General features: G+C 46.9%; 3 protein-coding genes across 4 annotated transcripts in view; 2 read left to right on the forward strand and 1 right to left on the reverse strand.

Annotated features, from left to right (window-relative positions):
- The first annotated feature begins 26,313 nt into the window (after positions 1-26,313).
- Positions 26,314-98,638, forward strand: FIBCD1 (fibrinogen C domain containing 1). The gene is made up of 7 exons (XM_035113053.2): positions 26,314-26,385; positions 61,328-61,804; positions 70,687-70,846; positions 71,763-71,899; positions 93,892-93,988; positions 97,228-97,407; positions 98,379-98,638. Exons 1-7 carry the CDS (start codon positions 26,314-26,316, stop codon positions 98,636-98,638), a joined length of 1,383 nt encoding a protein of 460 aa, XP_034968944.1.
- Positions 98,639-125,017: 26,379 nt separating this feature from the next.
- On the forward strand, positions 125,018-125,501 carry QRFP (pyroglutamylated RFamide peptide). Its single transcript, XM_035113630.2, has one exon. The coding sequence runs from the start codon at positions 125,076-125,078 to the stop codon at positions 125,499-125,501; it is 426 nt and encodes a 141-aa protein (XP_034969521.2). The 5' UTR covers positions 125,018-125,075.
- Positions 125,502-137,452: 11,951 nt separating this feature from the next.
- ABL1 (ABL proto-oncogene 1, non-receptor tyrosine kinase) overlaps positions 137,453-144,179 on the reverse strand; it is a 117,333-nt gene continuing 110,606 nt past the window's right edge. For both annotated transcript variants that reach the window (XM_060270197.1, XM_035112972.2), the window contains exon 11: positions 137,453-142,552. In XM_060270197.1, the coding sequence (XP_060126180.1) occupies positions 140,895-142,552 (1,658 nt within the window). In that variant the 3' untranslated portion in view covers positions 137,453-140,894. The remainder of the gene's footprint in view (positions 142,553-144,179) is intronic.

The following is a 144,179-nucleotide window of genomic DNA, read 5'->3' on the forward strand; positions in this document are numbered from 1 at the left end:
CAGGCCCAACCTGCCTAGGAGGCAAGGTGAAGCAATTGCCTCAGGTTGACGGGCATGGGACCATTGGGAGGGTCTGCAGATATTGGCCCACAAGGAGTGCACCGCTCGCCACTCACCACCTCCCCCTCCTCCCCTCTTCCTCTTCCTCAACCATCCCACCTTGCCACCGACTGCCCCCCTCTGCCAGCCTCTTCCTCAGCCTCATTTTCCTCTCATTTTCCTCATCATCATTATCAGGGAGGGGTGGAATCAGTGGCAAAGTTGTCGTCAGAGTGTGTGTGGGGGTGTCAACAGCAGGGGGATGTCAGTGTGGGGAGAGGTGGCCCTTTCTATTTTGCCTCAGTGGCAAAACACTCCAGTGTAGCTGAGAGGGGCTTTTGCTCCAAGTGGGGCTAGAAGATTGCAAAACAGTCAAGGCTGTCGCTCATCAGATACCTGCAAAGGTAAGAAGAGGGAGCAATCATGCAGCTGCGGTAATTGGTGACAAGATTACTCCTCCGAAGTGTAATGTTATGCAAAGTGCTTCCAACGCTCTGAAGTGTAATGTCAGTCGGGTATTATTATTTTGTAAATGCCAGGTATTACAGTATTACTCGTTCTGTGTGTGGGTGGTGGGGCTTTCTGGTTCTTTCGTTCCAGGGGCAGGTAACCTATTATTTCAGACCAAGGGCCACATCCCCTTCTGAGCAGCCTTCTGGGGCCCATGTGCTGGCAGTGACTTCAAAGCAATCTATTGCAATCTATTGTACCCTAACAGGCTTGGCCTCTCTGGAATTTGTCACGCACGCACATGCACACACATACACGTGAATTTGTAAATCTATCTGTGCTTGGCTACCCCAGAGCTTAAATACATGGCCTTTCACACACTCTTTCACACAGATGCATTTGGAGAGGATCCCTAACTTGGCCTAGAGACAGAAAGGGAGGGGCAGAAATACAGGGCAATCAGCATCCTGTATTGAATACAGGATGTAGCAGTTTACATTGAAATAAGGGATGATCTTCTTGGGATGCGGGTGGCGCTGTGGATTAAACCACAGAGCCTAGGGCTTGCTGATCACAAGGTTGGTGGTTCGAATCCCCGCAATGGGGTGAGCTCCCATTGCTCGGTCCCAGCTCCTGCCAACCTAACAGTTCGAAAGCACCTCAAAGTGCAAGTAGATAAATAGGTACCACTACAGTGGGAAGGTAAACGGCGTTTCCGTGTGCTGCTCTGGTTTGCCAGAAGCGGCTTTGTCATGCTGGCCACATGACCTGGAAGCTGTACGCCGGCTCCCTTGGCCAATAATGCGAGATGAGCGCCGCAACCCCAGAGTCGGTCACGACTGGACCTAATGGTCAGGGGTCCCTTTACCTTTACCTTTAAGGGATGATCTTGTATTATACAGGACAGGTGGCAACCCTAGCACTGGGGCCAGGGGCAAAAATGGGCAGAACACTGAATACAAATGTTACCTTTGCACATTTGGTTTGTTTTTACACACACTCACCCACCCTTCTCTATCCTCCATCCACTGAGTCAAGCAGCATGATCAGAATTCAAGGACACATTTACAGCCAGGCAATAACACTCAAGGAGGGTGTTATGGAAATTACCGGGGTGGGGGGGGCACATCTTTAAAGTTGTTAAATGTTACAAATATTATGCATAAATGTATCCTTTCGACTGACAGCTCAGGTAAGTTACCTAGCTTTAAAAATAATATAAAATCCACTCCTTTGCCAGTTTCTTCCATTCCAACACTATTTTGCCCTTAAATAAGGACTCCGGGAAGTGCCCAGAGGTGACAATTGCTGAGTTGATTGCTGGCCAAGGAAAGCTTCATCCTATCACCAGACTTGCATAGGGGTCCCGACATGCAAAGGAAGTTCTATTATACTTTGGGTGATGGGACTTCAGAGGTGTTTGCCTATGCTAATCTTATACCTGGGTCTTGCCCCCTGACATGTCTGCTTATGCATAATCTTGAACCAAGGACTTGTCTGGACATGTTTGCCAAGGTTGAACTAGTGTAACCCCTGTCTACCCCTCCCCTTTTGTGACATGTCAGTGATGTAAATATGATGTATCAATGATGCTGTGCGAACTCTTATCCTGGGATGCGGTGGGAAGTTTTAAAAGTCAATGTCGCCCTATACTCTGGGTTCAATTCCTCTTTGAACCTGTTGCGCAATAAACTTTGGTCTACGCTATTTGCTCCGGTTAGTGGCTGGACTCCTTCTTTGTTCCACATGGACATGCCCAACAAGCTACCGTGTTTCTCCTAAAATAAGACACCGTCTTATATTTATTTTTCCTAAAAAAAAAAAAAAAAACACACTATGGCTTATTTTCAGGGGATGTCTCCCCCCCCCTCCTCCTGCTGCGGCATTGCTGCTGCGCCTATCACTATGTCTTATTTTCGGGATATGGCTTATATTCCTTGAATGCTTAAAAATCCTGCTATGGCTTATTTTATGACTACGTCTTAAAATAGGGGAAACGGGTAGGTGGCTGAGCAGCCTCGCACCTGGATTTTTTCCTTAACAGAGGGTGTGGAGCAGGGCTGGTGAGGGGTGTGGCTCATGGAAAAGTGGGCGTGACCTAGAGAGGTTACCAAGGGCCACAAAATAAATGAGATTTGTTTGGTCTGATCCCTTTTTCTCCTCCTGCAAACTCCTTCCATTGGCTTCCCGGGCCTCCAGGGCCTCTATGTTTATGCACCCAGCCCCTCACTTCTGCCATGGGCACCTCTACACCATGAGAACCAGTGTGGTCTAGTGGTTAGAGTGTTGGGCAAGAACCTGGGAGCCTAGGGATGAAATCCCCACTTAGCCATGAAGCCCACTAGGTTGACCTTGGGCCAGCCACTGCCTCTTAGCTTACCCTACCTCACAGGGTTGTTGTGGGGGTTAAACGGGGGGGGGGGAGAACCATGTACAGCATCTTGAGGTCCTTGGAGAAAAAGTGGGATATGAAGTCAGCATAATAATAATAATAATAATAATAATAATAATAATAATAATAATAGGACTTTCTGGTTGAGAGTTAGGGTAGAATTGTTGTTGTTTAGTCATTCAGTTGTGTCCGACTCTTCGTGACCCCATGGACCAGAGCACGCCAGACACTCCTGTCTTGCACTGCCTCCCACAGTTTGGTCAAACTCATGTTCGTAGCTTCGAGAACACTGTCCAACCACCTCCTCCTCTGTCGTCCCCTTCTCCTTGTGCCCTCCTTCTTTCCCAGCATCAGGGTCTTTTCCAGGGAGTCTTCTCTTCTCATGAGGTGGCCAAACTATTGGAGCCTCAGATTCAGGATCTGTCCTTCCAGTGAGCACTCAGGGTTGATTTCTTTCAGAATGGATAGGTTTGATCTTCTTGCAGTCCATGGGACTCTCAAGAGTCTCCTCCCGTACCATAGGGTAGAATAGCCACTATCTATTTGAGAAGAGAGTCACAAGATCCCTGGTTCAAATTTTACCTTCCCCCAATAAAAGAATAGGCAGTATTTCCCCTTGAGCTCCCAACTTACAACATGGAGGGGTAATCATCACATTCATTGACCTACCTTGCAGGGTTGTTGTGAACCTTATCAAAACAATGCCTACAAAGCAACTTATCTATTCATTTATAGAAATATCTATATACCTCTCTGTCTCTCTTTCATACACACAAACACACACACACAGAGAGAGAGAGAGAGGGAAGGAGGGAGGGAGAGAGAGAGGCCTTGGACTTGCAGGGCGGGGGGGGTTTAACCTTCCTCCCCCTCACAGGGGATTTAAACACACACCTCACTTAATGGATGAATGAACTGACGAGTGAACAAACACAGAAGCGTCACAGAGCAGAAACACTAAGACTTGCCCATCCTGCCGCAATAATGACTACAAATCCCAGGAGCCTTTGAGAGCCGTGACAGTCAGACTAGTGCAAAACCGATATGTAGACAAGTTTTTTTGTTTATGAAAAGAAGGTGGAAGTAGCTTTGGAATTCCGCCAAATAAACACTGCAGGTGGATCAAATGCTAAACAACTTGGCGAGATGAGGATGAAGCTGAAGGGCGGGGGGGGGGGGGGAGAGAGAGACTCTTGCCCAAATCAGATTATGCAAACGGCTTGCTTGGAGTAGAGGCAAGTGAAGAGGGAAGGGGGATAGGAACTCTTGAGGGGCGGAATGGCAGGGCCAAAAGGACAAGCGGCAAAATGAAATTAAACAAAAATGAAGTGTTATTATGCTTGGCATGTCAGTTGCTGGGTGGATGGCAGGGGGGGGGAAGGGGGAAAAGCCCTGAGAGCTAAATCTATTAGCTGGCAGAGCAATCTCCCATGGGAAACTCCCAGGGTAAAAATGCTGGTAACCTGAGACACTGAAAGGGAGCCTTGACAAAAAAAAACATTAGTGTGCTGTGCAAAACTGCCCACTGAAATTCTCCCCCACTCCCATTTTTTGGATGGAGGGAAAAAATAGGTGAACGGGGGACACAAACAGTTTCACAGAATTTATCCAGGGAGGAGCACTTTAATTCACATTTAGACGCTGTTCAGCCATGACACTGACTCCCTCGGGACGTTGTGGGCCCTACTTCATTGGAGTTTTTAAAGTAGATGTTGGATGGCCACCTGTTGGGGATTCTTTGGCTGCAATCCCTACATTGTAAGGGGTTGGATAGGTGACCCTTGAGGTCCCTTTCAACTCTACAAGTCTATGGTTCTAATATTCGGATCCCTGGCACTTTGCAGGGAGCCACCCAGAGGAGCCGCTCCATCTCAGGAGGCAGTGGATCAGAGGCTGGAAGGTGTAATGGAGGTGAACGGGGTGGGTGGGTGGGGGTGCTTTGCAGGAGAGGCCTGTTCAGAAGCAGGTAAGGACACTTTAGCCTTTGTGCGACTGAGAAGAAAGGACTGACTGACCAGCTGCTGAAAAGGCCTCATTATCAGGCTATCTAGAAGCTTTGTATAGGGACAATGGGCTCTATTCTTTATTATATATATATATATATATATATATATATATATATATATATATATAATCTTTTTTTTTAGAAAAGGGGGAGAGAATTACAGGGAGAGAGAATAGAAAAGGATAGACTCCCCTGCCTGAAGAACCTAGGACCTTTCGCCTGCTTCTTGCCAGCTACAGTCATTACTAGTGGGCACCCCGTACCCTTCCAAACCTCTGCCCTGGCCATGAAAGTGTGCCATCTATAGTTAATGATAGCAAATAGGTTGCCGTTCCAAGAAGAAAAAGAAATGGGAATGATTTTTTTTTCTTAATGCAACCAACCTCTCATGCTTGTGTATGGCAGAAAGAAAGAAAAAATCAGCCAAAGGTGAAAGAGAAAGGGGGAATAGAAGAGCAAAGATCTGTCTGCCTGCAGGTAGGTTATCCAGAGCTCCAGGTCTTTTTTCTCTCTCTCCCCCCCCCTGTGAATAATTTTTATTTCATTCTATAATGGATATAAAAAGGAGAGGGAACAGATGAAAATTAAAAGATGGAATAGAAAAACCACAAAATTGTAGATGAATGAATCCAGTTGCATGGAGGCAGAAAAATAACAAAAGTCCAAGTAAAGAATATCAGCATTATTCTGATTATCAAGCATAGAGGGTCATCTTGAAAATGATGGCTTCACTATACATGTAACGAAGGAGTGCCAAATCATATAATTAAAAAAAACAAAATGCCTGGAGGTTCTAGTCTTTGTCAAAATCTCAAATGATGCATAATTTTCTCCATTATAACCACATTCCAGAGTGAGTGGTGGGGCTGTTTTCCATTGATTTTCCATTACTATTTGACTTGCCAGTATTGTTTATAAGACTTTCAGGTCCGACCTGAATTCTCCTGGTAGGGGGCTTGAAAATACAGGTGGGTGAGAGGGCCCTTAATGATTAAAAAAAAATATTAGGAGGACTGTGCATACAGCTTGTAAGCTTCAGCCTGTCAGGAGCTTCAAATTATAGAACAGACTTCAAATTATAGAACAGACCTTTGGGAGGGGACAGGGTTGCCTTCCTCTACTCCCCTCTCCCAATCACACACACTGCCTTTCCCCTGTGACTGAGGGGGCCAGGGCTATGCAACGTCACCACGTCCCATGGCATGTTGACGTCACTTGGGCATGCCACGGAGCAGGCTAACATGTCGCCCTCTGGCTTGCACACGTGATGTTAGCATGCCCTGCGGCGTGCGCACACAGCTGACACGGAACTTTGAGGGGGCCCAGCCCCTTCATTGAAAATATGTGGGGAGCCCTGGCTCCCCAACCCCTACTTGCCATGCCTGCTCACAGTTAACCTCCATCTCCAGGGGCCTCCCCCATGACATCACTTGGGCCCTCCCGCATGACAGCACCAGAGATTGTTCCTAGGTCTCAGGTTTGGGCCCTGAAATCATGGGGTCTGGGATGCTGTTGACCTGGCAACCCTACCTGTGGTTGTTGGGGGGGGGAGAAAGCTTGGATCTGGGCAGTTTGGAAGATGCCCTTCTTATAAGGGGATATTGCTTTGAGTAAGGGCAGCCATATGGAAGATTACTGTAAAACAGGGACAGGGTACATCCAACGTGGCCCCCTGGATCTCTCTTTGACACTCTTATTATTCTCCCTAGGCCACCTTCCCAAGTCCTTCACAGTAATCAGCGCTGCTACAGACACAACATAATCCCATACCCTCCAACATTTCTCTGATGAAAATAGGGACGTCCCATTTCATAATGATAATTTTACTATTTATACCCCACACATTTTACTGGGTTGCCCCAGCCACTCCGGGCAGGCTTCCAACATATATAAAAACATAATGAAACATTAAACATTAAAAAAATCCCTTCCCTATACAGGATTGCCTTCAGACAGCTCAGGAGTCGGATAACTCCATACCGTCCAACATTTCTCCAGTGAAAATAGGGACATCCTAAGGAAAACTGGGACATTTCGGGATCAAATCAGAAACTGGGACAGCTTCTTTAAATCTAGGATGTCCCTGGAAAATAGGGACACTTGGACGGTCTGTAATTCTCATCCGGCATTGTAAGGAATTGATCTTTTAATGTGGCAGAACCCACAACTTTGAAACTCCCTGCCTTTTAACATGGGGCAGGTGCCTTCTGAGGAGTCCATGAGCCAATCATTGATGTCTGGAAGTAGAGAGGTCTCATCGGAGATCAAGGAAGGAGATGCAAGTTCTGGGGCCTGCAGCTTCAAATGGGATGGGCCAGGCAGTGGATCTATCTGCTCCTCAGGGCTGTTGTTGTCAGAGGACTCTTCCTCTGACAATTCCTGGTATGGGGACTACCACACATAAGTCCCTGCAGTTATCACCACTATCTGTGAAAACCTTGCAAGAGAGTCCAGTGTTCATCCTCCCTCCTCCCTCCCATGTTTCCTCCATTGCAATTGTTGGCATATGCAGTAAAAGTAATTAGGAGTCCCAATGCAAATTAGATTTGTTTTCTTTCTTTCTTTCTTTTTTAAAAAGCAATGACAACAGCCAATGTCTGTTGCAAGAGATTAATTCCGTGGCTTAATTGAAAGCGCAAGAGCAGAACAGGATGGGGGGGGGGAGGAGGGGAAATGAAATATCCCTGACTGAGTGTGAAGGACCAGCTTCTTCCTAAACTTCATTCATCTTTCTTGATTCCTAAAAGGGTTTCTGCAGCCACAGCTAAGTCAACCAAGACTATATCCCTCAGTTAAAGCAGGTAACCATTTACTGTCAGTGTTGTGTCTGGTGACCACATTGCTTGATTGCTTATTATGCCTACTGTGTTGCTCCTAAGCCTTTTTGTTGAGTGTGTGACATCTGGGCCATAAGCGGTTACAATTAATTGAGCAAATGAAGGTGGAGCAAATGGAAACACTAGGAATCCCCAAACTGGGTATTGAGGGGACAGACAGGAAATACCTACCCCACCCTCCAATGCACACACCTGGGCTTTCTGAACACACCCACACACCCACAGCAGTGGCCAGCCTAGTGGGGAACATAAGATTCTGAGAAAGCCTGGCTACTGTGGCTTCCAGCAATTAGTATTCAGAAGCACTGCTGCCTCCAACTGTGGTGGCAGGGCAAAGCCACCATGGCTAGTAGACACTAATAGCCCTCTCATCCATGATTTTTTCTAATCCTCTTTTAAAGCTATCTAAGTTGGTAGCCGCCACTGCCTCCTGCAGGAGTGAGTTGCATGCAGTTTAACCATCCACTGTAAGCTGTACACTCTTTTATCTGTCCTGAATCTTCCAGCATTCAGCTTCTCGGGATGTCCATGTGTTATGTGGGATGTCCATTAGTGTTATGAGAGAGAGAGAAAAATACTTTCCTCTGTCCGCTTTCTCCATGCCATGCATAATTTTACAAACTTCTATCATGTTGTCGTTTTGCTCGTCTTTTCTCTAAGCTGTCTTTTATTCATCCTGGATCTTGCAACAGGGGATGTCCACAAGTTCTAGTCTCATGAGAGAGGAAGAAAAACTTATCTCTATCTACTCTCTCCATAACATGTAAGACCCTTTCCTAAAATGCCTCTGCATGTTTTTTTAAAAAAGGCCTGAAGTCTCTGTTGCGCAGCACTTGGGGATAGAATAGGGGGGGGGGAACACCCTGCAAATCAACCGGAGAGAAACTGACCTCCTCTAGCCAGTTGCAATAAATAGCACCTTAAACGGATCCACCAGTATTGTTGTGCACACCATATATCACATAAATCAATGAAGCGCCTTCAGTCCTCATAAAGGGAACACTGCCCCACTTCATCACTGAGCTGACGGTACAACAGTTTTCCGGTGTCCTTCTCCAGAACACTTGCACTGTCTCCTTGAATCTTGCCGAGAGGATGCCAAAATTCCTTAAGCAGCTCCGTTCCATTTTGTCTCCCTTATAGGAAGCACCTCTGCAGCAGGTTTATTTTTAAACCCTCCAATCTTTTAGACAAACATTTAGGCAGTTGGTGCAGTACACCAAGGGAACAAAAGATGCAGCCGTCTAATGAGTTAGACCACAGATCCATCTGAGCTCCGTATTGACTACAATGACTGGCCAAGGCTCTCCAGGGTCTTCAGGTGGAGATCTTTTCCAACTCTGCCTGGAGATGCCATTGCATCTGGGATCTTCTGCATGCAAAACAGATCCTCTGCCCCTGAGCTAAGGTCCTTTCCCTCAAAACAAAGTAAGCTTCTAGTCCTCAGTTTTTTTAAATAAAGGGTTGAATGATATAGGGAGCTGGCTTATGTCAAGTTAGACAATTGGTCTATGTTGTTCAGTATTGTCTCCACTGGCTGGCAGTCATTTTCCTGGATTTCAGACAAGGAGTCTCTCCCAACTCTACCTGAAGTTGCTGGGGTTGGGGATCAGACCTGGTGCTCTACCTTTGCCCCCAGATCTAGTAGTAATATAGTTTTAAAGCATAGCTGCCAAGTTTTCCCTTTTCTCGTGAGGAAGCCTATTCAGCATAAGGGAATTTCCCTTAAAAAAAGGGAGAACTTGGCAGCTATGTTTTAAAGGCGTTATTAAAATCTTTCCTAAAGGCCAAATAGGGACAGTATGTTACCAGTGACCAAGGCCCTAACATTTTATCTGCCATAAGAACCTAAGAAGACCTTGGTGGATAAATGACCCATCTAGTCCAGCACCCTGTTCTCACACTGGCCAACCAGATGCCTCTTCTGGAAAACCTACAAGCAGGGCCAGAACACGAGATCATTCTCCTCTTCATGGTTTCCAGAAACTTTTATAAGGAAGCATTTCTCCCTCCAGTTGTGGAGACAGAGCACAGTCACTTGCTCAGTCTTCTTTCAGTGTTTTGTAGCAGTTATAGAGTGTTGGACTAAGAACTGGGAGACCAAGATTCAGATCCTCACTTGGCCGTGAAGCTCAGTGTGTATGACCTTGGGGCCAGTCACTGCCTCTCAGCCTAACCTACCTCACAGGGTTGTTGTGGGGGATTAAATGAGGAGGGGAAGAAGACCCAAGACACCACCTTGAGCAAGACATAAATAAAACAAACAAAGAAATATTTTGATAAACAGAGACACTTGATGTAGGATGGGATCCTGAAGAACAAGACACACCTGGTTTCCCCTAAACTAAAAAGAACCAGTTTTCATTCCTGCAACAGCCCAGCTGCTCCTGCATCCTCCTCTCTTAATTCCTCCAACCTACCCCCCTCTTTCCTGAGGATGAAGGCAGATGCACTTGCAAACAGCTAACACATGCAGATTCCCCCGGCTTCCACCTGGGACTGTTCAAAGCCAATTTTTTTTTGCAGAAACAATGGATTACCCAGCGTTTCAATCAATATTCTTCTCTGGTAGAACGAAAGAGAGAGAAAGAATGAGGGAGTGCTGGAGGGTTGGAGACAAGAAAAAATAACATTTGTGTTTGTGTGTGTGTGCGTGTGATGGGAACCAGGAGGGAGCGAGAGAATAAAGATGTAGGGTTGTTGATCACTGGAAAAAATGGGTTTTGTTTTCCTGTTGTTATAACAGTGATGTGTGTTCTCCCACCAAATTAAGTGTTGGGGGACAGATTCCCCAAGGAACTTGGTGAATTCTGTCCCCTCCATAGGCCCCTCCATTGCCTACAGATGGGTCTCTTGCTTCCCACCTCAAGGAATCCAGCAGAACACCACCCCCACGCCGCTCCACTTGCCATTAATTGGAATTCAACAGAACACACGTAAAACTGGAATGAGCGTGAGAGCAAGAGAGCAAGAGAGAGCCGTATGGCACACAACCCCAGAGCAGTGATAATTGTGTTCTTTTCCTGGGTGTTAACCTTTGCCCCTCTTTTCCCTTTGTGTTCAACCTGAGCACCTCTTTTGGGTGGGCTAATGAAGACTCGAGGATGAGGAAAGGAACCCTTTGAACAACAGGGGGCAGTGAGTACAGGTGTGAGTACAAAAAGGGACCTTTGAGGAGGGTTGATGCATACATCCAGGCCAGTAATGGAACTTATTTTGGCACTGGGTCAACAGGTTAAGAGGCCCAGAAATATCAGGAGGGCGTTCAAATGGAGCAGGACCAACAGGAGGCCTAGGTGGAATTTAGGAATTGGGCGTCATAACACATCATCAGAAGTCCCCAGCAATATGTCCTTGTAATAGTTCAGATCCATGGGCTCTTCAGAAGGATGCGCCTTGTGCTAGGTTTTTGCTCAGGGTCCCATAATATGTAAGAAAAATCTGCTGGATCAGGTCAGGAGGGACTCATCCAGTCCAGCATCCCATCCTCACAGTGGCCAGCCAGATGCCCCAATGGGAAGCCCACAAGCAGGACCTGAGCATGACAGCAACTCTCCCCACTTGTGATTCCCAGAAACTGGTATTTGGTGGTAGACTGCCCCTGGGCATGGAGGTTCTGCTAGATTGGACCAAAAGCTCATTATGGAAAGCACCTTCTATGATGCTAAGTGTGGACACAGCAAAGGAACTGGTGGAGTGGTGGCCACCTGGAACCTCAGGTGGCTTTCCCTTGCCTTAAGTTCCTATCACGATCAATTCAAAGGAGGGAGAAAAAGACCTGCAGAATTCTAACACACAAGCCCAGATGCCGTCTTGATTTTTGATCCCCGGTGATGAAGGGACTGGATCAGTGTTTTTGTTTGGGAGGGCTTTCCCCCTCCCACCCCCATGTTTTCCATTCTCTTCTGCTTCGAATGAAGCTCACGAGGCTGTTTTGCATGCAAGGCTTCTGTCAGCTGCTCTACACTAGGGTCTAAGATCTTAGAAAGAGCTGCCCTTTCATTATTAATATTATTATGATGTCTGATGAGGTGTGTGCGCGCGGTGGCTGTTTGGCGGCTGTAATGGCATGTTTCCAAGAGAAGCGTGTTCCCCAACCCGGGGTGGGGGGGGGGGCGGCACGGATCTCAAAGCAGAAGGTACTGTTGTTTTTTCATCTCTCCTTTCTTCCAGTCTCATATATGCACAGCAGGAAATATTGGGAAGGGCGAGTACATTTGGTTTAGGGCAGATTAATGCCTCTGGGCTGTATCCAGAAAAATATGAACCACTGAAATTAATGAATCTAAGTTAGTCACACCCATTATTTTCAGTGGGCCTACTCTGAGAAGTGCTAGCATAAAATAAATGATTTCCCTCCCACCCAGTACACAGTTAAACTATGGAACTCACTCCTGCAGGAAGCCATGATGGCTTTCAATCTAGGTGGCTTAAAAAAATTAGACAAACTCAAAGAGGGCAAGCCATGCTTGTGGGTTTTCAACATAAGTTATTTGATCTGTTCTGAATCCTCCAACATTCAGCTTAATTGGATGCCCATGAGTTCTAGATTAATGAGAGGAGAATTTTTTTCTCTGCCCACTTACTCCTTGCCATGAATATTTTATAAACTTCTATCATGTCACCTCTTTACCTTTTTTCTAAACAGCCCCAAGTGCTGCAAATGTTCCTCATAGGGGAGTTGCTCCATCCACTTGATCATTTGGTTGGCCCTTCCTGGGCCTTTTCAGACTCTACAATATCCATTTTGAGGTGAGGCAACCAGAACTGTACACAACATCCTAAATGTGGTTGCACCATAGATTTCTCCCCCACCCAAGAGAAATTTTGCATAACGGTTCCCCATTGCCAATTTCTCTGCCAAAAAGATAGAGTGGAGAGTTCTGAGAAGCCCTTTGAGCACAGCTGCTATTTAGAAATCCTTCATTGATGTCACTCATTTAAATTCCTGGTCCCCACATGTTCCCTGGCCAATAGAAACAATGCCACTACTGATTTTATGGATCAATGAGACTATGAGATGTTTAATTTATTGTGTTCCCTTAAAAAAATGAAGATGAAAGTAGGCAAATAACAACAGTTGCTTTCTGCAGGAGCTCTCCAAGGTCCTGATAGAGGCCCTCACCATGCTGTTTGGAACCCTACCTACTTTTGGGTCGCTGTGGCTGGAATGTGAAACGGTATCAACTGAACTTTGTAATTGATGGACATAACTTCATCATTTTCATTAATTTCATAAGGACATAAGATGAGTCCTGAGGGATTGGACCAAAGGCCCATCTAGTCCAGCATCCTTTTCTCACAGTGACCAATCAGATCCCCCAACGCCCAAAAGCAGAACCTGAGCACAAGGGCTCTCTCCCCTCCTGCTGCCTCCAGCTGTGGAGGCAGATAACAGCCATCATGGCTAATAGCCATTGATAGCCCCTTTCCTCCAATCACATCTGACAGCCATCCAAGCTGGTGACCATTGCTGCCTCCTGTGAAGGCAACCCAAAGTGAAATTTGAGAGGCATACAAAGCAAGGCAAGGCACATCAGAGGCACAAAGGTTGTGTCCTCTCACCCTTGTTCTCGAATCTGCAGTGTGGCATATATGTGGAGCGGGTAGCAAGGAATGGATCGTCACAAGCTCAAAGCCTGATGGAACAACCCATTAATTACTCCATTGTGAAATCAACTCCAATTTGCATTAAGTTCAATGCACAACAGTTGATATTTGTTTAGACTTGCTCCCACATGAGGCAGTGACGGCTGGCAATCCAGTCGGCTTTATTATTTATTTATTTATTTATTCATTATATTTGTATACAATCTTTCACCTGAAGAGCTCAGGATGGTTCACAGCATAAAAATTCAAAATATAAACACAAAATATGCAATAAAAACGAGAACAGTAACAATCCTCATTTAAAAGAGGATTAGACCAATTCATGGAGGAGAAGGCTATCAATAGCTATTAGCCCAGATGGACATGCCCCCCCCTTCACAGTCGGAGGCAGCAATGCTTCTGAATACCAGTTAAAGCACCTGCTTGGCCCCTGTGAGAACAAGGTGCTGTGCGAGAAGGGCCATTGGCCTGCAGCAGGCTTTTCTTATGTTCTTATATTTCTTGTATTCTTACACTCACAGACAAACAGCGATCCCCACAAACGGAGTGCTTATTGCACCGAGCTGTTGAGAGGATGGATGCCATCAGGATGTGAAAGAGCATTGCATATGAAAAGCGCTATAGAAATGATTAATAATAATAATAAAAGGCTATTTTCTTTTTGTCTTGGAAGAATAAAATACCAACAAAAGAGAAGAAGCCAAGAAAAGTGTGTGTGTGTGTGTGTGTGTGTGTGTGTGTGTGTGTGTGTGTGTGTGTTTGCAGTGCTCCCAACTTCGAAGAAGTGTGAAAGGCGCATTGCGGGGGAAATAAATGCCAACATTAATCTGGTTACCAAGATGCTCAAGTTAAATCAAATGCCAGCCAATCCCTCCTTATTCCCCACCCTGCCCAAGTTTTCCAAACAAACATTGATGCTGATGCAGACAACATCTTTGCAACCAACCAGTGGACACCTGCCTGTCACTCCAGAATCACTTTGAAACCACCAGCATAAACAAAGACTATGTCTCCTCAGGTGTGTGGGTCAAAGATGGCCCTCTAGCCATCTTGGGTCTCTCCAAGCCCCACCTGGACATGCCAGTGGGGATTAAATCTGGGACCTTCTGCATGCCAATCAAATGTTTTACCACTGAGTTAAGGCCCTTCCTCAATAATTTGTTTAGTTCAAAATATGCTGCTTTGGGACTGATCCTCAGACCTTCTGCATGCCAAGCAGACCACCGAGCCTTCCCTACCTGTCTCCAGTATTGCAAGTTCCCTACTTCATATCCCACCCGTCCCTCCCTGCCACAGCTATGTCAAATGCTTTGAGTTTCACTGTCTGTCTGAATAACCTTTCCATTTGGCTTTAGAGTAATTTTCTTTTGAGAGTTGGGTGGGGGGAGTGGGGAGAAACCTGGCCAGTCTGTCTGGGAGACAAAGGATGAAATAAAGTAAAACAAATAAAAAAGCCCCCCACCCCCAACAGCAGCATTTTTGTGTGTGTTTTAAAGAATATATTAAAAATAAATAAAACCAAGCCAGCAATCTTCCAAGCCTCAGTGCTGAGGTCCCTTGTGAACAATTAAGGAACAGAGAAGCTCTATGAATCCTAGCTAACTCTGAAGATGCAGGGGATCAGGGTGCTATTAGGAGAGTTCTACAGCCGCTTCCAAAAAAACAAAAACCTCAACACAATCCCAGATGTTAATGAACAATTCATTTCTCCGCTGGATGTTCAGAAGAGTGTTTGGGTGACGTCCAGGGTTCATAATGAAGACAGAGCCTCTGCATATTTATTTCTCTGTCGGAGTGTATATTTAGTCTCTGCCAAATGACAGAAATTCTCAAGGTGGTTTACAATCTACAACAAGATAGACAGGAGTCAATATAGAGAGGCGAAGACAGATGCAGGTCCCCACTGCCTCGCCCAGATGTTCCAGCTTCTGCTCCACTTCTAAAACAGGATTGTAGCAGAAGAAATGGTTGCTGTGTAGAGGCTGTATAGTGGTCCTTTGTGGGGCTCCTTCAACCTGTGGAACTGGTACTGTTACAGCTGCCCCATAACACCTGTACTGCATTTGTAAGAAATCAATCTTTATGCATGGTAGCACCATACTGACACCAGACAGGTGCCTTCAATGTTCTTTTTTTTTTTGCCAACAACTAAAAACATTTTTGTTTAGACAAGCCTACCAAGACATGTAGAACACTGATGTATGTTTTAATCTGTGTTTAGTTTATTGCTGATTTTATCTTTCGAATGTTTTATGGGGGTGTTTTCCCCCACTGATAATCTTATTGTTTTATTCTCTTTGTAAACTTCTCTGAGGTTGTTGGGTCCACTCTTATGCCCTGGTTAAGCAATGTATAAATTTAGTGAGATAAATAAATAGTTCCTGCACTGTGCTTGGGCACCATTTGTTCAAAATGCAGCAGCAGCAGCAACAACACCTTTGTGTATGTGTGTCTGTCATATGTTGCCAAAATCTTTCCCTTTCTGCTGGCTGCTGCTTCCTCCAGGGAACCCCAGCAATGAACACACTTATGCAGGAGAGAGAACAACTGTCTGTGTGCTCCCAGCTGACAAATCTCTGCCAAGAGGGAAAGGCAGAGAGAGTATTTTATTAGCTGGGTCCAGGAAGTGTGGACACAATTACTACTGGGATCAGTCTGCTTCCCCCCCCCCCCATTGTTCAATCAGCAGCAGCAAGCGGAGTTACAGAAATCATCCAGGGACTCTGGTTGGGGTATATTCTGCATGACAGCAGCATCTAAAATGTACAACAGACACCTTAGCCAACTGTCTCCAAAGATATCTCTGTTTAAAAAAGGATGGTGGGATCAATCCTGATGGGCATCATTTTAGCACGCTAGGCCCGAAACTCTTTTAAATGCCCACCAGAGAAGAGTAAGGACAATTAAACCCATCTGTACTTGTCAAAAGCGAAACTCCCTTCAAGGAACTTCAAAATTCCACCACCAGGGTAGTAGGGTTGGCATGCTCTCTCTTACATTGTTGGATGTGTAGGGTGCAATCCTGTGCATAAAAGACCCACTGCCTGACATAAGAATAGCCTGCTAGATCAGCCAATGCTTGTCTAATCCAGTATCCTGTTCTCACAGTGGCAACCTGTGGGATCTGAGCACAAGAGCAGCACTCTCCTCCTCTCCTGCAGTTTCCAGAAGCTGGTATTTGGAAGAATTGCTGCCTCCAGCTAGGCAGAGCACAGCCATTGTGGCTACTAGCCACTGACAGCCCTCTCCTCCATGAATTTGTTCAGTCTTCTTTTCAAGCCATCTAGGTTGGCTGAAATCACTGCTTCACGTGGGAGCGAGTTCCATCGTTTATGCACTGTGTGAAGAAGCCCTTTCTGGCTGAAGGGTAGTGGGATGCCGGCATGATAGATATCTCCTCTAATATATTGGTGGGATAGTGCATTGGTGGAGGAGCCTCATCACGAGGAAACATCTAAAACATGGATGGGATGGGGTGACAGCTAAAAAGAGTACACTTACACCAAATCTCATTGTCATGCTTTGCTTTATACCAACCTCAGAACTGGATGTAAGGGGTTTCTTTCCATTGACTTCACAGGTGATGGCAAAATGACTGTAATTGTTGGCAGATGTCCAGCCGTATTTAAGACCTGACTGTATATTTTTTACAGTTGGAGAGTCGCCTTACCCCACATATTGCTATTCAGCCACTTTGATCTGCAGAACTGGCATTTCCCAAGTGCAAAATAGTATTCGTTCAGTGCTTGCAAGGCACCAATATTTTAGTGTGGCACCCTGGAACCCCTTGCCTATTGACAGGTGCCTTCCCTGTATTCTTTTTCAGCTCCTGCTAAAAGCTTTTCTGTTTAGGCTAGCCTACCTAGACAGGTGACCCAGGTGGCGCTGTGGTTAAACCACTGAGCCTAGGGCTTGCTGATCAGAAGGTCGGCGGTTCGAATCCCTGTGAAGGGGTGAGCTTCCGTTGCTTGGTCCCAGCTCCTGCCAACCTAGCAGTTCGAAAGCACGTCAAAGTGCAAGTAGATAAATAGGAACCACTACAGCGGGAAGGTAAACGGCGTTTCCATTGCTGCTCTGGTTTGCCAGAAGCGGCTTAGTCATGCTGGCCACATGACCTGGAAGCTGTACGCCGGCTCCCTCGGCCAATAATGCGAGATGAGCGTGCAACCCCAGAGCCTGTCACGACGGGACTTAATGGTCAGAGGTCCCTTTACCTTTACCTTTACCTAGACAGGTACAGCTCACATACCTTTTAACCTATAATTTTAACTTATCATGCATAATTTTAACTGTTGGTTTTATTCATTTTTCCTGTGTGTGTGTGTGTGTGTGTGTGTGTGTGTGTGGTTGTGTGTGTCCTTGTTTTTACCATTGATTTGTAGTGGCACTTTGCATGTACATTTCATATTCTTTGTGAACCCCTTTGAAGTTTTATTTACAAGGATTTATTTACAAGGATTCATCCCTCCCCAAAGGAAGACTGGCTCCCTCTTTGCTTTCCTTCTGCTGGCAGGCAAATACCTTCCTGTTCAGACCGTCCTTTGGAAACTATGGAGCAGACAATGCTGATCATTGGGCTACGGTCGGGGCAAAGTAGATTTGAATGGCTGGCTCTAAATGTGTTCGCATGTATTTTAATTACTGGTCTTAACTACTCAGCTTTTATTACTTCACATTGCTTCATCATGGCGTTTTTAAATGTTGGAAGCCTACTTGAATCCAAGCTTGGGAAGAAAGGATATGAATGAATGAATGATGATGATGATATCACACACAAATTTCACCTTGAAATTCAAGTTTCAGACTCAAAGTGAAAATTTCACACTCAAATACTAATGGCAAATGTGTTTCAGCCACGTCTGAATCTCAGGTTCCAGCTTGGTCTCAAACCCCATCCTGGAATGGGAAGCCACAATGCTGCCCCAACTCTCTCCATGTTTAGGTGGCACATTTGTTCAACTGCCGTGGGAGCAGAAACCAAGAGTGCTCCCCTTTCTAATTTTTGCTGCTCAATCCTCCCTTTATTGCAGCTTTCATCCTGTCATACCTGCTGATTGTTGACAGAGCAAAAGTAGAAGACCCAAAAAAACAAAACAAAACAAAACAAAATCAATTCCATCAGTTGGCCCTGCTCTCCTCTCTTCCCCCTCCTCCTCTCACCATCACCATCTCCCTCCCCCACTGCTATTGTATTATGGGTTTATGTCAAGGTATGTTAGGTGCTAAATTAAACGTCAACCCAACTGTACGTTCTTGGGCTCCGGCAGGAGAAAATGAGTTGCCGGACTTGGAAAAGATCCAGTGTGCTCGGCTCAGCAGGCTGAATGCGTGACAGGCCCACTGAATCACTCCCCCTGCAGATTTCCAGGGCTGCGTGAAGCCAAGACAAATTTATTTTTAATGGTAAATTTTATTGTCAGAGTTAAGTCGAAACAGCTTCAAGAGAAGCAAGCCCCCCAGCTGTTTTGAAAGACGGTGGGGTGAGGCTCTTGTCAAGGGGCCGGGAGTCTGCCAGGGATGAAATGAGCTGGACCAAACTCCATGGAAGATGGTGACCACCGATACAGCCTGCTCTGAATGTATGAAGAGACCCACCACCTGCAAGACAAGCCTCCCGCCCCACCTTATTTATGCATTTAATCTTATTGTGGATAACAAAAGTGAACTGTGGAAATAAAGCATCACAGTGCTGGAGAGTAGAGGCAGTTCCATTTGGGCGAACAGGGCACTGCTCCTCCCCACCCCCATCTTCAGTCTGCAGTCAGCGAGATCCCACCTGCCCACCCTCTTACTTACAACTGATTGGAGTGTGGCTCTGCCTGTCATTGGCTCTGGCAACACCTGCCGTTGATCTTCCTGCCTTCTGCCCTACCAGAGGAGGCTGGTCCATGAGGGCAAATGGGCCAGTGCCCCACCAACTTCAGTCTCCCTTCAGCCAGCTCCCACCCAACCACCTTTCATATTTACAACTAATCCAGGAGGTTGTGTCAACTCCTTCCTCCTCAGCCTCAGTGTTTCCACTTGTAGAACTCAACAGGGATGAGGACAAAGCCTGCTTTCTCTGTATAACGCATTTCAATATTCTCACAGTCTTCAAGCCAAGATGGATAGTCAGTGGATTTTAAATATCTGTTTGGGTGTATTCTGCATGGAAAAGCATAACACTTCATGTATGCTCAGAGGCCTGACAGCAGCCAAGTTAATGCATGAAAAAGGAACAAAAGTGCATGCAAATGCATATAATAGGAAACAGAATTTACTAAATTGCATTATATTAGGGAAATGTACATATAAGGCCTCGGAGAGGCTCGCATTAAAATGCTGAAGATTTTTTTAAAGAAAAAAAATCCTCAAACTGAAGTGGAAAGTTGGAGAACTGAACTTAAGATTCTCCCCTTAAAACTCTAGATAATGGAGAGGGAGAATTAGATCAGCCAGCTCTCCCTACTTTTGGGGAAGCTGGTTTTTCACACAAGATCTCTTGATAGACTCTAATTGTGCAATGTGAATTTGTCAGCACATGACTGAATCCTACCTGGAAACAGTGGCAGCCTGGAAGCACACTGAGTTGTTTGCCTGCCTTGTGGGTGAGACCCTGACATGTTTTGCAGGGGTTTTGGACCAGAAATGCACAATCATGTGTCCCAGGAGACCATCTTGAGGCATCTACAATAAGGAAGCAATTGAAGAGATTCACAGCAAGCAGTAATGTTGCACAAACTCTTCCTTCCTTCCTTCCTTCCTTCCTTCCTTCCTTCCTTCCTTCCTTCCTTCCTTCCTTCCTTCCTTCCTTCCTTCCTTCTCTCCCTCCCACTCTCCATCTCTTATTGGCTGCCAGCATCTAAAGAAGGAGTAAAAAATGACACGCAGTTGCAACTAACTGTCTAAATCTGCAATGCCGTACAATTAATTAGCGTGGGACGTGCGGAAGGACAGCTTGCAATGATTCTGGGAGCTGGGAGGCCTCTTTTAGCTCTCTTGGAAAAGCCACCCGGATCAGCCAGCTGCGAGGTTAAGTGAGGGGCTAATGAAACCTAGAGGACCTCCTCTCCCTAACTCTGCACAGTTAGACACCCTTCAACGGCTCCGTCTCACTTACAAGCCCTGGTCCTTCCCACTGCTGTGTGTCCGATCTCACCTGTGATTATTATTGTTATCCAGGTCAGAGAACTTTGCCCAAGGCAAAATGTCACAGCAACTTGGACAGTGCAGAATTCGGGGAGGGGGAGGGGAAGGGGAGCGTGTGAGTAGTTATAGAAACCATTCTACTGTTCTGTTATGTGCCACCCTAATCTCCAAATCCCAGGCATTTAACCAGGGTTTGGTTTCCATGGAATGAAGGTCAGTGGGGAGACTGTGGTATGGTCAAACATGCACATATATACAACCTGACCATAAAGTGGAAGGGCTCACAGCATCCACCCCCCCCCCAACAGATCTTGCTTCTCCATTAGTCACAGCTTTGGATCCAGCACAGAGTAAGGTCTCTGTGTCTCCAGCTTCCATCCTGCTTCCAGCTCAGCTCTCACACACCACAGTAGCTCTTGTTCTCCTAGGTGAACCTCCCCCCCCAACCTAGAGGGCACCATCACTTAGCTGTAGCTCTTGCACCTGAGCTCCTTCTTTTGGGATGCTGATGAGGACACTAAGTGGCCACGTGTGTCACAAAGAAACCTGCCTGACTGGTTCAGCAAACTCCTTTGTCAGATTCTAATGTCACTGAGTACAGGACCCCGATAATCAGAAGGTACTCAGGGCATCCTCCAGGCTGCCCCACCTCACAACCTGCAACAGTACAAAGATAATATTTGCACGTGTTTCTACCTTCCACTTTTGCTTCTGGCCCTACCCATCACTGGTATGTGGCCTTTGGGAGCTTGCCAAGAAGGGAATGTGGCCCTCAGGCTAGAAAAGGCCCTGCCTTACACCATCGTGGCCTTCTGGCTGCACACTGTCAGAAACAGGATGCTCATTTAGGCAAATCTTTTCGGGTAGGACCCAATAAGCTGATACCTGTGCCCCTATTTGAAACTTATTGTTTCTGTAGCCGGTGCTCTGGGAGATTCTGGCCCATCCCTCCTGGGTGTGTCTGTCTAGCTATCCAGGCAGGGTGGGGGACCTGGAGCCAGAGAAACTGCCAGGCTGAGCACAGCTAGGCAGGCTGGTAAGTGGTTCCAGATTCAGTGACAGGCGACGTCAAAGCCAGTGACAAGTTGAGCCAACTAATTCTCATTTTGTCCTCCTCCTCCTCCTCCTCCTCCTCCTCCCTGCTGAGTTCTGCAAGCGCCAATGCTAAGACTAAGGAGGAGCCATTTGTTAGGCAGGGCCACCCTCCTGGACTAGTTGTAGGAGGAAGGAAAGTTGTAGCTGGCTGAGGGCAAACTGAGGTTGGTGGGGCAGTGTTCCATCTACCCTCCTGGGCAAAGCTTCCACAGCTCAGCTCAGAGGCAGGCTGCCCAGACATTTTATAGATTGGGGTAAAACAGAAAATGCCACCTGCTGCTGCCTCCTTCTCTGCTCCCCTCCCATTTCTCCCTCTGCAAACACATTGAAGGCAGTGGGAGAATAAAAGGAGGCTGCATAGGGGCAGGCAGCAGCAAGCAGCATGTGCCTTAGAGGCTAGATCTCCACCCGAGGAGACTACTCCATCGTGTCTCATGGTCGGGCCAGCCCTTCTGCCAAGGCTCCTTTATTCAGAGAAGGAGCTTTCTTTTGCTACCTTAGTTTAGTTGGGGGAGTCCTTTGCCAAATACACTTTTTTCTGGAGTTTGCTGAGCTCTGCATGGAGAAAACACGACCACCACCATCCGCCGCCGCCAATCTGCAGCCATCTATACTGTACAGAGTGTCAAATCCTAGCAGAATCAGATTGCTTTTTTCCCCCTTTGGGGGAGGGGTCAGGGAATGCAGGTGGGAAAGAAAACAGGTTCTGGTCAGATGGAGCAGGAAGCTTAACTTGATTGACAGTGCTGAAATCTGCTGCCAATTAAGAAACTCATACCTGCCTGCCAAGGCTGAGATTGGAACGCATTCTTTTATCCTCACCCCATTGCATTAGGAAGAAAAACGAACAAGTGAGCCCGTGAGTAAGTGGTGCAGTAGCCAAAATGTACCTGCCATGAATAGTCAGGACATGCTGCAGCTCTGCAGAAGTACTGCGAAAGCACAAAATGTTGCATTGGCCTCAGAATTCAGCTTCCTGGCTTTTTGAACAAAACCAGCACCAAGTTTCTAGTCCTTGTACCGGTAGGTGCAAGAAATGCAAAGGCAATGCTTAGAGTCATCACAAAAGCAGTTTGAGTGGCTGAGGCAAGTTTTTCTCAGTGGTTGCAGGGTGGTGGTGGAGAGACAATCCTACTCAAATGTAGCAGGAATGGAGAGCCATTGGCCCTCCTGTTGCTGCTGGACTACAATTCCCATCAGCCCCAGCAAGTATGGCCAATGACCAGAGATGACGGGAGTTATCATTCAGCAACATTTGTAAGTCCATAGGTTCTCCACACTAAACGTATTACTTTGTCATTCCCTATGGCCAGCGAAAACATGCTAGATCAGGCTTCGTCAACCTTGGCCCTCCAGATGTTTTGAGACTCCAATTCCCATGATCCCTAGCTAGCAGGACCAGTGGTCAGGGATGATGGGAATTGAAGTCTCAAAACATCTGGAGGGCCGAGGTTGAGGAAGCCTGTGCCATATTATGCAAAATATGGCATGTGTGTTTTTAAAAAAAGATCATGCAAAACAAGAGAAAATAGGCATGTTTGCATGATTTACAGTAGGTATATAGGTTGCAGGATTATATTTATTGTTGTTCTTTTTATACTGAGTTTTTTTTGGGGGATGTATTATTTGAATAAAAAGTGTTATAAAAATATTTTACATGAAGAATACCTTCCTTACTTTAGTATTGCTGGAGGAGACCCTCAGATTAATGGAAGTAGTTCAAGTTGATTAAGTGGCTAATGCAAGTTGATTAAGTGGCAATTTCTTGACATGTTCTGGCAGTTCAGGAATATGCATTTTTCTAATGGAAATCCCACCCAGAAGCTACACACATAAATCTTTCTTTTCGTCTTTCTAGGGCAGCAGTTTTCAAGCTGGTCCTGCAGAAATTTGAGTTTTCCTCAATGAGACAATAATTAATGGCAGAAAATGCCCCTCAGAGAGAGCTTGTCCCTCAACAACTAACCTTTCCACTATTATTATCTTAAATAATTAAAATCTCACCCTATCCTGTGCAATGCGCATGCAGCTCTGCAGTGGTTACAGTAAAATGAAACTCTAGGTCCAGGGGCAGTCTACCAGGTACTGGGGGGGGGGGAACCCCAGGGAAGCTTGTGTTGCCTCCATGCCTTGCTTGCAAACTTCCCAAAACACATCTGATTGGCCACTGTGAAAAACAGTGCCCTGGGCCAAGGTGGATTGAATGAGGCTCTAAGGTTCTTATGGGCCACAACAGGGGTTGCGGAACCTCCATGTGCAGGAGCAATCTACCTCTGAATAGCACTTGTGAGGGGACGTTCATTCATTTCATTTATTGCATTTCTATCCCACCTTTTTCTTCAAGGAGTTCAAGGTGGTGTATGTTGTCTGCCCACCTTCCCTCAGTTAATCCCCACAACAACCCTGTGAGGTAGGTTAGGCTGAGAGCCAGTGCCTGGCCCAAGGTCACACAGTGAGCTTCATGGCCGAGTGGGGAATTTGAACCCTAGTTTCCCAGGTTCCAGCCCAACCTTCTAACTACTGCAGTGGGCAGCCACTCATTTTTAACCTGCCCTACCTTGGAGGGTTGTTGTGAGAATGAAATGGGTGAGTGGGATGAGGAGAACCATAGACACTGAGTTCTTTGAAGGAAGAAAATTAAACAAATTTCTGAAGTGTGTGTGTGTGAGAGAGAGAGAGAGAATACCCAGGCAAGCTTAATTCTTTTTCCTCTCAAATGGCCAATTCACTCACATAATGTAGATTAGTTATAACTTAAATCAGTGGTGCAGTTAGGTAATTTTAGACCCTGGATTTAATGGTCTTCCAGCAGCCTACCCACCCTCTTTAGCTGCTAATGTACATTGTTTCTCAGTGGAACATAGGAATCTGCCTCATACTGTCTGCCCTCTTACCCACCTGGCTCAGAATAGTTTACACTGACTGGCAGCGGCTCCCCAGGGTTACAGAATGCACCCTGCCTGGAGATTCCGTGGAGGGAGGCGTTCTGCCGGCCCACAATTGGCTGTCCAAAGCCTCGTAGCGCAGCGGAGCCGGCATGTGAAACGCTTCACCTTACTGGCTGTTTTATGCCCTCAACCAGCGTGCTATTGAAGCAGCTCCCTCGTGAAGCCTGGCGGTTAGAGGGGCCAGGAAAAATGTAACCGTGCACAGAAGCCAACTCCTAGGGGCCGTGGGGGGGGGGGGCTTCGCCCCGCAATAAAATATTTGAGGCAGCCGGACCCCCCACAAAGTTGATGGACATTCCCATTCAAATAGTGTGTGTTCACTGTATCTTGTGATCGATTATGCAGGGCAGGGCTTACCTGGGCCCCCACAATATTTTATTCAAGTTGGCACCCCCTGTAACCGTGTGGTGTGGTGTGGTGGGACAGGACGGGGGAAAGGTTCCTGCCTACCCAACCCCGCCCTTTTCCCGCGCAGCAGGCGTCGCTTGAGGGCGCCCTGTTCAGGTGCGGAAGGAAGGAAGCTGCGCGTGTGAACGCAGCCCGAAGCCAAGCAGGTTGCAGAGCGGTGGGTAAAGGGGAGAAAAAAAGAGTTGCGACTGAGGAGCGGTTAGAAGATAGGACACGTTTTCATTAACAACTTTCTGGTGTGTACTTGTTTATGTGTGTGTGAACGCCTCCCATCCTGTATGTAAACGAGTGTGTGTATGTTTCCATCTTCTGGGAGTGCTGGTTCCCCTCGGGAGAGAAGGAATAGAGCCTGCTGCGTTATTATCATTAGTAGTATCAACATTACTTTCAGTAGTATTCGTAGTAATAGTAGCATTCGTGATATCGATAGTAATAGTAATAGCAATACTAGTATTTATACTAGTAATAGTAGTATACTAGCACTAAGCTATTCAATACTATACTGCTAGTACCGGCAGTACCGTAGTATCGTAGCTTAACGCGTGGAGGTGCGGGAGGCGATTGCCTCGCTACGCGTCTCCAAGTTCACACGCGCAAGAAACTCCTGACGCGCGCGCGGAGGAACCTAGCGTCTCAGCACCCCCACTCCTCATCCCGCCGTGCTGCTTGCCTCGGCTTTCCCTAAGTGGCAGAAGTGCCGCGAGCTTCGGCCAGACAGCTTCAGTACCCGCTACCACCCCTCAACATACGCGCGCGCGCGCCCCCTGCCCACCATCAGCATTCCCAAGAGGGGAAGTTTTCTTTAGGTGGGTCATCACCATCGCCTCCCCTTCCTTCCTTCCTTCCTTTCCTCCCTCAAGCGGCCCTTCATTACTCCCCCCCCCTCCGCCACGCACGCACATCCTTCCTGCAAAAGTGGGCTTGTTTTGTCTAGCCAAAAAGAGAGAGAAGAGGGGAGTGCCTGAAAACGCAGAGAGAGAGATTCCCCCTCAGTTTCTTGCAGATGCGGCAGGTCCCTCCCCATCCCCGCTCCAAATCTTCCTGAGATCCTGGCAGAGAGGGAGGGAGGGAGGAAGAGCGAGCGCAGGTAAAAGGATCTGCTAAGCTAGAGGAAGGAACCTCAAGACCCCACCAGGAGGCAAAATTGCTCTGTGCGTTTTCCTATCCAGCCCTTTTCTCTTCCCAGCGCTTGGGAAGCAACCCTTTGCCTATCTTCTTCCTGCTTCTCGTTTGGAACTCTTTTTGGTGGGCGGGGTGGGGGTGGGGGTGGGAGAGAGACTCTCTCCATCACACCCCCTTGGGTACCACTTTGGAGCTGCTGCATCGCCGGGGCGACCCTCACTTGCGTTTGTGGGATCTGTGTTTTATCTCCACCAGTCTTTTCATCACCCTATCCAGAAGATGGTCAACGATCGATGGAAAAACGTGGGGGGAGCCTCTCAGCTGGAAGACGGTCCGCAGGAGAAATCCCAGGTAAGCATTTTTAAATTTTTCTTTTAGTGAGGATGGTGGTCTAAGAGAGACAAGGAATAGAAGAACGGGGGTGGGAGAATAAACCCTGAGTGAAGGAGAGAGGAACTGGTATTGTTGGAGAAAGAGAGATGTACAAAAGGAAATCGGAGGGGGGCACAATTGGATGTTTAATTTAAACTTACAATCAAGTGGTTAATATGGAGCTAAATAAGAGGATCTGACCCCTTCCCAACAATACACAGGCTATATTAATATTCCTCTGCACTTGGGGATGCAACCATCTTCATCCAGAGTCACTCTAGATTAAAAGGATGGAGGCTTTGGATCGGACAGGATACAGGATGCACTGCTTTCTCTCTTTTCTTAGAAAACCCCAAAACTTTTTTTATCCTCCTGTTGATGCTCCTCTCCCCTTCCCATGCCCAGTCCTGCAATGTGACTGCAGTATCTTTGCACAAAATTAAAAAGGTGTAGAAGTATTTGGGTACACACAGATGGTACACTTTTGCCCATTCAGCCATGTGAGGTGGTTTACCTCTCAGCTGCCAGTCAACTCACTGGCCGATCTACTAGCTCAGGACCAGCTCTCCATGGGTTTTAGATGGGGAGCCTCTCCCAGCCCTACCTGGAGATGCCAGGGATCAAACCTGGGATCAAACTTGGGACTATCACCAAGCAAGACCCGTTCATTAAAAATACAAATAGGATCCTAGTCTCTGGAATATCCTAGTCTCTGGGATTCAGTATGGACATAAGGGGATGCTTTATACTGAGTCAGATCATTGGTCTATCTAGCTCAGTACTGTCCACACTGACGGGCAGCAGCTCTCCAGGACTTCAGGCAGGGAGTCTTACCCAATTCAACCTGGAGACGCCAGGGATGGAAACTTCTGCATGCAAAGCAGTTGCTTTACCACTGAGCTGTGACCTTTCCCTGAAAAGCAAAGCAAGATGCTAGTCCTCATAATTCTGAATCAAGAGCTGAATTAAATAGAGATATAGGAAGGTGTTTTATACTGAGACAGACCACTGGTCCAGTTAGCTCAGGATCTGCCGCTCTCTAGGGATCTCAGACAGCCCTACCTGAAGATGCTGTGGATTGAACCTGGTACTTCTGCATGCAGAGGAGATGCTGTGCTACTGAGCTACAGCCCTTGCCAGTAACAAAATCACAATAAACTGCCTTATACTGAGTTCATCTGCTGTATTGATGGGCAGCTGCTCCCACAGAGTCTTCCCCCAGCCCTACCTGGAGATGCTGGGGATTGAACCTGAGATCTTTCATCTGCAGAGCAGGTAGTCTACAACTGAGCTAAGCCCCTTCCCCTAAAAGTAAAGATTCTAGTCCTTATAGTTTTAAATACAATTATACAGGAACATAGGTAGCTGTCAGACCATTGGTTCCATCTACCATCAGTACTGTCTACACAGAATGGCAGCAGTTCCCCAGGATTTCAGGGCAGTGGGCATTTCCAGCCATACCTGGAGGTGCTGAGGCTTGAACTTGGAGCCTTCTGCATGCAGAAGGAGGTGTCCTACCACTACACAGCAGCCCATCCCATCAAATGAAATAATGCTCCAGGCCTTAGGCTCCTGATTTAAAGGCTGATTTCAACAGGAACATAGGAAAGTGGTTTCTATTAGGTCAAGCCATTTGGTCCATCAAGCTCAGTGCTGTCTATACTGACCAGTGGCAGGTCTCCAGGGGTTTCAAGCAGGGAGAGTTTCCCAGCCCGTGCCAGGGATTGAGCTGGGACATTTGTTTCCAAGACAGATCTAAAACTGAGCTATGGATGCTCTTTGTGAACAAAGGAAGCTGTCTTGTTCAGAGCCAGACCATTGGTCCATCTAGTTCCAGGATTGTCTACAATTGTCTACTGCGAGATTGGCAGTAGCCCTACAGGGTTTCAGGCGCAAAGGGTGTGTCTCCAACTCCTGCCTGGAGACTGAACCTGGGACCTTCTGCATGCAAGGCAAGATGCTATGGCTCTTCCCCTAAAAATAAAGCAAGATCCTGCATTGCAGGGGGTTGTACTAGATGATCCTCAGGGTCCCTTCCAACTCTACAGTTATAAGATCACAGACCTTGTGGCTCTGAAGAAAAGACTGGTTTTTTTTTTATAAAAAAAGAACTTAGCACAAGTCAGACATGGGTCCATCTAGCCCAAGATTGTCTGCACTGACTGACAGCTGCTCTCCAGAGCTTTCAGGCAGGGAGTCTTTCCCAGCCCCACCTGGAGGTTCCCATGGGGATTGAACCTGGGACCTTCTGCACGCAAACCAGATGTTCTGCTGCTGAGCTCTGGGCTGTCCTCTTCAAACTGTCACCCCCTTCCCTATGCTCCCAGGTTGAGTGGCATCCGGTCATCCACTGCTGCCAGGATAGTTGGGGGGGGGAGGACGCAGGTGCATGGCTAGCAGCAGTCTTTGGAACAGGTGCTCTCTCCGAAACACTATGGAGTTGGGTGGCTGGGAGCCCATCATCCACCCTGGCAACCCTTACCTCTGTGCGAGATTGGCGGGCATGCACAGGTCTCTCGCTGGAGTTTCAGGATGGCAGGCTCTGCATATTCACTCCCAGCTTCACCCTCCTGCACACACACACGCAATCTTCCCCAGGGACCCTCTTGGAACCTGTGTTGCTGGCTGTTGGCAAAATCCTCCTTGAATTATTTAGTTTATTTATTTACAGACAGAATGTCACTCTCTTTCTCTCTGACTCAGAGGCTGAGCCACAAGACAGGCAAATGGATAAACAGGCTGGGGGGAGAGGTGGAATGACACTCCCCACCTTGCATACCCCCAAAGCACCTACAGAAAACTCACATGTTCCCTTATGAGCCCAGAGGCACTCTGGTGTTGCAAGAAATGGTATTGATTGATTGATTGACTGCATTTCCATGTACATGGTTCTCTCCAACTCTTCATTTTAATCCCCACAACAACCCTGTGAGGTATATGTCAAGAATGCTTTGATAGTGTTTCCTGCTTGGCAGGGGGTTGGACTGGATGGCCCTTGTGGTCTCTTCCAACTCTATGATTCTATGGTTAGGCCAGGAGAGTTAGGGAGTGGCTCAGTGTCCTCCAGTGAACTTCATGGTCAGGTGGGGATTAGTCCAGTGCTCTAACCACTATACCACTGGCTCTTGATGATAGTAGGCAGAAGACAGAGAGCCCAAGCTGTAGTCAGAGCCAGAGCCAATTAGAAGTGGAGCCAACTAATTCTGGTTTTGTCTCCCACCCCTTCTACAAGGGGCAACACTGAGACTAAGGAGGAAGAAGCTGACAGCCAGGGGCACCCGCTGGACTGCTTGCGAGTAAGAAGTCAGGCAGGTGGGTTTTGCGGGGGGGGGGGAGGTTGGTGGGGCAGTGCCCTTTTCACCCAAATGGGCAAGCCTCCAGTACTTTCAACACACAACTGGAACAGAACCTCCAGGCTCAGAAGCAGTCTCCTACAACTTTAGATGCCAGAGACAAACCACTAGTGAGAGCTGCTGACTTCAAGTCCAGCTTCTGGGTGTCATGGAGGGATCCGGCTGGCCATAAGAACTTAAGAAATGCCTGATGGATCAGGCCAATGGCCCATCTAGTCTGGCATCCTGTCCTCCCAGTGACTAACCAGATGCTTCAGTAGGAAAACTGCAAGCAGGACCTGAGCAGAAGACCAACTCTCCCCTCCTGCAGTTTCCAGCAACTGCTGTTCAGAAGCGTTACTGCCTTCGACTACATGGGTCCCCTTTGGCCTGCAGGAGCAGCAGGGATCCTTCTAAGGTTCTTACTTATTTTAAACAAGATTTATATTCCACTGTTTTAAATTGATTATTGTTATTAGTATTACACAGCACCCTGGGGTCAATTTGGAGGAAGTGCTGTTTAGGATCGTTAAAGAACAAACACATGCATAGGGAGCGCTGCCTGTGCTGCTGGGAATGTGCATGGAGCATGGCACAATGAAGACTTTTAAGGAGGAGTTTGCAGTAGTAGAAGTAAAAAAGCCTGGAGAAGTGTGCAACAGTAATGTTAAATAATCTATGCTCGGGGTTGGGGAAACTTTTAAAACCCGAGGGCCACATTCATTTCGGGGGGACGACACACACATTCCAGCGACATGTGGGGAGTCAGAGGGGAAAGAAGGACAAGCAATGGATGCAAATGTTACTTTAGACTTGTTTCTGTATTTACATGCACACACCTCTCTCTATCCTCAATGCAGAGCTTTGCCACTGAGATGCAACTCCCTTTTTTGTTCCTGCCAACAACCCTTTGCTGCTGCCTCAGCCTAGTTCTCTCTGAACCTTCCATCCTCCTGTGAGACCGGGGGGGGGGGGGAATACACCACATTTTATGCTACACGTGCTACTCACTGGATGCTAGATCTCTGTGGGACTGTTTTGGGGGATCGGGCTCCTGCCCCCTACCAAAAACAAATGAGACTTAATAAACCACCCTTTCTCATCTAGAATATGTTTCTCTGTCTGTTCTCCCCCAAATCTCTCAAATCAGCAGACCTTGTAACAGCCAAAATTGGATAATTTCTTTGCAAAAGGATTCTCCTTGTACTGCATCCTCCCTGCCAAGGATTTTGATAATATGACTTCCATTCTAATGTTTAGCGGAGGCATCAGATTCACTGTCCTTCCTTATGTGTGCGTGTCCCCCCCCCCCACCAGCAGCCCATCTGCTGATTTCAGTAGAATTTACTTCCAGTTTTAGGGTGCAAAAGACTGCAGCTGTGCAGAGCAGGCCCTACATATAACGTGTGTTGAGAGTGGGGGGAGAGAACTTGTGACTCTCCATGAATTGTTGGACTTCAACTCTCATTGTCCCTGACTATTGGCAGTTGTTGACTGGGGCTGATGGGAGTCCAACATCATCTGGAGGGCTGTGGCCTCTCTTTTCTGGCTTCACACCTCTGTGAGTGCATTCAATAGGTGATCCCTAACTGGTTGGGACCTTTGTGTAGGACAGGGGTCAGCAAACCTTTTCAGCAGGGGGCTGGTCCACTGTCCCTCAGACCTTGTGGGAGGCCGGACTATATTTTTTTGGGGGGGAATATGAACTAATTTCTATGCCCCACAAAAAAACCCAGAGATGCATTTTAAATAAAAGGACACATTCTACTCATGTAAAAAACATGCTGATTCCTGGACCGTCTACGGGCTGGATTTAGAAGGCGATTGGGCCGCATCAGGCCTTAGTTTGGGGACCCCTGGTGTAGGACAGGATGCAGAACCTGTTTGCGGTGTGTGCATGTCAAATTGTAAACAGTAAGGTCTGCTGTTGCAGTTAACATACTAAACTCATGTAGCTTCCAAAATATATACTGGCATATTTGCAGGCTCTCAAGTCTCAAATACCGGTATTACCTTTCCTAAATAACCAACTAATGCTTTAGTTTATTCACTTACCAACTAAAGCTAACTGCCCTGTGTTCTGCCTCCGCTGTCAGAGGCAATCTTCTCCTGAGTATCAGTTGCTGGGAATCACAAGTGGGAAGAGTTGTTGTTGCATTCAGATCCTGCTTGTAGGCTTCTCATAATGGGACTCTTGTCTAGCCACTTAACCCTTCAATACATTATGGTTTGCAATGGGCTTATCTACACATTATCACTACACTTTTATTTTGAGGGAAAAGCAGCCATGTACTCTCCCAAGAAAGATTGGGGGCTTTCTCTCCCTCTCTCCTCCTCCTCCTGCTTCATTTATTACATTTTATCCCACCTTTCCTCCAAGAAGCTCAATTACATACTTCTCCATCTCCCCATGTAATCATCACAACAACCCTGTGAGGAATGTTGGGCTATGAGCAAGTTTCTGGCCAAAGCTCACCCAGTGAGCTTCATGACTGAGTGGTGGATTTGAACCCTGGTCTCCCAAGCCTTTGTCCTGCACTCTAACCATTGCACCACATTGGGTCATTGTTGCCTCCAAAGGTGCTGTTTTCTGGATCAGAGCCCTCCCTGCATGAATACTTTTCCTTTGTATGATGAATAGGCAAAACAAAACAAAACCAGCCATACTATTACTACAATAGAGGTTTTTTTAAAAAATAAAAAAATTAAGGTTTACTCAGAGTAAACCTATTGAAATGAATGGACCTAACTTAATATTTTTCAATTTCAATGGGTCTGTTCTGGGGAAAAAAACTTATCTGAATACATCCCAGAGTGTTTTAACACAAGGCATAGTTTGACCTACTGAGTTTGGCCTAATTTTCAGAGCCAAATGACATGTCACGTTAACTGATATCAATACAAAAGCCATGTTTGTCTTCTGGAATAAAGAGAAATGTGTTTCAGTGTCCCTTGAGACTAGCTCTGAATAAGGTTCTTTCTAGTAGAAAATGGAATGAATGTTCAGGGATGACAACGAGCTTCCTCAGTTGTCTGAATGCACCACGTGATGAAGATGGTTGTCACAGAATCTTAGGCCATTTTGCATTAAAAAGAAAGAAAGAATTAAAAAGCATATTCAAAATTAGTCCTTTAGAGAAACACATTTCTCTAAAAGTGTTTTAAACTTCTCGACTTGGAACTGGCCACATAGAATCACAGACTCACAGAATTGTGGAGTTGAAAGGGACGCATCTAGTCCAACTTGCAATGCAAGAATCACATCTTTTCCTGGGGGGTGGGGGTACCGCTAAGCAGCTTTGTTTGGGGGATCCCAGTCTGGAATTGGGGAAATCAGATAGAAGGTGGGAAGTGTTAATCTTTGCCCATTGCAGCAATTCTCCCCTCCTTCTTACACACCAGAGTTCTAGTCCTGATCAGATCACTACCACCTTCCCTAAAGGTAAAGGTAAAGGGACCCCTGACCATTAGGTCCAGTCGTGACCGACTCTGGGGTTGCGCGCTCATCTCGCATTATTGGCCGAGGGAGCCGGCGTATAGCTTCCAGGTCATGTGGCCAGCATGACAAAGCCGCTTCTGGCAAACCAGAGCAGCACATGGAAACGCTGTTTACCTTCCCGCTGTAGCGGTTCCTATTTATCTACTTGCATTTTGACGTGCTTTCGAACTGCTAGGTTGGCAGGAGCTGGGACCAAGCAACGGGAGCTCACCCCGTCACAGGGATTCGAACCGCTGACCTTCTGATCAGCAAGCCCTAGGCTCAGTGGTTTAACCACAGCGCCACCTGGGTCCTTCCCTAGCTGCTATCTAAAGCATTTCAAAAGCATTTTTAAAAAAATGCTTATTTCTTCCTATATACATTGAAATGTAAGGGTGTCATCACAAAATCCTCATTGAAGAATTTGTAGTGTCTCATCCGAATCCTGGATTCGCATGAAGTTGGGGCAGAAGGCAAAAGAGAAGGCAGGTTTTAAAATGGCAATTTTAAACAACAGCATAGTTTTGAATAAAGCAAGGATGTTGGGACACAGGCAGGATTGGTGAGCAATATGAGCAGGGGGCAGCCCCTAGTATTTTTGTAGCCATCCTTTGACATGCAAATGATGATTTCTTATGTGCTCATTCTTCGGCATGAAAGAAAGAATCATGGAAGTGCTCATTTAAAATTTGCTAAAGTGCTTTAGGTCCACGCAGAGGAAAATTGGGTTGTTGATATCACATGCCAATAGCTCGTCCTGTTCTATAAACATCCCTCCCGTTCAGACTGTTGGAAACGTCTGTAATCCCTTTTCTTTTTCAACACATGCAAAATGAGATGTTTGTACTGAGTTTGATGAGGGTACTTTTGCAAGGCGGGCGTAGAACCTGCCTTTGCCAATGTTTGAAAGTGTCTTTCAGAGCTGACTCAGTTAGTGAATGCCTTGTCAGGAAGACAACCAGGTTCTCTGAGATTTGGTAGCATGAGATCTAATCCTACCAGACCACAATCCCACTTAAAAGTGCTGTGTGGTGTAAAATCCTCCCTAGGAAGGCAACAGATGCGGTGGCTCAGACTAGATTACAGGAAAGAAGTGCCGTGAAGGGGATCAATCCTTGTTATCACAGCAGGAGGTGAAACACAACCTTTTTTTTTAAAGGAAGTTATGAAACTGTGTGTGTGTGTGTGTGTGTGTGTGTGTGTGTGTGTGTGCCAGAAAAGTATCATGCAGCACATTCAGAAGAATGAAGTTGCAAGCCAGGGTTCAACACCAGTTTCTTTCTCAGTGATCTGGTTAAGCCCTGTAATGTTTTGCCTTGGAAGGGCTGCAACAAGACAGTTATTGCTTCATATTGGTAAGGAATGTATGCTATAGATCATGTCAATGCCATGGGCTCAAGGACCACGTGTGCTTATAAGAGTCTGCTGGATCAGGCCTATGGTCCATCTAGTCCAGCTTTCTGCTTCCCATAGCGGCCTTCCAGGAAGGAAGGCATGTGCAACAGGACTCTCCCAGCATGTGTTCCCTAGCATCTGGTATTCAGAGGCGCACAGCTTCAGACAGTGGAGGGAGAACATAGGACGAGTCTTGCTGAATCAGGCCATTGGCTCATCTAGTCCAGCATCCTGTTCTCACAGAAACCAACCATATACCTGTGGGAAACCCACAAGCAGGACCTGAGCACAAGAGTGCTCACCTCCTGTGGTTTCCAGCAACTGGAATTCAGAATCATTACTGCCTTGGAGGCAGAAGATAGCCGTTGTGTCTAGTAGCCTTATCCTCCATGAATTAGCCTTATCCTCCATATATCCTCTTTTAAAGCCATCCAGGTTAGTGGCCATTGCTGCCTCCTGTGGGAGCAAGTTCCATAGTTTTAACTATGTGCTGTGTGAGTAAGTCCTTTGCTTTGTCTGTCCTGAGTCTTCCAGAATTCAGCTTCATTGGATGTCCACGCTGCTTCAGGCCCCAGATGTATGCCCTTAAGTGCATGCCTAAAAGAGCCAGGCAAAATAGCAACCAGCCTTAAGTTCTGAGCACTGTCTTGTCTACCTGAGAACGTGGGCAGTTTTGTTGGGAAGTCAGAAGAGATGGTCAGCCTATAAAAACTGCTTTGTTACAAAGTCACACCACTGGCTAGCTTTGCTAGCTGCTTTGACTGATGTAGATCTCCAGGGATCCCAGTCCCAATTTCTGCCCAATATCCTTTTGTAGTTTGAGATGCCAGGGATTAGATCTGGGACATTCTGCATGCAAAGCATGTGCTCTGCCACTGAGCTGCAGCCTAGCTGCATAATCCTGTTTTATTCAGCATTTAGTTCAGTATTGACTGACTGTGAACAGCTCTCTGGGGGCTCAAGCAAAGGGAGACTTTCCCCTTACTCACCCATTAACTGCAACTCTGGTTTTAAAACTGGAGATTCCAGAGACCAAACCTGGGGACTTTTTATATACAAAGCTTGAATTCTGCAACTGGACTCTGCACTCTTCCTTATGGTTGGATTACTGCAATGTACTCTTGGGAGGGTTAGCCTTGGGGTTGGCCCAGAGGCTTACAGTTGGTGCAGAACATGACACCTAGGTTGCTTGTGAGGGTAAGTTACCACCAGCATATAACACCCTACTTGATTTGCACAGGCTGTCGATCTGCTACCGCGCCAAGTTCAAAGTTTTGGTAATAATCTGTAAGTCCCTGTACAGTTTAGGAGCAGGTTACTTGAGAGACCAGCTTATTCCTTATACACCCAGTAGATCTGTGCATATTGTGGGAAAGTTTCTCTGAGAAGATCTCAGTACCCTGCTCTGACGTTATTCACAGCAGGGCCTTCCGTGTGGCTGCCCCTGTTCTGTGGAACAGCATTCCTCTTTGAGAGACAGAGGTGCCCACCTTCTGCACTATCTGGAAACAACCAGAGATGGGTTTTCCCAGTTGGATAAATGAGTCTTTGCCATGAGTGTCCACTTGTTAGGGTTTCAGTCTTGTTTTAAATGTATTTGCTGTATTTAAAAAAAAACAAAAAACTGTTATGCATAAATTGCCTGGAGATGGTGGTATAGGAAAGTTATTAATACTGTAAATTAATACTGTAATAATAACTACTACAACAGCAACAGCTCATACTTGAAACAGCTAATGGCTATTGCTTTGGGGAGAATGTGCTCGTAGCAGTGATGGTTGGCATCTTTTGGGACTGGCATGGTAGACACTGGTGGAGGAACAGGGGTGCGGGGGCAGCGCACCGCCACCGGCGGCACAATCCCAATGGGGTGCCATCGTGGCTGCCCCCCATGCTGGGCGCCATGCCCCCATAGGCAGTGCGCCATGCCCCAGACACACACCACACCCCCTGGGACGCGTGCCAGTCACGACCCCACCTGCTCTCCGCCCCCACCCCGCCGGAGCTTGAAGCTCCACCACTGATGGTAGATAGCCATGAAGCCAACAATAGGTGGCACCAGAGCCAATGAAAGGTGGAGCAAGGGCCAATGACAAGCAGAGCCAACCAATCCATCGTGGCTCTGACTCTTTAGCTCCACCACTGATGGTAGATAGCCATGAAGCCAACAATAGGTGGCACCAGAGCCAATGAAAGGTGTAGCAAGGGCCAATGACAAGCAGAGCCAACCAATCCATCGTGGCTCTGACTCTTTGGCACTGGTGAGGCGGGAGCCAGGAGGAGCAACAGCAGATGAATCCAGGACTTCTCCCTACCAGGTCATAGGAGGGCAGGAAGCTGTGCGGGGTGGGTGGGGGAGACTGATATTGATTGGGCAGTACCACACTTGCTTTCATGGACCAGCCTCCACTGTTCATGTTAGATTTCCAAAAGAGAAGTAATGGTATATATATTTCGCATGGACGCTCCCACCCCAAAATATATTTTCTCTCTGAAGTTAAGCCCTATTGATTTTTGATGGAGTTAACTTTCAAATAAGCATGCTCAGGAGTCCTTAGGATGTATCAATCAATGGCAATAAAAGTGTTCTAATGATGTGAAAAGTGCCTTCAAATAACCAGGAGGGTCCAGCAATGGTGTGTGTGCATGCGTGAAGTACTGGCTGGGGGAAGAAAGTGTCCGGGCTTCTCCCCTCAATTCCTCCCCCCTGGGACCACCTGTGATTCAGAGAAGCAAGTTCAGTCCTGGTGATCCTCAGATGTTGATCAATTGGGACGGGATTTCAGATTAGTGTATGGAAGACGATAAAGGGACTTGGGAAGACAAATCCAAGAGGATGGGCTGAAAGAGCAAGAGGGTGTTTAGCTTACAGAAAAGAAGATTAAGTGTCCAGGGAGAGATGACAAAAGGATATTCAAATATTTAAGACAACCTTATGGCTAAATCTGTGACAGCTATTAGATTTCTATTCTCTTCTTCATCACAACATAAGAAGAACCTGCTGGATCAGGCCACTGCCCCATCTAGTCCAGCCTCATGTTCTCACTGTGGCCACTTGGATGCTTATGGAAAGCCTGCAAGCTGAGCCTGGGCACAAGAGCCTTCTCCCAGCAACTGGTATTCAGAAGGATTACTGCTTCCTACTGTTCTGGCAGACATTAGCTGTTCTGGTTTGCAGCCTCTCAGTGGTAGAAGTTTTGATGCACATTCAGAAGGTCCCATGTTCAACCCCATGTGTCTCAGGGCAGGGCTGGAAAAGACCCTTGTCTGGGACCCTGGACTACTGCTGATAGTCAGTGTAGAATATGATACTGAGGTAGATGGATGAACGGTCTGTCTCAGATTAAGGCAGCTTTGTGTTGGTTTGGTCTTTGGTTCACAGTTTGAAAAGACTTAAAAGAAAAGAAAGGCGATTCCAGCTAAACATTAGGAAGAACCTTCTGATAGCAGAAGCTGTTTGACAGTGGAACAAACTCCTTTGGAGGAGGTTTTCAAACAGAAGTTGGATGGTAATCTGCCAAGGATTCTTTAGCTGTGAATCATGCATTGCAAGGGGTTGGACTAGATGACCCCCAGGGTCCCTTCCAACTCTACAATTATGTGATTCTATGCTCAAGGAATACTGCTCAGGATTTAGGGCCATGACAAATTTCCGATGTTTGGAGGTTGGGCAGTGGTTGTTATGCAGTGGTGTAAGAAGGAAGCATATTGTACATGCTCAAAGCCATTATCATCTTTTTACATGTCTAGCAGCAAAATGGGACTAAGGAGCTATGCTGGCATTCTGTTGTCCAGAGCCTATGAAAACTGGTGCCAGCTCTCCCCCCCCTGTCTCCCCCCCTGCCATAATTCCCTGCAGCTGCAGGTGAGATAAAAGCATCAGTTATGCAGCTGCCCCGACTCCCTTCTGAGTGTCTCATGGGACAGATTTTGGCTGCTCCTTCCTCTCTCTGCCTCCCTCCAGCTGCATGCATCTTAGAGCTCACCCAGGGAACTTCTGCCACCTGCTGTCTAGCATTTGGGGTGAGGAGGGAGGGCGACTTCAATCTTGCATCTCTTGTGAAAACTTGCTGAGGTTTTCAGCATCCATACAGATTCTGCAACAGTTTGTCCAGAACTTGAATTTCTACCACTCTAGTGCACTGTTTTAAAAAATTGAGTTTTTACGTGGTATACAGGAGTGAACAAAGCAAAACCATTAACAAACAATACTGGTCTGCTGCATAACAATGGAACATGTCAAGAATAGAGGGGGGCATTCTATACAGCACAAAGGCAAATGAAGGTATCTCCACCACTGTACTGAATGAGTCTTTTGGGGTTCCCCCCCCCCGTTCTTTTGAACATCAGGTAAGCGCCCCTGGGACTGGCTCCTTTGAGCTCACTGCCTTTCCATTGTTTAAATGCTGTTTGCACAGAGCTTGGAAATGACTAACATAAAGGGTGAGGCTAGCTAATAATGTCTCTTTTAAGCAGAAAGGACTTTTAATCATGGCCTCTTTTGAACAGTCAGGTCTAAACTAGTGTGCACCCTCCTGAAGTCCTCTCTGTGGCTGAGCAAATGTGGAAATGAAGTGGTTCAAAGGCAAACGTTTACCCATAGTGGCTTAGGGTTGTCACCAGTGATTTGAAAAACATTTGAGCAGTTAGGTGGAGCCAGGATGGGCTTTGACTGGGCAAAAGGCGGAGCTTGGTGAGTTCTTAATGGATCAGGAGGCAGAATGGGGGTAGTTTCTAGCACAACAGTGGCAGAGCCTAGAAACATTTGCTGCACCAGGGATGGAGCCAGGAGCCGTGCCATGAAGTGGAGCCTGTGAGATTTGCTGTGTCATGAGTTGGACCCTGAGAAATGTTGTTATGCCATGCAGTCAAGCCTAGAGGGTTTTGCTTTTTTTACTGACAGGAGATGGAGCCTTGGAGATGTTTCTGCCTCAAGTGGTGGAGACTGGGTTGACTTGGAACCTGATAGCAGGCAAAGCTTGATTGCTCTTCTTAAGTTATATTCTTATGATCCAGGAGGTAGCAGGTGATCATCCTAACTAATAACCATGGATAGCCTTATCCTCTGTGAATTTGTCAAATGTCATTTCAAAGCTATGGTTCACAATCAGCCATCATCCACACATTGTGGTAACAGAGTAAGGGCATAAGGACAACCCTGCTGGATCAGGCCAGTGGCCCATCTAGTCCAGCATCCTGTTCACACAGTGGCCAACCAAATGCCTTAAAGGGAAATTTGCAAGCAGGATCTGAGCACAAGGACACTCTCCCCTCTTGCAGTTTCCAGGAACTGGTGATCAGAAGCATTACTGACTCTTGACCATGGAGGCAAAGCCAAGCCATCATGGTTGGTAGCCATTGACAGATGATGCAGAATAGGTGGATGAAAGGACTTCTTCATGCAGCAGACAGTTGAACAATGGAACCCACTCCTGCAGGAGGCATTGATGGCCACCCACCTAGATGGTTTTGAAAGAGAATTAGACATGGAGGAGAACAAGGCTATCAATGACTACTAGCTACAACAGGGATGGACTTGTATATTTCAAAATTCAGTGGCACCTGTGCAAGGCCAAAATTCAGCGCAGCCCACATTCTACATGTGCACTACATCATAGTTGCGGCGCACCACTTGGCTTGGCTCCCAGTGTGGAGGGACCAGTCATACTGCCCTGAATCTGCCTTTGAGCTACAATGGCTATGCTCTGCCTCCACAGTTGGAGGCAGTTTTGTTTCTGCACATAAAGGAGTTGAGTTGAGGTGGATTTGATGAGAGAGGTAGAGAGGATTTTGAAATAGAGGGTTAGAGAAGCTAGAGAGGTGAGCGGTGGGACAGAATCTATAAGAGTTAAGAAGAGAATTTCAGTCAGGGAGAACAGGGGGAGAACTAAGACTAACGGTTAAGCTTAAAGTAAACACAACTGAGAAACCAATAAGAATTGATATGCTTGTAAGAACTGCACAATAAATAAACTTAATTGTTTTGTTCAAGGTGTCCTTGGGCTTGGGTCCTTCTTCATCGTTTCCCACTGGGGCATCTGGTTGGCCACTGTGAGAACAGGAGACTGGTCTAGATGGGCCACTGGCCTGATCCAGCAGGCTCTTACATTTTTATGTTCTTAATAGCATCTCTTTCCCCTTTGCTGCATCAAAGATGCTTCATTAGAGGGTGATTTGGGTTCAAGGATATGTAGCAAAGAACTTTGGAATCTGATGTCAGACTCCTGTCCTCTTCTAATCACTCAATCCTATTTCCTTGGGGTGGCCTCGAGGGTGGTGCAGGGTCTGAAATGAGCCAAGAATGTCCCAGCCACCACCTCGGTGCTGCTTCCCGGGCAGTTCCACGGATGAGACATGCTCTCTCTCCCCACCGGCCTTCCCGAACAAAAAGCACACGATCATTTGCCCCGAGTGACTGCTTGTTCTGTGCATCTCTGTGCTTTTCCGAGCTTGCAAGGGGCTTGGAGGATGAGATGAGGCGGTTGTATCAACCCCTCATCTGCTTTCCCCTTTGGTAAGACAAGCTCCTTCGTTCTGCCGTGTTCGTTCCCCGGGCCGAGAGAGCGGCTTTATTCTCCCAGCTCCTTTCATTCTCCGAAATGTGATCTGTCAGTCAGAGCATAAAGCTCTGATCCCTACGAGATGGAGATGGAAGAAGGGGGGAATAGGTGAAAAATAACAGCTCTCATTTCACACCAGCTGGGTCTCACCTCACCCAATCTCCCCATGTAACAAGCAGGAGTTCTTAAGCATTCCGCTTTGTAGGCCTGTTAGAGGTGCTTTGCTTTTTCAGAATAGGTTTAACAGGCATTGTGACAGCTGCAACCCCCCCCCAATTCATTTTAATCACCCTTAATTTTGATTCCTTAGTAGCATTTCCTTCCAAGTAATGCTGAGGTTTTGCACACCAAGCTGAAACTCACCTAAGGCATCACCTAGCAGAAACCTACTGGATCAGACCATCTAGTGACCCCATCTAGTCCAGCATCCTTTTCCAACAGTGGCCACCCAGATGCCTCAACAGTAAGCCCACTAGCAGGGCCCGAGCAGAAGAGCACACTTCCCTTCTGCAGCTTCCAGAAACTGGTATTCAGAAGCATTGCTGCCTCTGACCATAGACCAGGCATAGGCAACCTTGGCTCTCCAGATGTTTTGGAACTACAACTCCCATGATCCCTAGTTAACAGGGCCAGTGGTCAGGGATCATGGGAGTTGTAGTTCCAAAACATCTGGAGAGCCAAGGTTGCCTATGCCTGCCATAGACCATAGCCATGTCCAATTCTCTGTTAAAGCCATCCAAGTTGGTGGCCGTCACTGCCTCCTGTTGAAGTGAGTTCCATAGTTTAACTGTGCTGTGTGAAGAAGTCCTTCCTTTTATCTGTCCTCAATCTTCTGACATTCAACTTCATTGGATGTTGATGAGTTCTAGTGTTAAGAAAGTTTTCTCTATCCTCTTTTCCCACACCATGCAAAATTTTACAAACATCTATCATGCTACCTGTTGCTCACATTTTATCTCAACTAAAAACTGCCAAACACTGCAACCTTTCCTCATAGGGGAGTCACTCCTTAATCTTTTGGGTTGCCCTTATCTGAACCTTTTTCAGCTCTGCAGTATCCTTTTTGAGGTGAGGTGACCCAAACCACACATGGTATTGCAAATGTGGTTGTGCCGTAAGATTTTTAGAATAATGATACTGGCCGTTTTATTTTCAATTCAGTTTAAAGGCGAACCAACCCAATTCACATTTTCTGAAACATTATGTGAAGCAAAACATAGCCATCAGTTGAAATTCACACTTCTCTGAATTTTGGAATTTGGTTCTCTAGCCAAGCAATGTGTATATGAGGGCAAAGTATGCATAAATACATATATTGGCAAAAAGAACATTTTAAAAATGTCTTTGCGACGGGGGGGAGATCACTTTGCAAACATGTACCGGTATTTTAGGTAAAACTGTACAGACTTCTGCATTTTTTTTGGGGGGGGGAATCACACTAAAATGCTGATGAATTTACATGAGGACTTCTTTAAAGAATTAAACCCTTCCTTCAAACTGTTATGGAAATGTGGAGAACTGAACTTAAGCTTGGGGAAATGAGAGAGAGAGGGAAACCGGAATGGATGGATAAACCCTTCCCTGCTCCTGATAATACCAAACACAGGTGCTGCATGTGAAGAGCACTGGAAACAAAACAGGGTAACTGTGAGAAACAAGAGTGTTAGTTTGTGGTCAGTAGACATAGAATGCTGAACATTGTCACAGGGGTCTGTGGTGCAGCTTAAGTTGGGATGGGGTTGGTTGGATCTGTGTGAAGAGGGAGGGAGGGAGGCGACTGCAGCTATCCAATAAAAAAACATTAATAAAAATGAACGTATATGGGGAAAGAGTGTGCATAAAGATGGCTGTATTATTTGAGAACAGCAGGCAAACATGCATTGTGTTATGAACATATTGTGCATTGCTCAAAACTGCATTAAAAATGTGTTTATTAGGAGAAATGTGCACTAAAGATTTGCTGACCAGTTTTCATGGGGACTTAAAATTGCAAATTGCTGCGGAAATGTGGAGAATGGAATTTAGGGTTGGAACAGGGGGGAAATTGGGGGGGGGGAGCTGTAATTGACGGATTTGCCTGTCCCTGGCTCCTGATAATGTAAACTCAGGCGCTGCATGCCGACAGCACTGGAGCCAAACTGAAATTGACAGATCCCTTCCTCTCTTATCTACAACACCCTTTTTGAGATATGGGCTGGCTGCAATAATACAAAACATGAAGCCTTGTAGCTATAAGCTTTCCCCCTGCTCTGAAACAGGCTGCAATAACAGAACAGGGTAGAAGAGGCAATGCATACCCTTTTAAAAGAAATTTTGCTGTGGGGCTTCTAATTGATCTGTCTCCAGTAGTCCCTATAGTTCTGCCCCATACATCAGTTGAGGAGAAACCTTTCCTCGGGGCAGCTGAGCTCTTACAAATCCAGAAACTGCAGGGATCTTGGTTAGTGTATTCCAATTGCCAAAACAAAGAAACAAACAAACCCACAGGCAGTTAAATGCATCTGACTTGTTCAATTTCTCGATCATCAAGAGTCTATTTATGAGATGGAGGGCGGCTTTCAAACACCACCAACTTAGTCTTGATGCAATTTATACTTAACTGTTGTTCCTGGCAACTGGTCCCATAATCTCTTAATAAACATCTCAGTCTCACTCGTGTTCCAGAAAGCATCCACCGTGTCATCTGCCTTACGGAAATGTGGACAAACTAAGTGGCTTGATAGCAGGCAGGCTGGGGGGCAACTATGGGGGATGCTGCAATTCTGACATTAGATAAGGACCAGAAGAAGAGCTTGGCTAGTGCATCAAACCAATGGCCCACCGAATCCAGCATCTTTTTCTCATAGTGGTCAGCCAAATTCCTGTGGGAAAACCTCAACTGGGACCAGAGCACAAGAGCCCTCTCACCTCCTGTGGGTTCCAGCAACTGGTATTCAGAAGCTTTATTGCCTCTGACCATGGAAACAGAGCATAGCTACCCTCTATTAATTTGTCTAACCTTCTTATGAAGAACTCTGGGAGCTGTAGTTTGTGAAATACTAATAATACTAATAATTTATTATTTGTACCCCGCCCATCTGGCTGGGTTTCCCCAGCCACTCTGGGCGGCTTCCAACAGAAAAATGAAATTAAAATAATCTATTAAACATTAAAAGCCTCCCTTTTATGCTGAGAATTGCTAGGAGACCCCCCCCCCATTCCCCTCGCAGAGCCAGCTACGTAGCAAGGGAGGGGCGTAGGGGGCGGTCTGCTCCTAGCTCCGGTCTGGTGGCGGCAGCGCACAGGGGCAGCTCCCCCAACCCCTGGCCTGCCCCTGGCCTGCCCCTGGCCTTCTCCACCCGAGCAGGAAGAAGCAGGGCGCATGGTGTGGAGCGATGCCCCGCCCCCAGGGGGTGCCACCCCGGGCAGCCAAGCAGCACAGTTCGCCACTGCGCGGAGGTACAATTCTCAAGATGGCTTAATAGTCAATACCTCTTCCATAGCTCTGTAAGGGGAATAAGGTTCTTATAATTATCAGCACCCTTCACAAACTACAGCTCCCAGGATTTGGGGGTGGGGGGAGCCATGACTGTGGTATCGTAGTGCAAATGTAGCCATAGTCTGCTCAGAGTCATGTCTGCTTATTTCAATGGGTCTACTCTGCCCGCCTTCTTACATACAGCTTGTGGGGGGCAGGCAGTTGCTGCCTGCCAGCTTCCTCCTCCTCAGTTTCATTGTCGCCCTTGTAGAACTCAGCAGCGAGGAAGGTAGGGGCAAAAGTAGAATTAGTTGCCTCTGCCTGTCATTGGCTCTGGCCCCACCAATAACTGGCTCTGGCTCCACCTTCTGTTGTACCCCTTGACTTCTGCCCACAGGCCCAATGAGTGCCAGCCGCCGCCAGTGGTCCTGAATAATGCGACACTCCATCGACATTGCAGCCCTTTAGCTGAGGAATGCAGAAATGCAAGTTTCCGATATAGTATAAAACTTGGCCCCTGCTCCCTTTCCTCATCGGCGAGGGGAGCACGTTCTGGCTCCGTCTGTTGCTTATTTTTTTGCTTATTATGTAACTGCTTAAAGACCCTCTGGAGATGTCAAAGACCTTCAACAAAGGACGAGGAAAAGGCAGGAGGAAAAACCCATCGCTTCTCAAAATAAAAATCCTCTTTGCTTCAGCACAAGAGAGAGGTTTTATTTTATTCTTTTTCGGAAGAGGAAGTTGGGCATAGTTTTGGGCACATTTATATTCATGCAGGTGTCTTGCAAATTGCATGGGTATCGGGTTCTGGGAGATTGCGCATAAAGCTGAAGTTGCGCATAGCCAGAACAACCCAGGAACAACCTCCCCCCCCCCCAGCCATTTCTCCCTTCCTGGAGCTGGCTCACTGAGCAGGCCTTGCCCCCCTGCCCATACAAAGCAGGCAGCTTTTAAGCCTTGCTTACTGTGCTCTGTGAAGGTCTCACATAGGCTCTGGGAGGCTCCCATGAGAACTCATGAATAATAGAATAATAGAGTTGGAAGGGACCCCAAGGGTCTTTGAGAACCTTACATTTGCCCCTATTGAAATTCATTCTGTAAGATTGTACCCAGTTCTTCAATCTGTTAAGGTCATAATGAATCCCAATTCTTTCTTCCGCGACATTGGTAACCCCTCCCAGTTTGGTGTCACCTGCAAATTGGATGAGCATCCCCTCAATTCCTTCATCCAAGTCATTTATAAAGATGTTGAACAACAATGGTTGGAGGACAGAACCCTGGGGCACCCTACTTGTCACTTTCTTCCAGGATAACAAGGAACCATTAATGAGAACTCTTTGGGTTAGATCAGTCAACCAGCTACAAATCCACCTAATGGTTATCTTGTTCAACCCACATTTTACCAGCTTATCCGCAATAATATCATGGGGGGCATTGTCAAAACCCTTACCGAAATCAAGATACACGATGTAAGATCTCATACTGTCCCATGAGACCTCGCTAAAGCCTCCATGAGCCTTTGTGAGATCATTCCAGAACCCAGTAAGCAAGGGAGGGAGAGAAAGTCTCTCCTCCCTTCCAGAGGGGAGGGGCTGCGCACGGGGCCCGCCTCCTGCATCTGGAGGGGGCGTGGTCGGCCCCCTGCACCAGCCCCTCTCCGCCGCCACATCATACCCCTCAGCCGGCCAACAGGGCTCACAGGGGGGCGGAGCCCAGCTCTGTTTAAACGGCTGCTGCGGTGGGAATTTTTTCTCTTTGCTTCCCATCGGATCACCCGCCCGCCCTCCCTTTAGGTCTTGCTTTACTTTGACCTTGCTGTGGACTTCAGTTTGATCGCATTGGTTGCCCAAGGGCCCTGGTAGGAGCTTTTTATCCATTTGGCAAATTGGCACCGGCCTCTTGGTTTTTTCGCCTACCTCATAGCAATTCATCACAACTTTTGGTATTGGCGGTTAGGCATTGGATTATTCAATATGTGATGTATCTGTGTTGTGTGTCGGAGGCCAGGTTGAGGCCATCACCTACCTCCTAGGGGTATCCTGTTAAGGGGATCCGGCGGTCGTGGATCCCGTCCGATGCCCTACTGGGGTTAGGGCCATGGCATGACCCCTGGTGACATCAGGGGAAGCGTCCAGTTGTATTTGCATCAACAAGCTCCTCCCACTGTTCATTAACCTTTAAGTGTCTCACACTTAAAGTGGAGTCACGTGTTGCATTCCCGTCCAATGCCTAAGCCAATACCACTCACATGCTATAACCAATAAAGTTGTGGCCTTTATTTACCCATTAACCTAAAATCACGTGTCCTTGTGTCTTATTTACTCCACATGAGTGGTGGGTCATCAATGCGCAAATGGAAGATTCAAGACAGATAAACGAAAGTACCGGTACTTCCTCATGCAACCCACACTTGAACTATGTAACTCAACCTAAAGAACTTTTAACTGATTTAAGATTTAAAAGGGATATGTACAAAAAATGGGAAAAGGGGGGAATCAGCAGAGAGGAATTCAAACATATAGCCAGCACATGTAGAGACAAAGTCAGAAAAGCTAAAGCACAGAATGAACTCAGGCTTGCTAGAGAGGTTAAAAGCAACAAAAAGGGCTTTTATGGGTATGTCCGTAGCAAAAGGAAGAACAAGGAAACAGTGGGGTCACTTAGAGGAGAAGATGGTGAAATGCAAACAGGGGACAGAGAAAGGGCAGAACTCCTCAATGCCTTCTTTGCTTCAGTCTTCTCCAAAAAAGAAAACAATGCCCAACCTGAAGAATATGGAGCAGATGATTCAGCAGGGGAAACACAGCCCAGAATAAGTAAGGAGATAGTACAAGAATACTTGGCTAGTTTAGATGTATTCAAGTCTCCAGGGCCAGATGAACTACATCCAAGAGTGTTAAAAGAACTGGCAGAGGTGATTTCAGAACCACTGGCAATAATCTTTGAAAATTCCTGGAGAACAGACGAAGTTCCAGCAGACTGGAGGAGGGCAAATGTTGTCCCTATTTTCAAAAAGGGGAAAAGAGAGGACCCAAACAATTACCGCCCAGTCAGCCTGACATCGATACCAGGAAAGATTCGAGAGCAGATCATTAAGCAAACGGTCTGTGAGCACCTAGAAAGAAACGCTGTGATCACTAAAAGTCAGCATGGATTTCTGAAAAATAAGTCATGTCAGACTAATCTGATCTCATTTTTTGACAGAATTACAAGCCTGGTAGATGAAGGGAACACTGTGGATGTAGCCTATCTTGATTTCAGCAAGACCTTTGACAAGGTGCCCCATGATATTATTGTAAAGAAGCTGGTAAAATGTGGGCTAGACAATGCTACCATTCAGTGGATTTGTAACTGGCTGGCTGACCAAACCCAAAGGGTGCTCATCAATGGCTCCTCCTCATCCTGGAGAGTAGTGACTAGTGGGGTGCCACAGGGTTCTGCCTTGGGCCCAGTCTTATTCAACATCCTTATCAATGACTTGGATGATGGGCTTGAGGACATCCTGAGCAAGTTTGCAGATGAATTTTTGCAAATTGGGAGGGGTGGCCCCAGAGGACAGGATCACACTTCAAAATGACCTGAACAGATTAGACAGCTGGGCCAAAGCAAACAAGATGAATTTTAACAAGGGGAAATGTAAAGTACTACAATGGGCAAAAAACACGAAGGACACAAATACAGGATGGGAGACACCTGGCTTGAGAGCAGTACATGTGAAAAGGATCTAGGAGTCTTGGTAGACCACAAACTTGACATGAGTCAACAGTGTGATGCAGCAGCTTAAAAAAGCCAATGCAATTCTGGGCTGCATCAATAGGAGTATAGAATCTAGATCAGGCATCCCCAAACTTCGGCCCTCCAGATGTTTTTGACTACAATTCCCATCATCCCTGACAACTGGTCCTGTTAGCTAGGGATCATGGGAGTTGTAGGCCAAAACATCTGGAGGGCTGCAGTTTGGGGATGCCTGATCTAGATCAAGGGAAGTAATAGTACCACTGTATTCTGCTCTGGTCAGACCTCACCTGGAGTACTGTGTCCAGTTCTGGGCACCACAGTTCAAGGAGGATACTGACAAGCTGGAACATGTCCAGAGGAGGGCAACCAAAATGGTCAAAGGCCTGGAAACGATGCCTTATGAGGAACGGCTTAGGGAGCTGGGTATGTTTAGCCTGGAGAAGAACAGGTTAAGGGGTGATATAATAGCCATGTTCAAATATATAAAAGCTTGTCATATAGAGGAGGGAGAAAGGTTGTTTTCTGCTGCTCCAGAGAAGCGGACACGGAGCAATGGATCCAAACCACATGAAAGAAGATTCCACCTAAACATTAGGAAGAACTTCCTGGCAGTAAGAGCTGTTCAGCAGTGGAATTTGCTACCAAGGAGTGTGGTGGAGTCTCCTTCTTTGGAGGTCTTTAAGCAGAGGCTTGACAGGCATATGTCAAGAATGCTTTGATGGTGTTTCCTGCTTTGCAGGGGGTTGGACTGGATGGCCCTTGTGGTCTCTTCCAATTCTATGATTCTAGGAGGCAGTGATGGCCACCAGCTTGGATAGCTTTAAAACAGGATTGGACAAATTCATAGAAAGGGCTATTGAATGCTACTAGACACGATGGTTATGCTCTCCAATTCCATGGTCAGAGGCAGCAATGCGTCTGCATATCAGTTGCTGGAAACCGCAGGAGGGGAGAGTTGCTCTTGTGCTCAAATCCTGCTTGTTGCTTTCCCACAGACAGCTGGTCAGCCACTGTGAGATCAGGAGGCTGAATTTGACGGGCAATTGGCTTGATTCCTCGGGGCTTTTCTGATGTTCTTATCAGCAATAGTGGGCCCCACCAAGCCCTGAGTTCCTGCTGCTTGCCTAAGGGTGCCATTGCTGAGCCTGTCCAAATCCATTTTGTAACTTTGCTTCCAGTGAAACATGGCCTCAAGCCCACATGGAGTCAAAATTGCCTGGGTTTTTTTGTTTTGTTTTTCATGTTGTTCAGCAGATCTGAATACTATTATTAAAAACCACCCTGCTAAATTGTTTAACTCTCAAGATGCTTCCCTTATTGACTCTTGACATCTTGTGTTTGGAGGCACACAAACCCCCCAAATGACAATGCAGCCTCTCCGTTACTGTTTTAAGACCATCACCAGAGCTGCTGCCTGGTTTCTGCCAGTGATCCCCCTTGGCCAAGTGATTTGCTTCTTTTCAGCTGGACAGATAAAAGACAGTTCTTCATGCAATGCATAGTTACAACTATGGAACTTGCTCCCATAAGAGGCAGTGACGGCCACCAACCTGGATGGCTTTAAAAGCAGACTGGACAAATTCGTGGAGGAGAGGGCTATCAATGGCTACCAGCTACAATGGCCATGTTCTGTCTCCACAACTGGAGGCAGCAATGCTTCTGAACAGATGTGGGCTCTTAGCCACTCCAAGCCAAAGTTGTGGTCTTTCTTGCTAACCTCTAGGTATGCCCTTGCTTCTGAATACACTGCTGGAAACCATGATGCTCCTGTGTTCAGATCCTTCTTGCTGGTTTCCCATTTTTTGGGGGGGAAGATGCTGGACTAGACAGGCCCAGTGGTGGAGCTTCATGCTCCAGCCCTGGGGGGCGGGCAAAGAGCAGCCGGGAGTGGAGAGCAGGCGGGGGCGGGGCTGACACGCGTCCTGGGGCATGGTGCGCCACTCGCAGGGGTGTGGCGCACGTCCTGGGGGCGTGGTGCTCAGCATGGGCGGGGAGGCAGCCACGATGGCACCCCACTGGGATCGCACTGTGCACTCCCCCCCCACTCCTCTTCCCCTGCCAGTGGACGGGCCATTGGCCTGATCCAGCAGGCTCTTCTTAGGTAAAAGCATGGACAGAATGTGTGCCATTTCTGTGGCCCATTCCTAGGAAGAAGGGCCTACATTTCTAGCAGAGAAGGCATGAACTTCAGTACAGTAATGTGACACCCGTCATCTCCCCATGTGCCTAATCCAGATCATTGCTGAAGTTGCCTTAATGCAAATGGCTGCAGGGGTGGAGGACAAAGGGTGCTGGAAGGAAGATGTCACTCCAGACAGAAACTCACGGGAGAGGCAAGGACAAGGCTTGGAGGAGGGGAGGGGAAACTTTGTCAATGCAGCAATTTCTCTGTCTCTTTTTCCACCTCCCAAGAGGAAAGTAGTTGTCTTTTGTCTCTTTGAATATGCAGCTCATTCTCTCCCCCCACACCCCCGCTGTGAGGCCTCAATCCATTCTGACAGCTGCATCTGAGGTCAGGAGAAAATCATAGCCTCCGTGTTGCAGGTATAATGGAAAGCAGGGGGAAAGCCGGCAGGAATGGAGTAAGGAAATGAATGCAACCAAAGGGGGAGAGCAAAGAAAGCCAACGGTTATTGATTGATTTTTATACCACTTTTTCCTCCAATGAGTGCAAAGTGGCGTACATGGTCCCCTTGCTCATTAAATCCCAACAACAATCCTGTGAGGTAGGTTAGGCTGAGAGGCAATGACTTTCCCAAGGTCACCCAGTGAGCTTCATGGCCAAGGGTTTTTTTAACCCTGGTCTCCCAGGTACTAGTCCAAACACTGTTAAGCACTATACCACACTGGTCTCAGTGTATGGCAGGGGGAGCCACTGTTAGGGGTGTGATAAGGCATTGTTTTCTGTTCTGCCTTATTTTCCGGTGCAGGCAGCGCTGTTTCTGTTCTACAGCAGTTCACCCTCTGCCCAGAACTATGTTATTTGTCCCATTGTCCACAGTGGTGAGCTCACATTATCATTGTCATCATCATCATCATCATGAATATCCCACCTTTTCACAGACTGGGACTCAAGGCAGCTTATGCGATTTAAAACAACACAGATAAAATACAAAAAGCTCGAAATGTATAAAAGGTAATTTCTAAAAAGTGCTTACATTCTAGTAGGATTAAAACATTAAAAACAACAACAACCAAATCTAGAAATACAGATAATAGGAACAGCACAGCACTATTAAAAGCACAAAAAATAGTCAGCCCCCAAAATACTTGTTGGAATAAAACAGTCTTCAACTGAGCTGGCAGAAGGGCATAAAGGAGAGAGCCAGTCTAGCTTCTCCAGGGAGGGAGTTCTAAAGCCCGGGGCACCCACCAAGAAGGCCTTATCCTGTGTCCCCACCAAGCCTACCTGTGAGGGTGGCAGGACAGAGAGAAGGCCCTCCCCAAAAGATCCCAGAGCCAGGGCAGATTCAAATGGGTGGACAGAGTCATTCAGAAAGCCTGGACCTAAGCTGCAACTTACGTAACTTATGTAATTAACCATGTAAGGGACACATGTCATTATGCTGTTCCACACTCTCAATATAAAGGAAATGCAATGCACCTGCAGAAAAACATAGTTACACGAGCACGCATTGCTGGGGCTCATCCCTGTGACTGCTCCCACCCTGTTCTGACCCATGACCTATTCTGCCCCCTCCTCCCCCCACCCCCGACTCATCCCTGTGACTCCCCCCACCCTGTCCCGACCCATGACCTATTCTGTTCCCCCCCGCTCATCCACGTGACTCCCCCAACTCTGTCCCAACCTATGACCTATTCTGCCCCCTCCCCCCCACCCCGGGTCCTCCCTGTGATTCCCCCCACTCTGTCCCGACCTATTCTGTCACCTCCTCCCCACCCCCCCAGCTCATCCCTGTGACTGGCCACACCCTGTCCCGACCCATGACCTATCCCACCCCCTCCTCCCGCACCCCCTGGCTCATCCCTGTGATTGGCCCCACTCTGTCCCCCTCGCAAACCCCTGCGGCCTGGCCGGTTCCCCCGCATTGGTGTTGTTTTCTGTTAAAGGCCCATATTCAGTTGGTTGGAATGTTCTGTTCTGATGTCACTGATAGTATGCGGCCAATGGCAGCAGGTGAGGTTATGTTCCTTTGACATCCACTGGAGGGCGCTATGTTTTTTTTGTTGTTGTTGAGAAAATTCCATTTTTACCTGCCACGTGTGGAATCTAAGGTTATGGTGGCACTTGCATATTGGTACTGGACACTGTGTCCAAATTTGAACACAATCGGTCAAGCAGTTTCTGAGAAAAGTGGGAAGTCCCAAAAATGGATATATATATATATATATATATATATATATATATATATATATATATATATATATATATATATATATATGTATATGTGTATGTATATATATATGTATATATATGTATATATATGTATGTATGTATGTATGTATATATATATATGTATATATATATGTATATATATATATATTAAGACTGAAAGTAGCAACAATAGCCAATGGTGAATCCACTGGCTAAATTCTGGTCTGGACACAGGATGAATTAGTGAGCATTGGCAGTTCCTGGACACATTTTTCCCCCATCAGGAATATCTGATACCCCTTACCAGTGGGGTATATGTTGACTATGGTCACATTGATGGCATATATTGAATGCATATTGAAGTTCTGTAGTTTCCTCCGACGAATCTGGGAACTGTAGTTTACCACCTCACAGTTCTACAGTTCCCAGACCCCTTAAACTGCAATTCCAAAGATTCTTTGGGGGAAATCCATGTGCTTTAAATATATGGTGCGGAAGTGACTTACAGCTCCCATCATTCCCGATAGCATGGCAAGGGATGATGGGAATTGTAGTCCAAAACATCTATAGGGCACTATATTGGCTAATCGTTGTATGGGACAGGTTCAGTATATTCGCATAAGACATAATGGTGCCAATAGAAGACCATGATAAGATATGGGTTGTATTCACATAAGTTCTACTCAGAGTTGACCTGTTAAAAAGAATGCCCATTCATTTCAATGGGTCTGTGCTTAGTAGGACTATTGTTGGATCTAACCCTCTATAAACCTCCCTCTCCAAAATCCCTTATATTTGTTTGCCTTTCATTTATATATTACTCATACCTGCTTCTTTCATACTCAGCCCAAAAAACACTCTCTCAGGAGCTTCATATAAGATTAAAAAGTAAAATCAATCAATATCCACTTAAACCAACCTAAGCAGTACAGCTCATGGGTCCCCTTTCTCCTGAGTTTGCCTGATTTGGGGGAGGGTGTTTTGGGTAAGCCCTGAAATAAAGGGAAGGTGTTGCATTTGTGAAACGATTTGTTATGCAGGGAGGGGCGGACAGGTTACGGGCCTCCTGGTTTCTTTGCATTATTGTTCTGCTTTTCATTTTTATAGCAGAAGGAGGTGATTTTGCTAGGGGAAAAAGTTGAAAAGTAAAATGCAGTTAAAAGAAACTGACACCACCTCCCCGGCCATTGCTGTGTGAACAGAAACTGACCTAGCGGCAAGTAAGGAAAGCTCTTCCAAGGACAATCCCTCAGCCATGTTCGACACAGAGAAAGAAAAGTGGATGCCATAGCCCCGGAAAGCCTCAACAGCACTTGGCTAGTCTGCAATGAATGTAAGGGCCGGCCTTGTCATTGTAGTTTGAGGCAGCTGCCTCAGGCAGCAGAGTATGACCTGCTCTGTAACCCTGAGTCACAGGCCACACCCCTCATTGGCCTTCCTTTTCAGTTTGCTAGAGTGTTTTTTGATTGGTTGGAATATGACCTTAAATCAGGGGTCAGCAAACTTTTTCAGCAGGGGGCCGGTCTACTGTCCCTCAGACCTTGTGGGGGGCCAGACTATATTTTGAAAAAAATATGAACGAATTCCTATACCCCACAAATAACCCAGAGATGCATTTCAAATAAAAGGACACATTCTACTCATGTAAAAACACCAAGCAGGCCCCACAAATAACCCAGAGATGCGTTTTAAATAAAAGGACACATTCTACTCATGTAAAAACATGCTGATTCCCGACTGGGCCGCATCTGGCCCCTGGGCCTAAGTTTGGGGACCCCTGCCTTAAACTCTGATAATGCCACGTGGTTGACTGGATGGAGGATGGAGAGGGCTTTGTGAATGTAGAAGCCAGCCTTCTCAGTACAAAGGTAAATTTTACCTTTCTTTCTCTGCCCGCTTTTTCCTCTGGCCCTTCCCACCACTGGCATATGGCCCCTGGAAGGCTGCCCAGGAGCGAATGTGGCCCTCGGGCCTAAAGAGATTCCCCACCTCTTGGGCTGGCTTTTTGGAAGGGTTGGTGATGCAATTGGATTGTATTGCACATGCCCCCCCCCCAAAAAAAGAAGAAAATTACAGCGGATCAGCCCCGAAAAGCATCAGGAGACCATCCCACCACCAAATCACTAGAGCACAACAGTTTGACAAGGCATCATCAGGATTCTCCATAAGAAGCAAGTGAACAAAGGAGTGTGATTTAAGAGGATTGTGCTCATAGAGCACAGCACTGGAGACTTAGGAGGCCTTTGTAATAAGTGGTTGAAAATAAGTGGAAGAAATAGATGCAGCATCTAGCAAAGGCAAAATCAGGACAGGCCCCCAGAGTCCAGCAAGCTTTAGTACACTAGCCTGCTCTGCTAAGCTTCTTTCTGTTTCTCCGGCATCCAAAGTAACCACTGCAAAACTGCACACTGGTGTTCAAGCACCAGCTCATTGCAGATACAAACCTCTGGCCCGGCTCCCTCTGAGGTGCTCAATCTGGGTTATATCATGATCCAGTTCTGCAGATCACAGTGGTCATAAGAACATAAGAATGTAAGAAAGCCTGCTGGATTAGGCCAAAGGGGGCCCATCTGGTCCAGAATCCTGTTCTCCTGCTAGCTGATGCCTGTGGGAAACCTGCAAGCGGGATTTGAGTGCATGAGCCCCCTCTCTCCTGGATTCAGAAGCACTGGCATTCAGAAGCACTGCTGCTTCCAACTGTGGAGGCAGAACACAACCATCGTGGCTAGTAGGCTTTGATACCTCTTTGATAAATCATGGTTAGTAGCCCTTGTGGAATGGGTATATATGGGTTAAGAGAATCTCACAAGTACTGTAAACTGGTACAGTACTTATTGACAGTACTTATTTAACTTATTTATCCATTCTATAAATTTATACATTGCTCGGTTTTTTAAAAACACACAGGCACACACAGACACAGACACACACACAGAGGTTTTCAAAGAGAATAAAACAATAAAATTATTAGTTTTTTAAAAAAAACAGTTAAAAACAACTATTTAAAACATCCCAAGAAAAGAAAACCAGAAATAAACTAAAAACAAATAAAAATATGGACCAGCATTCTACATGTCTGGTTAGGCATGTATAAACAATAACATTTTTAGCAGGCACTAAAAAGAGTACAATGAAGGCACCTGCCTGAAGTCAATAGGCAGGGAGTTCCAAAGTGTAAGTGCTGTCAAATTAATGGTAAAGGTAAAGGGACCCCTGACCATTAGGTCCAGTTGTGGATGACTCTGGAGTTGCAGCGCTCATCTCACTTTTCTGCCCGAGGGAGCTGGCATACAGCTTCCGGGTCATGTGGCCAGCATGACTAAGCCACTTCTGGCGAACCAGAGCAGCGCACGGAAACTCCGTTTACCTTCCCGCCGGAGCGGTACCTATTTATCTACTTGCACTGATTTGCTTTCGAACTGCTAGGTTGGCAGGAGCTGGGACCGAGCAATGGGAGCTCACCCCGTCGCGGGGATTCGAACCGCCAACCTTCTGATCGGCAAGCCCTAGGCTCAGTGGATCAATTTCTTACAAATGCAGAACTGGTATTATGTGGCACCTGTAACAGTGCCAGGTCTACAAGACAAAGCAGTCAAGTGAGCAGATATGGGGTAAGGCGAGATCTCACAGGCAAACACATTGAACTTGGCCTAGTAGCAGATAGGCAACCAGTGCAGATCTCTGAGCACAGGTGTTATATGCTCACACAGCTTCACTCCTGTCAGCAGTCATGCTGCAGCATTCTGCACGAACTGCATCTTCCACAAAAATCTTTGTAGAAACATGATGGACTTGTGAACGAGCATATGTGAAACATCCAATGCTAGTCCTGCTCAGAGTAGACCCACTGAAGTTATCAGAAATAGCTAATTCAGATCCATAAATTTCAGCAGGTCTACTCTTGAGTGGGACTGGCATCAGAAACCACTCTGATCTTTTGGATTATGCGTGAATTTTCACCATGATCTGTCTGTTCATTTGCAGCATAAAAGAAAATGGAAACTTTAGGGGCAGAAGTGCAAAAATGCTCCAGGCAGGCTGGGTTTTTTGGGTGGTGGTGGTGGTGTTATTAGCGACAATACATTACAAGGTCCCAAAGTTCAGAGCTACCCCCCAACCAGCATCCTTTTGCTGCAAACTTTGCAGAATCAACCGCACACCTCAGAGAGCGTGGCTCTGGAAAGGAATTGGTGCCCTGGGCCATTTCCAAATAAGACTCCCTGCTCTAAAAACACTGCCCCTGCCTTCACCTCCCCTCTCTCCTGGTCCCATCTCCTTGCTTTTTTTTATTAACGAAAGGGATTCATGATTCATGCAGCAATGAGATGTTTTCTCACTGCAAACCGCCAGACTCATTAAAGAGTCATGAGGTCCGTCAACCTCTTCAGTAGGCGAAGCGCTGGGGTGACTCCAGAGTCACGGTGGAAGGAATTCCTGACCGGAACCAGGTCTCGCCATTTGGCCCCGCTGGAAGCGGGGACTGCTTATTGTCGCACTAAATAAAAACGAATCCGACCGCAGAAGCGCATCTGTTCCGTGACCCCTCCGTTGTTATTATTTCATAGAGCAGGCACCCAAGCGAGCCACATATCAACTGCGCCCTTCTGTCTAACTAACTGCCTGGTAGAAATATGTCTCTGAGGAGTGAACATTTATCTGCTCACCTTCAGAGAACGACCCCTGCTCTGTTTGATCCGACACAGCCAGGTATCTTAGGATAGGGGAGGTGAATAACAGGAAATAATAATAATAATAATAATAATAATAATAATAATAATAATAATAATAATAATAATATACAGATGCAGCTAACTAAGTTCTCATCAGAGTAGACCTATTGACATTAATGGATTTGCGATAGTCATGCCCATTACTACTCTGAATAGGAGAAACATTGGATACAGCACCACATTTATGCTAAGAATAGCTGATTTGAGTGTGTGTGTGTGTGTGTGTTTTTAAACAACAAAAGAAAACACAAGAGGTGTAGAAATTTATGGAATAAGTATATTAAATAATTAATAACCTTAATTATACTGGAGGAGTGTGGTATAGTGGTTAGAATGTTGGTGTGTGACTGTCAGACCAGGGTTTAAATCAGTTATGAAGCTCATTGGGCGACCTTGGGTCACGGTCCCTATCTCTCAGCCCAACCTACCTCCCACTTCTGTTGTTGTTGTTTAGTCGTTTAGTCGTGTCCGACTCTTCGTGGCCCCATGGACCATAGCACGCCAGGGACTCCTGTCTTCCACTGCCTCCTGCAGTTTGGTCAGACTCATGTTGGTGGCTTCGAGAACACTGTCCAACCATCTCGTCCTCTGTCATCCCCTTCTCCTTGTGCCCTCCATCTTTCCCAACATCAGGGTCTTTTCCAGGGAGTCTTCTCTTCTCATGAGGTGGCCAAAGTATTGGAGCCTCAGCTTCCCACTTGGTTCAAAATATGCTTTCCAATGCAAACTGAGGTGGTCAATCACAACAGCTTACAAACACCAGCCAGAAGGCCCTTGTTTGAAATCTGCTGTTGGCCACAAGCTCTCTAGATGACTCTAGGGTTGCAATGCCACCTGTCCCTAGAAAAGCGTGATCATTCCCTTTTTTTGGGGGGGGGAAAGAAAGGTGTCCCCTGTCCTGTTTGGTCTCCAAGCAGTTTAGACTCCTCCTCCTCAAACTGTGTGGTAGAGGGTTGGTCCAGTGGCAGGAGGAGAGCGAGAGCCCGAGCAAAGAGTTTATGCAGGAAAGGGTGGGTCCATGAGCAGGACAGCCAAGAGGAACATGGGCAGAGGGTGGGATGGAGCTGTGAGGAGGAATTTGAGAGAGTGGGTTGCAGAGAGTGAGGGTGGGGGGGGGGAGTTGCAGTGCACAGGCCTTCTATGGTGGAGTCTCAGGTTTCGTGCTAGCAGGGGTGGTTGTGGGTGGGTTGGAGTGTGGGTTTACAGGGGCCTGGTCCAGTGCAGGTGATAGAGTGCTTTGCAGACAGAGTGGGTGGCGTGGGTCAGAGAGCATGAGAGGGTTTTTGCAAGGCTCTGGTGGAGAGTAGGGGGGGCGGATTGTATTGGATTGCTTTGAAGTCATTTCTGCACCAGGTAAAGTAATTTTTTGTGTCCCCCCATTCCCCCCCCCCGACCTGTCCTTTTGCCCAACCAAAGGTGACAACCCTACTTTAGACAAGCTATTATTTTCCTCCGGCTTCAACACACACACACACACACACACACACACACACACACACACACACACATATTGGCAACTACAGTACGGGGACATATCGGCTGTTACGAAGGTTTATTGAGGCTATATATCTTGAGTACTTTTTGTACCCTTGAAAGGCACTCAGCAAGTGCTTATATTCTTATTTTGAAAGTGCCCTTCAACACGACCCTTGGGCAATGAAATAAGAATTGCTTAAGCAAAGAGGAAACTTTCTGAAATCCCAGTGAGTTGAGCTATCCTGGGGGATATCAGTGTGCTTGGGGGTAGGGGAGCATTGCAGCTAACCGGTGGTGTAGTGGCCAGTTCAGAGGCACAGGGTCCTTTCATGGTAGTCACAGCCACAGCCTCTCACAGATACACCCATTTTAAGATTATACAATAAACTTACATTCGTGCAATAATTCTAATTAAGGATGCACTGCAACACCCAATGCCAATCTTTCTGTGTTGGCTTTCAGCTATACTATTGTCTGTTCACATACATGGTCAAATGATTTGGAATGCTCCAGCATCCTTTTTTGGAGTGACTTAGGTTGTGTACCCCTTCAGCATATATAACAGAACTTGTACCCCATTCTATTGAAACGGAAGCCCCCTGTGCTGCCAGCAGGGGTGTAACTAGCTGCTCAGGCACCCAGGGCGGTGTGCACCCTGCGCCCAGCGGTGGGGTGGGGCGAGCTGGGGCAGGGCAGGGCACGCTGCCCAGAGCCTCCATAGAGTCCGCCCACTGCCTCTCCCTCAGCTGTAGGGCGGCTGAGGGGGAGGCGACAGGCAGACGCAAGCCCCATGCTGCTATTTCAGGCAACGCAGAGCCTGCAGGTGCCCGAGCCACTGTGTCACTCCCAAGAGAGATGTGTGGCTCAGGCCCACTGCAGGACCTAGCCTATGGTACGTGCCACCCCCATGGTGTGCCCCCCTGCCCCCCCCCCCCAGCTACGCCTCTGGCTGTCAGTGTTCCTAAAGGCTTAGCTTTGGAGCAGACACAACAACAAGTCCTTGGTGTCCTTCCAGCGTATCATCTCCAGAGGGACCCTAGGAGAATATCCTCAGTGGCTGCCTCACCTCCTTTCTCTCTGACTGGGCTCCAATCAGAGGAGGCTTTTTCATAGGGGCTAAGGAGCTTTCCTTTCATGCTGATGGGGCAGTTCTAGGATGCTGGAGACAACGGACCCTGTTGGGACCCATCTGCAGAAATAGTAATGGGCCTTTAACCTGCTGTGTCCACAGACTACCACACCTCTGAGGCATACCCTAAATGGGAGGGAGATGAGACTCTGATACTTCACACTGTGAGGGAGGCTCAGATCTCCCAGGGTTTTGCACAGTGGGGTCAGAGTCAGAGGAAGGCAGATCCTCTGGCCGGGGGTGGGGTATTGGCCCCACAGATTCATCTGGTAGCAATGCCTCTGGGGTTGGCCTTGCATCACCTTTTCCTTCAGGTTCACAGTCCTTGCCTCCATCACCTGATGAAGCACCTACACTTGGAATTCCCTGCCAATTGACATTTGGCAGGTGTCTTCACTGTGCCTCCTAAAATCATTTCTGCTTAGGCACAGAGAACATTGACATGTGTTTCAATGTGGTTGTCGGTTTATCATCTTAATTATTTTTCTTAATGCTTTAAACAGTTGTTTCTAACTATTTCAAACTCATTATTTCGTGGTTTTATTCTTTTTTTGTGAACCCATTTGAAATTAAAAAGAACTCTATCAAATGGTATATAAGAACACAAGAAGACCCTGCTGGATCAGGCCAATGGGTCATCTAGCCTAGCATGTTCTTCTCACAGAAGTCAACTTTGGGGGAAGCCCATAAGCAAGTCCTAAGTGCAACAGCAACTCACTGCACTTGTGATTCCCAGCATACTGCCTCCGACAGAGGAGAGATAACATAGCCAACATGAATGGTAACTGTTGATAACCTCCATAAATTTGTCTAGCCTATTTCAAAAGCTATTGAAGTTGGTGGTTGTCACTGCATCTTGTAAATGGATGGTGAGAGAGTGAACAAGATATGAAGGATGAGTAAGAATATTAGAAAGTCTCACTGGGTCAGACCAATGGCCCACCTAGTACAGCAATGGACCACCTAGTACAGTGGCTGACCAGTTGCCCGAATGGGACCTGAGCACGAGCTCTCTCCCCTCCTGTGGTTTCCAGCAACTACCTGTATTATTTGGAAGCATAACTGCTTCCAATCATGGAGGAAGAACATAGTCACAGTGGCTAGTAGCCATATAATTAAAACAAACAAACAGATTGTTGAAAAAATAAATAAAATGAAGAGGAACCCAGTTTCTGGTCCCTGACATGAACTGACTTTCTCTCCCCTCGCTCCCCATCCCTACCCATCTCTTGCCATTGCTACGGTGGCCCACAAAGTGGCCATAACCTTCTCTCTGCTTCTGTTTTCTAGAGAATGAGCTGCGGTTATATCCTCTGCACCGTCCTCCTGTCTGTGGCAGTTCTCCTCGCCGTCACTGTCACTGGCGCCATCCTCTTCATGAACCACTACCACACGCCCGTCACAGAATCCCCACCCATCATCAGCACCAATCCTGATGAAGCCAACGCCTTGGTCACCATTGAGAAAGCTGATGGCTCTCGCGTCAACATATTCATCGACCCCAATTGCCCGGACCAGGGCAATGGTTTCACCCACCTAGAGGGCCTCCAGTCGTCCGTCCTGAGGGCTGTGACAGATCTTGATGCCGAGACGAAGTCGTCGAAGGGGCAGGAGAGAGCGTTGCTGGTGGGCCTGTCGGACGAGGTGTCCAAAGTTCTCAGCCATGCCACCCAGCTGAGGGCAGACTGTGATGGTCTGAAGAAAGGGCACAGCACCATGGGCCAGGAGCTGAACGCTCTGCAGAACGAGCAAGGCCGCCTCATACAGGTGATGGATGGGAGCGGAGGGGCAAGAGGCTAGTTCCTGTGAATACTTGCCCCACAAACACACAAGTCATGCAAAGTATAAGTTAGGGACCGATATAGATTGAGATGATTTTCATATGTTACGGACAGGCAGATAGCAGAACTGCAGTGTGCACCCCTCATCCCCAATAACTTTTGGCTTTTGTTCCAGGAGCAAGTTAAAGCCATTTGAAGGGTCATAGCCAGAGGTCTAGCATCTTAATTTTCAGGGGAGTTTTGGGAAGAACTCCTGCTTGAAACCCTGGAGAGTCACTGTCAGTCTGTGCTGACAGTACTGAATTGGGTGAACCAATGGCCTGACTCAGGATAAGGCACCTTCCTTTGTTCCACTGCTGCCGACCCCTTGGCCCTCAGTCAATTAAAAATGTGGAGTCTCTTTTAAAAAAACATCAGCTCAGTTTAAATAAATAAAATAGTGGCTGACCAGAGATTTTCGTGAACTGCAGACTGCCCTCTAGATTGGAGGGCTTTAAAATATTTTATTTAAGTCACTTCCATCCATGTAAAAAAAAAAAAAACCAAAATCAAATTTTATGGAAAATGTTAAGTTCTGTTGCAGTTAGGTGCAGTGCAAACTTTTGTGTTTTTGTAATTATTATTTTAGAAACAGATGTCAAAATATTTATCATCTCCCCCTGAATATACTCCATTACTTACCCAGGCTCCCTGGTTTACAGGACGTTAATTACAGGACATTAACTCTCTTGACGGGTTTGCAGGAAGTGTGTTTTCCTGACAGAAAGAACGGAAGAAGGCAGGAGGGAGCCTTCCATAGCCTCTATAAAGACAGTTGTGGTTGCAAGTGGTGGAGGTTAGGCCATATAGAGGTTGCTGCCCCACCAACCCTAGTATGCTCTTGGCCACCCCTTACCTTACCATCTTCATGCATACAACCAATCAGGGTGTGGCTCTGCCTGTCATTTGCACAGGCACCACCTGTTGTTGGGCTCCCTCCATTGTTCTCTACAAGTCCCCATGGAACCAGCCACTGAGTTCATTTACGCTTACTCCCAATGCAAAGGACTAAAGTCTTGTTCATTCTGTGTGCTGCTCCCTTTTGATACATGCATGTATAAACATTTATTTATAATCAGTTTATTGTATCCCACTTTTTTCTCCAAGGAGCTCAAGTTAGCTTACATAGTTCTCAGCCTCATGACAACCCTTTGAGATATTTTAAACTGAGAGGCGGGCACTGGCCCAAAGTCACCCAGTGAGCTTCATGGGGGAGCGCAAATTTGAACCCTGGTTTCCCAGGTCTAGTAGGACACACTGGCCACTGTATAACACCGGCTGCAATGGATCACACAGTGCTCTGCATTTCTGGACTCTTTTCAGAGCTGTGACTAGGATGGGGACCCTCATGATTGGGGGCTGGATGCTGCCATATAGCTCTCTAGCTAACTGCCTAGTTCTCAGAACTTTTCCCAGGACCACAGCCCTTACCAGCCCTGCTTTGCATCCTTCTTGAGGGTTTCCGCCTGCCTGGAATGTGTCCTTGAACTTTGCTCAAGACTCCTGCTTGTCTGGATGGAGGATAGATAAGGATGTGTTGTTGTGGTGGTGGTTGCATTTATAATAGTATTGTGAATTGGGGAGGTAGGCTGTGTACTGTACCTGTATACAGTCCCTTCTTATTCCTGGATCCAATAAGGATTCAATTGCTGGAGTAGCCAGGCAAGTTTCTTCGTGACTCTTGGTGACTCTGTGCCAGAAGACGAATGGGCAGGGTAGTTAGAAACTATCTGGTAGTTAGACAAAGGCCAGAGTTGTGTTAGCTAGAAGCTAGAAGCTGGAGGCAGGCTGGGCAGATGAGAGAAAGAGCCATGCCTGATCTCTGCTTGAATCCAGTGCTGAGGCCATGGGAGAAGCAAGACCCTGTTGGGGTGTTAATGCTGTGAGCCCCTCCAGCACAGGCTCAGGTTGTACAGTATAGAGATGTAAATAAACCATATAACATATTGTCAACCTGGGATAGCTCAGTTGGTAGAACATCAGACTCTTAATCTCAGGGTTGTGGGTTCGAGTCCCATGTTTGGGCAAAAAGATTCCTGAATTACAGGTGGTGGGACTAGATGATCCTCGTGGTCCCTTCCAACTCTACGATTCTGTGATTCTGTGACACCACCGTCTCTGCTGTCCCTCATTCCGAGGACACCGAACCCCGGGTAAGTGCCTGGAACCCCTGGAATCTCGCACCGCTCAGAGATTGGGGTGGCATGCAACAATATTTACTTATATCCCACCTTTTTCCGAGACCAAGACTCAAGGCAGCTTATACAAGTTAAAACACCACAGATCAAATGCAAAAAGCCAAAAAACATATAGAAGATAATTGTTAGGATAGATACTAGGCTACCAGCCAAATTGCTCAGCCCACTTTTGGCTCTGACCCCACCCACCACAGGCATGTGGCCCCACAGAAGGTTGCCCCAAAGGGAATATGGCCCTTTGCCCCTGATATACTTTCCTTGGTGATGTGGCTGTATAGGGGCTCTCACAATGAGTTTCTGCACTTCCCACAGCACTGGTCTGGGATGCCCCAGAACTGCCCTGAGATCTTTGGATAGAAGGTGGTATTAAAAAAAATTAATTAATTAATTAGGAGGAGGGGTTGCAGCCAGAGCTTCTCATAGGAGGAGAACTGGGGAAGGTTACAGAAGGCAGGGGAGGGGAGTCTGTGCATGTTTTGCACGTAGCGTTTGAGAGCTCATTTGCCAGACAGGTAGCTAAATGCTGGCGAGCCCTGAGGATGTTGGCTTACCTCAGTGAACTCTGTTGCATTTTGATTGAAGTCATCAAAGGAGGCTTCTGCAAATTCAGTGCTGGTGCCTAAGGCAAGGTTAGAGGGGGTGGTGGAAAGAACAGCCATTACATCCCTGTAGTGAAAGGGAAAGTGCATCACCTGGAAACAAAATGGCTGACCATTTCAACTCTGCATTCAAGCGAGGTTTAATTGTCTGGGCAGGGGGAAGGGGTTCAGCCCCATAAACCTTGAGACTGGGCTAGGGCAACAGGGATGCCTCTGAACGTGCCTGTGATCTACATGCTTGGAAGCCATTAATGCTTCTGAATACTAATTGCTGGAAACGCCAGGAGGGAAGGGTGCTTTTGTGTTCAGGTCCTGCTTGTGGGTTTCCCATAGTTGGCATCTGGTTGACCACTGAGGAAGAACAAGATGCTGGACTAGGTGGGTCATTGCCCTGATCCTGCAGGGCTCTTCTTATGTTCAGGAAAAGCACATGCTTTGCACACAAGAGGTCTCTTCAGTCCCCAACATCTCCAGGCAGGTCCAGAAGGACACCTGTCTGGAATCCTGGAGAGCCACTGCAGTCAGTGTGGACAATATTGAGCTAAATGCCCCAACTTGGACTAAGGAGGCAGCTTCCTATATTCCTAGGAGTGAAGGTGCAGTGGTAGGGCACCTGCTTTGCATGCAGAAGGCCCCAGATTCAATCCCCAATGGTATTGCCAGATAGGTCAGGGAGAGACTCTCTGCCAGGAACCCTGGAGAGCCACTGCTAGTCAGTGTGGACAGTACTGAGTTTACTAGATCAATGGCCTGATTCAGTATGAACCAGCTTCCTGTAATTCTAAATCCTCTTCTTCACCTGCATCTTCAGTTAGGTAAGACATCATCACCACATCCTTGTAAAAACCTTTATAAACCCTCCCGGTTTTGCACCTGTTTCTTGCTGAAGTAAGGCAATTCCTCAATGAATCATCACTGTATATTAGATAGAACTGCTGACTCTTATGGAGAAGTCTGATAAAAAGGTGTGAGCAAGGAGAAAAGCTGTTCACATTTTCACCCCACCCCCCCTCCACCCCCGTGTAGGGTGTTTAATGGAAAATAGTGATGTTGGAAAAATCTGCTTTTAAAAACCACCCATCACTTCTGCCAAGGGATCCTTATTTTTTGAACTCAAGAGTTCAGCAAGCCTCACTGAATTGTATCCATTACTTTGATGAATTAGTTATTGTTTGCTTTAATTATATGCTACTGTGTTTGATACTATGTACAGTGATTGCAATGTTGTTTTTAATGCTGTTGACAATACTTTAATGCTGAGTATTGTGAGCCCCCAGTGCACACGCATTACACACACAAATGCAAGCACATGGACACATGCAACACACATGCCCCCCCCAACAGCCATAGGAAGCTTTGACAGCACACTACCAATGAAATGGCATCCATCACCTTAGTCCATGGGTAGGGAATCTGTGACCAGTGGGCCAATCTTGGGTCTGCAAGGCCATTTCCCCCCCTAAGCACATCCAACTGCCCATCAGCTGACCCCCACAGTCAGCAGAACCTAACTTTCTGCTCATCAGCTTATGAATGAAGAGTACGATCCTGCTGGGTACTGCTTTGCCGGTTCATTCCTTGACGATGACTGACAGGTAGGCTGTCCTGCCCGCCTGTTAAACTTGGCCCATGGGGGCCAGTGGCAGATAAACTTCTGACCCTCCAAGATGAAAAGGTTCCCTGAGTGCATCTAAGTGTTAATTGTTATTTAATATTTTCCACCTGCTGTTCTTGTTTACCAATGATTAGTCATCCCAGGAAAGCAACAACTTGGTCAGGAGGGCACAGGGGTAAGGTGATTTGCTGGTGCTGTTCTGGTGCAGGGGAGGTTCAGGACCTTGGATAGTTCTGCCAACATGCAAAACCACAGTGGAATGATTTCAGCACCATGGAAAGCAAACCTACAGCTAATGTAAGAGACAAATTACCTCAGCAGCAGCCTGGAGCAAACACCAGGGTTATATAGCCCTTTGGGAAACCACACACACACACACCCCTTAAAGGACATAAGACTCTTTCCACAGTTTCTGGCTCCTAGCAGGTGAAGGTCAAAATAGTGATGACCTGGTTGGGGGAAAATCCCTGGTCACTACAAGGTCCAGTCATCAGAGTCTGAGGACAGCAGTAGTTTCCTCAGACAGCGCAGGATCCCAGGCAACGTGTCCTATATGGGAAGAACCACAAAGCAAGTCTTATTACTCCTCTGATATCTCAGTTTCTAGGTTCTTCGTCCATGCCATGATCTGTCCATTACTTTTATTTTCTGGGCCTGGCTTTGGTCTTTTGGGTATGCTTTGTTAACATTTTTAGTTTGATTTGCTACAGTTGTTCTTATGTGGAGCTCAGCAGCCTCCCCTAGGTCTCCAGAAGTCATATCTTCAAGTACTGCTAAGGTGGGAAGCCTCTAGCCTCCCTGCCAAGGAGTTCAAGTTGGCCCACAAAGCCATTTCTCCCAGACCATGGCCCACCTGTCAATCCTCTGACATCACTGATGGGTGGGAGAATTAGGTTCACTAATATATTCCCTTGGCAAAGGAGACCCCTGCATCTACAAGGACTGAACCTGGTGAGCAGAAGTTTCAATTCTGCTCAGTTTACCTGTTCCCCTGCTGGGAGAAGGCTCATATAGTCAAAGCACAGTGTAGGGCTGTTTGAAAGCCATTTTGCAAACAGCTCTTTAGACCCCTGATTTTCGGAAGTTCAAATAGCAGTGGGAGGCTGTTTGCAAAAGGGCTTTCAAAACAGTTCCTCACCATGCTTTGAAGTCCTGGCAGTTGGGGCATCAAAGCTCAGTATCACCTGATAGCAGCTGTGCTCTCCAGGGTTGGGGGTGATAGAGGTCTGAATCACCAGTCAGAAAAAGCTCCCCACCCTTAAGGAAGAGTAATGGGCAAATGCTCCTTGCCTCTAGCGTATGCGCAAACACAAATGCATGTGTACAAGCATCAAGCCATTACGCAGTGCACAGCCTGCCACCCCACCCCCATGCACTGCAGCGGCAAAAGTCAGCTTTGTACAGTTGATCACCCAATTTCCAATCTCATTTTTGTTGTTTTATGACAAGATTTACATAGCTGCCCATCAACAGTGTTCCCTGGGCAAGTCTACAGGGCAAAGGGGAAAAAAATACATGATCATTAAAAGCATGAACAAACACAGCAGAATGCAACATAAAACTCTCGATGTTTTGGCAGAGAAATGCAATCAATTTGCAGCTCAATAAGATAAAGCTTCCACAATGGGGGCCCAGATAGCATTTGTTTAAAATGTTATCATATGCATTACTAGGTCCACTGTGAAAGGAGGGGGAAATTATTTCATACTATTGTGTTACATACTCCTGATACTGAGAACCAATATGCTGTAGTGTTGGTCTAGGACCTGGTAGACCAGGGTTCAAATCCCCAGTCAGCCAAGAAGCTCAGTGGATGACCTTGGGCCAATTACTGTATTTCAGCTTAGCCTACCTCACAGAGTTGTTGTGAGGATAAAATAGGAAAAGGGACGAACTGTATATGCTACCTTGAGCTTCTTGAAGGAAAGTTGGGATATTAACATAAGAATAACAATGATAATGATAATGTTTTCTTCCCCATATGATTCATTTACCATGGCATTGTTTTATTTTTAAAAAAACCCACCTTCAGAATGCTTTACAAAAAGAATAAAACAATAAAAGCAAAATAAAAAAATTCCTTCTGTAGCACCTTAAAGACCAACTAAGTTTTTATTTTGGTATGAGCTTTCGTGTGCATGCACACTTCTTCAGATACCTGAAGAAAAAGAAAAAAAAAAACCAATAACAACAAAAGCAGTTTAAACTGCTATGTAAACATTCAAATAATAATTTAAAACAGAACTAAGCTAAAAATGTATTAAGACACATGTAAACATTCTACGAATCTGGGTGGGCTTGTCTAAAACAATAATGAGTAATGCAATATGCCCCCCCCCCAAAAAATTTACACACACACCCAGCACACTATTATTAGCATTAGCATTAAATGTATTACCCATCCTTTACCAGCATGGTCCCAGGGCAAGTTACAACAATTTAGAATAAAAAATGATTAAAAACAGATTACAATCTCAGGAATAGGGTGGCCCTGAAAACACACTTTGGGTGTCAAAGGTCAGGATAAAGAGGTGCGACTTCAGCATTTGCCAGAAGCTGTATAGTGAAGAAGCCAGAGCCACTTCTGTAGAGAGGAAACTTCACAACTTAAGGGCTGCCACAAGGGAATGTCTCTTCCAGGCCTGCCACTACCCCAAACTTCTAAGGAAGGTGAAACTACCAAGGTGTCTTTCCTCTGCTGATCTTAACACCCAGGAGAGTCTGTATGGGGCCTAAAACCACTTACAGTTTTGAACTGTAAAATGAACACTACATTAAAAAATATTAGCATTGGGACTAATGTAATGAACCACCATTAATACCTGAAAGTGCTATATACAGAAGAAGAAGAGGAAGAGGAAGAGGAAGAAGAAGAGGAGGAGGAGGAGGAGTTAGAATAAAATAAAACCCAATTGATACTTTGACAGAAATGACAAGATTCCTTTCGGTCACTGTGGCTGCCTTAGTCTAATTTTAGAAATGGCCAGAGCAAAAATCTGCAACCTTTCCCACTAGCTCAGCAACTTTAGCTCCCAGATAAACCAACGGGCGATGAGAAATCATTAGTTATTAAATTTGTATTTCTTCCATATCATAAAAAGCAAAGATGCAATGCAGTTCCCTTGACACATTTCCCTTCTCAACGTAAATGAAAAGCATCTTGTGCTTTAATTTTTGAATGTAAACTCTCTTATATAAATTTAATAAAGGCAGATTGTGGTTTTTTTGGGGGGGGGGAGAGAAGGAAGTCAGGAGCCATTAGGGATGTCGGAAGATTCTGGCAAAACTGGAAATGGGGCTGGAAATCGCAAGGTGCTGGCTTATTCACCACCATGTCAGAACAGAAATCAATCCAGTGAGTAGAATCAGTATTCACTGTTGCTATTGTTTTCAGTTCATAAATGACTGAAATGAATGGGGTGCCATAATGGAAGAGGAATCTCATTTACATAAGTTATGTAAGTTATATAATTTTGCCTCAGCGGACAACTGAGATGAATAATGTGGTTTTTGGTGGAAGATGAACTGTGGCAGAATGGAAATGGTCCTGCGTGTGACAAATACAGGGCAGAATGGAAATCAGTATTAGAATCATAGAGCACCGTAGAATTGTAGAGGCTGGAAGGAACAGCCGCTGGGGGAAGGAAACCACCTGAGTATGGGGGCAGGAAGTTGAAGGGACAGTTTAGAGGAGGGAGCTGTAGAACAGAGCAAAGCCTCGCTTAGTAGGATTGGGCTGAAAATCCCTTGAACTCACTAAGGCTTGCAGCTAGGAAAGCGTTCATAAGATCAGGCTGTGAGTCCCATTGAACTCTGTAGCAGTGCTTTTAAAAGCACCAAGCAAAAAAAGACATTATTCAGACGTTGCGTCTAAGATCATAGGGGATATCACCTAGTCAGGATGCATGGACAGGGTGGTGGCAGCACCGTTGTCTGGTTTGCCTCATGCAGCAAAACTGGCACTACTACAAGTAGTTCTGCATTTGTAAGAACTTGATCACTTAGTGTGGCAGCACCTGCACTTTGGAACTCCCTGCCTATTGAGATCAAGAAGGCACCTTCACTGTACTCTTCTAAGCACCTGCTAAAAACATTCCTGTTTAGACAAGCCTATCCAGATACTTGAAGTAATTTGAATCTATTTTAGTAGTTTAACTTTTTCATGTTTTAAAATAGGGTTGTATTTTTTTTTATATACCGTTCTATCTTTCATAAATCTCTTTGAGGTGTTTTTTTTTTTACAATCAAGTGGTGTATAAATTTTATTAAATAAAAGAAAATATAAAATATAATGTCTTGGGGCTGGCCCTGGTTGAGACCATCCGCAGGCTAGTAGTGGACAGGTTGCTGCCTGTGGGTGGTGTGTTGGCAAACCCCCTGAACTGAGTCATAACAAATTTGGACTTTTTCCGCACAGCTGCTCTCAGAGAGCCAGACCAACATGGCGAGACTAGTGAGCTCTGTCGGCGACATCCTGGACACCTTGCAGAAGGACCGCAGTGTGGTCCGACCTCGGCTCAAAGCTGACCTCCAGAAGGCTCCAGCTCGGAGTGCCCGGCCAAAAGGATGCTCCAACGGTAGGAGATCTTCCTTCTCTTCTCCCTCTTGGGGCAATTATTAATATAATTTATTCACACTCCACCAACCACAAATAAGAAGTTAGAGAATGTAAAGTATGTATGCTGGGCCCCATCTGCACTTCACATTTGAAGCAGTTTCATGCCGCTTTAAACAGCCATAGCTGCCCCCGAAGAATCCTGGGAACTGTAGCTTGTTAAGGTGCTGAGAGTTGTCAGGTGACCCCCGATTGCTTTCACAGAGCTAAAATTTCCAGATTGGTTTAGCAATCAGTCCCTTTTCACAGGGAATTGTGGGAATTTGGCCCCAAATGCACAAGTTAGCGCTCAGTGGTAAGCTAGAACTGCATTTTGCTTTTTTTGTAGGAACATAGGGAGTCAGCTCATTGATCCATGTGGCTCAGTATTGCCTCTACACACTGTCTGGCAGCAGCTCTCTGCTGTTTCAGGCAGGGAGTCTTTCCCAGCCCAATCTGGAGACGTCAGGGGTTGAATCTGGGAACAATTTCACGCAAGGCAGATGCTCTACCACTCAGCTATGATTCTTCTTAGCAAAAACACACACAGTCCCAGGTGTAGCTTACTGCTTTGTTTCTGCGTGAATGAAGCCCCTAAAAGCCAGAGAGAGAGACAGAGAGAAACTGTATTGCAGGGAGTTGGACTAGATGACTGTTTGGGTCCCTTCCAACTCTACAATTTTATGATGCTATGAAACAAGAGTTCTGCCAGAACTCTACTTGCCCATAGCTTAGAAGGAAATGGAACAAAGTCTCTTTTAGTGACAGCAACCAGTTGGAATAGGCGAGAGTCCAGAGCCAAGGGCTCAAACAGTGATGTTGTAATTTAGTCTATTAATTAGACCTCTCTTGTTTCTCTCCCCCCCCCCAACTCACTTCTGCCCCACACTTCACTGCAGGCTCTCGGCCTCGGGACTGCTTTGACATCTATGCAAGCGGACAACAAGAGGATGGTGTTTTTTCTGTCTTCCCCACTCACTACCCTGAAGGCTTCCAGGTTTACTGTGACATGACGACGGATGGCGGCGGGTGGACGGTAAGGGTCTGTTTCCTGTTTAAGTCTCTTTGACGTATTGGTTTGAGGAATAGACCCCTTGGCTTAGCTGGTCAAAGCATGTGACCTTCCGTCAAGGTTGAAGCAGAGAGGCAATGATGGGGAACAGATTCTGGGAGCCTACGGAGGAGGCAAGAGAAGTTGTCATCCTTTGTGGGTTGATGGGCAGGGTCTTCTGGGCATGGAGGCACCGTGGGGTTCACTGCAGCAAGAGCACAGGACCAGTCAGTGCCAGAGCAAATGCTGAGGGTGCTTTCAGATATGGACAATTTAACAGCATCTGATCAGCACAGTTTAGGTTTAAGCTGGAAATGGGATAGCAGCTCAGCTTCCAGACTCTCAACACCCTGTGCCTAGGACCAGAATGCTGTGCCTTCCCAGTTGTTGCTAGATGACAGCCACATTCCTGCCATACATTTAAAATGCAGTGATGGCACTAAAAATGTCATGCCTTCCCCCGAGGAATTCTGGGAGCTGTAGTTCATTAAGAGTGCTGAGTTGTTTGGAGACCCCCCTAGCTCCCTCATAGATTGTTAAACCACATTATAAATTGTAGCTCTGTGAGGGGGAAAGTGAGTCTCCTAACAACTCTCAGCACCCTTAATGAACTATAGCTCCCAGAATTATTTGGAGAAGGCACAGCTGTCTCAAGTGGTATCATAATGCTTTAAATGTGTGCTGTGAATGAATGAATTGACAACAACTTCCATCAACCTGGATTGTTGGCCATGTTGGCTGGGGCTGAAGGGAATTGGATTCCACCGTTAATTAATTTCAGTGGGTGTACTTTAACTAGAACTTAGTTGGATTCAACAATAACATTTGGGGGAAGACACAGATGGAATGAGATTTTTATTTTTATTTTTTAGTAGGTAGGACGTAACGAAAAACAAACGGCATTTGCTTTCACTCTACTTGGTTCTGTGTTTTGGGGTTCTGAAATAATATACATAAAACAAACCTTCCCTGGCATTATCACGCTGATGTAAAATAAACTCATTTCTGGAGAGGAGCAGATGGGAAATAAATCTATACAAGTGTAAATGCAAAATATTGTGATAATGCCGACTTTATTATTAATGGAGCACACATAAAAAGCAGGGTTTGTGTACTAAACTTGATGGTCTGTATGCCAGCATGGTTAGATGTTCTGTTTGTTTATCTCTAGGCATAAAATTAGTTTCTAGATTTCATTGCTGCTTGGTGTGACAAGCAGGCAGCCGAGAAGGTGGGGGCAGAGCTGTGCATGGAGAAAGACTCTCGCAGTTCATTAGGAACTTAGATGCCCACAACATTCTCATAATCAAGACCATACCCTCATTTTGCCCGTGGCTCTGCCTTGCATTTTGAGCTCAGGGGAGAAATGCGATTTCCCAGAAAGAAGAGCCTAGCCTTGGGGAGTGCTCTGGTTTATCTTCTGCACAGCAACCGTGTACATAAGAAGTTGCTTTAGACTTGGATTCAGACTATGGATTCATCTGGCTCAATTTTACCAACAGCTGTACCTGGAGATTCCATTGGGGACTGAACATGGCTCTGTCCTTGAGGTGCAGCCCTTCCCTAGAATTAAGGTCCTAATCCTCATGGTTCTGAATAAGGAGCTGATTGGAATAAAAACATAGGAAGTGATGCCTTATATCAAGTCAAAACATTGGTCCATCTACCTCAGTATTGTCTACACTGACTCTCCCCAAACCATCTCCAGGGTTTCAGGCAGGGGACACTCCCAGCTTTATCTGCAAAATTGCATTGGGAATTCTCCATGCAAAGCGGGTGCCCAACCTCTGAGCCCTTCCAAACATATGTGCCACTTGATTGTAGGTAGAACCTCTTTGTGGTTTGCAAAGGAACATTAAAATGATCATAAAAAATTGAAAACAGGAATGTTAAAAAAAAAAATCAAAATACTATTAAAACCAACAGTTTAAGCTAAAACCAGATTTAAACACATGACAGCTTCTACATGTCTGGACAGGATTGTTAGAACAAACACAGTATGTTTTTAGCAGGTGCTGAAAAATGTACAGTGAAGGTCCATGCCTGACGTCAATAGGCAGGGAGTTCCAAACCATGGGTGCTGCCAAACTAAAAGGTTGATTTCTTAAAAGTTCAGAACTAGATAATCATTACTGGATAACGAAGTAGTGGGATTTTCATTCCACTGTCACCAAATGGCAAGAAAGCAGAACTTAGCTGGGCTAAAGAGTTCATCAGCAGAAGTAACCAGGAACATAACAGGGTGGCTAAGTGATATTAAAAAGTATCTGATCCACATGAAGTGGTTTTGGGGCATGTGCCCTAAGGGTGTTTGAACTTAAGACACAACAGAGTGACTGAAGGTTTATCAGTGGCTCTTAACACGCAGTTCCATCTCCTGACCTGCCATTTTCTAAAGGCAAGATGAAGTCATTGGCAGAAATTTAACAAGTTTCCCCTCTGGGAGGAGAGTCATAGATGTGACCTTCCCAGAGAGCGCTGGGGTCATCACAGCAATTCATGTGTATGGCAAAGATGCTAGATTGAGAGCTAGATTGTGTCAGCAACGCCAGCCTGGAGAAATTAATGAGCGAGGCTGAAGAAATGCCAAAACAGTGAGGCAACGAGACAGGAGCAGAAAAATCACTTATCGTGACCAGAGCAGCTTCATATGAGAACTCAAAAAGTCAGAAGGTTAGCTGAAGTAGGAGATACCTATGGACAGGCTGATACTGAGAACTGCTTTAAGAAGCGGTAGAAAAATCACTCTTGTCAAACAATCAGGTTGGCACTTTTCAGATCTCAAAACCGTGTACAAGGAATACACACAGCCATGGAAGGAGCATTGCTGCTACTACCCATAATGGTAATATTGGGCATATTCTACTTCAAATGTTAGAGGCAGCAGTGTTTCTGTATACCAGTTGCTAAAAGCTACAGGAGGGGAGAGTGCTTGGGTCCTGCTTGTAGGCTTTCTCCCATTGAGGCACCTTGTTGGCCCCTGTGAGAACAGGATGCTGGACTAAATGGCCCCTCTTTGGCCTGATCCAGCAACCATGCTCTTCTTATGGTCTTACAGACTCAAGATGGGGGAATGGGACCTCTGGTTGGCCACTGTGAGAACAGGATGTTGGACTAGATGTCACATACCTAATCAACACAGGTATTTTGATTTCTACCTCCTTTGCTTCTGAATACATAAGAGGGGAGAGCTGCTATTGCAACTCAGGTTCTCTTGCAGGTTTCGCAAGATGCTGGGCTAGCTGGGCCTCTGGCTCTTTTTATTTTCATGCATCAGGGTGGTGTATCCATAAAGGGACATTGTGTGTGTCAGCAATATCAGAGACTCACAGGTAGCCCTCATGCAGGACCTGAACACAACAGCATTCTTCCCCCTTGTGATTTCCAGCACCCAGCATTCAGAGGCATACTGCCTCCAACAGTGGAGGTAGAGTCATTCTGGCTAATAAACACTGATAAAATTATCCTCCATGAATTTGTGTAGAGCTATCCAAGTTCGTGGTCATCACTGCCTCCTGCGGGAGTGAGTTCCATAGTTTAACTCTGCATTGCATGTAGAATTTCTTCCTTTTATCTGTCCTGAATCTTCCAGTTTCCAGAGGGAGAAATTTATTTTATCTCTCCACTTTCTCCATGCCATGCATAATTTTATAAATAAGTTCTATCATACCACCTCTAATGTCTTTCCCTTAAAAAGTCCCCAGCGCTGCAACTTTTCCTCATCAGAGAGGCACTCCATCTCCTTGATCATTTTGCTTGCCCTTTTCTGAACCTTTTCCAACTCTACATGTTAAATGATTGGATAGTGAAAACTGAGTGAGGGGTCATACAGTGGCACCTCGGGTTAAGAACTTAATCCGTTCTGGAGGTCCGTTCCTAACCTGAAACTGTTCTTAACCTGAGGTACCACTTTAGCTAATGGGGGCTCCCGCTGCCGCCGCGCTGCCACCGTGCAATTTCTGTTCTCATCCTGAAGCAAAGTTATTAACCCGAGGTACTATTTCTGAGTTAATGGAGTCTAGTCTGTAATCTGAAGTGTCTGTGCATGCGCACAATGGACACTTCGACAACCGAAGGTTTCGACTTACGAAGAGCGCCGCGGAGCAGATCGCCTTTGTAAGTCGAGGCACCACTGTACTGCCCCAAGTGTCCTGTCAGTCTTGTTCCTGTTGCTACAATAAATCCTTTTGAGCTGAAATCTGGTCTTTGGGTTATGCCTGAACCCACCTACACTTCAGTAGCCATGGAGACATGACAGAGCCAGCTGCATATGTCTTTCTACTGAAATCAGGGCCAGGAGACAGTGTGATGCTGGTGACAGCTTGGCAGGTGTCTACAAGCATACACTACGATCGCCAGGTCAGAGGCCTGATTCACGGCGGCTCCTCCAATCCAGATCCCTGACAAAACATCATGTATGATTTGCCCAGCACCCTTTTCATGAGGAAATGAGGGGTGTGAATAATATCTTCTCCCTGCTCTGCTCAAGCCAATCTCGCACACATCTATTACAGACACTGGTCAGGAGCAAAAGGCCTGTCGGAACAAATTGTTTGGGGACTCAATCGCAGCTCGTTAGTTAAGAGGAGAAGCAGAGGGTGTCACTTGGGGCCCATCCATTTTTCTTGACTTGCAGACACAATCTCTGCCATCAACACTGTGGCTAGTGGCGGTGGAAGCGTTTGGGTTGAAAATGAGAGCTGCCATAGAGGCAAACCATTTTATCACACCTTCTGCACCTGGTGTGACATGGGCATGATATTACAGACAGCCATGTTATCCCGAGGTGAGAAAATAAGGCCTGGGATAGTTTGGCTTATCTGAATAAGCAACATAACATTTTTGTTGTGCTATCTTTCCTCCTGCCAGATAGGGATAGGGATAAATTTTGTTCACTTTGCATTTCATAGAATCATGGAATTGTAGAGTTGGAAGGCACTCTCAGGGTCATCTTGCCCAGTTCCGTGCAATGCAGGAATCTCCACTAAAGCGTCCATGACAGATGGCCACCCAACCTTTGCTTAAAAACCCCTAAGGAAGGAGAGTCCACAACCTCCCAAGGGAGACCATTCCACTCTTGAACAGCTCTTGCTACCAGGAAGTTCTTCCTGATGTTTATTCAGAATCTCCTTTCTAGTAACTTGAAACCATTGGTTCAGGTTCTGTCCTTTGGAGCAGGAGAAAAACAAGCTTGTTTCATCTTCCATGTGAAAAGCCCTTTAGCTTAGATATTTGAAAATGACTGTCCTATCTCCACTTCATCTCCTCTAAACATACCCAACTCCATCAACTGTTCCTCATAATGCTTGGTTTCCAGGCCATAGATCATCTTGGAGGTGACTGACTTAAGATCACATTCACACCATACATTTAAAGCGCTACGATACCACATTAAACAGCTTTATTTAAACCCCTGCTGTTGTTTAAAACCACCATTTTAAAACTTGCCTCCTCTTTTGCTTCCCTGCCCACCAACTTCATGCAAATCCAGAATTGTGATGTGGCACTACAAATCCTCCAGTGGGGGGCTGCACGTTGGCAGCCCTACATTTGTAGGAAGACAAGTAGTCCGTAAGCAGGGGCGTCTTAAGGTTATCTGGCGCCGTGGTGCAGGGATCCCTCGGGTGCCCCCCACCCTCACCCCCACCCTTCCCTCCAGGCGGGGCAGCACCTCTCCATCGGGCCCCTCTGCGGCCCACCTCGCTCCCCCCTGACGACGCCATGGCGCACCTTCTGCTTCTTGCCTGCCACGGGCAGGACTGATGACGGTGACGCCGGACTCGTGCTCCCCTGGACTCGCGCTCTGCTGGGCAGGGCCAGGTGCGGCAGGCAGCTGGAGGGGGGCGGTGCGGCAGGCAGGCGCAGGGAGCCCTGGCTGCCCGCCGATGGGAGGCTCGTGGCTGGCTTCCCCACAATGGCGCCCGCAGCCCAAGCAGAGGCGGGCGAGGGCAGCACTGCTGGTGGGACTTGAGGCAGCTCCTCCAGCAGGGAGGAGGCTCCAGGCACGGCACGGCGCAGCAGAGGTGCCCTCCAGAACTTGCCGCCTTGCGCCAGTAGTCTCTATGGCTAAGACGCCCCTGTCCATAAGTGCCAATAATAAGGCAGCAAGTTGTTTGTGCAGAGTCAGCATGCTAGTGCTTTGTGAGAGGACTAAGGGAATCCCTCATCGGTCAGACTAGGCCAGGCCAGGCCAAGCCAGGCCTCATCTCCATTTCTAAGAAGGCGAAACTGGAGAAAGTCAACATAGAAAAAATCCAAGTATACAAAGCTGACTTGATAATCCTAATAGTTGCAGTTATATAACCTGTAGGCCCTTTGTTACCCTAGAAAATGAGGGCATGAGTTGGAAAAGGCGGTTGCTTGGCTGTGAATGGCACCTTTCCAGAAAAGCAAATTACCCAGTGTCTCTTTAAGTCGTGGCTTAAGGAATCAGAGAGCTGTGTGAAGGAATGGATGATGGGGCCGAGGGAACTCCAGCTTCAGCTGAGAGCAAGAACTACGGTCCTTGTGGATGAGGGGAGAGGGCTGCAGTTTTGTGTCCATAAGAGGGACAGTCCCTGTTGGTGACCAGCCTTATTATTTGCCTGTCAAAGCTTCTCTTTGTGTTTAACAAGTTACCGGTAATTAAATACCGGAAATTCCTCTCTCTACTGGAGGGGGAAATTATGCATGTTCAAATTTCGCCTGCAATTGTTGAACACCCTGATGCTCTTTAAAAAAACAAAAAATGGTGAGAAACTGAACCCAGATCCTCAGGAACGTGTAGCAATTCTGTGAGGGAAACGAAATGGGATCCTATGAGCAGATAGTGATTGGTGATGTAGTTCTTAAAAGCTTTAAAGCTATTTTCTTAATATAATTTTTTAAAGGGGGGAAACCTGAGTTTCACTAAGGCAATTCTGTGAGGTAAATTAACTGAGCCCAAATGAGCAGACATCAGCGTATGAGGGAGGAATTGAAAGGTGGGTTTTGAAGGCTCTGGAGTTCTTCAGGAAAAATGAAAAAGGAAGGAAACTTATGCATGGGGATGTCAGTATTTGTTTCTCTCACTTAATCATTTTCCTAACCTCCCTGCTGCCAAGTTTGGATTTCCCCCGAAACATACATTTTTATGTACACACACAGCTATTTATTTATTTATTTAACATTCCTTTATTTATATGTATATTTGTACATTTATTTATTTGTACCTTCATTTGAATCCGCACACATTACAATAAAATGCACTTGGGTGTGCTATATCCACAACTACTCTCCACATATGTATGCACACTTTACCCAGTTATATCCATTTTTGTACACAATATTTGGCCAGAGAAGTGTGTTGCGAAATTTAACTGTGAATGCTGATCAATGACTGTGTTTGTTGTGTTTCTATCCCACATTATTTTCCAAGTATCTCAAGGTGACATACATGGTCCTCCCCCCCCTCCTTATTTAATCCCCACAACAACCCTGTGAGGTAGGTTAGGCTGAGAGACTGGCCCAGGGTCACTCAAATGAGCTTCATGGCCAAGTGGGGATTCAAACCTGGGTCTCCTAGGTCCTAATCTGGCACTTTAACCACTACATCATACTGGCTCACGTATTGCAAATTTGGTAGGTGGATCTTTAAATTTGAACCAAATACCATTACTCTAGTAGCCCTACTTGTGGAACTGCTCTGATAAATGTGTGGCTATTTCCTCTCTCTTTTTTTAAACCATGCTTACTCCGGGACAATCAAATCAATTTGTCTGAACCAGATCAGGATATAAACAGGTTGTTTCTCTCACACTGTGTCAACATGCTCCCCACTCCACAGTTTCTGAAAGCCTACTGGGAACCAGGACATAGGTTAAATTGCTCATACTGCTCTATAAATCCCTTTGGATGAGATCATATAATTTCTTCATCTGCAGCTCAGGTTGCCAGCGAAGCCCATGACATGCTGAGCTTCTTGAGGGCTTGCTGGTTTCCTCCTCTGACAAATAAACTGAGCACAAATTGGAGGCAAGCTTTGTATGGATTCAAAGAATGGCACAAGCCACATAAATCCACATTGTGCCACATGCAAAAAGGAGCACCTGAGATTCAATCTGCTACAGAGCAGGGAGGTAGCAGTAGCTCCGTAGTAGAGCATCTCAGTTACATGCAGAAGTTCCCAGGTTCGATCCCTGGTATCCCCAGGTAGGACTGGGATACGACTCCCTGCCTGAAATCCCGGAGAGCTGCTGCCAGTCAGTGTAGATAATACTAAGGCAGATGACCAATGGTCTGACTCAATATAAGGCAGCTTCCTATGTTCAACAGGAATGTCTGTAACTCAGGAGTAGAGCATGTCCTGGGTTCAATCCCCACACTGTATTGTATTTTAAACATTCTGTTGGGAGCTGCCCAGAGTGGCTGGGGAAATGGACGGGGAATAAATATAATGAATTAATTAATTAATTAACATCTCCAGCTAGGGCTGCCCCAAACCCTGGAGAGCTGTGGCCAGTTAGTGTAGACAACAGCACACTAGATGGACCTGTGTTCTTATTTAATTCAGCCCTTTATTCAGAACCATGAGGACTAGAATCTTACTTTATTTTTAGGGGACAGGTGGTAGCTTAGCTGCTTTACATGCAGAAGGTCCCAAGTTTAATGCCCAGTGGTATCTCCAAGTAGGGCAGGGGAAATCCTGCCTGCATTCCTGGTGAGTTGCTGCCAGTCCGCCCACACAGGACTGAGTTCATTGGTCTCGCTCAGTATAAAGCAACTTCAGATGTTCATAGACTTACCCCTTCTGACAAAATATATGATGCTCAAGAGGAATTGGTTTTCTGATGCACTTGTAATTAGCGAAGGCAGCCATTTTGCTCCTGCCACATGCCTTTTCAAATTAAACGACAATGTCTCCTGAGAAACCTTAAAATAACTCTCCTGTTGATGCTTCACTCTAAAGTAATTAGTACTTATTTCCGGCTGAGTACTACACCGCTAACAACAGAAAAAACAGTGTATTGCCCCAAAGTTGAAACATAAAGACCCTCTTGCCATATCTGATCAGTTAAGGAAAACCTGGCAAACTGTCTTAATTATAAAACTTACATATTGTTACCGGACACCCCAACCTCTACTGAGCGGTAGCAAGAGATATCAAGGTTCTTGCAAATTAACCAGGGTTTGCATTTCCTTGGGGAAAATCAGGCACAACGGAGACTGCAGTGTCTTAGTAATATGGTTTATTCACACATATTTACACCTGAGAGAGAGGGAGAGAGGAGAGAGAGAGAGATCCCAAGAGGGGCTTGTCTTTCCATGCAATGCAGCACTGGATTTAGAGGCACCGTAAGCACCACCCCTGTGTCTCTCTGTTAGCAGCTTGCTCCAGCCCAGCCCTTTAGTCTGCTGTCCTTCAGTCCCCGCATAGAGTTCTGCCCACTTCCTGCTCCTTCTTCCCAGAAACCCCTGCTCCCAAAACATCAGTTGTAAAAGGACACCCTCTATTCCTGTGGTGACATCACGTCCCTTGTTACCCTGGCAACTTCCTTCTGTGCCTGGCAGAGCCTTCTGCCTGGTTGATGACTTCCATTGAGAGGCTGATAGCTGGCGATCAGCACCATCGTCTCTTCAATGACCCACCCCCAGCGAGGCATCACCAGGCTGGCTTCATGAAGAAGTTTGCTGGTGTTATTCCCAGTTCTTGCTAAATTCAGGAATTTATTATTTCGCTCAGATTCTGCCACTCCACTGAATGTAGAGACTATTGGGAGTCTGCCACACACCCTCATAACAATATAATAAAAATGCAATACATAATAATCAAGAAAGCAAATTTATTAAGCCATGATTTCTGGACTGCCAATGTAAATGATTTTCCCCCCCTTTTAATTTATTCACAGCACTATATAATTTTTGTTGTTTGTTCTATTATCCCTTCCAGTGCTGTTTTTCAAGAAAAAGAGGTGCTGGATCTCACCATTAGCACCTTCCTTGTTCTCTTATAATGGCAGTATTGCCCACTTGGGAGGTGCTGGAAGAGTTATGGCGAGTTCTGGCTGGGGAAAAAACACCCTGATCTCTTTCCCTCCATAGGACATTTCCTCCCCCCCCCCTTATATTTTATTCTTTTTCTTCTTAGGAAACAAGAATGTTTTCTATATAATAGTTTTGACAATGAATTGTAATAACATAACCTTAATAAAATTATGAAAATTAAATGGCAAACTCATCCCTGTTTCCCCCTCACCGCTATCTGGGTTGGAGAAAGAGAGTTGAAGGGGGAAAGGATGGAGTCACTCATGAAAAGGTTAGCAAAGGCCACCTTCCTCCGTACCTTCTCACAGCTTCAAAAGTGCTCCAAGGACTGAAACAGCGACTTCTCAAAGGGCAGTGGGAGATGATAACTCCAATACTTATGTGCCTATTTAAAGCCAGCCCAGTCAGCAGGATCCTCTCAGCTTTGAGGAGAAAATAGTTTTAACATCAAGGCAACACGCTGGCAGCAAAATGCCTCAACAAGTCTGTCAGCATGCTAGACATGTCATGGCTAAATCCAGACCTTGAGCATCAGACGGACCATGCAGGGCATAGATGTGAAAGAGGGCCCAGATAAATGCACTTCGGGGCTTCAGACTTATGGTAGGACAAGCTGCAAATTATGCTCCATTTTGGTCTCGGTGGCACTCAAGCCAAGGTCTGTTCCATCTCATTTGGTCCTGTTGTGAGCATTGTGTTTGAACTTTTTACATAAATTACACGTTTTTGCAATAACCCATCACCTCTCCATCTTTTAGAACTCTGCTTGCCTTCTGCTGCTTTATTGCTTCCTAGTCTTCCTTGGTCATGGCAATATCAAATAGTTCGTTGCCAGAATTGTTCCCACCTATAATCATAAACATCCTATTTCAAATCCCTGCATTGGTTTGCTGTCCTCTTCCATATCCTGCAGAAACTCTTTGCCCAGTCATTTGGAGCATTCCACAATAGCCTTCACTTATCCCATTGTTCATCATCTTCATCATCTTCATCATCAAATTTATTTCCTGCCCTTCTCTGGCAGGGTCCCAGTGTGTTTGACCATAGAATCATAAAATTGTAGAGTTGGAAGGGATTCAAAGGATAATCTAGTCCAACCCTTGCAATGCAGGGATCACAGCTAAAGAATCATTGACAGATGACCATCCAATCTCTGTTTTGAAACCTCCAATGAAGGAGAGCCACCAATGTCCAACAGCACTTACCATCAGAAACTTCTTTGTAATGTTTAATCAGAATCTCCTTTCATGACATTTTAATCCTTTGGTTCAGGTCCTACCCTACCCTCTGGAGCAGCAGAAAACAAGCTTGCTCAGTTTTTCATGTGACAACCCTTCAGATCTTATTTTCTCCATGCTAAGCATACCCAGCTCCTTCAGCCATTCCTTGTAAGGCTTGGCTCCCAGCCCCCTGATCATCTTGGTTGCCCTCCATTGCATATATTCCAGCTTATCAACATTCTCTGCAATACCGGCACCGTTTTCCTAGATGTAAAGCACTGGTTAAATGTGTGGCACTTACTGTAACAACTTCATGGTGAGTACCGGCATCTTTTTGCTGCTGCATCACACTATTGCTTCATGTTAAGCTTATCTTCTCCCAAGACCCCTTTTCACACGTACTGCTAGTAAGCCAGGTGTCACCCATCTTATATTTGTGCAGCTGCTTCTTCCTGCCTAAGTGCAGAAACTTACATTTTTCCCTTTTGAACTTCCTTTTTTTTTAGCTTGTGCCCAGTTCTCCAATCCGTTAAGGTCATTTTGAATTCCGATTCTGTCTGCTGTGACATTAGCTAACTCTCCCAGTTCGGTGTCATCTGCAAATTGGATGAGCCTCCCCTCAATTCCTTCATCCAAGTTGTTTATAAAGATGTCCGATGGAGCAAGCTTGTTTTCTGCTGCTCCAGGGGGTATGACCCAAACCAATGGATTCAAATGACAAGATTCTGAAGAAATATTAGAGCTGTTTGACAATGGAGAGCACTACTTTGGAAGGTGGTGGGGTCTTCTTCATCTGAAGTCTTTAAACATAGGTTGGGTAGTCGTCTGTCAGGGATTATATAGCTGTGATTCCTGCAGTGCAGTGGGCTGGACTAGATGACCCTTGGGTCCTCCTTCCAACTCTGCAATTCTATGATTCTACATTATGCCCCTCAGATGACCAATTCCAATACAGCTCTCTCAATCCCAACATGGACTCTTGAGGATAGCCAGAACCTCATGAGTGAAAGAGAAAGAATTTTCTTCGTATACAAAAAATCAAGGTAGGCTTCTGACAGAACTACACATGTTAAGACAAACTTAGGTTTTGCTCCTTTGACCCTCTGAGTCAATTCTGTTTTGACTGCACTGTCATGCCACCTTTTCTTTCTTTCTTTCTTTCTTTCTTTCTTTCTTTCTTTCTTTCTTTCTTTCTTTCTTTTTCAGAAGTGACACTAGTGTTTAACAAGTGAGTTGCAAATATCCCCCCAGACATAGAATCATAGAGTTGGAAGAGACGACAAGGGCCATCCAGTCCAACCCCCTGCCAAGCAGGAAACACCATCAAAGCATTCTTGACATATGCCTGTCAAGCCTCTGCTTAAAGACCTCCAAAGAAGGAGACTCCACCACACTTCTTGGCAGCAAATTCCACTGTCGAATAGCTCTTACTGTCAGGAAGTTCTTCCTAATGTTTAGGTGGAATCTTCTTTCTTGTAGTGTGAATCCATTGCTCCGTGTCCGCTTCTCTGGAGCAGCAGAAAACAACCTTTCACCCTCCTCTATATGACATCCTTTTATATATTTGAACATGGCTATCATATCACCCGTTAACCTTCTCTTCTCCAGGCTAAACATACCCAGTTCCCTAAGCCATTCCTCATAAGGCATTGTTTCCAGGCCTTTGACCATTTTGGTTGCCCTCCTCTGGACACGTTCCAGCTTGTCAGTATCCTTCTTGAACTGTGGTGCCCAGAACTGGACACAGTACTCCAAGTGAGGTCTGACCAGAGCAGAATACAGTGGTACTATTACTTCCCTTGATCTAGACGCTATACTCCTATTGATGCAGCCCAGAATTGCATTGGCTTTTATATTTCCTTGTATATTTCCTGGCTTTTATATTTCCTGGCCATTTATATTTTCTGTTTTGGTTTTGACTCGTATTTTTACCCCAACTCTTGTTTCAATGACACTCTAAAAGCTCTAGTTACTGGTCAAAAAACTTACACAATTCACCTGCAGCTTGAAAGCCAAGAGAAAAGAGAAGGGGAGATGTGTAACAACAACAAAAATATGTATAGAACGTTCAAGATTCTTTGAGGCTCTGAAATAGCTACACGCCTGCAGCGAGTAAGAATTGCCCCCAGGCAGCAAAGCAGGGAAGAGACTTCGTTCTATTTACTTTGTATGTTAAGCCCATCAGTATATTGAAATTGACAAACATTGGCATATGGACTGACTGGCTAATATTTACAGGTGCAAAAGAGAGAGAAAATGAGAAATCCTGGGTGCCAAGATCCATGTTTGAGGCCCACACTCTTTGTTGAGAGAACCCCAGCAGAGTTTTGAAGTCTCAAAATATGTAGTAAAGGATGGAAATATAGGTTGTTAAACTTTTAAAATATGCCCTTCCAAGTGAGGTGTTCATTGTGAGTTCCAGCACCTCTTTTTTTCTTCCTAGGATAATAGCACTGGATACAACCCAATTAATCTAGTAAGAAAAAGCAAGAACAGGCTTTGTCCATCAAATGTTCCACGGAAAAAGTTGCTGCGTACCTGTTGCATAGAATCTTACAATGAGAAAACCATCTTCTCTCACCTGAATCTGGAGTGCCCCCAACATGTGCACACTCAACTGCTTTGGCAGAATTGAGGCTGCTGAAGGTGCTGCTACATAATACCCATTCCACATTCGTTACAACTCAGTGAATTAGTGTGGCAGCACCTGCACTTTGGAAGTCTCTGCCTATTGAGATCAAACAGGTGCCTTCAGTGTACTCTTTTCGGCACAAGGCTTGTCTAAACATCCCTGTTTAGACAAGCCTAGCCTGATGCTTAGAACGTTGAGGTGATTTTAATCTGTTTTAGTATTTTATCTTTTGTATGGGTGTGATGTTTTTTTTATTGATTTTTCTCTTTTATCTTTTGTAGAGCAGTCTGAGGCATCTTTTTCTTTTTTTAACAATCAAGCAGTGTATAAATGTCATGAAATTAACAAATAACTAGCTCCTGGGGTGAGGATGTACAGTACCCAGATCAGCTTTCCCCAAAATTATGAACATAAGAACTTGGCTGCTGGGTCAGAACAAAGGCCCATATGTCATCCCAAACAGGTGCCCCACAAGCAGGACCTGAGCACAAGAGCAATCTCCCCTGCTTAGGTTTCCAGCAATTTTATTCAGAAGCATAACCACCTCCAACCGCGGAGGCAGAGCTATAGTCATCATGGCTATTAATCTTGGATAGCCATTTGTGGTAGCAAGTTCCATAGTTTACCTACCGTGTTTCTCCTAAAATAAGACACGTCTTATATTTATTTTCCTCTTAAAAAAATACAATGCGGCTTAATTTCGGGGGATGTCTTATTTTTTTATTAAGCATGGTACGGCACCTGCTGGGTCCTACAGCTTCGCACGCCGCCCGCTGCTGGGTCCTGGGGCTTCACGCAGCGCGGCGCGGCTGAGGCTCCTGCCGGCTCCTGCTGGCTTCTGCGGCTTCGGAATGGCGCTCTGAAGTCCGGGTGTGGATCTGCGCTCCTGCTGTCTTGAGGCAGACCCGACGCTGGGGGAAAGAGAGAGACGGGGGACTTGGCGTAAGTTACCCCGACCTCAGGGGGGAAACCTGAGGGCGTGAGCTCAAGGCAGCGCAAAGGGGTCTCCCGAAGCCATGCTCAAGCCAAAAGGCGGGAGAAGGGGACAACAGGGAACTTCAGCGCTTAGGGGCCACTAACCTCCCCAGCGCCAACACCCAGAATCCCAGCGAGGAAGCGCCGAACTCTCCCAAACTAGAGAGGCTGTTATAAACAAGACGTCCTCCCCACGGAGCTTGAAACTCAGTCAAAACTGTGAACGGACTCTGCTTAGCAAGAGCGGAGGACTGGGGAGAGCGCGCCGCCCGCTGCCGGGTCCCTGGGCTTCACGCGGTGCAGTGCACAGTGCTGGGGCTGCTGCCGGCTGCTGCCGGCTCCTGCGGTTTCGTGCGCCGCCCGCTGCTGGGTTCCTGGGCTTCACGCGGTGCGGCGCAGCTGGGGCTGCTGCCGGCTGCTGCCGGCTGCTGCCGGGTCCTGCGGCTTCGCGCGCCGCCCGCTGCCGGGTCCTGGGGCCCGTTCAGACGGAGCTCCGCGCGTCGCTGTGCTGGGGCTCCCGCTGTGCTGGGGCTCGCCGCGGCGCGCGCTGCTGCGTTTGCCAGCTGGGTCGGGTAGGTACCGGTACCCCCCCCAACACGTCTTATTTTGGGGGGATGTCTTATATTTTTTTTGCCTTTAAAAGATCGTGCCATGGCTTATTTTAGAGGCACGTCTTATTTTAGGAGAAACACGGTATGTATGTGCTGTGTGAAAAAGTCTTTTCTTTTATCCTTCCTGAATCAGCTGTCCATAAGTTCTAGTGCTGTGAGAGAGGCTGAAAAATGTTTCTCTCTCTCTCTACTTGCTGGGAGCTGAAATGGTCCAGCCGTCTGGGGACTGAAGGCAGAAGGACACTGCTCTGTTTTGAAGGGCTGTAAAGTCAACAGACCCTAAGAGGGGAGAGCAGGAGGGGCCTTGTGTGGTTGTCCATCAATGGTGAGCACCTGGCAGGCAGAGAGGCCACCTGGTCACAGCCTTCTCCGTTAGGGTGAAATGCAGTCTATTTCAATTATAGCAATTAAGTCTAAATCTGGACCTATGCATATAAAAGAGCAGATGCACAGTTTATGAATATATGTGCACCTCTTTCCCAGTGACGCATAAGTGACAGTCCTTGATTCCAGCGAAGTTAATGCAGTATCAGAGCAATACACTCTTGAGTGGCCCCTGGTTATTAAAACTGTTGCTGTCACCCTCTGGATGATTTGCGGCCAGTGCCCGGGGGGGGGGCATTGAGGCCAAATGCTTGAATGCTCAAATGCAGTGCAAGCACCTCCAGGAAGGTCACAACTGATCACTTCCGGGGAGCGGGGAGGATATCCAGACATGTAAATTTTGGAGCTGAATCAGGAGATAAGTCAGCCCTGTAGTCAGGATTCCTGTAGTCTGCCTCCAATAAGTACAGTACTACAATACTGTATTGCCAACCGTCTTGTGGCTTCAACCAGGTGCAACGCTAAACGAAAACAAGTTACAGTGATCCTGAGTGCTTGCATCCTCCCAACGCCTGGCACAGCTTGCAAGAATTTCAAAAGCTTTGTGTCCATTTTGTACCACTGACTAGTTGCCTGAACATGGATAAACTGTGGCCAATCTTAACGATGGTTTGTATGAACAAGATGACTTCAAAACTGTGGTTTACAAGTTGGTTTCTTTTGACAAACCATAGTTAAGACTAACCACTGTTATTTATTTATTTTTTAGAAAAAACTTTATTGTTTAAAAAGAAGTTAGAACAGATTGTCTTCAGTATACAGAATGTTTTCCAATTCAACAAATTCATCTCAAAAGCAAAATTACAGAAAAAAAGTTATGTAAATAATATATAATCAAACACACACACAAAAAATTTATTCGCGACGTGAACGGCTGATGACTGATGTATCTCTTCCTGTCGTATCTTATCTAACCACTGTTATGGTTAGTTTGGGCTGGCATGCTAAAGTGTGTTCAATTTAAAACAGAAAATTCCAATCTCCTATTTGTGGCCATGCCATGGGTGGGCAGACGTGAACCCGTATGTAAAGCCATCTTTTATGAAGAAAATGATATTGGAATCTGATACCCTAGTACTATTCAACCACCATTCCCCAGATTTACCCAGCACAGCCTGTCTCTGAACTATGGAGCCATTGGTTTTGCAATCATAGCTTGGCAGCCTTACCAAACAACATCAATTTCTTTTCTGACCCTGGAATAGAACACTTGAGTATTGAGTTCTTGACCCTTGTCTTTGAAGCTATGAAAGCTTTCCCTTTGTGATCCAGCAATAAAACTAAGTCCTCAGGGATACAGACCCAACTGTAGCACCTTAGCTATTAGCAAAACCGTCACAGCCCCTTCTCCTCCTGATGGCTGTGTTAATCTGCTTGGGACTCCCTGGCTGTGACCAGACATATTTTGATCCTGTTAGACCTTCTTATATGATGTACTGATGGCAAGAGTAAAACGGGTGGCAAATTCCCCTGATTTCAGATTCAGGTTTCTAGCCCACATGGCCATAGAGAAATCAGCTCTGGGGGAGGGAAAATAACAAGTCATACTGAGGGGCCAAGGAACTGTGGCTGTGGTTTTGCGCACCACTTCGGGGTCCGTGCATGGCTGTCTCTGCACCTCTACAAAGGGGGATAATCAGCAAAGAGGCATTTATCAGCAAAGCTGTGCAGGCTACTAATCTCTCAAGGCATTTGTGTAATCAGGCCTTTACATGGACGGTTGCAGAGAGGAGAATGAGAGCGAGGGAGAGCTCTCTGCTAATGCAACTCAAGCCCCTCCAAACCCTCCTCCATCAGTGCTGTGGACAACTGGCCTACTTTGCAGCCTGAGGTCAAAGCAGCTTAATGAAGGAGCTTGCATTATCTCCTGCTCCCATAACCTTCCCTCCTTCCACATGCCCCACTGATGTGGGAGCCAAGAAAAGCTCTCCATTAGCAATCAGCTTTGGGCCCCTTTCCAGCAAAAGTGTCCTTCAGCCGTCAAACTGTTCAGGCCCAAAGCCCCTTTCAAAGGGGCTTAGCGAAGGCAGCTTCTCAAGCGCTCAATGCAGGGATAAAAATTAAGGGTTCTAATTCTAGAAGGTAAGTACTGCTTGGATCAGAGGCGAGCCTGACGAGTGAGCATCACGTCGCAGCCTCCAAACTAGGGCTTGCAAGGTTGGTCGGAGCTGTGGCAGGGCATCTAATGGAGGGCTAGGCAATTCTTCCCAGCCCCAAGGACCATGTTTCCTTCTAAGCAGCCTTCTGGGGGCCACAGACCAGGACTGGGCAGGCCAATAAGCAAAAGTTGCTGGAATGAGTGTCAGTTTACTCACATGCCCCTCTCTATCCTCCATCCAGGCAAGAGGGAAACATTTTCAGAGTTCAGGGACACTGGGCTTGTGATTCTGAAGGTATTTGGTAAGTTAACGGTGCATAGGAAGGGATTTGAGCAGGGCTCTCTCGAAGCTCTACCTAGAGATGCCACTGGGGATTGAACCTGGGACCAGTGGCAGACTTTGGGGCCCCAAATTTCAGCAGCATCCTGCGTAACACCAAAATTCAGCACACCCACCCAACCTCTCTCTTTCCATTCTACAACACAGTTGCAGTACTTCCTGCACTGCTCCTGATGCCCTGCATACTGTGCGACTGAACCCGTCATGCACCCCCCCCCCAAAAAATCTGCCTCTTCTGGTCATGCAAATGGTGCAATCTACCTCTGAGCTATCTCCTTCCCCTAGCCACAATAAACAAGGTTCTAGCCGTTGGTCTGAAGAATAACGCAGCACATAATTCAACTGGTGGAGCTTGCTCCCACAAGAGGCATTGATGGCCATTGACTTAGATGGTTTTAAAAGAGGGTTAGACAAAATCATGGAGGGGGGGGGCAGCTGATGGCTGTTAGCTACAGTGGATATGTTCTGCCTCCACAGTTGGAGACAGCAAAGCTTTCTGAATACCAGTTGTTGGAAACTTAAGGAGGCGAGGGTGCTGCTCTTGTGCTCGGATCCTGCTTCTCTCAGTTTCCCATAGGCATCTGGTTGGCCACTGTGAGGACAGGGTGCTGGACTAGATGGACCATTGGCCTGATCCTGCAAGGATCTTCTTATGTTCTTTAAGTATTGATTGAATTAAGTAGGTACATCTGAAGCTGTCTGATACTGAGTCAGACCATTCATCCATCAAGCTCAGCATAGTCCACACTGACTGGCAACAGCTTTCCAGGATTTCAGGGAAGGGACATTCCTAGCCTCATCTGAGGATGCAGAGGATGGACCCGGAGACCTTTTCGTATGAAGCATGTGCTCCCCCTTTCAAAAGAAAATAATTATCCTGTTGTTTCCCCCCCAAAAAAAACCTTTAAAACAATAAATAAACCCATCCACGTTTTCCTGTCTGTCCAGGTTAGCACACAACCCCAGACTAAGACTGTGGGGAAGCCCAGTTCCTGGCTGCCCCTTAACAATATTCCATTGTGATGCAACAGAAACACATCAGGATTTTGAAGCATATGCTGGCCGCGGCGGTGCTCAACCTCCAGATACTGCAATAATGTAATCATGGGCAGTTTATGCAGCATGAAATTGCCCGAATCTGTTCAGGAAGAATCATCCATAGCAAAAGCGTTTGGTGGGTGGGTTGGGGGGGATGTTTGTGCAGCTCAAGGGAAGAAAACAGGAGAGGGAGGACATCAGTCAGAGAGAATTCTCCCCAAACACATACACACACTCCCCCACAGAACACTACAACTCCCTATCACCCAATGCAATTGACTGTAAATATTCCACACACTTGCAAAATTAACTACAGAAATGGTGGTGGTCCCTGGCTTAGGTGGGTTTTTTGTGTCGTTGTTTTTTTTTTAAGAGAGGTTTGGACAAATGCACAGAGAGTAAGCTTGTCAGAAGCTTCTTTGCTTCTTGGTTTGGAAACAGAGTCCAGCACAGAACGCAATGATGGATAGAATAAGAACATGTGAACCTCCCAACTTCCCTTGATGCCGGTCGGATTCCCCCACTGCTGGTTTTAAGCTAGAAAGCCCCATACTGTTTGGGATCCCTATACCCAAAATACTGCCTTTCCACGTATTTATTCATAAAATTTATAACTGATTGATTGTAAACATAATAAAATGGGGGAGGGGGAGGAAATCTCAAAGCAGGTTACAGAAAGGGTAAAACAAGAAAGGAAAAGTAACAACCACAATACTTTCGAAGGGTGAGGATAACAATAGACTGAAAACAGATTAAAACCCACACCAGCTTTCTAAGCATCTGGACATCTTTGTCTAAACAAAAATGTTTTTAGCCAGTGCTAAAAAAGAATACAAGGAATACAATGAATAGGCAGGGAGTTTCAAAGTGCAGGTGCTGCCATGCTACTTACAAATGCAGGGTGGGTATTACCATATGTGGCACCTGCAAGAGCGCCAGTTCTGCCGAATGAAATGGTCAAGTGGGCATAAATGGGGTAAGGCCATCTTGCAGGTAAATTGGTCCCAAGTTGTTAAGTGCTTAATACAGTATAATTATAACACACTGGTAGCAAAACAGCAGCCAGTGCCAATCTCTCAGCTCAGTTGTGATATGCTGACAATGTCTCAGTCCTGTCAGCAACCAGGTTGCAGCATTCTGCACTAATTCCATCTTTTGGATCAATGCAAGGGAAGCCCCACATAGAACACATGGCAGTAATCCAGTCTTGAAGTAACACATATGAAGAAGGAGAGCTGCTGCCAGTCAGTGTAGACCAGGGGTCCTCAAACTTACCCGGCTTTGGGCCGGTTCCTCTGGCGCCGATCGTGCGGTGGCCGGAGGGCGGGGGAACATGCATGCACAGACGTCATTTCCGGTGCACTTCTGGGTTGGCGCAACACCAGAAATAGCTTGTGCATGTGCGTATGGGAGTGTGTTCCCCCATCCTCCGGCCCGCATGTGCACACAAGCTAAGATGTTGTCTAGGTTTGTCAGGGTTTGCCTATAAGACGCTGTGGTTCAAATGCAACACAGCAGGGCTTCCCTATCACTTGGCACACCATTCACAAATACCAGACTGGGCACCTGAAGGGAGGTCATGTGCCCCACAGCAAGTTTAGTGAGATATAAAACACTGAATCATGAGATAACACATGGCTAAGGGGAGATCTGCTGGCAATGCAAAAGGCAGAATACAGTTCAGAAGTTCTTGGCGCAGAGCATAGTTTAAAAATGGAACTCACTCCCACAGGAAGCAGGGGTGGCCACCAACTTGGATGGCTTTAAAAGAGGATTAGAAAATGCATAGAGGAGGTGGCTGTGCTACTAGCCGCAATGGCTATGCTTAATCTCCACGGGTTGCAGGCATGCTTCTGAAGACTAGATGCAGGAGACCCCAGGAGGGGAGAGGGCTCTTGTGCTCAAATCCTGCTTGCTGGTTTCCCACAGGCATCTGAGTGGCCACTGTGAGAAGAGGAGACTGGACTAGAAGGACCACTGGACTAATCCAGGAGGAGTCATCTTATATTTTTATGTCTGCTTTGCACATTACTTTAAAAAAAACAACAACCCTATAACAGTGTTGGGAAACCTCAGTCCCAGGGACCAAGTGCTTCCCTGGAGACCTCTCGATCCAACCCTTGAGACTCCTGTCGGGCTTTTCCTCATCCTCAGCCATTCCTTCTTTCCATAGGCCATGCTCCATACTACCTATGCTTTGTATCCTTCTTGAGTGTTTTTGCCTGGCTGGAATGTGCCCTTGAACTCTGGCTCATGCCCCTTGCCTCCCTCCCAGCCTGGCTTGTGGCCCCCAGGAAGTTGCCGAGGAGAGAATGCGGCCCTTGGGCTGGAAGAAAGTTCCCTTGGTGATAGCCTAGAATGCGAAAATTAATAGCTGCCATATCTGTAACATAACATTTCTGGTTTCAGTGTCAACCTCCCTATTAATCCTGACAGGAAGCCTCTTCAGAGTCCCTTTCGCTGAACCACTCCAGCATAATTAGCCAATTTAACGGGGTTTTTAGTTTGCATCTCAGCTCTTTCATCTGATAAAGCAGCACCATCGCTCTTCAAACTGGACCGTGAATGGGGGAGGCAGAGACAAAGCTGATGGAGGCTCGCCCCCGCCTCCTCCCCCAATGAACACATACACACACTCTTGTTCTTATTAATCCTGCGCTGATTTCTCCCACCACAGGTCTTCCAGCGGCGTGAGGATGGCTCCGTGAATTTCTTCCGTGGGTGGGAAGCTTACAGGGATGGATTCGGGAAACTGAATGGAGAGCACTGGCTTGGTATGTGCATCTTGGCTTTTATTATCACAGCTTTGGGGAAGAGCACAGAGGTGGTTTTATCTTTATCCCACCTTTTGCACCAAGTTGCTCAAGGTGGTGCACATGATTCTCCTCCTCCTTTTCATCCTATCCTCACAACAACCCTGTGAGGTAGGTTATAGGCTGAGAGGCAGTGACTGGCCCCACCCTGTGAGCTTCATGGCCAAGTGGGGGATTTGAACCCAGGTCTCCCAGGTCCTAGTCCTCATTTAATCCCCACAATAACCTCGTGAGGTAGGTTAGGCAGAGAGACAGTGACTGGCTCACCCAAGATGGTGGTCCTCATTGCCTCCTGTGGGAGTGAGTTCCATAGTTTAACTATGTGCTGCATGGAGAAGGACTTTCTTTCATCTGTCCCAAACTTTCCATCATTCAGCTTCACTTTATACCCATGAGTTCTAGTGTTTTGAGAAAGGAAGAAATGCACACTCTCTCCAGGTCATGCATAATTTTGCAAACTTCTATCATGTTGCCTCTTACTGCTTTTTTTCTCAAAACCAAAAAGTCCCAAAATCTGCAACTACCTGTTCACTTTGGAATTTCCCTGTTATGCCAGCCTTGACCCATTCCTAGATGAGCTGCATGCCAGCGAGCAAAAACCTCTGAATCAAAACCTCTGAAGCAAGAAAAGCTGCTGTTGGCTGTTGTGTCATGTTGTGGGGATGATTTCTACCTAAAGAGCCTGCAGCCTGCAAGTATAACTTAAAATACTGGTAATTAAAGAGAACACCAGGTGTGATGGAGGAGAGGCTTGAAAAAAGGAGAGGAGGAGTCATCATCACTCACTGCGAATGACAACTTTCCCCAAATCACCTCTTAATTGAGAAATGATCAGCAGGACTCCTTCTCCTCACTCAGCACCCACATCTGGAGAGGTGCTTTTGCAAGTCCTAATTGATAGGCAGCAAAATCCCATCTCTCAGCCTCTGAAAGCCCACACTAAAAGCTGCATTGAACAGAGCCTAAGAAGGTTTGGACTGGGAAGTGGGACTAAATTGTGGATAAGGGCCTTGTTGTGTTGGCTGGGCTCTTAGTATCCCATGGCCTCTTCCCCCACCACCTCCAATTGGTGCATGACATGGAGAAAGTGGGTAGTTTTTCTTCCTCTCTCATAACACTGGAACTTGTGGACATGCAATGAAGCTGAGTTTTGGAAGATTCAGGACAGATCAAATTAAGGACTTCTTCCCTTCCTCCCACTGGATGCGGTGATGACCACAAGCTTGTATGGATTTGAAAGAAGAGTAGACAAATTCATGGAGGAGAAGGCTATCAATAGCTACTAGTCATAATGGCTATGTTCTGCCTCCACAGTCAGAGACAGTAATACCAGTTTCTGAATACCACTTGCTTTGGAACCACAGGAGGGGAATGTGCTGCTCTTCTGCTCAAATCCTGCTTGTGGGTTTCCCAATGGGCCACCTGGTTGTTTACTGTGAGAACAGGATGCTGGACTAGGTGGGTCATTGGTCATCTAGTCCAACCCCCCTGCATTGCAGGAATCTCCACTAAAGCATCCATGGCAGGTGACCATCCAACCTCTGCTTAAAAACCTCCAATGAAGTAGAGTCCACAACTTTCTCAGGAAGTAGGTTCCACAGTCGAACAGCTCTTACCATCAGAAAGTTATTTCTGACGTTGTGTCAGAATCTCCTTACTTGTAACTTAAGGGTAACTACCCAGTGCAGAATCTCCACTATCTGCACATCACACATTTTAAAAGGTAAAGGTAAAGGACCCCTTACAGTTAAGTCCAGTTCGCAAATGACTCTGGGGTTGCGGTGCTCATCTCGCTTTACAGGCTGAGGGAGCCGACGTTTGTCTGCAGAAAGTTTTTCTAGGTCATGTGGCCAGCATGACTAAGCCGCTTCTGGCGAACCCGAGCAGCACATGGAAATGCCGTTTATCTTCCTGCCAGAGCGGTACCTACTGTATATTCCTGCGTATAATACTACTTTTTAACCCAGGAAAATCTTCTCAAAAGTCGGGGATCGTCTTATGCACCAGGTCGTATTTCTTATACGGCGAGTATATCCCAAACTCTATATTTTAACTGGGAAAGTTGGGGGTCGTCTTATACGCCCAGGCGTCTTATATGCCGGAATATACGGTATTTTTTTACTTGCACTTTGACATGCTTTTGAACTGCTAGGTTGGCAGGAGCTGGGACAGAGCAGCAGGAGCTCACTCTGTCGCAGGGATTCAAACCGCTGACCTTCCGATCGGCAAGCCCAAGAGGCTCAGTGGTTTAGACCACAATGCCATCCGTGTCCAATCACACTTTTAGGCAGATCTTATTTTTAATGTTTTTGGTAGCCTTAAGAAAGCTGCTTTCTGAAAAAGCTGCACCTTCTTAAGAAGAACGTAGCAAATATAAAATGCATATACAGTGGTACCTCTGGATACGCACTCCTCCGGTTGCGTATCCTTCAGGATGCGAACGCAGCAAACCCGGAAGTATTTTTCTGGCTTTCACCGCATGCGCATACGCAGAAGCTGTCCCTCCGGTTGCGAAAATATCAGGATCCGACTAGAGCTCTGGAACGGATCCCGTCCCTAACCAGAGGTACCACTGTACTGCTTGATTGCAAAAAAAAACCCCAAAGATATTAAACTCTCAAAACGGTATACAAAAAAATAAAACAATGAAATTGTCAGTAACAAAGTACAAAACAGCTATTAAAAAGTCTTCAAAATATGATTATATGAGAAGTTTAAACCAAGATTAAAACATGTGACGATTCTACCGTGTTTCTCATATTATAAGACACGTCTTATATTTATTTTTTCCTCAAAAAAACACACTATGGCTTATTTTCAAGGGATGTCTTATTTTTTTCCTCCTCCTCCTGCCGCGGCCGGCATTGCTGCTTCGCCTATCACTATGTCTTATTTTCGGGGTATGGCTTATATTCCTTGAATGCTTAAAAATCCTGCTGTGGCTTATTTTATGGGTATGTCTTAAAATATGAGAAACAGGGTACATGTCTGGATAGGCTTGCTTAAACAACAACAACAAAATGTTTATAGCCAGTGCTGAAAAGAGTGCAGCAAAGGCACCTGTCTGATGTCAATAGGCAGGGAGTTCCAAAGTTTGTATTTCCTCATTTATAAAATGCAGTATCTGACAAACAGTAATGTATGTATTTAAGAACACATCTATGTCCCACATATAAACTGATTTGAAACTCATTTAATAGGGCTGAAGAGGATCCATGCCTTGACCACGCAAGCCAGCTATGAGCTGCGCATTGATCTAGAGGACTTTGATAATGGCACAGCTTATGCACATTATGGAACATTTTCGGTGGGTTTGTTCTCTGTCGACCCTGAGGAAGATGGCTATCCAGTTACTATTGCTGACTATTCTGGGACAGCAGGTAAGTGCCTGGTGCCTAGGGCAGAGGGGATATATGTGAGTGGGGAAACAGATACGTATGTGCAGTGGATATTTGTGCACTGAGGGTGTGTGTGTGTGTGTGTGTGTGTGTGTGTGTGTGTGTGTGTATAGCTGTGGAAGTTTGGGATATATAACTCTTTGTGGATCACCAGGAAAGAAGGAAGGTAGGCCATTTGCTCTGTGCTCAAAATACCATGCATTATATCCAGAACAGCACCGGTGCTAATAGCATTGGAGCAATCAGGCCTGTCAGAACGGCAAATTTCCACTTCAAAACAGCTGCTCAGAATTGAAACTTCAGGTCAGAAATTGACATTTCACCCTGACAGAAAGAACGTTTAGGTTGGAACGTCCAATTTGCAAGGAAGAATTTAGATCTCAGCTGTCAGGGGCTAACTCAGAAAGCAAATATGTATAGTTTTATTGACGTAAAACAAAACAAAATTTTATTTCAACTGAATTGCAAAACCCTTTCCAAAATCTAGAGCTACAGTTCTGTTCATTCGTTTAGCCTCACCAAAACTTGCACCTTTAGTTTTTCAGCCTCCCATTACTTTGTCCCAGAATGTTGACATTAATACCCCTAGCACAGATCTGGCGCCACCTGCTAGCCACAATGGCTATGCTTTGTCTCCATGGTTGGAGGCAGTAATGCTTCTGAATGCCAGTCGCTGGAAACCTCAGGAATGGAGAGTGTGCTTGTGCCATAATCCTGCTTGTGAGTTTCCTACAAGCATCTGGTTGGCCACTGTGAGGACAGAATGCTGGGCTAGGTGGGCCATTGGCCTCCTCCAGCAAACTCTTCTTATGTTCTTACGGACCTGCTCAGAGCTTTTGGAGCAAATTTCAACAGGCTGTCTGTGGAGTTGGGGTGGCAGCTGTCCCTATCCACCAAGTGGCCCTTTCCAAAGACCTCACCCCACCCTGACAAATGACTCCTTCCCCCTGCAGGCGACTCATTCCTGAAGCACAATGGCATGAAGTTCACTACCAAAGACTTGGACAACGACCACTCAGAGAACAACTGTGCCTCCTTCTACCACGGGGCCTGGTGGTACCGCAATTGCCACACTTCCAACTTGAATGGTCAGTACCTGAAGGGCCACCACAGCTCCTACGCCGATGGCATCGAGTGGTCCTCGTGGACAGGCTGGCAGTACTCCCTCAAGTTCACCGAGATGAAGATCCGGCCTGTCAGAGATGAGAATTAGCTAAGTCCCCCTTCCTACATCACCCTACTTGTTCTCTATCCCCACCCACACCCACACACCCCAGCCCCCCGTAGCTCAGTGTTGTTTTTTGTCTTCTGAGTCTGGGGCAGCAGGACCCGAAAGAGCCCCCTTCCCACCAACCAATGTTTTAATACTTCAAGAGTTCCCCTTGATGTGCACAGCCGGTTCCTGGAAGCAAAGGCACCAGCTCTACCTCTTCCAAAGCAAGGGTCATTTAGTCCACAAGTCTCCCATATAAAACACAGGCAAGAAGGATTTCCCAGCTGCACAATGGAAGCCATCTTACTCACCCCCACCCCACCCCGACGACAACGACGGCTACTTATTATTTTTATTCTTATTATGAAAAAAGAGAGATGCTTTGATAGCCAAAGAACCTGGCCCCTAGAATGTGTGAATCTCTTAGTGGTCCAAGCATATCCAGCACCCCACCCCATAATAGAGATGTAATCATGTTATTTATAACAACAGCCTGATCTTTAGGCAAGGTGAGCTCACATGCAAGGCCAGACTGAGGGAGATGAAATAGACCCATGGCAAGGAAGGAAGGCTTTGTGTCAGTGCCGAGAATGACTGGCAGTGCTTCAAAGCAAAGCCAAAGGAAAATATTGCTTTGCTGTCAGGAAATCATACGTCATGGATTGCACTGAAAAGGACTCCTGGATCATAGAATCGTAGAGTTGGAGGGACTCAAAGAGTAATCTACTCTAGTCCACTGCGAAGCAGGAATCACAACTCAAGAATCCCTGGTGTATTCAACCTCTGTTCATTTGGTGTGAGAGCTTGCCTCGCTGTCACAACCAGGGACGTCAAGAGAATTTTGAAGGAAACAGGAGCAGGAACTGCTGAAACAGTTTGCTTATTCGCCTTCTTGTCTGGAACAGAAATCATTCCAGCGATTATTATCAGTATTTGCCTTTGTTGTTGCTTCCAGTCTGCCGATGATCTGTAACCGATTATGCTAACACACACACCCCGATCTGCACTGCATTTCCTTTGCATTAAATAAATGCGGTGGGATAGTGTAATGACAGCATATGTCACCTGCGTAATTTATTGTGTAAGTTACATTATTTCATCACAGCAGACGAGATGAGTAGTGTTGGTGCAAGACGGAAAGGAGCGGAATGGAAACGGTGTTACATGTGACAGCTACAGGGCAGAACCAAAAGGGATGTCTTCTCACATCTCTAGTCACAACACTTTATTTGTGTTGCTGCATGAAGACTGGAGGGTGCCCCACTGTTCTTATGGACGAAAGGACAAACTAAGCACTAGGGTGAAGGATGGAGTCAGCACCTCAAGGGTAACGCAAACCAAGGACATACAAACCAAGAATGGCCAGCCTTCGGACATAGCTGGACTCCTCTATCTTCTCTCAGCCTAACTAATTGAAAGCCACAGGAATCAGCCACATTTGTTTGAAGCTGGGAGAGAGAGAGGTAACAAGGCAACCACAAGCCCTGAGCCAAAAGATTCTGAGCAGGAAAACACACTGGAGGTTGTGAGAAAGAGCCACAAGCAAGGAGGGGGCTGTGTTTTCAATGGGGCAGAGCTCAGTGGTAAAGCAGAAGATGCAGAAGAACCCATGTTCAATCCCCAGCATCTCTCTCCAGGTAGGGCAGGGAGAGAACCATTGTCTGAAACCTTGGAAAACTGTAAACAATACTGAGCTAGATGGACTAATGGTCTCTCTCAGCATAATGAGGCAGTTCATCAAGAGCGTCCGCAGCTCAGTGCCAGAGTACCTGCTATGCATGCAGAAGGTCCACTGCTCTCTCTTTTTTTTCAGTTGGAGTGTTTTGAAGCACAGTTCTGGCACTTCTCAGGTGGGTACCATTGCAGGCTGACGATCCTCCCACCTGCTTCTTGCTTTTATGTACTTCTGAGAAGCCCAAAGCAAACATTTCAAGTCAAAATGGAAGCTGGTCAGCATGTGTGTGTCTACATTTTTTTTAGAACTATGACTCCACCTAGCTCCTAGCTGTGATTGGTCAAGCTATGGGTGGGGCCAATTCAAATTCCATTTTCCGTGTAGCAGCGGCAGGCTTTAAGCTTTCCAGCCAGGCCTCTACTGTTGCACATGTGTGTGATTCTGCAAGGGCCTTTCCAAGCTGCCCTAGTCACCTGGCTGAATCTAAGAGAACAAGGGAAGCAGGGGTGCATTTATCTGACCTACACCAAAACCAGGGGTGACCTCCAAACCAGCTAGGGAGACAGCTTGCAGTAGCTTTTAGCACATCCGTGGGTTTGTTGTCAAACCGGCAATTGTTCAGGGTTGCCCTGAGTTGCCCAACGACTTAGTGTAACAACTTTGTGGTGAGTTCCAGCACCTATTTTTCTTGCGGGTGGGGCGGGGGAAGCACTGAGAAGGCCTGAGGTTCAATATTTGGCATCCCCAGACAGGGCTGGGTTGACTCCCTATTTGAAACCCTGGAGAACCTCTGCTAGTTAGTTTTGACCGTACTAGGCTAGATGGACCAACCGTCGGACTTTGTATAAGGTAGCAAGCATCCTGTGTTCCTTTGGAGGAATTTGCCCTTTAGTCTCAGTTCTGCAGAAAGCAAAAGGGGGAGGCACCTCTGAAGAATCACATTGCCTTCAGGTGAGGAAGCAGGCTGTGATGCAATAAAGGCGGAATTAATGCATGCCCCAAAATCCAGCAAATCCTGAGCATCCAGTGCTTCCCTGCATGCACGCACATAGGCAAATGAGGCTCACATTTCACATGGTGACTATCAAATTCTCTGTGGTCCATATATCTGGGGGGGGGAGTTATAAATGGGGCAAGCTCAGCCTAGTCATAGAGCATCTTCTTGAGATGCAGAAGGTCCCAGCTTCAGCCCCTGCCATTTCCAGGTAGATCTGGGAGATCTGCCTGAAACCCCTGGAGAACCACGTTCAATCAGGGTAGATAATACCAACCTAGGTGGGCCAATGGTCTGACACAATATAGGACAGCTTCCTATGCTCCCATTTAGCCATGAGGACCAGGATCTTGACAAATGTAAGGCTCTAGTTCAGTAGTAGAGCATCTGAGTGTCATGCAAAAGGTCCCAGGTTCAATCCTTAATGGCATCTTCAGGTAGGGCTTGAAGAGACTCTTGCCTGAAACCCCGGGAGAGCTGCTGCCAGCCAGTGTAGACAATACTGAGCTAGGTGGACCGATGACTTCGTACAAGGCAGCTTCCTCTGTTCCCCAAAGCCTCCCCCAAAGACCATTCGACTGATCGGATTGGCTCTTGATAATCAATAACTGCACTGCCACCCGATTCCAGAATCTGGGATTCCCACTGGCACTAATGGTTGCAAGTGCTTCACACATCATGCTTCTATAAATACAGGACCACTGTCCACATGTCCAAACAGGCACATGGACTGTCACTCGGTGGGAGAGGACCTGCTTTGCATACAGAAGGTCCCAGGTTTGACTACCAGCATCTCCCATTAAAAGTGAATCATGGACAGCAGAGATGAGAATGGCCTATACCTCAAGGTCTTTGGAGAGACTGGCTGCCAGTCAAAATAGCCCATTCTTTGTTAGATGGAGCAATGATCTAACTCAGCTTCACTATCACAACTTCCATGGTCCTGTAGGAAATGCATCATGTGTGAAGCATATGTCTGCCCCAGTGTTCCATCCCACAAAGCAGCCCCAAGGGTGGCCAACAGTCTACTTACCTTCTCTTCTCCTTACCAGGAAAATATGGACTCCACAGCTCCCACATTTGGTGAGGATTGAACTTTCAATAGAATATCAGGATCAGAAAAACAACAACTCGCCCTTTTATTCTTTCTCACTGCCCCCTCTCACTGTCATTCAGCACCTTCATTTCTGTTAACCTGTCTATTGTCAGTTCCCAAAACTGGGAGGAATCCAGAGTCGAGTTTGGGTTGCATTGCATTGCATTGCATTGAGTTGAGTTTGGTTGAGTTTATCTTGGAGGTAGAATGGAAGTTTATATCAGACACTGTTCACCCCTGCGCTTGATACACCAGCTTGGGAAATATTCTAAGGTGGAGAATGTGTGTATGTGTATGAGGCAGCTCCCATATTTTGGGTGGCACTGGAAAAGCTAAGTTCTTGCCTGCTCCCAGCTGAATAGTGGGTATAGACCACATGTCTAGCCTATGATTTTTCTCACCTGGCTTGCTGAGGAACTGATGACTTCCGCCTTCCATCTGTGGTAGAATAAAATGTTGTGCACATCCCAGTCTCATTAGTGGTGAGAGATTTCAGGGTGCTTACAGAGGGTTCAGTTTCCTTGGAATGAAGGTCAACGGAGACTGTGGTGTCTTAATATATGGTTTTACTTCTACATATATACAACCTGAGTTTAGGATGAAGGGTCTCACAGCCTCAACACTCTGACAGATCTGCTTCCCCATTGGGTTTCCAGGGAAACCACTGAGTCACAGCTTTGGGTCTAGCACAAAACAGGCACGCCTCTCTGTCTCCAGCTTCCAGAATCAGCCAAAACTCTGTCTTACACAAAAAACCTCCTTAGCCTGTTCCCCATCCTAGGATTATGAGGCATCCAGCCAGGTGAGGTGGGGAAAAGCCCATCCATATGTCTCTATGGCAGCCTCTTTGGACTGATCCGACCAGTTCACCAGGTTTCTTCTTGTAGATCTTAACCCCACAGTCACGGGGTCACAAGTTTGAAAGGTACCCATGGAGATAATCTAAACTGGCCCCAACCTTATAGCAATAGTGGTGGTTGCCTTGTTCCAGCAGTGTCTATTGCCCAGAAGGCCATGGGCTTGTTTTCCATCAGACAAAAGCTTTGCACCTTTCAAGATTCCCCCAAGCCTCTCATTTCTTCCAATCCCATTAAGGTCTTGCAGAAGCAATCAGAGAGGGCTTATTATCTGTGGGTCACTGATAACTTCAGAAATTGCTTCCCACCTGTCTTCAAGCCCTCCATACCTCAGCTGCTGTTGCATGGCAGAAATCGTGTCTAGGTAGAAAAGCTTGGTGAATATGTATGTCTCTCCTCTCCTCTCCTCTCAGGCTTTCACAGCAAACAACAGAAAACAGGATTGCCAAGGGAGCTTTAAGCAAATGTCACAACCCCAGCTGTGGTGCTTAGTTTGCAAAGCGACTGCAATGGAGGGGGGGCGGCTCATAAGAGAGATGGTTAGCAGAACAAGCTGTTCTCCATCAAGCCCAGATGTTCAAAAATGGGGTGTGTGCCTTAGTTTGCTGTGGCCAATTCCACTCACTTCCAAGCGCTTACGGGACAGATCTGGCAATGGTTTTGCAGCAAAGTCTTTAGCAGTTTGATGCTGAAGGACTGGTAGAGAGAAGAGACGAGATGTGTGTGTGTGTTCTTGGCACTAACAGGGAGGCAAACGGTGGTTTTAAAAGTGGGTTGGAGAAATTCATGGAGGAGAAGGCTATATCAACAACTACCGGTACTAGTCATGCTCCACCTCCACAGATGGAGGCAATAATGCTTCTGAATGCCAGTTGCCAAAAACCTCAGGAGGGGAAAGAGCTCTTGTGAGCTCAAATCCTGTTTGCAGGTTTCCCATTGGGGCATCTAGTTGGCCACTGTGGGAACAGAATGTTGGATTAGATGCAGGCAGGCTCTTTCTTGTGTTCTCCCAGTTGCTGAGAATCACAGGTAGGGAGAATTGTTCAGCTTCTGCTTTTGGGTCTCCCATTGGGGCATCTGCAAGAACAGGATGATGGACAAGATGGACCTCATTTGTCCTCATCCAGCAGGGTTCACCTCATGTTCTGCCCCCTCTGTTGGAGGCTATATGCCTCTGAATACCAGTTGCTGGAGGCACAGGAGGGGACAGTGTTCTTGTGCTCGGGCCTGGCTTGTAGGCTTCCCATTGGGGCATCTAGTTGGCCACTGAGAACAGGAGGCTGACTAAACGGGCCAGCAATTTCTTATGATGGAGCCTGGTTAGATATAGTGGTCCAGGAGATCTCCCATTGTCTCTGCCCTGCAGGAATGGGGGAAAGGATTTTGCTATGAGTTGCTGAGAGAGATTCCTTCTCAAGAGAAATGAATCTGGGGGTTCTTGCAGAGGGGAAAAGAGTTGCAAAGGAAGTGTTCCCTTTCAATAACAGAACATTTCTCAGGTGAGGTAGGTAAGCAGTTCCACACAGCTCTGAACCGCCACCTGAATTTGCCTACGGAAACATTTTGAAGGGTATTGGAACAATCCATGCATGGGCAAAGTTCCCTAGGAATCCCTGGAGAACACAATTGTTCTGCCAGCATTACCTGGCTGGTGTCTTGAGTTTGGCATGAGAGGAGCCAAGATTAAGAACAAACTTCCATGCCTTGGAAAATACCAAACTTGAAAGGGAGCTTTGGGGCAGATCCACACCAGACATTTAAAGCACACAGATAGGGTGTCCTGCTTTGTCTGATTGACGGAGCCAGGCCTGTCGAAACTTATTGGTGGGCAATTAGACTTTGAGGAGTAAGGGAGAGGACAGAGATCCAGATAAACTGTCTGCATGTTAATTTGTACATAGAGATACAAATTGATAAATAATACAATTGGTGACATAATGCATCTTATCTTAGCAGGGTATGGGGAGCCTGTGTCCAGTTAACAGGCACCAAATCCTTAAGGTCTTCAAATTCACTGTGGTATACTTTTGCAGGGAGAGGTTATTAAGGCTGTTAGTATCACAGTCAACTGGGGCTTGAAAAATAGAAAGTGCAGACCATCATCTCTGTGCACTAGAGAATTGGAAGTTGTATGAAAAAAGCATTGTTTGCCTGCTATACAGTCTCTCTTCACTGCTTCTGGCAGTCTTTAAAAAATCTGCAAATGCTGTTTGAGCATAGAATCGTAGAATTGTTGGAATGTACCCCAAGCATCATCTAGCTCAACCTCTTGCAATGCAGGAAGCACAGCTAAAGAATCCCTGACAGGTGCCCCTCCAAGCTCCATCTCCATTAGAAAACCACCAACAAAGGAGACCCCACCACCTTCCAAGGGAGTCTGTTCCAATGTCCAACAGCTGTTACTGTCAGAAGGTCATCCTAACCTTTAATCAGAATCTCCTTTCTTATCATTTTTATTCATTGGTTTGCATCCTACGCTCGGGAGCACCAGAAAACAAGCTTGCTCCATCTTCCATGAGACAGCCCTTGAGTTATTTGAAGATGGCTTTCATATCTCCTCCAAGTCCCCTCTTTTTCAACTCCCTCAACCATTCCTCATAAATCTTACTTTCCAGATCCTTGATCATCTTGGTTGCCCTCCTCTGCACATGTTCCAGCTTGTCAGTATCCTCCTTAAATTGTGACACCCAGAACTGGACGCAGTATTTATTCCAGGTGTGGTCTGACCAAAGCAGAGTAGAGCAGTGCTATGGCTTCCCATGATCAGAACACTAGACTTCTGTTGATGCCGCCTGGAGTAGTATTCACTTTTTTGCTGCTGCATCACACTGTTGACTCATATTAAGCTTGTGGTCTACTAAGACCCCTAGATCCTTTTCACATGTACTACTGGCAAGCCAAGTGTCCCACATCTTATATGTGCAAGGTACGTACAACATCAATTAACTGCTACCAAGGGCCAATTCCCTCAACATTAATTCATCTAAGATTGATACTGGTTGTTGTGGAGAGTGCACAAAATATTACATCAAGATTTATTCACATCGATGGTGAAGGGGGGCATGCATCCTTTCTGATTCACAGGGAAGGTTGCTAGATCCGATTATCCTCCAGGTATTCCAGCTGCCCCCCACTCCCATGTGAGTGTCCATCCATGTTAATTCCCCACAGTAAGCACAAAAAGTATGACGAACAAATAAATGTTCCTCTAAACACACAGGGAATTGTGTATCAGAGTCACAATTGGCCATTAACCATTTATTTTGCTGCATTCCAAACACCATTAGTTGTGCCTCATACTGGGAGGTGTTTTTTTTTTAAAAAAAATCTCGTCAGGCTTATCTACCCTGCTGTGCCCAGCGGTGGTGGGAGACACTGCCAGCATTCAGCTTCATGAGATGTCCACAAGTTCTCTCCTAACACTAGGTCTTGTGGGTATCCAATGAAGTTGAACATTGGAAGATTCAGGACAGATAAAGAACTTATTATGCATTCAGCACAGAGTTAAACTATGGAGCTCCCTCCAACAGGAAGTGGTGATGGCCACCAACATGGAAGGCTTGAGAAGAGCCCTGGACCAATTCATGGAGGAGAGGGCTATAAATGGCTAGTAACCATGATAGCTGTGCACTGCGTTGGGGGGGTGCATCCCATTTCACCACTTGAAACAAAAGGGGAGGTGTCCCCTTGCCCTGTCCTTCTGCTCCCATCGCCACCATACCTGCTCCCACCAATGCCACACCTCTCTTTGCCCTGCCACCACCACTGGCAGAGAAGCAGCACCAACACCACCACTAATTTCAGGCGAGATCTTGCTGAAATCATGTGCACTTGCAATATCTTGCTCAATTTCAGACATTTCGGCTGAATTTGGCACCAGAAACAGCACTGCTTCTGAACAGGGAGCAGAGCGGGGGGGACCTCAGGGCTGCTACCTTGGGGGGGGAGCACAGTTTACCTAATGGTAGAGCTGGCTCTGCACTGCCTCCATGGTCAGAGACAGTCATGCTTCCGAATACCAGTTGCTGGAAACCACAGGAGGGGAGAGGGCTCTTGAGCTCGAGTTCTGCTTTCAGGTTTCCTACTGGGGTATCTGGCTGGCCACTGAGAGAACAGGATGCTTGTCAAGGTGGGCCTTTGGCCTGATCCAGCAGGTGCTTCTTAGATTCTCCTTCCACTTTTGGAGGCATTGCGCCTTTGAATACCAGCTGCTGGGAGTTGCAGGTGGAGAGAGTGTTGCCATTGTACTCAGGTACTGCTTGTGGGTTTTCCATTGGGGCATCTAGGTGACAGGATGCTAGACTAGATGGGCTCGTCTTACGTTCTTATGTTCATATTCATTCAGGCGCCCAAAGAACCTGGACCAGTCCTGGAGGCCCTTCCCTACATAAGAAAAGCCCCACTCAGCTTCCATCCCAGGAATAGAAACTTGTCCTGCTTTCAGAAGGGTGTGTTTGAAAACAAAGGGTGGCGGGGGGGGGGAGCAGCTGTTATCTTTACCTTACACCTGGAGAAAATATTCGGTTGAGGAATTAAAGCCCATTTGACAAATCCCACTCCTGCTGTTTCTTCCAGCCTAATTAAGTAATTTGATTTACACTCAAGCCCAAACAGTACCTGCAATCAAGTGAAGGCAGGAGGAATCTGCTTCTTGTTGATACTGGATGGTTAGGGGTTTGTTTGTTTGTTTGTTTGATATTGCTCCTGTATCTGCAGGATCTAAGCCTTCAAGATTTGGAACTGGTTTGATTTGATTTTTTTTAATAGTTCAACTTTTTCAATTCGAAGAAGATTCCATAGATATTGGTGCAGGTGCTCCACCCCAGAGGACATTCAGTGAAGACGAAGGCTCCCACAAATGAACAGGACATTCTGTTTTTATATAATTCACCAAGTGATGTGAAAATAGATTTTATGGTTTTTGCCTTTGTGATGCTAGACAACAAGTCCATCGTTTTTGCCCTGGTTTCTTTTGCTTTAGGTGGAATATTCTCTAATTCTGTTGGATTGGGGAGGAGATAAGGGATTAAGGGGTCATCTTGATCTCTCCACTCCCACCCCATTTTGGATCTTTGAGAAACTGCTTTCTTGCCGGGTGAAGAAAAAAGCAAAAATGGGTTGTCGTTGGCTTGTGAAAACATTTCCTTTGTCATCCTGACACCCCAGGAGTGCCTGTTCCACTGGAGTAGATGGGGCACAGCTCTACCAACCTCAGGCTGGCCTCAGCCAACCCCTCACCCACCTGCCCTCCTCCTTAGACCCAATCTAAGGGTTGCTACTGAATGTCAACTTCTTCCTCCTTAGTCTCAGTGCTGCCCTGGCAGCAGAACTCACCAGAGAGGAGGATGGGGACAAAACTAGACTTAATTGGCTTTGCCTGTCATTAGCCCACCTACTGTTAGGCTCCTTTGCCTTCCATCTCACCAGTCCCAAAGAACACCAGCTTCCACTGCTTTCCCCTGGTGAGTTTATTTCAATGAAAAGGAGGGGCTGGCTGAAATTTGGAGTTTCCAGGTTGGATACAAGGATTAACTCCTGAAGAGTCTCTGTGTTCATCTGTTTCTCAGGATTAGGCTAAAACATGTTAGCCTCTTGCACCAAGAACAAGGAAGAGTCTTAGCCCTCCTAGTCAGAAACCAAGCAATGGGGGTGGGGGATTTTATGGGACATCTTTCTACCCTGAGCAGAATTCCAGTGCATCTCAGGGTGGTAAAATGTTCCAAAGTAAAGCTGAGTGTGTTGCATCAGGAGAAGAGCACTTTAACCAGTTTCCCTGGATCAGTTTTCATTTGAAAAACCATATGAAACTTCTTTTTAAACCCAATACTTTTGCTGAGACGAAAAAACAGCAAAGTGGCAAAACTGAATAGGTTATGTTGGCTATTTTGGAACCTTTAGCTTTTTTTGTTTACAGAACAAAAATGATAAATGGCAAGCTGTTGAAATTCAGGGACATTGTTTGCTGCTACACAGGTGATGGTCATCAAGGAGGACTATGTTGCAGGGCTACCCCCGTGTAAGTCCTGCAATGAAAAGTGCTCACACAGCATATTTTAACTCCACTTTTTTTGGGGGGGTGAAGAGAGGTAAGAATTTAAAGTACAAGAAACATGGGTGGTTAAAGATGAATCAGAGGAGTCAATGCAAGTTTTAATATTTCCCAATCTAGAGGAAAATTGTGATGTTAAGTCCCAGTAAAATTACTGGGATATGTTACTAGAAATTGGTTGAAGTTCTGTTCACAGCAATGGGACATAAGCATGACTCACTTTCTCTGTATCTACCACAGTCCCCATCATCCATGATCACTGACCACAGCAGTTGAGGCCGATGGGAATCATAGAATCATAGAGTTGGAAGAGACACCAATCTAGTCCAACCCCCTGCAATGCAGGAATCTCAACTAAAGCATCCATGACAGATGACCATCCAACCTCTGCTTAAAAACCTCCAAGGAAGGAGAGTCCACCACCTCCCGAAGGAGTCTGTTCCACTGTCAAACAGCTCTTACTTCCAGAAAGTTCTTCCTGATGTTTAGTTGGAATCTCCTTGTTTTGGTCCTACCCTTCAGAGCAGGAAAAAAAACAAGCTTTCCCTTAAGATATTTGAAGATGGCTCTCATGGAGAAACTATAGATGGCTGCTAGCCACAATAGCTATGTTCTGCCTCCACTTCTGGAGGCAGCAATCCTTCTGAATACCAGTTGCTGAGAACCTCACGAGGGGAGAGTGCTCTTATGCTCAGGTCCTGCTTGGGGGTCTTCCTTTGGGGCATCTGGTTGGCCACTGTGAGAACAGGATGCTGGAGTAGATGTGTCCCCTTTGGCATGATCCAGCAAGGCTTCTCTTTTGTTCCTCCAACTTGAAGGTGTTACAGCAGGCATCCCCAAACTTCGGCCCTCCAGGTGTTTTGGACTACAATTCCCATCTTCCCCGACCACTGGTCCTGTTAGCTAGGGATCATGGGAGCTGTAGGCCAAAACATCTGGAGGGCCGCAGTTTGGGGATGCCTGTGTTACAGTCTTGCAATTCTTAACACTGTATGGCTTATCAAAATGTATTGTGTGATGTATTTCTGGGTTTTCTGTGCACAAGAAACCAGGGCAGGATGCTGCAGAAGATGAACAGGGCAGCCACTTGACATGGGTGTTTCTGGATCTAAGATGTGCTCCTTCAAAGGCTGATCCTTGATGTTTAGATGTTGCTCTGAACAACTACTTGAACAGCGGCTGGCCTGACCTTTCCAACGATGCTTTCCAGTGAGCCATCATTTCACTTTCATGCACTGTTTGATCTTGACAATGACAAGGAATTATACAAAGCAGGGAGAGTTTGCCACCTCTGCATTTCATTGATCTGGAAGTTCAGCGATAAAAGGAGGGTGGGGGAAGAGAGATGTGACTTTCATGTATTTTCCATGGGTCAGTTAAGGGTGTGTGAAGGTCAGCAAGGGAGCTGGGTATAGGATACTGCCCATTCATGTCTGAACTGCTGGGCAGATCATGCGCCCATCCGCCATTCCAGTGAAGTAGATCACTAGCGTGTGATTGGTGTCCAATAACATAACGTGTGGACTTGCAAAACCTTAATAAAAAGGAACTCATTATTATGCGTTGTTTGGTTTACTGCTTTTCCTCAAAGGTGAACACGAGGGCTACTGCCCCAATTCAATACAACCCCGTGAGGTAGATTAGGCTCAGGAAGGAGTGGCTTGCCCAAGATCCTCAAGGGAGTTGTCATGCACCATCAGAGACAATGGAGCAACTCTCCTCTGAGGAAAGGTTGTAGCATTTGGGACCTTTTTAGTTCAGAGACAGGCAAGTAAGAGGCAACATGATAAAAGATTATACAATTATGCATGGCCTGGAAAGAGTGGGCAGAGGGAAGTTTTTTCTCCCTCCCACATAGCACTAGAGTGTGGACATCCAATGAAGCTGAATGTTGGAAGATTCAGGAGAGATAAACAAATGGACTTATTCACGTAGTGCATGAACTGTGGAACTTGCTTCCGCGGGAGGCAGTGAAGGTCACCTGCTAGGATGGCTTAGGTCATCAGTAACTGGTAGGCATGATGGCTATGCTCTTCCTCCACAGTTAGAGACAGTAATGGAAACATCAGAAGAGGAGAGTCCTCTTATGCTCAGGTTCTGGTTTCTGGTTTCCCGTTGGGGCATCTAGGCTGCCACTGTGAAAACAGGATGCTGGACTAGATGGGCCACTGGCCTCTGCCAGCAAGGCTATTATTATTAATAATTATTAAATTTGTATACTGCCTTTCATATGCAGATCTCAAGGCAGTTCACAACATAAAAAAACAAAAACCACAAACCAATACCCTCCTCCCTGCATGTGCTGTTATGTCTCCCTTATCCAGGAACAACATTGTGTCTGGTTTTTCTAAAAATGGTTATTGCCTGCAGGGGTTGGACAGATGTAAAACTTGAAATCAACATTTAATAGGATCACACTCCTTGTAGTGACCAGCCCTTCTCTTGAACAAAGTGTCTGTGTTTGAGTGCCAGCTTTGAAGACAAGAGTACTATAAAGCAAAGCAAAGCAAAATATGCTTTATTGTACCAGCCAAAGGCCATGACAAAACCATACAAACACTATCACGAAAAGAAATATCTATAGAACTGTATATAAATCAGTATAAAGGATAAAACAAATAAGTGCTCAGAAGGGAGCTGAAAATACTCGTATCGGGTATCATGCACACATAAAAAGCACCGAAGCCTAGGATTCCGCATGCCTGGAGGCATAAATTGAGATAGGGAACGTATGGAGAAGGCCCTTTCTCTTGAAGCCACCCATTGTATTGAGGGCTCTTGCCCCTTTCATTAACAGCTTTCTGCTCACACCATTCTTCTGAAGCAGCCAATTAGCTGCTGCCAAGGTCAAATGGTGGTTGTTTTTGTTACTTGTCCAAAATATCAAAAGATGACTCACCTTATCTAGTAGTTCCAGCACATGGTCATTAAAAACAATTATCATTCACCTCTTCCTTCCCTCCTTTGGCTTCACACTGTCCTCATCCACTATATGTGTCTTCAGCACTCACTACTTTTTATTACATTGCTGAACTCCTTAGGGGGTCCCTTAGCTGTGGTTGCAGGGGGTTGGGCTAGGGGACCCTTAGGGATCTCTTCCAACTCTATGATGCTATACTATGCTGATTATTAATCAGCATCACCTTCTTCATCTTCCCCATCATTCACGGGTTGACTCAGTGCTAATTAACGATATGGTCCTGGGCCTGCCTTGGGATCAAAAGAAAAATAACAAATGAATTAAATGCACTTTTTTAAGGGGGAGCGTGAACACGTACCGGTAATCAAAAAGACTCTTTTGCCCTCAAAGTAGCCCAGTCGAATCCATGTCCCCCCGCCCACCGACTTCAGGCTTCACAATGGAATCCTAGGCTCTGGAATGCAGAGCAATAATCTTATCAGATGGGAGGGAAGGGTGTCCGTTTAATGAGGGGTCTTATTTAAAGAAAGGGAGACACGGCCACCTCGTGCACATCTTCCTTCCTACCTGGACGGAGCAGTCAATCTAGCAGAAGCAGAAAAGTAAGTACTCAAGGAAACCTGTTGCCACATTCAGCGGAGGTGGTTATAGGGTAGAAAGACTGGTTCGGCTGCACTGGGCGGCACACTGCAGAGGGTGCCACAACAGTGCTGTAGAAGGAAGTATGAGAGGTGGCGGTGTGTGTGTGTGTTGAATTTTAGTGTCACACAGGGTGCCACTGAAATTTGAGAGTTTGCTATTGTGTTCAGAAGAAAGCTTGTTCATTTTTTATTATTATTAATTCATTTGTCAAGGAATATTTTCCCCCGAGTGGGTGTTCCGTCTCGCAAAGGGTGGCATAGATGAGGTCAGCTCTTGAAACTAGTTTTCTAAAGGTAGACAAATCTAGACTCCTATTTCCCTAACTTCAGCCGTTTCTAAACTACTAGAGCTAGGGGGTTGGCCTTGAGATCTCAATGCTTCTTTGGGGGCTAGTAAGAGGTGATATTATGGTAGTTTATAAAATTTTGCATTGCAAAAGTAGATAGAGAAAAGTTTTGATCACTCTCTTGTAACACTAGAACTTGTGAACATCCAATTAAGCTGAATGTTGGAAGATTCAGGGCAGATAAAAAGAGGGACTTCTTCCTTAAGCACAAACTATGGAACTCCCTCCCACAGGAGGGATGGCCAGTAGACCCTGCAAGTGTCCCTATTTTCCAGGGACAGTCCCAGATTTACAGAAGCTGTCCCAGTTTCCTATTTGATCCTGGAACGTCCCCTTTTTCCTTAGGGTATCCCTATTTTCATCGGAGAAATGTTGGAGGGTATGGAGTTATATTACCCCCCAAGCCATCTCAAGGCAGCCCTGTATAGGGAAGTTTTTTTATGTTTTGTTGAGTTTTTTAATATGTTGGAAGTCACTCAAAGTAGCAGGGGCAACCCAGTTAGATGGGTAGGGTATAATAAGGCTGTGCTTGCTTGCAGAGTGGCCTCTGATGATTCCTCACCAACAATGAGATACTGAAAAATCAGGAGCGGGGTGAGGTGACTCTGAGAAAGGGATCGGAAAGGATGTCATGGGACAGGGATGTAGGGGACATTTTGCAGCTGAGGGCCGCTTTCCTGTCTGCGAAACCTTCTGGGGGCCACATGCTAGCAAGGGTGGAGCCAGAGGCAAAGAGGGAGGGACAATGGATGTAAAATGTCACCTCTGTGCAGCCAACTAGGTTCTGCATACCCCTGCTCTCGATTCTCCACCCAGGACAGCAAGAGGCATTGTCCAAGCCAAGGACAGCAACACCCAGTGAATAGGAGAATTGCGGTGCAGCCTAGGACCAGAGAAGCTCAAGGGGTGCATTTGGGTCCCTGAGGTCCCCCACCCCAGACTCAATAAGCCAGAGAGTCTCCAGGTTTGGGCAATGCCATTCTTTGTGACCGCTAAACAGAGGATATTCAGGGAAGTCAACCAGTTAGGCTCACAATGGCTCCAGACCTGCACAGACCCAGGCAATTCTTGGGCTGAGGTGTTCCCTGCATGGTTCTCCTGTAATCCAGAGATGATTCCCCTTGCCTGGTTCTTCTTCCCTCCACCCTCCTTGCTTTCTGCCACCACCCAAACCCTTTGCAAGGGAGCTTCTCAGCTTGCCCCACTTCCTCTGGCTCACCTCCTACTGCAAATGTCTCTATGCATCCGTGATCACAGAATTATAGAGCTGGAAGGGAACCCCAAGGGTCATCTAGTTCACTCCCTGCAATGCAGGAATCCCACCGGAAGAATCCCCGACAGATGGCCATCCATCCTTGGCTTAAAAACCTCCAAGGAAAGACGAGGTGCCAGACCCAAATCGTTCAGGTGTGTGTGTGTGTGTGTGTGTGTGTGTGTGTGTGTGTGTGTGTGGTGTTTATCAGTTAACTGACTTATGTAGGTTTGTATATTAAGGGACATGTGGTAAAATGTTGTGTAGAGAAACATTTGTGGGATATCAGGTAAAGTGAGAGCAGTGGGTGGGCCGTGAGAGGAGGATGGAACCTTGGGGTGTGCTGCGTGCTGATTGGCTGAGAATGGGGTGTGACAGGCAGGTGACAGGACAGGTGTGTGCGTGACAGTTAAAGGCAGTTGGGCTTTGGAGGGGGAGGGAGGAGGGAGACTCCAATAAATCCAGTTCCTCAAGACATGTTTGTGGCTTAGACAAGCTGATTTGTCTCAGGAGGGCAGTTTGGTCCCAGGGACTCCAGTTGCCAATCCCGATCTCCACAGAATAAGGGCCTTGACAGTCTCATCTTTGGGAAGGAGCGAGGAATCTGCCCTGCTGAGGTCTTCCTAAATTTGGCGGTTCTGGTCCCAGCCAGTGTCAACAGATACAATATCAGTTCCTTGTTATTAAGGTCTCGATCCAAACATACAAATTCAAAAGAGCCAGACAAGATCACAGAAAATACTTTGGTCCAGGACCCTTTGTTTGGTGTGGTCCTGCCAGATATGCATGTGGGTCTCAGGATCCTGGCATAGCGGGGAGGCACCCCTAGGTGTACAAAGAAATTCATTGTGATGTCAAATAGCAACCATGTGTGCCATTTGCAGGGAGAGGTCCCTGATTTGAGCCAAAAGAGATCTCTGTGGGGACCTTGGCATAGAACTTTCTCCCATCTATTCTATCTGAACTTGCCTGGGAAGTCTCTTGTCACCATAGGCATAGCCACTGGGGGGGGCAGGGAGGGGAAGCTGCCCCCCCATCAATTAAAATCAATAAAAAGACATAGCAAACTGAGGTTCTGTCCGCAAAACGAAAGGCCTTCCCCCCTAGCCAAAATCCTGGCTACGCCCATAGTTGTCCTTCTTTGTGGCCGGACTTAACTTGGCAAGATCTCCCTCTCCCCTGTCTCAAGGTCTTTGATGATGACTCTGTCTGGGTGGAAGGGAAAAAGAAAGTGGCCACTTAAGGGATGAGAAACCCCTGGAAGTGCTACATCCCACCCTCCCAAGCCCAAACTGCCCCTATTCTGTTTGACTACCAAAACACAATTCTTTCAAGTCTGGTATCAGTGGGGGTGAGAGGTGAACCTGTGGGTGCCAGAGGTGGTCTCTCTGCCCCCAGGGTGCCCTTGGGGGGGCATGTTGGCATGTCCTATCCAAGGACTGCCCCTCCACTGCCTCCCAGAGCTTGTCTTTAAATGCAAAAGATGGTGGAGGCTGAGGTACCCTTCCCAAGTTCGCCCAGCCACATGAAAATCATCTTCCCAAGGGCTCCACCGCGAACCTTCTCAAGGAGTGGAGCTCCAACGGGGGGCCAAGGGAAAAGGTCAGAAAGAAAGTAAAATACAAACTAACCACCTCTGCCTTCCTCCAAGTCTCCTTGAAGCAGATGTCATCCTCCTCCTGACTTCATTATCGTCAGAGTCTTATAGACCTCTCAATCATCTCCCTTTCAGCAACAGAACAATTGCTCACCTGGACCCCCAGACTCTCCTGTTTCCATCCCCAGGCCACTCACAAGGATCTTCCTTGGAGACCATGGGGTGGACCTTGTTCCTCTTGCAGCAGCTCTCACAGCCTCTTGAAGCTAGGAGAGAATGAGAAACTGGAGCCCTAGGTTCAAGACATCCCTCCACCACCACCACGCTCACAAGTTGACCTTTTACCAGCCCCTCCCTCTGCCCAGCCCACCTCAGGGAAATCCGGATGAGGCAGAGGAGGGCTGCGGCAATGGACCTGATCATTCCCTTGAGGGCCAGGGCTTCAAACACTTCCACTGCCAACTCTTTCACTCCTGCTCCTCACTACCAACTGCTGATCAGTTGCAGTTGGTGCCTTTGAAACCAGCAGTGAGTGATGTCACATAGGCTGGGCGGGGCGAGTCATGGTTGCCTTGACAACAGCCTCCCCACTAAAGCTGGACCACTCTGGCTCCTCCTTCAGAATGGGGAGGCAAGACCCTCCAAGTGCCCCTGTTTTCCAGGGACAGTCCTGGATTTTCAGAAGCCGTCCCAGTTTCTGATTTGATCCTGAAATGTCCTCCTTTTGCTTACGACATCCCTATTTTCATCGGATAAATGTTGGCGGGTATGGCTTAGTTGACTTTAAGAGAGGATTAGGCAAATTCATGAAGCAGAGAGCTGTTGATTGCTACAATCATGATGGTTATGCTCTGTCTCCGCATGCTTTTGGAAACAGTTGCTGGAAGCAGCAGGAGGGGAGAGGGCTCCTGTGCTTGGGTCCTGTTTGTGGGCTTTCCACAGGCATCTGGCTGGACATTGTGATGACAGGACACTGGACTGGAGGGGCCTGATCTACCAAGGCTTTTCTAATGGTCTACTTCCACTGTCAGAGGCAGCCAGCCACTGAATACCAGTTCCTGGGAATCACAAGTGACGAGTGAGTTGCTTTTGTGCTCAGGTGCTACTTGTGAGCTTCCCACTGGGGCATCTGGTGAGCTACTGCAAGAACAGTGTGCTGGACTACATGGGCAGTGGCCTGATGCAACAGGCTTTTCTGATGTTTTTGCTGTCTTAGATCAACTAAAATACCACAGCAGTTCTCTCCTCTTCCCAATTTTATGATATCACAAGGAGCAGAACAGTAGCACATTACATAACTGAAAGTGCATCGAGTTACAAATGCCCTTGCTTTAAATTTTTAATTTCAGTGATGTCATTTACCAAGCTACTGCTGCATCCCTGAACAGTATCACGCAACGCAGAGCAGAATCTCCTTTTCATGCAGAAGCAGACCTTGAAAGATGTGGAGGGTGTATTTGGCAGGTCCACTCTCTCCAAGCCATTTACTCAGGTGTATTTGCCTCTGGAATTCTGACGACTTGGATGGCAGCCCTCCTTGGAGTAGCGTGGCTTTATGAGGCAGGTTCCAACACAACGGACACATTTTTCTAGGAAGTTTTCAGTGGGGAAATTTAGGTTGATTTGCACTGGAAATATATTGCAAATTCATGGACAATGAGGCTATCAACTGCTACTAGCCGCGATGGCTATGCTCTGCCTCTATGCTCAGAGGCTTTTCAATATTATAAAGCAGGGGTGGCCAACTCCGAAGAGACTGTGATCTACTCACAGTTACAAACTGGCAGTGATCCACCCCCTTTTGGGGGGTTCATGTCAAAGTTGTTGAGCTTTTTTAGGAATGAGGAAGGCCTATTTTGAGGGGGTTCGGGTCAAAGTTGATGAGTTTGAGGGAGGAGGTAAAATGTTGAGCTTTTTTTAGGGGAGCCACAGTCATTCAACTTCTTTGGAGGGAGCCAATGATCTACCAGTGATTTACCACAGACGTCCAGTGATCTACCGGTAGATCATGATCTACCTGTTGGACATGCCTGCTATAAAGTATTGCAGCCACTGTGCACCAAGACACAGTGTGGCTCCAAAAGGTTAATAAAGTATCAACCCATCCAAAGATTTCTTTTACAGATGAGAAAGATTTATAAGAAAATAAACTCCACTTGTGAGTTCCATCATTACTGTTCTATAGAGCCTTAAATGAGCCAAATATTTGCATGTACATATGGCACTGGTTGACCATGCACCTCAGCATACTGAAAAACAGTCATTCAAGCTCTGCCCTTTAGATACAGTACTTTTAGTTTTATGAGATATATTTTCAAGAAAGGTTACCTATATATTCCTGCATATAAGACTACTTTTTAACCCAGGAAAATCTTCTAATAAGTCGGGGGTAGTCTTATACGCCGGGTCGTATTTCTTATACGGAGAGTATATCCCAAACTCTATATTTTAACTGGAAAAGTTGGGGGTTGTCTTATATGCCCAGTCGTCTTATACGCCGGAATATACGGTATTTGTTTTCTTTCTTTTTCCTATGTTTGAACTTATTTTATTAACAAAACAAAAAAAAAATTAAAAGGAGTATTGCTTCTGAATACCAGTTGCTGGAAACCACAGGAAGAGAGAGTGCTCTTGTGTACCTGTCCTGAAGCATCTGTCTGACCACTGTGAGAACAGGATGCTGGACAAGGTGGGCCACTGGCCTTATCCAGAACCCAGGGTCACCTTATGTTCTTAAAATGGCAGACACATAATCTATTATGTTAGTGAAAATTCACTTGCAAAAATGTGCAGATTAGAGGAAATGGCATGCTAGAAACAAACAAATGTGTCACTTGGGAGAAAAGTGCCTCAAATTTCTACAAGGAACAGAATTAAACACATTTTGTTGGCTGCGGCAGAGCAGGAAATGAGGCCTCTCCTCCCTCGTGCCAAGTCAAGGTACATGGAGCTAACTAAAGGCTGGCTGAATTATTTTGGCACCTGAAGCAGAGAATCCCACAAGCGCTTCTCCCTGGGGAGTAAACATGACAATTATGATAAATTAAAGGACTTAAAATCTGCTGCCCTTTCATGACTTGAGCAGCCAGATGCAAAGGAAGGCAGAGTTGCTGCATTTTTAACAGTTATCTAGGAGAGAAGATTTGAGGCAATGGGGAAATTAATTTATTTATTTTGCATTCATACTCCACCTTTTTCTCCAAGGAGCTCAAGTTGGCATACGTGGCTCTCCCTCTCCCCAGTTTATCCTTATAGAAACCCTGTAATGTAGGTTAGACTGAGAGGCAGTGACTGAGCTAATGAGCTTCATGGCTGAGTGGGGGATTTGAACCCTGGTCTCTTAGGCCCTAATCCAACACTTTACTACACCAAACTTGCTCTCCAAATAAAACTAATCTATCTCTAAGGTAAAGGGACCCCTGGCCATTACGTCCAGTCGTGACCGACTCTGGGGTTGCGCACTCATCTCGCATTATTGGCCGAGGGAGCCGGCGTATAGCTTCCAGGTCATGTGGCCAGCATGACAAAGCCGCTTCTGGCAAACCAGAGCAGCGCACGGAAGCGCCGTTTACCTTCCTGCTGTAGTGGTACCTATTCATCTACTTGCACTTTGACGTGCTTTCGAACTGCTAGGTTGGCAGGAGCGGGGACTGAGCAACGGGAGCTCACCCCGTCACAGGGATTCGAACCGCCGACCTTCTGATCAGCAAGCCCTAGGCCAGGGGTCAGCAAAAATTTTCAGCAGGGGGGTGGTCCACTGTCCCTCAGACCTTGTGGGGGGCCGGACTATATTTTTTTTTGGGGGGGGGGAATGAACGAATTTCTATGCCCCACAAATAACCCAGAGATGCATTTTAAATAAAAGGACACATTCTACTCATTTAAAAACACCAGGCAGGCCCCCCAAATAACCCAGAGATGCATTTTATATAGAAGGACACATTCTACTCATTTAAAAACACCAGGCAGGCCCCACAAATAACCCAGAGATGCATTTTAAATAGAAGGACATTCTACTCATGTAAAAACATGCTGATTCCTGGACCATCCACGGGCCGGATTTAGAAGGCGATTGGGCCGCATCCGGCCCCCGGGCCTTAGTTTGGGGATCCCTGCCCTAGGCTCTGTGGTTTAACCTAATTTTACATATACCTGTTTTGTTTCTGCATTAATATGAGATTCTGGGTTTTAAAATCCACATGAAAATCTGTACTGTACTTAATTATTTGGGGTTGTATGCAATGTTAGTCCTACTCGGAATAAATTTATTGAAATTTATTGCAGTGGCTAACTTAGGTCCATCAAGTTCAATGGGTCTGCTCTGGGTAGAACTTAACTGGATAGCAACCCACATAATTTTATCACATAATTTTATCTACCTTGAAATTCACATTTCATCTCAATATACACATAAAAAATATATCCATTTTTAATGCCTGTTGGTATTTGAACCGAGAATGTCAGGCTTGGGGCATGAGTGTTAAGGGCTCTTCCATACTTTCATTTAATATACTGTAGCTAATAAGCTTTCTGTACCTCTATTAACCACCTGTTGTCTATATTACATTCTCCTCGAAATTGCTGCCTTCTCACACCTTCCTGTCCTTCAATATAGATTTTCTCATACTACTCTCTTTTTCAGAGTATCCCTGGTATGGGGAAAAAAAATCTGGATCAAGGGAGGGGAACATATAGGAAGGCAGTGACTTGCAGGAGAGCACCATGTGGAGAGCAGTACATGTGAGAAGGATCTAGGGGTTATAGTAGACCACAAACTTAGCATGTGTGATGCTGCAGCCAAAATGGTGAGTGCTAATCTAGGCTGCCAACAATGGAAGTTAGAGACCAGTTCAAGGGAAGAGATAGCACCACCATGGGCGTAGGCAGGGGGGCAGGAGGGGGCAATTGCCCCCCCCCTAGAAGCAAAGGCTGAGGGGCGCAGGCGTGGCAGCCCCAGGCTCCCGCTCCCGGAGGAGCGCTAAGCAGGAGCAGGGAGCATAAGCGGAGGAGGCAGCCACAGGCTCGCGTTCCCCGCGCGCCTCTGGAGCTTTGCGCCGGGAGCGGGAGCCTGGGGCTGCCTCCTCGGAAGAGCTGGGTGGCGCAGGCAACGTAGCCCTGCCCACATTCCCACTGTGGCCCCTCCCCTCCCGCCCCTTGCCCCCCCTAATTTTGATCCTGGGTACGCCCCTGAGCACCACTCTATTCTGCTTTGGTCAGACCGCATCTGGAGTACTTTGTCCCACAGTTGAAGACGGATATGAACAAGCTAGAATGTGTGCAGAGGAGGGTCTGGAACCAAGGGTCTGGAAACCAAGCCTTATGAGGAACAGTTGAAGGAGCTGGATAGGAAAGAGGAGACTGAGAGGATATATGGTAGCCATCTTCAGATATCTCAAGGGCTGTTCACATGGAAGATGGAGCAAGCTTGTTTTCTCCTGAACTGGAGGGTAGGACCTGAACCTATGGTTTCAAAAGACAAGAAAAGAGATTCCAACTAAACATTAGGCGAGAGCTGTGCAACAGTGGATTGGACTCCCTCGGAAGGTGGCAGGCTCTCCTTCCTTGGAGATTTTAAAGCAGAACCTGGTTGGCCACCTGTCAGGGATTTGTTAGCTGTGATTCCTGCCTTGCAGGGGATTCAACTAGGTGACCCTTGGGTTCCCCTCCCAAATCTGCAATTCTTGATTCCATGACAACGGAGAATTAATGGAGCTACATGAAGTTTAGTATCCAGATTAACTGGCAGTATGGATGAGCCCTCTTAAGGTGGGGTTTACATTTGGCATCTTTTAAATCTGGCACCAAATGATGCACTACTGGAAACAGCATCACTCAGTAGTTCCCATTAAGGCCTTCCAAGTGGAGCCAAACTTTCCTGCAAGGAGGACTTCCATTCAGTGGTAAATTCCATGTTGAATGCCGCAGGAATCTTCCTTTACAAACACTGCTCAATTCAAGCTACCCCTTCCCCTTGAAACTGAGCATAGGGGAAAATAATCTCACTTCTGTTGTTTTACCCACTTTCCCCTGTCAACCCACCCAGTACTGGCATGCAGCCCACAGGTTTCCAATAAGGGTGTGTGACCCCCCAGTGCTGAAAAAGACCCCACCACCACCAAGCTAAGCCATCATTCAATCACCATATTGTGATTTTTTAAAAAAGATCTATCATCACCCTTGTTATTTTATCAACTGCTGTAGCTTTATTATAATATAGTTGCTGTTGAAACATAAAAATCTATGTTTGGAGAAGAAAAAAGACGAAGATACCTGTGGTGTGTCAAGGGTTTGCAAAGCTTTACACGAAAATTCAATAAATGTTTTAGACTATTCTGTATCTCACCCTACGAGACAAGAATGAACTCTGCGAGAGAAGTAGGGTGCCCAATTTTGCAGTGCAAAAAGGAAGAATTCATTTCACAGCAGGAAAGCAAAAGGGGGGTGACTGTGTATTCCAAAAGCCCACATTTCGGCGGCGAGCCTTTGCTCAAAGGGGGCTCCATGCCAAGCCCTCAAAACCATACGAATAATTGTGACTGGAATTCAGCCTCAGTTTGCCAAAGGAAGCTGTCCAGATCTCTTGATTAATTTGTTTTCCTGCGTTCTTGTTTTACAAGGCTCCTGTGGAATCCACATGGTGCTAAAGGAGCGACAGAGTTGGCAATCCGGGGAGTGGAAGAGGTCACAGGCCAGATCTAGCCATGGGGCAATTTTAACTAGCCAGGCCAAATTTTAATCAAGATATACTAATTTTAAAAAGAAAGGAAAAAATGCCTGCTGCTTCACTCAGAAGCGAAAGAGAAAAACCTCTAGGCAGTAAAAAAAAAAAAGAGCCCAGACTTCCTCTTGGATTTTGTAGGTAGCATCCTAGGCAGGAGACAAGATGGGGTGGCTTGCTGAAGACTCCAGGGAGTCTCCCCCTCCTGCTGTGACCAGCTCCCCTCCTGCCTGGTCTCCCAGAACACATAGAGAAATGAAAAGAACAGATTGGTTGTGTTCAGACACAGTCTCAGAATGCTTGGGGGAAAGACCCTGGAGAGGAAGAGACTTGGGCAGCTGTGGGAAGGTGGGGACCTTCAGTCCTCTCAACTGCCTCTTTGGAGCAAGACTTACAGGGAAGTGTTGCTGGGATCACTAGACCTGCACTGTTTTGGTTTCTCTGACTAAAGAGTTAACTTCACCAACACCAGTGTTTGTTTATTGCTGACCTTCACCTGACTCCAGCTTCTGAGAGGCCTAACCGTCAGAGGAGGGAGGGAGGAAAGGTGGGATGAAGGCCAGTGCTGCTCGCCCCTCCCCACAGCTCCCACTGCATCACCGTGAGAGGTCAGAGTGCCTCCTCCCCTTGCTCCCCTTCCCCACTGCCTTTCACCACTGGCTAGGGAAATTCAGGACTCTGCTTAACATAGCAAGAAGCTGTGGTGGTGTGAGGATTTTTGTGACAGTCCCAGCATTTTTAGGGCAGTCGGAGACTATAAGTTGGCCACTATGAGAACAGGATGCTGGACTAGATGGGCCCTTGACCTGATCCAGAATGAATATTCTACCTCCACTGTCAGAGACACCAAACCTCTGAATACCAGCTGCTGGAAACCACAGGATAGGAGAATTGATGAGAGTTGTTAAAGGTAAAGGTCCAGTCGTGACCGACTCTCGGGTTGTGGCACTCATCTCGTGTTATTGGCCGAGGGAGCCAGCGTACAGCTTCCAGGTCATGTGGCCAGCATGACAAAGTCGCTTCTGGCGAACCAGAGCAGCACACGGAAACACCGTTTACCTTTCCGCTGTAGCGGTTCCTATTTATCAACTTGCACTTTGATGTGCTTTTGAACTGCTAGGTTGGCAGGAGCTGGGAACAAGCAATGGGAGCTCTCCCCATCAAGGGGATTCTAACTGCCAAACTTCTGATCGGCAAGCCCTAGGTTCTGTGGTTTAACCCACAGTGCCGCCCGTGTTGTTAGGAGATCTTTATTCCTGTTCCTGGAGCTATAATTCTCAGATTTCCCTGAGAAGAGTGATTGTTGAATTAATAACTCTCAGTACCCTTATATACTTAAAGGCAGTTTAAAATGTGAATAAAACAATGAAACAATGAAATTGTTTTATTGGGGGGACTGTTAAAATATTTATTTAAAATATTCAGAGAATAATTAAAATCAATGATAAGCTCAAAAATGCGAGTAAAGCACACAACTTCTAGAGTGATTTGACAGTCAATCTCTCTTCCCAGGGAATTCTGGGAGCTGTGAGGGGATTAGTGGGTCTACTACCACCACTCAGCACCCTTAACAAACTCCAGCCTCCCAGAATTCCTTGGGAAAAGCCATGATAGCTTAAAGTATCATAGAGTTTTGAATGCAGCCCTTTCATGTCAGTCAAAGCACTACCTACATCTATATATATATAAATGTAAACTGGGTATGTTGGTTCGTCTCCAATGTTCAACAAAACCGCTTGACCGATAGCATTCAAATTTTGACACAACGTCCCAAACGAATATGAGAGTGACCCCATACTGTTTGCATAGACAGATGTTGCACCTGGGCCAGCAAAAACCACGTGTTCCAGAACTCACAAATCAGACAAAAGTGCATGCTGGGAGCACAGGAGAGGTTGCAAAACATCGCCCTCTAGCAGCGGCTACACTGGTACTGTACCTAGGAAAGCTTCCCTCTCCATAGCATCTCGGCTCGGCTTTGCAGACTGGGCCGAATGGAGGTGGGGACTCGCCTGGGTGGGGGATTGGGGGAGGAGGGGGCGGGATAGCTCATGGGTCAGAACAGGGTGGGGGGGAGTCACAGGGATGAGCCTGTGGAAACAGAACACATGTAAAACATTTCAGCAAAATGAGGGGGGACTCTGAAGGTGAGGGGAGTCTGAAGGGGGACTCTGTGGGTCCATTTAACAGACTGAGCCAGAGCAATGCGTGGCCGGGCCAGCTAGTTCATTATAAAGTATGAAGGCATTTGTGGTGTGTGTTTGTGTGGTGGGTTGAGGACTTGTCTAGCGATGCCTAAACCCAGTGACATGTCTTTCACTCTTTCTCCCCAGATGAAGGCCTCCTGCCTCTTCTCCTGCTTCTCCCTGCTGAGCTTCTGTGTCTGCTTCCCCCTGGGTGAGGGGCAGGCTTTAGGCCAGTTAGCCGCCAAGTGGAAGTGTTCGCCTGGAGACCTGAAGTCCCTCCTCAGAGTTGCCAGAGAACTGCAGGGCTTTGAGAAGGTGCGAGCTGGCATCCACCTCCGCTTCGGGAGGGAGGGAGGAGGAGGTCCAGAAGATGAGAATGAAGCCACCAACTACCTGCTGAAGGAGGCAGGTGAGAAGAGGACTGTCACTTTGGGGAACCTTGCTGAGGAGCTGAACAGCTACAACCGGCAGAAGGGAGGCTTCAGCTTCCGCTTTGGGCGGCGGAGGCGGAGGACAGCAGCTCTCTTCTGAAGTCCACTGTCCACCCACCGGCTGTGGAAGTCCTTCCTTATCTGTCCTGTGCTACATCTTCAACACTCTTGGGATGACCAGCAGTGCCCTCACCCCTGATTTCATCCATCTGTTGCCTCGTACAATACAAACATTTCTCATTTTCCTGTTCCCTATTCTGCAAAATCTTGTTTTTCGCAGGAGGGGGCCAAGAAGGGATTGATTCCACAACAGTCTCAGCTTGTTGGCAGACCATCTGCTTTGCATGCAAAAGGCACCAGGTTCAATCCTTCTTGTCTCTGGGTAGGGCTAGGGAAGAACCCTCTGAAACCCTGGAGAGCTGCTGTTAAGGACTGGTGGGGCTCTATGGAATGGCAAAAGCGTTAGCGTGGCCAGAAGAATTGGGTAGCAATTAATGGTGGTTTGTGCCTCCTACAAGGCAGGAGCCAGAGCTGGAGGATGGGAAGAGGTCTGAGCAGTCAGAGGTGGGTGAGGGAGGGCAGGACACACCAGGAGCTGAAGCAGAGAAGGTGCCTGAAGTGGGGGCAGAAACCCCTCTGTCCCCTCCCTTACTGTCCCCCATGACCAGGAGGGGATTGAAGCAGCAGGCACAGCAACAGCTTCCATGTTGAAGGAGTCACAGGTTACTTGTGCCTGTTGCTCCAACAATCCAGCTCAGAGCATTAGCCTGGGGAGGGTGTGTGTGTGTGTGTTTAATTCATCTCTGGAGCTACTGTAGGTTTGTGCTTTCTTTGTCATTAAAGAATTAAACTTCCGGCTGTTTGCCCTCCCTATGGGAGCGAGTTCCACAGTTTAACTCTGTGCTGCGTGAAGAAACCCCTTTCTTTTATCTGCCCTGAATCCTCCAACATCAATCTCCATTGGATGTCCATGATTTCTAGTGTTGTGAAAGAGGGAGAAAAACTTGTCTCTACCCACTTTTGCTATATCACCAAGTTTATAAACTTCTATCATGTCAATTCTCACTCACCTTTTTCTCTAAACTAAAAAGTTCCAAACGCTGCAAGGCCTTTCTTCAAAGGGGAGATTCTCCATCCCCATGATCATTTTGCTTGCCCTTTTCTGAAGCTTTCCCAACCCTGCGATATTCTTTTTGAGGCCGTTCCCTGCCCTACCTAGAGATTCTGAGGACTTAACCTGGGAGTTTCTGCCCGCAAAGCAGATCCTCTGCAGCTGAGCACCAGCTTTTCTCATAGAGATCAGCAAATTGCCAGCTGTGTCCAACAGATCTGGATAGTGACAGAAGCTATGGACTAGGCCAAGACCCAGCCTGACATTCCTCCTGTCTCAAGTTCAAGACCCACAGAAGACTGAAGTCCCGAGAACACCTGTCTTTTTGCTGCTCTGGAAATGGTTGGCTGAATCACACCTGCTGCTTCTTCAGCCAGGTTGCAAAGGAAGATGACCAGAGGCTGGGTGCAGGGGATGCCTCACAAACCCTGCTTTTAATCTCATCCCACGGGAGAGCTCTGTTTCAGAAAACATCCCCATTGTTTGGTTTGATTGAACACCAAAGCTGCTGGGAGCTTTTAATTGATGTTGCCATGGAGACAGCCCTCTTACTTTATAACCCACCCCGCAACACTCTTTAAGCACTCAGATCCTTAATAAATATCCAGCCTGTCAATTTTCCAACCAGCTGCAATGAAAGAGTTTCCAAACTGCACCGGGCCCAGGGAACGTCATGCTAACTGGTGGGCTCCAGATTTCATCTTCTGGTTATTCTTCTGTGGTGAAGCATTGCTCAGTTGGGGCTCTGCAAGACTTGGGGTGGGGGTGGGGATTCTGTTCCCTCCTTTAAACCAGAGGGAGGCACAAGCAAATATTTGTTGTTGTTGTTGTTTAGTCGTTTAGTCGTGTCCGACTCTTCGTGACCCCATGGACCAGAGCACGCCAGGCACTCCTGTCTTGCACTGCCTCCCGCAGTTTGGTCAAACTCATGTTCATAGCTTCGAGAACACTGTCCAACCATCTCATCCTCTGTCGTCCCCTTCTCCTAGTGCCCCCAATCTTTCCCAACATCAGGTTTTTTTCCCCAAGGATTCTTCTCTTCTCATGTGGCCAAATATTTATTTCAGTCATTTCAGCCTGCAATCTGTAACTGGCACACAGATTTTGATTATGCCATTTCCACACCTTGATTACCAAGTATCTGTGATTCCTGCATCGCAGGGGGTGGGACTAGATGACCCTTTGGGGAACCAAGCTCTATGGTTCTATGATTTCCAAGTCTCCTGAGATTCAAGGAGGAGGTGGAGCCTGATTGAGAAAGGGGCAGAGGCAGCAGTGCTTCTGTATACCAGTTGCTGGAAAGCACAGGAGAGTGCTTTTGTGTTAGGTCTTGCTCGCGGGCTTCCAGATACCCAATATGGGAAGCCCACAAGTAGCACCCAAGCACAATAGCACTCTCCTCCCTCTGTGGCGTCCAGAAACTGGTATTCAGATATTTTACTGTCTTTGTTGCAGCAGAGTGCTACCATTTTGGCCAGTAGCCGTTGATAGCCTTGCCCTCCATAAACATGTCTGATCCCCTTTTAAAACTGTCCTGCATTTAGGGTTGCCACTCAATAGAGGACAGGACTTCTGTGCCTTCAATTGCCCTGCTCTCTTTTGAGTCTGGGAACCTTAAAGAGAAACCAGCAGACCCTTTGCTTGGAAATTAAACAAAGGGTCTGCTGGTTTCTCTCTAAGGTTTCCAGACTCAAAAGAGAGCAGGGCAATTAATGGCACAGAAGTCCTGTCCTCTATTGAGTCTGGCATTCCCTATCTGCATTCCCTGCTGCATCAGGCTGAGTGAGGCCCATCCAGTCTGTCTGTCCTTCTCTTCTCTCAGTGGCTAACAAGATGCCCATTATGGGAATCTCCCAAGCAGGACCACAAGAGCAACTCTCCCCAGTTGTGGTTCCCAGCCATTGGCATTCATAGGTATATTGCCTCTGACGGTGGAAGGAGGACATAGCTATCATGACTGGTAACTAGGGAATGGGCAAGAAATTCAGCTCAGTTTTCACTTAAAGGCAGACCTACATAATACCGTATGCACTTTCAGAAACAATGCAGGAAATTATCCAAATTTTGTGACGCAGTCCTTGCCAATCATTGCCCTTTTCTGGAGTAACGTGAATAAACATGCACACACCCACAAAAACAGTGTACAAATATGTGTTGTTTTAGGGGAAACTGTTTTGTAAAACAATGCCTGTTAGTGAAAAAATATTTCAAACATGTATCGATTAGGAGAATCTGCATAAAAATGCTAATGGATTTTCATGAGGACTTAAAGGATCTGGACATGGTCTAAACCACAGAGCCTAGGGCTTGCCGATCAGAAGGTTGGCGGTTCGAATCCCCGTGACGGGGTGAGCTCCCGTTGCTCGGTCCCAGCTCCTGCCAACCTAGCAGTTCAAAAGCACGCCAAAGTGCAAGTAAATAAATAGGTACCACTACAGCGGGAAGGTAAATGGCATTTCCGTGTGCTGCTCTGGTTCACCAGAAGCGGCTTCATCATGCTGGCCACATGACCTAGAACCTGTACGCTGGCTCCCTTGGCCAATAACACAAGATGAGCGCTGCAACCCCAGAGTCGGTCACAACTGGACCTAATGGTCAGGGGTCCCTTTACCTTTTACAGGCTGTGGAAATGTGGAGAGCTGGTGGGAGAAATTAAAAATGGAGAAAAACTTCAATTCACAGTTCTACCCATCTCCAGCAAAGGATGATCTCTCTCCCTAAACACAGAAAGCAGGCCCCCTCCACCTCACTCTCCCACAAGGATACTGAGTCAGAAATAAAAGAGTGGTCATGGCCCTTCAGGGCTCCCTGTCTGGCCCTCAGAACCAGGGCCGTCTTCAGCATACCTGGCGCCCTGGTGCGACGGATCCCTCCGGCGCCCCCCCCATTTCCCAGCGTGGCAGGCGCCGCATGCAGCGCGGCTGCCGCCTTGAGATCCGCCGCACTGCACCACCCAGCCTGGCTGTAGGGCCGGCCCTGGGCCAGGGGGCGCTGCCCGCCCCCTGTTGCGACGCCCCTGCGTGCAGTGGAGGCAGCCCCAGGCCCGCGCGCCTCGGGAGAGTGGCCTGAAGCCGCTGAACAGCTGAGAGGCGCGCCTGGGGCCGCCTCCACCGCGCCTCTACGCAGGCGCTGCGGCGCCCCTGGTGGCCTGGCGCCCCACGCCCCGCGCCACCGGACCCGGGCCTAAAGACGGCCCTGCTCAGAACTCTATGAAGGCCACACCAACTCCACACCTACTGTTACCAGGCCACACCCCTAACTGTGTTCCCCCCCCCTATTTTGCATGACTAGAATATGCATCCTTTCTTGCTCTGGCTGCAATATAAAGGTGTGTGTGTGTGTGTGTGTGTGTGTGTGTGTGTGTGTTGTAAACTAAGCTACGGTACATAGGTGAATTTTTCATTTGTTCCTCCACCCACATTTGCTTTGGGCCCCACCCACCATTGGCCCATGACTCCCAGAAGGGAATGTGGCCCTTGAGCTGAAAACCGTTCCCCGCTCTTTCTCTCAAGCATCTGCTCAGTTCTTAAAAGCACCAGGCAGGTCTTCTTGAGTTTCAAAGGTGTCCTCCATGCATGAAGACTGTGAGGCATTGCAGGCATTGCAGGGGGGGAAATTGTAGCTTCTTTTTTGGGGGGGACCATCCTTGCAAGGGAATCTCTTCTGCCCTGTTCTCCCTTCCTGCAAAACACACACAGAAGTGGCCTTGAGACTGAGCTGCCCAATCAGAACAGCCAAAGTCAGTGGAAAGGAGTGTTTTAACTATGATGAAGTTAAGGTTCCAGTCCTCACGGTATAGGAAGCTACATAATACTTAACTGGTTGCTGGAAACCACAGACAAGCAGAGTGCTATTGCACTCAGGTCCTGCTTGTGGGTTTCGCATTGGGCCCCTGTGAGAACTGGATGCTGGAATAGATGAGCTATTGATCCAATCCAGCAGGCTCTGCTTGTGTTCGTATGTACTGCTGAATCAGAGCATTGGTCAAAGCAGGTGCTCTATTGCTGAGTTACGGTGCTGCTACACTGTTGAAATGGATAGGATGATTCAAGAAAGTAACCCTTGGGATAATGGGGTTGATTGCAAAGTCTGTGAGATAAACTTAGTGTGCTGCCAATATTTTGGTTTTCTGTAAAAGCAGATAAGTGTGTTAGGAGTCCGATGACAAAAAAAGCATGAATCAGAATATCAATATATTTAACTTTGGGGCACAGAAACTGGCAAGAGCATCTACCATCACAGAATTGTAGAGTTGTAGGGGACCCCCCAAGGTCATGTAGCCCAACCTTCTGCAATACAGGGAACACTGCTAAAGAATCCTGTTATCCAATAATTCTCAAAGATTATGGACAGCGACTCTGAGCTTACATCTGCAAGCTCCTTTAGTTTCCTTGGACGCAGCTCATCAGGCTCTGTAGATTTGAATTCATTTAAATTAGTTAGGTGTTCCCTGACCACCTCGTTTCTTATATTTGGCTGCAACTTCCTCCTGGCATCCTTTATTCTGTTATCAGCAGGTTGGGCACTGCTTTCCTTTTGGGTGAAGACAAAGGCAAAATAAGTGTTGAACAGTTCTGTCTTCTCTCTGTCACCCAATAGCATTTCTGTCTTCTCCATGCACGAGACCTACTACTTGTTTGTTCTTCCTCTTGGTTTGAACATAGCTGAAGAAACGTTTTCAAAGTTATTTTAGCCTCTCTTGCAAGCCTGACCTTCTTCCTGCAGCTGCTGGCTGCTTGTATATACTCTTTGTGGTTTCCCTTTTCTTCCATTTCTTCTACATGCCCTTAAATCTCAGCTCATCTGTAAGCTCCTTATGCAGCTACACCAGTTTTCTTTAGATGCCCAGAACTGGACAGTACTCCCAAGTGGGGTCTGTCCAAGGCAGAATACACTGTTACTATCATTTCTTTTGATCTTGATGCTATAGTTCTGTTGATGCAGCCTAGACTTTCAGTCTAGTCCTGAATACCCAGAAATGGCAGAAACGGCTTTAGGAAAATATGCTGGGCCACCAAAGATCCAAGGGACAGAGAGTCAAGTTCCCCACCACCACTCGCTGAGACCTGCACCCTTTTAGTCTAGACGTGTAGTCTAGAGGTACAAGCAGAAGTGTAGGGATATGAGGCTGCGTTGGGGAGGGGGCAAAGACCCTTTACTAATTTTTCTGCATCAGGGTCCCTGCCTCAAGCATCCTAGAACTACCCAATCAGCATGAATGGGGAGCTTTTTAGCCAGTGGTACCCATCAGAATGAAAGGAGAAGAGTCAGCCACAGAGGATGGGCTCCTAGAGTCACTATGGAAAGGAAACTAAAATCACAAAGGGACTCTGCAATTCAGAATTTGCCACTTCACTGCAGACTGTGGGACAATATAAAGATTATGGATGGTGGGGAGAAAGTGGATATAATAATGTCCCCCCATCCTCTTGGGGAAAGGGCTAAGTTTTCAGTAGGAACAAAGGAAGTGATCTTATGATATAGGCACAAGATTTTCTGTTAAATCTCTATCTTGAGCTTATCCGCATGGATTTTTTTTCCTAACTCCTGTTTTACTCCTTGATCTCAGCGCGGAGTTGTTTGTTACCAGCTCTGCTAAAAGTGCAAACAATTATCATATATTATGTGTGTTATTATACGCCTCTCCACTTGAGGCTTCCTAAAGGAACCAGCGCATAAAATGTATATACACACAACAATGCAAATAACTTATGTGTTTGTGTTCTTATAAAACTGTGTGGCAGAAATATAGTACTGGATGAGGCTGGACTCTTTTAGATGGATTATAAATATAATAGACATACTTTAGCATCCCATTTGGCAAATAATCAGTCAGGCAATGCGCGAATGGCTTAGACGTAAGCCGACACTCAATGAAAAAGGCAGTCCAATGGGGGCGAAGCCAAAGTCTGTGCCTGGATCCATTTAAAGGACATACATAGTTAAACTAGATGGAACTTGCTCCTGCAGGAGGCATTGACAGCAAACAACTTGGATGGATGGCTTTAAAAGAAGATCTATTGATGGCTACTACCGGTAGCCCCAACGGCTAGGCCAGGCTTCCACAATTCAAGGTGGTAAATGCTTCTGAATTGTGGCTGGGAAACCCTGGAGGGGACTGCACTGTTGTGCTCAGGTCCTGCTTGTGGCCTTCCCTTTGGAACATCGGGTTGGCCACTTTGAGAAGAGGATGCTGGACTAGATGGGCCATTAGCCTGATTCAGCAGCCAGGCTCTCCCTCTGTTTTCCCTCCACCGTGGGAGGCAATATGCCTCTGAATACTAATTGCTGGGATCCACAAGCGGGGAGAGTGTTGCTGTTGCTCTGAGGTCCCGTTTACAGGCTTTCCACAGGGGCATCTTGTCAGCTACTATGAGAACAGGATGCTTTACCAGATGGGGCACTGGCCTGATAGCAACTGCTTTCTACACGTTGCAACCCTGTCCAAATGACCACAGGTTTCAGCCGCACCTCCAAACATATTAACTGGGGTAGGAGAGATTCTTCAGCCCGAGGTTCATGTTCCCTTCTAGGCAACCTTCTGAGTCGTGTGTCAGGAGTGGATGGGGCCAGCAGCAAAAGTGGGCAGATTATAAAATGTTTGCTTACACAAACCCTTTTCTATACTCCATCCAGGCAAGCAAGGTGCATGATCAGGGTTAAACGACACATTGCATCCAGGCAAAAACGCTCTAGAAGGGTGCAGAGCAGGATCAATTAGAGGTATGGCTTGGGAAGAACGGACATGGTTGTGGAGTGAGTCCCAAAGGCCTGGCAGAGAGGCCTGGAGGGTCACATTAGTCATTGGACCTCAGATTTCTCCTCACCTGTTTTTTAAAGACAAGGTTGGAAGCTTCAGAGAACCCAGCTTCAGATTCTCTTCACGGAGACAGCCCCACAAATTTAAACAGTCTCCTTGCCACTTTTGGTCTAATATCATAATGTGAAGGGGACACCACCCGTCACTTCCAAGGTAGGCCAGCAAAGCAGGAATTAAGTCTCAGGTCAAGCTGAGCAAAAGGAGGGTGGGGAGCTAAAAAAACAAAAAATCTGCAGAAGTATCGTACCGGGTGGGGTGGGGGACCCATAGAAAGGACAGTGAAAAATAAAAATAAACTGCCCTTCTTCTTGCATGGATCCAAGAGCCAAACTTAGCTTCAAGGAGAGAGGGTTCTCACACAGGTGGAAGAAGATCTGCCAAGGGAATAGAAACCAGGGAGGGAAATTCTGCTGGCTCAGTTACTTTTGTCAATTTCAGATGATATTTTCTGGGTAGGAAAAAAGCAACACACCACCACCACCAACCCTTCTCTCTCTGCCATCCCCCCCCCACCAACCTATGACTCCCCCCCCAGTGATGAAAGAAGTTTGCCAAGAAGAAAAGCGAGGGCACAGGGACTCGGCTGACCCAACAGATGTAAAGCTGTGCTCCCACAAAGAACGTACAGCTATGAAAACAATAAAAGCCCTGCTGGATCAGGCCAGTGGCCTGCCTAATACAGCAGCCAGCTCTCCCAGTGGCCAATCAGATGCCCCAATGGGAAACCTGCAAGCAAGATCTAAGCACTCTCCAGTACTTGTACCCCACCATCTGGTATTCAGAGGTAGTTTCCCTGGGTGTGGAGGTTCTATTGCAGTAAAACTCCATATGGAGAGTCCTGCTGGACCCATCTAGTCAAGCATCCAGTTTTCATGGTGGCCAACCAGATGCCTGAGGAAAACTCTCAAGCAGGAGCTGAACACAAGACCACTCTCCCCTCCTGCAGTTTCCAGTATCTGGTATTCAGCAGTGTTTCTGCCTCCAACCATGGAGGCAGAGCATAACTGTCATGGCTAGTAGATATTGATCCTTGCCTCCACCTGCATGAATTTCAGTCCTCTTTTAAAGCATTCAATGCCTCCTGTAGGTGAGTTTAACTATGCACTGTGTCAACTTCTGAAAATGTCAGTTGGCTGACACTGGTTGGTGTAGGCAGTGGGGAAATACAGAATGTTGTGATGTCACAACATGGTCAAACTCCAATTAGGTGATACAAGGGAATGGGGATCTGCCTGTTCAAGCATCCCATTAAATATGGGCCCTTTAGGTCTGATCCTATGACTTTTGTAAGTACCAACACACACAAGTTCATTTGTAAGGATCTATGAATCCCTATAACTAACTAGAGCTTGGTTGGAAATAGCTTAGTGGTAGAGCATCTGCTTTGCATGCAGAAGGTCCCAGGTTGTCCCCAGGGCATCCTCAGGCAGCACTGGAAAATATCCCTTGCCTGGAACCCTAGAGAACTGCTACCGGTACCAGTCAGTATAGACAACATTGAACTAGATGGACCAGTGGCCCAACTCAGAGTAAGAAAGCTTCATGCATTACAACTTGATTCAGCTCTCAATTCAGGACCGTGAGGAACAGAACTTTTATTTTTAGGGGAAGGCCACAGCTCAGTGGCAGAGCACCTGGACTTTGCATGCAGAAGGTCCCAGGTTCAATCTCTGGCATCTCCAGATAGGGGTAGTAAAGACCCCACAATGAAACCCTATAGCGAGCCACTGCCAGTCAGTGCAGATAATACTGGGCTAAATGGGCCAATTGTCTGACTCAGTAGAAGTAAGTTTTCTATGTTTCTGTTTAAATGAACCCTTTATCCGGATCCATGAGGACTAGAATCTTACTTTTTTACGGGGAAGTGCTGAAACAGTGTTTGAGCCCTTGCTTTGCATGCAGAAGCTCCAACATTCAATCCTGGCATCTCCAGGTGGATCTGGGAATGTCCCGTCTGAAACTCTAGAGAGCTGCTGCCAGTCAATGCAGACAGTACTGAGTTAGATAGGCTGGCTCAGTTTAAAGCAGAGTCCTGGCTTCCTTTCCACATCTCGGTGATATGCTGAAGAAGGCTACTACACACTGTGCAACCTTTTACCATCTATGTAACAACAGCAATAAAAATCCTGCCCTCCCCCCCAATAAACCCAGAGTGTTTCCGCCCCCCTCTCTCGTTGTTAAGTTTTCCAGCTAGTTGTTATTTTCCCTGCCAAGCTGCCTCTGAAAATGGGAGGCCAAGCATTCAAGGCTGGCCCTGACAGCAAACATTACCATTTCAACTACGTACTACACAAAGCAAGCAAGCTAGCTGCTATCCTCTGCACTCCCACCCCCCCAGCCAGGGCGCTCTCTCGCTCTTGCTCAGGCTCAATAACCCTGAAAATTGGAGCTATCAAACTGTTAAATGCATCGATCTGTTAAATCAACTCCCACCGTATTAGGCTAAGTTTAGGCTTCAACCCAATTGCCACCACTTTCGTCCAACCCACCACTCCCAGCTTAATGTGCTTAGCTCCTTCGGGGAACCCTCCCCCCTCCCAGATGCAGCAGGATAAAACACATGGCAGAAGCTCAAATGCCTTCCCTGAAATGCCAAAGATCACCTGAAAAGGTCACACTAGGAAGCAGCTGAACCCCCTTCTCCCTGCTGGCCTTATATGCCAGAGATGCAAAAATGAAAATCATGCTCAGCTTCCCATCTCTTGAAGGGACACAGGCATAAGAACCTATGGAGAGCCCAATAGCCCAACTTAGACCAGCAAGCACCCTGTTCTCTCAGTGGCCAAACAAGACGCCCCAAGGGGAAGTCTACAAGCAGGATTCAAGCACAAGAACACTCACCCCTCTTGCAGTTTTCCAGCAGCCAATATTCAGAAACAACGCTGCCTCTGACTATGGAGGTGGAGCATACCCATCATGGCTAACAGCCATGGATAGCCTTCTCCTCCTCCATGAATTATATTTTAAAGCCATCCAAGTTGGAGGCCATCACTGCCTCTTGTGGGAGTGAGTTCTATAGTAACTATGCATTGAGCTGTGTGAAAAAGTCCTGCATCTTCCAACACCCAGTTTCACTGGATGCCCCCGTTCTAGTGTTAGGTCAGTTTTCAAATGGTTTTCCAAATCATAACCAGTTTACGATCAGCTGCAGGGTGGGCCCTGAAAACACACACCCCGGATGTCAAAGGCCAGGGTAAAGAGGTGCATTTTCAGCATTTGCCAAAAGCTGTATAGCGAAGGTGGCAGACATACCATTGTGGGGAGCAGGTTGCACAGCTTAGGGGCTGCCACAAAGAAGACCCTCTCCCTGGATGCCACCACCCCAAATCTATGAAGGTGGTGAAACTACCAAGAGGGCCCCACTCTGAAGATTTTCAAGCCAGGGAAGGGACTGTAGAGAAGGAGGCAGTCTTTCAAATATTTAGGACCTAAGCTGTTTAGGGCTTTAAACAATAGTGTGTATATGGAATTGGGCCTGGCTGAGATCTGAAGGAACCCCAGCCAGCAATGTGGGTGCTGCATTTTGGACTAGTTGGCATTTCTGTCTTCAAGGGTAGCCCCACCGCAACCATCCAGTCCGGAAGTTACCAGAGCATGGAGTACCATGGCCAAGTTATCCCTGTCCAATATAGCCTATTGTTCAAAGGCAGAGTTGCATTTGTTGCCATCCCTTCACACACTTTCACCTCTGGCCCTCCTCATCCCTGGAATGCTGCTCATGAGGGAATGTGGTCCATGGCCTGAGGGGGGTTCCCAACTCCTGAGAGATGCTTATGCTTGCCCCAGAATTAGATATAAGGTTACCAAAGCTCTAGCATTGCCCTTCTTGCTTATGCATTAGTTTTCTATGTGTGAGAATTTCTTTCTGGGGAGGAGCTTCACCACATATTGAGACCTGTTTTGTCTATCCAAAAAAGATCAATTTTGTGTGTGTGTGTGGACTTTTGAGCAGGTAGAAGGCTCCCTTCCCCAGAAATCCAGAGAGATAAAAGTGCTGCTTCCATGCTGAATCTCGCAATGAGGCTGTGCAGCGTACCGTCAGGTGTTAAAGGGTGTCAACCTTCCTATCCATCTGAAACTGGACAGAGTTTGACTCCATTTGACAGGGAAGAAAATGCTCCTCCTTTCTTTGACATCAATTTATTTAAAAAAAAATGCTAAGGAAGAAAAATCTGGAATTATTTTAAAAAAACAAACATAAAGCCAAAGATAGAGAGAGAAAGCCATTTACAGGGGGGAGGGAAGGTATCCTCCAGCCCCCACCCCCGCATTCTGAACTGGACAATCATCAGCTGAGGGAGGAAAACTACAAAGTCCTGCAAGTATTATTGCGTGGGTGGGTGGGGGTGCAAAGAGAGACACAGCTATTCACATGTTGTAAAACAAAACAGACAGAAAAACCTACGAAACTGTGTGTAATACTGAGTTACAAACATATATCTATAGTGGCAACAAGAGATTATCCACAAAAACGAAACTGGTACCCTCTGGAAACAGTAGAGTCCAACAGGAAAAGAGAGATATCTTTTTCTGGGTGTGTATGTGAGTGTTTAGGGGTGCAAGTCTTTTTTTGGTCTACTGTTTGCTTTTTGTCATGCACGTCTGGGTCCACAAAGGCAGCCGGCAGTGGTGCATTTACATCCCCATATTTTTTGTCATGTACAAAAAAAAATATGTTATGACTATTTTGCAAAGCGGTGTGCAAGTGGGTTTTGTGGGTGGAGTGGAGAGGAAAGAGTCTCAGAAATGTCACAGCGACATAAACAGCGTATAAAAAAGGAAATCGTAGCATCATAGAATTGGTAGGGTCATCTAGTCCAACCCCCTGCAATGCAGGAATCACAGCTAAAGAAACCCTCAAAGAGGAAGGCAGCAATGTAATTTAAAAGTGGTTAGTGCTGAAGACACATAGAGAAGATAAGGACAGCGCGAGGCCAAAGAAGAGAAGGAAGAGGTGAATGATAATCGGTTTTGGTTTCCTTGAGCCTCACTTTTTAAAAAACCAAGTGGCGGTAAATTGCAGTTAATAGGGTGAAGTAGCATTGAGCTGATCCAAAAAACAAATTGCCAAGGGGACAGTAGGTGGGATTGAAACCTCCTGGGCAGTGAATGTGACAGTAGACCGAGCAGGTGATGGGACAAGGTTTTGGGAAGCCAGCAAGACAGGGGAGCTGATTGCTTTGCAAAAGGGCAGGGGACTAGTTATGATCTTGGAATAGGAGATTCTGTCAACAAATGTCTCATTGGATAAAACTGCTCCTGGCTCTTGGAACCCTCTGGGCAGATGGGATCAAATGCTCCCCTGTGCGTGTCTGTTTATCTAAGAACATAAGAGCCTGCTGGATCAGGCCAATGGCCCATCTCGCTCAAAATCCTGTTCTCACAGTGGCCAACCAGATGCCTGCAGGAAACAGGCAAACAGAACATGATTTCAATAGCACTCTCCCCTCTCAAGAGTTCCAGCAACTGGAAATCAGAAGCATTACTGCCTCAGACTATGGAAGCAGAGCATAGCCACGGTGGCAAGTAGCCATCAATAGCCTTCTCCTCCCTGAATTTGTCCACTCCTCTTTTAAAGCCATCCAAGTCTATCTTATCTATATATCTATCTATCTATTTAATTGAGGATGAGGGATCCTACAGAGACAAAGACAGCATGTGACATGCCTTCTTCCTGCACACTTCTTCCTGACATGCCTAGTTTGGCATCTGCAGGGAATTACCTTTTGCATTTAATCATCTAATCCCCTCTTGGCACTTGTTAGGAGTGGTGCTACTGTAAGATGAGCCTTTGTCAAGAGGGGTTTATGAACACAAAGGATTGCAGTTCATTTTCATTAAATCAAGAGACAGGGGTTGTGTGCCCTTAGAGATGTTATTGGACTACAACTTCCATAATCCCTGACAAGGGGCTAGGCATCCAACAAGAACTAGTTGCCTGCCCCTCATTGTTGGGCTCACAGCTCCCATCCCCACGGGACTGTTGGCCATGCTGGCTGCTGGGAATTGGGAGTTTCAACAGCATCCAGAAGGCCACAGGTTTCCTATCCATGCTCTGAACAAAGTGCTTTGTAGTCCAAATATGAAAGCACAAAGTCAATCTACAGTGGAATGACTGCAGCTTGTTTCAGGAAGGAAATTAGTGTGGAAGGATAGTGTGTGCCTCTGGTTAAATACTGGTAAGTAAGCCCCACCTCTATGAAAATCAACAAATTTTTTGAAAACCCACCAAAAGTGTTTCTTTGCAGGACAGTGCTACATAATTTTTTTTTGGGGGGGGGGGAGTTTTACAGCTCCCATTTTAATTTCTAGTCAAATGCTAGCAATTCACCCCAAGCATACGGCCTGGTTGAATCATGCCATTTTTGAAATAATTTGGCTTGGCTGTTTACTGGAGAGGTGGGAATGCAGTGGTGGTGGTGGTTTTTCACCACTAGAACAGGTCTAAGGTAAGGTAAGGTAAGGACCCCTGGACGGTAGATACAGGTAGTGGCGGGAACATAATAAAGGGACATAATAATTGCTCAGGTCCTACTGGCAAGACAGAGCTTTTGCATCATTGCCAGTATCTCCTCCTCCCTCTGTCCCCTTCGCTAGCCAGTTCTAAACTGGGAAAAACAGAGATGTGGTGCAGAAGACAGGGAAGTGGAGAAGGGCAGGTGTGGAATAAAACACCATACCGGGGAGAAGAGGAGGGAGGGACTTGAAGAGACCTCCTCCATACACCTTTTGGCCAGGAAAGCTGGTCCAGGCAGCAGGGTCCATCAAGCACAGCCTCCAACATACAGGTTAACCCAAAAGGAATGAAACATTAAACAGGAATAAAAGGAAATGATGCCAGCCTCAACACTGTTCAGTCATTTTCCCTCAAGGCAAGAACTCCACAGATAAGAGGATTTCGAGGCAGCAGGGAATCTGGGTTAGAAAGGGGAGAGGGAGAGAGAGGTGTGGATGGGTGGACCATCCATCTCTCAATGAGTCTGGTTCAGGGGCTAGACTTGCAATGAACAGGCAGCTTTGTGCCCACACCTGATAGGATGGCGTGGTTCAAGGTGAAGCAGAGGGTTTTGAGAGCCCTTAAGGGTAACACAGAGGGAGGGAGGTAGAAACCCTCAGAGGATCCTGTGTAACCCCTGGTTAAAATTGAGGAGAGCTGTTCTTGCATACTTTCTGTGTCTGTTTGTGTATTGACTTCTTTCCATCACAGGACCCCAGGTGGTGCACCTATGTATCTCCTGGGAAGCCTCCTGTTCCAGCAGTGACCAGATCCAGACCTGCTTCACTTCAGTGAGCTTCACAGTCTCACACACCCCTTGAATTGTATTTCCTGGGACCCACTGGTTTCAGCTGGGTCAAGCGCAGAAGACATCACCCTGTGTTAGTTAATATGTGTGATGATTTTGGGGCTGTTTTTTTCTGCCTCAGGCCACAAAATGTCTTGGGCCAGTCCCAACTGATGCCCTCCACCCCCACCCGTGCCACCCCACCCCAAGTCCTGCATCTGCACTCAATTGTGCAGCAACCCATCATCTTCCCCAGTTACAGGCATCCAGTGGCTTCTGCTACCTCTGGACAATGTCACTAATTTCTTTCACAGAACTGAGCAGCTTGCTAAAGTCCTGGGTGGCAGAGGGGCCCCCAGTGACTGCGGTAGGGCAGATCTGGAGTTCCCGGAGGCTGTTCTCCAGCTTGTTGATGGCTTCCCGGAATGTGAACTTCCGCATCTGCTGGATGGAGTCCACGTAGCTGACGCAGAAAGTGTAGAGATTCTTGCCTGCCTCCAGGACGGCGCTGTGGCTCACCATCTGCTCAGAGTTCTTGCTGATGGCTGTCCGCAGAGCCTCAGAGCTCTCCAAGACCATTCCCTTGGTGACGGCACCACTGGCAATCTTCTCAGGGGGCTGGCGGGTCTTTCGCAGGGAGACACGAGTGGAGATGAGGGGGATGAAGGCCGTAGAGGGAGGCTGGTCAACACTTGGGGCAGATGAGGGAGAAGTAGTGGAGGGGGAGGCTGCCATCAGCACCAGTTTTGTGGAGGATGAGGGCTTTGGTACAGAGGAGATCACAGGCTTTTTCATCCCCTCCGCTAACAGACTGGACTTGGGGGCCTCGACGCTCGAAGTGTCTGTGGCCTGAGCTGGCTGCTTGCCCTTTGGCATGGGTGTCTCCTCGTGTCCTGGGCTAAGACCCCCCTTGCTGTTTTTCCCTATGGAAAAAGAGGAGGAGGAGAGTGGAGGGGGCGGGGCTGGTTTCAACTTGGAGAGCTTCCCCTTGTCTTTCTCTGAAGGCTGTTTTGCCTTCCTGAGCCGGGGCTCTTCAGCAGGGGCTTTGCTGAGGAAGATGCCAGCTTTGGCTGAGGGGCTCTGCTCTGCTCCCAAACCACCTCCTAAGGCACTGGATTTCATGCCATCCTCTTTGTGAGGAAGGCTGGCAGAAGGAGGCACAAGCTGCTGCCTCCGGATAAGTTTCGGTGTCAGTGTGGGCGGGCTGGAACCCGGGCTGGACTCGGCATCTCTGAAGACGTCTTCAGGCGCCTCATCACTCTTCTTGAGCAGCCGAGGAGGTGGGGTCACTGTCCCCCGGGTGACGACGTCTGCCTTTGCCTCATTGGCCCTCTTCCGAGGCAGGGCAGGCTTCTCACTCTTGTGCCCCCCAAAGGTGGACGAGTTGAACTGACGCCCTGTGGATTGCAGGTTCCGGGGCAGGGTGACCGACTTCCACTCTGTGTCCTTGGTCCCATGGGGCACGCAGGAGGCCGAGCACGATCGCAGGAAGCGCTTGCTGGCAGCATTCAAGCTGTTCTCTTCCTCACTGGCCCCTGGCCGGCTATTAGTGGCAGGGCCAGATTTTTTCCAGGGGTTGGGCGACAGCAACCCTGAGCTCCCAGACACAGTCCCATTGGTGACTCCAGCCTCACTGATGGCACCTTGGAACCTGGAGCGGTCCTCGGCGTCTGCCAGTGCAGCCCCGGTGCTGCCCTCCTTGCCCTCTTCTTCACCCCCTCCTTTGCGGTCCAAGTGGGTGTCCGCCTCCCGGAAGGAGCTGCTCCGCTTGGGTGGGGTGGGGGCCATCTTCTTCTTCTTCTTGATGAGGGCGCTGAAGAGGTTGGTCTTCTTGTCCTTCGGGAGCAAGCGGTCATCCTCATTCAAGCCCCCGTCTGCAGGGCCCCTCTCCTTCCGCAGCAGCAAGGGGGACACGGCTGGTTCGTGGTCCGTGGGATCTGCAGAGCAGGAAAAAGAGAGAGTCAAGAATTAGACAGCACTTGCTTAACCGGCAAACCAATCTCCTCGCCTTATGGGCCTGTCTGGAGGTTGATTTGAAATGTGGCAGGCATAAGTTACACTGCTATTATAATAAGACCTGGTATTTATTCTAAGCTCTCAAAGTGCTTCACATGAATTATGTCAGTAACTCTTATAAGGTACAGCAGCATGATTATCCCGCGCCATGCTGCAGATTTGTTTGGTGGGGGGCGGGCAGAGAGCAGCTTATCTAAGGACACCAAATGACTTCCCAGCTCGTTCCGTTAAGCAGCTACTTTTAAAGATTTACTACTGTGAGACGCAGTGACGACCACTGAGTTTAAGAGCGGATCAGGAATGGGAAGGTTTATTTATCAGCAGCTGTTAGCCATGTTAGGTGCAGCCTCTCTGTTCGGAGGCAGTTTATCTGAGAGCTGCTGGGAAGCATCATGCCAGTGCCCTTGCGTCGTGCACATGGTCTGGTTATCTGATGCTGGAATAGAGGATGGTGGACAAGTTTGGAGTTTGAAGAACCAGCATGGCCCTTCTTAAGTTCTCACTCCAGTAACTTGCAACAGAAATCTCTGGGCTGTAGGCCAATTTGAATAGCCTTTCTGGAGCTGGGTGGCCATTTGTGTGTTGCTGCCTCTTAATCTCAAGTGTCAAACTGCAAACTTAGCTCAGCAATACAGCACCTGCTATGTATGTGGAGAGTCTGAGGTTCAATCCCTGGCAGTGTCTCCAGGTAGGGCTAGGAAAGACCCGCTGCCTGAAACCCTGGAGAGCCACTGCCAGTCACTGTAGCATGATGGAATAATGCTCTTCCTATGCCTCTATTTAATTCAGAGCCATGAGGGATGGAATCTTTCTTTAACATTAAGACATGGAACCACAGATCAGTGGCAGGGCACCTGCTTCGCATGCAGGAGGTCCCAGGTTCAATTCCCAGTTAGGACTGGGAAATACAATTGTGATCAACCAGATGCCCTATGGGAAGCCCACAAGCAAGATCTCAGCATACCCGCATCACCAGGGACACTTGGAATTCCAAGCAACTGGCACTAGGGGGCATAGTGCCTCCAAGAGCGGAGGCAGACCATCCTTGCTGGATCAGACCAGCAGCCCATCCAAACCCAGAAGCAGGGCTGGAAGGCCCATGCCATTGCCTCACCAGCAAGTGGCACTTCCAGGTAGATTTCTCTTAGACATGGAGGATCTTTCCCAAATACCACAGCTAGTAAGAACACAAAGAGCCTGGCTGGTGGATCAGGGTAAAGGGGGCCCAATTTAGTGCAGCAGCCGGAGACCGTAAGTGACCCTCCTCCACAGCAGCCGGATTTCACTGGCAGAGGGAGGCCTGGCCAGATTGCTTGAGAGCACACCTGGGCTCAATCTACCAGGGTGGTAGGAGCTACATCAAGGCCTGGTTCAATGGGGGCAGGGGCGCCCCCAGCAGCAGTAGCTGCTGCTTCAGAGAGAAGCAAGGGCAAGGGCTACCCCCTTAACACCACCTCTCTGGGGATGGCTTGCCCTCATTGTTTAACATGTTTTAAATTAACTGATTTTGAACTTGGGTGTGTTTTTAATTTGAGTGTCACCCACCCT

Source organism: Zootoca vivipara, chromosome Z (assembly GCF_963506605.1).
Source record: "Zootoca vivipara chromosome Z, rZooViv1.1, whole genome shotgun sequence".
NCBI classification, from domain to species: domain Eukaryota; kingdom Metazoa; phylum Chordata; class Lepidosauria; order Squamata; family Lacertidae; genus Zootoca; species Zootoca vivipara.

Coding starts and splice junctions, on each gene's coding strand:
- FIBCD1 (XM_035113053.2), top strand. CDS start 26,314: ATGGTCAACGATCGATGGAAAAACGTGGGGGGAGCCTCTCAGCTGGAA. Junction 70,847..71,762: donor GCCAAAAGGATGCTCCAACG/GTAGGAGATCTT, acceptor ACTTCACTGCAG/GCTCTCGGCCTCGGGACTGC. Junction 97,408..98,378: donor TGACTATTCTGGGACAGCAG/GTAAGTGCCTGG, acceptor TTCCCCCTGCAG/GCGACTCATTCCTGAAGCAC.
- QRFP (XM_035113630.2), top strand. CDS start 125,076: ATGCCTAAACCCAGTGACATGTCTTTCACTCTTTCTCCCCAGATGAAG.